At 50.2% G+C, this 143,114-nt stretch overlaps 1 protein-coding gene across 2 annotated transcripts; it reads left to right on the top strand.

Annotated features, from left to right (window-relative positions):
* The first annotated feature begins 76,815 nt into the window (after positions 1-76,815).
* LOC147678762 (eukaryotic translation initiation factor 4E type 2-like) lies at positions 76,816-135,580 on the top strand. Of its 2 annotated transcripts, XM_086946218.1 has the most exons (8): positions 76,953-77,109; positions 85,172-85,271; positions 101,109-101,243; positions 119,067-119,171; positions 119,349-119,501; positions 120,775-120,911; positions 134,570-134,613; positions 134,750-135,580. In XM_086946218.1, exons 1-8 carry the CDS (start codon positions 77,090-77,092, stop codon positions 134,914-134,916), a joined length of 861 nt encoding a protein of 286 aa, XP_086802344.1. In that variant the 5' UTR covers positions 76,953-77,089; the 3' UTR covers positions 134,917-135,580. The 2 variants fall into 2 exon arrangements, with proteins under 2 accessions (XP_086802345.1, XP_086802344.1); XM_086946219.1 differs by lacking the exon at positions 134,570-134,613 and having other exon boundaries at positions 76,816-77,109.
* Positions 135,581-143,114: the final 7,534 nt, after the last annotated feature.

The following is a 143,114-nucleotide window of genomic DNA, read 5'->3' as shown; positions in this document are numbered from 1 at the left end:
GGTGAATCTGAGGGGGGCAGTGCTGGATGTACAGAAGAGTCACCCCCTGAGCTGTGAGGTGAATCTGAGGGGGCAGCGCAGGATGTACTGAAGAGTCGCGCCCCTGAGCTGTGAGGTGAATCTGAGGGGGCAGTGCAGGATGTACAGAAGAGTCACCACCTGAGCTGTGAGGTGAATCTGAGGGGGGCAGTGCAGGATGTACAGAAGAGTCACCCCCTGAGCTGTGAGGTGAATCTGAGGGGGCAGTGCAGGATGTACTGAAGAGTCACCCCCTGAGCTGTGAGGTGAATCTGAGGGGGCAGTGCAGGATGTACTGAAGTGTCGCGCCCCCTGAGCTGTGAGGTGAATCTGAGGGGGGCAGTGCAGGGTGTACAGAAGAGTCACCCCCTGAGCTGTGAGGTGAATCTGAGGGGGGCAGTGCAGGGTGTGCAGAAGAGTCACCCCCTGAGCTGTGAGGTGAATCTGAGGGGGGCAGTGCAGGGTGTACAGAAGAGTCACCCCCTGAGCTGTGAGGTGAATCTGAGGGGGGCAGTGCAGGGTGTACAGAAGAGTCACCCCCTGAGCTGTGAGGTGAATCTGAGGGGGGCAGTGCAGGATGTGCAGAAGAGTCACCCCCTGAGCTGTGAGGTGAATCTGAGGGGGGCAGTGCTGGATGTACAGAAGAGTCACCCCCTGAGCTGTGAGGTGAATCTGAGGGGGCAGTGCAGGATGAACTGAAGAGTCACCCCCTGAGCTGTGAGGTGAATCTGAGGGGGCAGTGCAGGATGTACAGAAGAGTCACCCCCTGAGCTGTGAGGTGAATCTGAGGGGGCAGTGCAGGATGTACAGAAGAGTCACCCCCTGAGCTGTGAGGTGAATCTGAGGGGGCAGTGCAGGGTTTACTGAAGAGTCACCCCCTGAACTGTGAGGTGAATCTGAGGGGGGCAGTGCAGGGTGTACAGAAGAGTCACCCCCTGAGCTGTGAGGTGAATCTGAGGGGGGCAGTGCAGGGTGTACAGAAACGTCACCCCCTGAGCTGTGAGGTGAATCTGAGGGGGCAGTGCAGGGTGTACAGAAGAGTCACCCCTGAGCTGTGAGGTGAATCTGAGGGGGGCAGTGCAGGATGTACAGAAGAGTCACCCCCTGAGCTGTGAGGTGAATCTGAGGGGGAAGTGCAGGATGTGCAGAAGAGTCACCCCCTGAGCTGTGAGGTGAATCTGAGGGGGCAGTGCAGGATGAACTGAAGAGTCACCCCCTGAGCTGTGAGGTGAATCTGAGGGGGCAGTGCAGGATGTACAGAAGAGTCACCCCCTGAGCTGTGAGGTGAATCTGAGGGGGCAGTGCAGGATGTACAGAAGAGTCACCCCCTGAGCTGTCAGGTGAATCTGAGGGGGCAGTGCAGGATGTACAGAAGTGTCACCCCCTGAGCTGTGAGGTGAATCTAAGGGGGCAGCGCAGGATGTACAGAAGAGTCACCCCCTGAGCTGTGAGGTGAATCTGAGGGGGGCAGTGCAGGATGTACAGAAGTGTCACCCCCTGAGCTGTGAGGTGAATCTAAGGGGACAGCGCCGGATGTACAGAAGAGTCACCCCCTGAGCTGTGAGGTGAATCTGAGGGGGCAGCGCAAGATGTACAGAAGAGTCACCCCCTGAGCTGTGAGGTGAATCTGAGGGGGCAGTGCAGGATGTACAGAAGAGTCACCCCCTGAGCTGTGAGGGGAATCTGAGGGGGCAGAGCTGGATGTACTGACGAGTCACCCCCTGAGCTGTGAGGTGAATCTGAGGGGGAAGTGCAGGATGGACTGAAGAGTCACCCCCCGAGCTGTGAGGTGAATCTGAGGGGGGCAATGCAGGGTGTACTGAAGAGTCACCCCCTGAGCTGTGAGGTGAATCTGAGGGGGGCAGTGCAGGATGTACAGAAGAGACACCCCCTGAGCTGTGAGGTGAATCTGAGGGGGGCAGTGCAGGGTGTACTGAAGAGTCACCCCCTGAGCTGTGAGGTGAATCTGAGGGGGCAATGCAGGCGGTACTGAAGAGTCGCCCCCTGAGCTGTGAGGTGAATCTGAGGGGGGCAGTGCAGGGTGTACTGAAGAGTCACCCCCTGAGCTGTGAGGTGAATCTGAGGGGGCAGTGCAGGGTGTACTGAAGAGTCAGCCCTGAGCTGTGAGGTGAATCTGAGGGGGCAGTGCAGGGTGTACTGAAGAGTCACCCCCTGAGCTGTGAGGTGAATCTGAGGGGGCAGTGCAGGATGTACAGAAGGGTCACCCCTGAGCTGTGAGGTGAATCTGAGGGGGCAGTGCAGGGTGTACTGAAGAGTCACCCCCTGAGCTGTGAGGTGAATCTGAGGGGGGCAGTGCAGGGTGTACTGAAGAGTCACCCCCTGAGCTGTGAGGTGAATCTGAGGGGGGCAGTGCAGGGTGTACAGAAGAGTCACCCCTGAGCTGTGAGGTGAATCTGAGGGGGCAGCGCAGGGTGTACAGAAGAGTCACCCCCTGAGCTGTGAGGTGAATCTGAGGGGGCAGTGCAGGATGAACTGAAGAGTCACCCCCTGAGCTGTGAGGTGAATCTGAGGGGGCAGCGCAGGATGTACAGAAGAGTCACCCCCTGAGCTGTGAGGTGAATCTGAGGGGGCAGTGCAGGATGTACAGAAGAGTCACCCCCTGAGCTGTGAGGTGAATCTGAGGGGGCAGTGCAGGGTGTACTGAAGAGTCACCCCTGAGCTGTGAGATGAATCTAAGGGGGCAGTGCAGGGTGTACAGAAGAGTCACCCCCTGAGCTGTGAGGTGAATGTGAGGGGGCAGTGCAGGGTGTACAGAAGAGTCACCCCCTGAGCTGTGAGGTGAATCTGAGGGGGCAGTGCAGGGTGTACTGAAGAGTCACCCCCTGAGCTGTGAGGTGAATCTGAGGGGGCAGTGCAGGGTGTACTGAAGAGTCACCCCCTGAGCTGTGAGGTGAATCTGAGGGGGGCAGTGCAGGGTGTACAGAAGAGTCACCCCCTGAGCTGTGAGGTGAATGTGAGGGGGCAGTGCAGGGTGTACAGAAGAGTCACCCCCTGAGCTGTGAGGTGAATGTGAGGGGGCAGTGCAGGGTGTACAGAAGAGTCACCCCCTGAGCTGTGAGGTGAATCTGAGGGGGCAGTGCAGGATGTACTGAAGAGTCACCCCCTGAGCTGTGAGGTGAATCTGAGGGGGCAGTGCAGGGTGTACTGAAGAGTCACCCCCTGAGCTGTGAGGTGAATCTGAGGGGGGCAGTGCAGGGTGTACAGAAGAGTCACCCCCTGAGCTGTGAGGTGAATCTGAGGGGGGCAGTGCAGGGTGTACAGAAGAGTCACCCCCTGAACTGTGAGGTGAATCACCCCCTGAGCTGTGAGGTGAATGTGAGGGGGCAGTGCAGGGTGTACAGTAGAGTCACCCCCTGAGCTGTGAGGTGAATGTGAGGGGGCAGTGCAGGATGTACAGAAGAGTCACCCCCTGAGCTGTGAGGTGAATCTGAGGGGGTAGTGCAGGATGTACAGTAGAGTCACCCCCTGAGCTGTGAGGTGAATCTAAGGGGGCAGCGCAGGATGTACAGAAGAGTCACCCCCTGAGCTGTGAGGTGAATCTAAGGGGGCAGCGCAGGATGTACAGAAGAGTCACCCCCTGAGCTGTGAGGTGAATGTGAGGGGGCAGTGCAGGATGTACTGAAGAGTCACCCCTGAGCTGTGAGGTGAATCTGAGGGGGCAGTGCAGGGTGTACAGAAGAGTCACCCCCTGAGCTGTGAGGTGAATCTGAGGGGGCAGTGCAGGGTGTACTGACGAGTCACCCCCTGAGCTGTGAGGTGAATCTGAGGGGGCAGTGCAGGATGTACAGAAGAGTCACCCCCTGAGCTGTGAGGTGAATCTGAGGGGGCAGTGCAGGGTGTACAGAAGAGTCACCCCCTGAGCTGTGAGGTGAATCTGAGGGGGCAGTGCAGGGTGTACTGAAGAGTCACCCCCTGAGCTGTGAGGTGAATCTGAGGGGGCAGTGCAGGATGTACAGAAGAGTCACCCCTGAGCTGTGAGGTGAATCTGAGGGGGGCAGTGCAGGATGTACAGAAGAGTCACCCCCTGAGCTGTGAGGTGAATCTGAGGGGGAAGTGCAGGATGGACTGAAGAGTCACCCCTGAGCTGTGAGGTGAATCTGAGGGGGCAGTGCAGGGTGTACAGAAGAGTCACCCCCTGAGCTGTGAGGTGAATCTGAGGGGGCAGTGCAGGGTGTACTGAAGAGTCACCCCCTGAGCTGTGAGGTGAATGTGAGGGGGCAGAGCTGGATGTACTGACGAGTCACCCCCTGAGCTGTGAGGTGAATCTGAGGGGGCAGTGCAGGATGTACAGAAGAGTCACCCCCTGAGCTGTGAGGTGAATCTGAGGGGGCAGTGCAGGATGTACAGAAGAGTCACCCCCTGAGCTGTCAGGTGAATCTGAGGGGGCAGTGCAGGATGTACAGAAGTGTCACCCCCTGAGCTGTGAGGTGAATCTAAGGGGGCAGCGCAGGATGTACAGAAGAGTCACCCCCTGAGCTGTGAGGTGAATCTGAGGGGGGCAGTGCAGGATGTACAGAAGTGTCACCCCCTGAGCTGTGAGGTGAATCTAAGGGGACAGCGCCGGATGTACAGAAGAGTCACCCCCTGAGCTGTGAGGTGAATCTGAGGGGGCAGCGCAAGATGTACAGAAGAGTCACCCCCTGAGCTGTGAGGGGAATCTGAGGGGGCAGAGCTGGATGTACTGACGAGTCACCCCCTGAGCTGTGAGGTGAATCTGAGGGGGAAGTGCAGGATGGACTGAAGAGTCACCCCCGAGCTGTGAGGTGAATCTGAGGGGGGCAATGCAGGGTGTACTGAAGAGTCACCCCCTGAGCTGTGAGGTGAATCTGAGGGGGGCAGTGCAGGATGTACAGAAGAGACACCCCCTGAGCTGTGAGGTGAATCTGAGGGGGGCAGTGCAGGGTGTACTGAAGAGTCACCCCCTGAGCTGTGAGGTGAATCTGAGGGGGCAATGCAGGCGGTACTGAAGAGTCGCCCCCTGAGCTGTGAGGTGAATCTGAGGGGGGCAGTGCAGGGTGTACTGAAGAGTCACCCCCTGAGCTGTGAGGTGAATCTGAGGGGGCAGTGCAGGGTGTACTGAAGAGTCAGCCCTGAGCTGTGAGGTGAATCTGAGGGGGCAGTGCAGGGTGTACTGAAGAGTCACCCCCTGAGCTGTGAGGTGAATCTGAGGGGGCAGTGCAGGATGTACAGAAGGGTCACCCCTGAGCTGTGAGGTGAATCTGAGGGGGCAGTGCAGGGTGTACTGAAGAGTCACCCCCTGAGCTGTGAGGTGAATCTGAGGGGGGCAGTGCAGGGTGTACTGAAGAGTCACCCCCTGAGCTGTGAGGTGAATCTGAGGGGGGCAGTGCAGGGTGTACAGAAGAGTCACCCCTGAGCTGTGAGGTGAATCTGAGGGGGCAGCGCAGGGTGTACAGAAGAGTCACCCCCTGAGCTGTGAGGTGAATCTGAGGGGGCAGTGCAGGATGAACTGAAGAGTCACCCCCTGAGCTGTGAGGTGAATCTGAGGGGGCAGCGCAGGATGTACAGAAGAGTCACCCCCTGAGCTGTGAGGTGAATCTGAGGGGGCAGTGCAGGATGTACAGAAGAGTCACCCCCTGAGCTGTGAGGTGAATCTGAGGGGGCAGTGCAGGGTGTACTGAAGAGTCACCCCTGAGCTGTGAGATGAATCTAAGGGGGCAGTGCAGGGTGTACAGAAGAGTCACCCCCTGAGCTGTGAGGTGAATGTGAGGGGGCAGTGCAGGGTGTACAGAAGAGTCACCCCCTGAGCTGTGAGGTGAATCTGAGGGGGCAGTGCAGGGTGTACTGAAGAGTCACCCCCTGAGCTGTGAGGTGAATCTGAGGGGGCAGTGCAGGGTGTACTGAAGAGTCACCCCCTGAGCTGTGAGGTGAATCTGAGGGGGGCAGTGCAGGGTGTACAGAAGAGTCACCCCCTGAGCTGTGAGGTGAATGTGAGGGGGCAGTGCAGGGTGTACAGAAGAGTCACCCCCTGAGCTGTGAGGTGAATGTGAGGGGGCAGTGCAGGGTGTACAGAAGAGTCACCCCCTGAGCTGTGAGGTGAATCTGAGGGGGCAGTGCAGGATGTACTGAAGAGTCACCCCCTGAGCTGTGAGGTGAATCTGAGGGGGCAGTGCAGGGTGTACTGAAGAGTCACCCCCTGAGCTGTGAGGTGAATCTGAGGGGGGCAGTGCAGGGTGTACAGAAGAGTCACCCCCTGAGCTGTGAGGTGAATCTGAGGGGGGCAGTGCAGGGTGTACAGAAGAGTCACCCCCTGAACTGTGAGGTGAATCACCCCCTGAGCTGTGAGGTGAATGTGAGGGGGCAGTGCAGGGTGTACAGTAGAGTCACCCCCTGAGCTGTGAGGTGAATGTGAGGGGGCAGTGCAGGATGTACAGAAGAGTCACCCCCTGAGCTGTGAGGTGAATCTGAGGGGGTAGTGCAGGATGTACAGTAGAGTCACCCCCTGAGCTGTGAGGTGAATCTAAGGGGGCAGCGCAGGATGTACAGAAGAGTCACCCCCTGAGCTGTGAGGTGAATCTAAGGGGGCAGCGCAGGATGTACAGAAGAGTCACCCCCTGAGCTGTGAGGTGAATGTGAGGGGGCAGTGCAGGATGTACTGAAGAGTCACCCCTGAGCTGTGAGGTGAATCTGAGGGGGCAGTGCAGGGTGTACAGAAGAGTCACCCCCTGAGCTGTGAGGTGAATCTGAGGGGGCAGTGCAGGGTGTACTGACGAGTCACCCCCTGAGCTGTGAGGTGAATCTGAGGGGGCAGTGCAGGATGTACAGAAGAGTCACCCCCTGAGCTGTGAGGTGAATCTGAGGGGGCAGTGCAGGGTGTACAGAAGAGTCACCCCCTGAGCTGTGAGGTGAATCTGAGGGGGCAGTGCAGGGTGTACTGAAGAGTCACCCCCTGAGCTGTGAGGTGAATCTGAGGGGGCAGTGCAGGATGTACAGAAGAGTCACCCCTGAGCTGTGAGGTGAATCTGAGGGGGGCAGTGCAGGATGTACAGAAGAGTCACCCCCTGAGCTGTGAGGTGAATCTGAGGGGGAAGTGCAGGATGGACTGAAGAGTCACCCCTGAGCTGTGAGGTGAATCTGAGGGGGCAGTGCAGGGTGTACAGAAGAGTCACCCCCTGAGCTGTGAGGTGAATCTGAGGGGGCAGTGCAGGGTGTACTGAAGAGTCACCCCCTGAGCTGTGAGGTGAATGTGAGGGGGCAGAGCTGGATGTACTGACGAGTCACCCCCTGAGCTGTGAGGTGAATCTGAGGGGGCAGTGCAGGATGTACAGAAGAGTCACCCCCTGAGCTGTCAGGTGAATCTGAGGGGGCAGTGCAGGATGTACTGAAGAGTCACCCCCTGAGCTGTGAGGTGAATCTGAGGGGGCAGTGCAGGATGTACAGAAGAGTCACCCCCTGAGCTGTGAGGTGAATCTGAGGGGGGCAGTGCAGGGTGTACAGAAGAGTCACCCCTGAGCTGTGAGGTTAATCTGAGGGGGGCAGTGCAGGGTGTACAGAAGAGTCACCCCTGAGCTGTGAGGTGAATCTGAGGGGGCAGTGCAGGGTGTACAGAAGAGTCACCCCCTGAGCTGTGAGGTGAATCTAAGGGGGCAGCGCAGGATGTATGTTAGACGGACCGGGAGGGTCGGCCGAGATTACGGGGAGAGGTCTCCAGGGAGAGCCGTCTCCAACGACTGTACAGACAAGTAACTTCCCCCCCCCACAGACGGACACCACACAAGATTGAAGGTTAACGAGACTTTATATGCAATTCTTAGGTTACGTTGGTATGATACAAGGAGGTCTGGACTCAGGGGTCCCCTCGATTCTAGTCTTTGGTTGAGGAAAGGGGTAGCGGGACAGTCTTAGTTACCAAATGAGTACAAAATAGCTCTCAATCCTCGAGCTCGGCGTTCTAGATGATCGGGCCGTGGAGGAGCCAAGCAGGTCCCGAGATGGATGAAGGAAGGACGACGGTCCGCGGCGGAGCCTGCAGGTCCCGGTGAAAGATGACGGTTACAACGGTCCGCGGCCACGCCAGCAGATCCCGACGACGATGAAGGATGAAGGTTACGACGGCTGTGGCAGCGCCAACAGGCAGGACGATGGTGCACAGGACAGAGCTATGGCAGCGCCAGTAGTCCGTCCAGGATGAGTTCCTCTTTACGTCTCTCGACTCCAAGATACAACTGCCTTCCTGCTCTGGAGCTGCCCCAGTTATAGGGCTGGTGTGCTTTGATGTCCGGACCCTCGCACTTGGAGGTCGGGAGGTCCGGGATGAGGGAGTCCAGACACCCAGCAGGGGGGTGGAGCCAGCGCCCGGGGAGGTGATGGGCGAGCGGCACTTGGCGGGGGAGAGCCATCAGCACCTCTTTCTCCCATTGACTTGCCAAGTAGCCCGCTCACCTCCTGGGTGGAGGGTGGTGCCGGAATGTCTGAGGCCGGGCTAGGCCCCGAGTTGAGGTCGATCGGGGGCCAGGCGGCCTCGTGGTGAAGTGTCCAAGATGGCGGCCCGGGCTGGGCGCGTGGGCCGGCAGTGGATCGGATCCACGAGGTTAACGTGCTCGGGGGCAGGGGTCCCTGAGGGGACGGAGGACGTGCAATGGTGGTGTGTGGTACTTGCGTGACCGGGCTCGGGCCTGGTTGAGCCGGGGGAGAGCGGCCCTTCATGTGGCCTGTCCAACATGCGTCCCCCCCAGCTGAAGGCGGGGAGAGTTACCCATCCTCTTGGGGACTCTCCTCGTCGAGGCGGAAAAACCGGGACAGGCCATCCGCGTTGGCGTGGTCTGACCCAGGCCGGTGTTCGACTGTGAAGTCCATACCTTGCAAGGAGATGGACCAGCGTAGCAACTTTGGGTTTTCCCCCCGCATATGCATCAGCCACTGCAGGGGTCGGTGGTCGGTCTGCACCCGAAAGTGGGTGCCAAAAAGGTAGGGCCGGAGCTTCTTGAGGGCCCATACCACAGCGAAGGCTTCCCTCTCTATGGTGCTCCAGCGTTGCTCCCGTGGTAGGAGTCTCCGGCTGATGAAGGCCACCGGTTGATCAAGGCCTTCGGTGTTCACTTGAGACAGGACCGCCCCAATGCCCTGGTCGGAGGCGTCCGTCTGGACGACGAACTCCCGGCTGTAGTCTGGGGCCTGGAGCACAGGAGCGGAACACATGGCGGCCTTCAACTGTTCGAATGCCGCTTGACACTCTGGGGTCCAGTTCACCTTCTTGGGCTGATTCTTTGACGTGAGTTCGGTGAGAGGCCCCACTATGGTACCATAGTCTTTCACGAACCTTCGGTAATAGCCCGTGAGGCCCAGGAAGGCTCGTACCTCGGTTTGGGTGATAGGGGGCTGCCAGTCCTGGATGGCGGCAATTTTCAGCTGTAGAGGGGCCACTAGGCCGCTTCCCACCTGGTGTCCGAGGTAGGTCACAGACCCTTGTCCAATTTGACACTTGCTGGCCTTGATCGTGAGGCCAGCTCGCTGAAGGGCTTGCAGCACTGCTCGGAGGTGGTGGAGGTGCTCGGTCCAATGGTGGCTGTACACAGCGATGTCGTCTAGGTAGGCGGCGCTGAACCCTTCGAGCCCCGCCAGGACCTGATTGACGAGCCGTTGGAAAGTCGCTGGGGCATTCTTCATGCCGAAGGGCATGACCGTAAAATGGTAGTGGCCATCGGGGGTGGAGAAGGCAGAACGTTCTTGTGCTCGGGGTGTGAGGCCGATCTGCCAATAACCTGCTGTCAGGTCGAAGATGCTGAGGTAGCGGGCAGCTCCCATTCGGTCGACCAGTTCATCTGCCCGGGGGATGGGATGTGCGTCCGTTCTGGTGACTTCATTCAGGCCCCGGTAGTCGACGCAGAACCGGAGTTCTGGTGTGGTTCCGGGGGCGGCTGCTTTGGGGACCAGTACGACCGGGCTGGCCCATGGACTGTCTGAGGGCTCGATGACCCCGAGCGTGAGCATCTTAGTCACTTCCGCCTGGATGCAGGCCCGTACCCGATCAGGTACGCGGTAGGCCCGGTGGCGGATAAGAGGGCTGTCTCCGGTGTCCACATCGTGCACACACCAGGAAGTGACGCCTGGGGTGAGGGAGAACAGACTGGCGAACCGTGACAGGAGGGCTTGGCACTCTTGGCGTTGTTCTCTGGTGAGGGTCTCCGAGAGTCGGACCCCATCCACGGAGCCGTCTTGCTCCTGGGTCCGCAGGAGGTCAGGGAGAGGCTCGGAGTCGTCTTCAACCCCATTGTCTGTGGCCATCAGTAGGCTGAGTTCTGTTCGTGCAAAGTGGGGTTTCAGTCTGTTGGTGTGGAGGACTCGGAGTGGGTTCCGGGAGGACTCCATATCGATCAGATAGGTGGCAGGACCCTTGCGCTCGATTACCTTGAAGGGTCCCGTCCATTTGTCTTGGAGAGCGCATGGCTCCGTGGGGGACATTACCCATACCTGTTGCCCCGGCTCGAATTCAATGGATGAGGCGTTCTGGTCATACCATTTTTTCATGTCCTCTTGACTGGCCTCTAGGTTGGCTTTTGCTAGGTCTCTGAACCGCCGGGACTGGTTGCGGAGGGTGAGGAGGTATCGGAAGACATCTGGAGGGCTCTTGGCCGGAGGCATCTCCCAGCCTTCTTTGATCAGGCTGAGCGGCCCCCGCACTGGGTGCCCATATAGCAGTTCGAATGGGCTGAAGCCTAGGGATTTCTGTGGGACCTCTCGGTAGGCGAAGAGGAGGCACGGCAGCAGCACATCCCACTGGCGACGGAGGGGCTCTTCCAATCCCCCGATCATCCCTTTTAGCGTGCGGTTGAACCGCTCAACAAGTCCGTTCCCTTGGGGGTGATAGGGGGTCGTGAATCGGTAGGTGACCCCACACTGTTGCCAGAGGGATTTCATGTATTTAGAGATAAAGTTCGTGCCTCTGTCGCTGACGACTTCTCGGGGGAACCCCACACGGGAGAAGATCCCCATCAGGGCCCGGCCGACCACTGGGGCTGTCACGGTCCGGAGAGGAACAGCCTCAGGGTAGCGGGTGGCGTGGTCCACTAGCACCAGAATGAAGCGATGGCCTTGTTTTGTACGCGGGTCCAGGGGTCCCACAATGTCTATTCCGACCCTCTCAAATGGGGTCGTGACTACTGGAAAAGGTTGCAAGGGGGCCTTTAGTTTGCGGCCGCTCTTCCCACTGGCTTGGCACGTGGGGCAAGATCGGCAATGCTGGTGCACATCGTTTCTCATTTTGGGCCAGAAGAAGTGGGTCACTAGGCGACTGTAGGTTTTATCTTGTCCCAGGTGCCCTGCCAGGGGGACATCGTGGGCCAGGTTTAGCAGGAAGTCTCTAAAGCGGAGGGGCACTACTAGTACTCGGTTGGCCCCCAGCTCGGCGATTCGTTGCTCGCTGTACAACAGATCATTGTCCCAGTAGACCCAATGAGTTCCGGAGGTATCCCCTGCGCTTTGGGCGAGCGCTTGTTGGCGGAGTCCCTCGAGGGAGGGACAGGTCTTCTGTTCCTGGCGAAATTGTTCTTGTGTGGGTCCCCCCTCTTGGGCCCACTGGTCAAGGTTAGCGAGGTCGGAAGGTTGAGCAGGTTCGAGGGGGGTGTCATGGTCGGGGGTCTCGGCTGGGGCGACCGGAGGCGGTGGCGCCGGCCATTCTGGTTCTTCCGGGTGATGGTTGGCACGGGCGGCCATGGACCGGGTGGTGACGCACGCCCAGTCCGGGACGCCCAACATCCCCAAGTGTTCTTTTCGCTCCACGGCTGCCCACGGGGAGCTCTCCAGGTCATTTCCGAGGAGGCAGTCCACGGGGGCGTCATCTCGGACCGTCACCTTCAACATGCCGGAGACCCCTCCCCACTCAAAGGGGACGCAGGCCATCCGACACAGGCTTTCCGAGTTGTCGGCTGATCGCACAGGGCAGAGAATGTTCGGTAGATATTGTTCTGGGGTCACCAGGTGACAGCGGACGGCTGTCACACTGGCCCCGGTGTCCCGAAGGGCTTCGGCCCGTTGTCCATTGATGCTCACCCATTGGCTGTACTTCTGGGTGTTAGCGGGTAGGGGGACCCGCGGGACCATGTCTCTTCCCCCTAAGCACGCGAGAGTCATGGCGGCTGGCTCCCACTCTTGATACTCTTGCTCGTCTGTTTCTTGTTCCTCGGAGATCTGTTCTTCCCCTAGTGCCGCGGCGGCCACATGGCGGGGTTTTGGACTCTGATACTGAGGGCAGCTTGGGTCGTTTGCATAGTGGCCGATTCGTTGGCATCGGTGACACGTGACATTGGCTCTGTACCCCGGTCGCGCCGGGGTGCTGCCCCGGTTGGCCGGGGGGGTGGTGCTGGTAGCGGGGGCGGCCGGAGTGTTGTCTCTTCCTCGTCCTTGGCCCCCTCCTCCTCCTCTGGGTCGGTGGTGACCATTGTTGTTCCTGTTCTGCTCGTAGGACCCATTCCGGCCCACTCTGGTGATCTCCCACCGGTCAGCTTCGGCTGCGAGCTGCCGGGGATCGGTTAACTTGCTGTCGAGGAGGTGTTGGCGTAGTTCAATGAAGCAATTGTTGGACAGATGCTCCCATACCATCAGATTGAACAGCTGTTCGTAGGTCGTGACGTTGTTCCCTCTGATCCAGCCTTCGAAAGCTCGGCTAAAGTACGTTACATAGTCCACCCACGTTGTACCCGGGATGCGTGTGCAGTCTCGGAACCTCTGACGGTACATCTCGGGCGTGAGGCCATAGCGGGTGAGGAGGGCCGCTTTCATATGGTCGTAGGAGGTCATCTGGTGGTCTGGGAGCTGTAACAGGGTATCGCGGCCCTCATTAAGGAATCTGCCCCATAGGCCGGCTCCCCAATCGTTTCTATCGATCCGGTGCGCAGTCATAGCGATTTCATAGGCCTTAAACCATTGCTGGATGTCGTCCTCTCGAAAATATTCTCGGACAACATCCTTGGGGATGTGTACTTTTTTCTCCGTGGTCCCTGGGGTGTGTGGTCTCTCGGGCACCCCTAACTCTTTATTCTGCTTGCGCAGGTTGATCTCGGCTAGGTTCCGTTCGTGCTCGTACGCTAGTTTCTTTTCCTCGAGCTCCCTTTGTCTCTGTTTCTCCTCTCTTTCTTCTCGGAGACGTAGGTGCTCTAAGTTTATTTTTTGTTCGGCCAACTTGAGTTCTACGTCCATCTTGAGTGGGCCATTTCTAGCTCGTGTAGTCGGGTTTTTTCTCTTTCTTGGATCTCGTCTTGCGAGAGACCGGTTCTTTGCCCTTCAGGGGCCGTGTTGGTTTTTTTCGCGGTGCTTTGCTCAGGGGCTTCGGCATCCCCGGTCTCTGCCCAAGATTCTAGGGCATGCTTAAAATCGTCCTTGGTGCTTAGTCCGGTGGTAGCGATACCTAGTTCGATGCAGAACTGCTTTAGTTCACGATGGCTGTACTCCTCTAGTTTTTCCATTTGGAACTTCTCAGTTGATCCGCTCTCTTTAGTTGTCATTGTGGTTCGTTGTGGGGTGAGCTACTCTCTGTACGTTATGCGGTGATTCGGATCGCGCCGCTGGCCACCAATGTTAGACGGACCGGGAGGGTCGGCCGAGATTACGGGGAGAGGTCTCCAGGGAGAGCCGTCTCCAACGACTGTACAGACAAGTAACTTCCCCCCCCCACAGACGGACACCACACAAGATTGAAGGTTAACGAGACTTTATATGCAATTCTTAGGTTACGTTGGTATGATACAAGGAGGTCTGGACTCAGGGGTCCCCTCGATTCTAGTCTTTGGTTGAGGAAAGGGGTAGCGGGACAGTCTTAGTTACCAAATGAGTACAAAATAGCTCTCAATCCTCGAGCTCGGCGTTCTAGATGATCGGGCCGTGGAGGAGCCAAGCAGGTCCCGAGATGGATGAAGGAAGGACGACGGTCCGCGGCGGAGCCTGCAGGTCCCGGTGAAAGATGACGGTTACAACGGTCCGCGGCCACGCCAGCAGATCCCGACGACGATGAAGGATGAAGGTTACGACGGCTGTGGCAGCGCCAACAGGCAGGACGATGGTGCACAGGACAGAGCTATGGCAGCGCCAGTAGTCCGTCCAGGATGAGTTCCTCTTTACGTCTCTCGACTCCAAGATACAACTGCCTTCCTGCTCTGGAGCTGCCCCAGTTATAGGGCTGGTGTGCTTTGATGTCCGGACCCTCGCACTTGGAGGTCGGGAGGTCCGGGATGAGGGAGTCCAGACACCCAGCAGGGGGGTGGAGCCAGCGCCCGGGGAGGCGATGGGCGAGCGGCACTTGGCGGGGGAGAGCCATCGGCACCTCTTTCTCCCATTGACTTGCCAAGTAGCCCGCTCACCTCCTGGGTGGAGGGTGGTGCCGGAATGTCTGAGGCCGGGCTAGGCCCCGAGTTGAGGTCGATCGGGGGCCAGGCGGCCTCGTGGTGAAGTGTCCAAGATGGCGGCCCGGGCTGGGCGCGTGGGCCGGCAGTGGATCGGATCCACGAGGTTAACGTGCTCGGGGGCAGGGGTCCCTGAGGGGACGGAGGACGTGCAATGGTGGTGTGTGGTACTTGCGTGACCGGGCTCGGGCCTGGTTGAGCCGGGGGAGAGCGGCCCTTCATGTGGCCTGTCCAACAATGTACAGAAGAGTCACCCCCTGAGCTGTGAGGTGAATGTGAGGGGGCAGCGCAGGGTGTACAGAAGAGTCACCCCCTGAGCTGTGAGGTGAATCTGAGGGGGCAGTGCAGGGTGTCCTGAAGAGTCACCCCCTGAGCTGTGAGGTGAATCTGAGGGGGCAGTGCAGGATGTACTGAAGAGTCACCCCCTGAGCTGTGAGGTGAATCTGAGGGGGCAGTGCAGGGTGTACTGAAGAGTCACCCCCTGAGCTGTGAGGTGAATCTGAGGGGGGCAGTGCAGGGTGTACAGAAGAGTCACCCCCTGAGCTGTGAGGTGAATCTGAGGGGGGCAGTGCAGGGTGAACAGAAGAGTCACCCCCTGAACTGTGAGGTGAATCTGAGGGGGCAGTGCAGGGTGTACAGAAGAGTCACCCCCTGAGCTGTGAGGTGAATCTGAGGGGGCAGTGCAGGGTGTACTGAAGAGTCACCCCCTGAGCTGTGAGATGAATCTAAGGGGGCAGTGCAGGGTGTACTGAAGAGTCACCCCCTGAGCTGTGAGGTGAATCTGAGGGGGCAGTGCAGGTTGTACAGAAGAGTCACACCCTGAGCTGTGAGGTGAATCTGAGGGGGCAGTGCAGGGTGTACTGAAGAGTCACCCCCTGAGCTGTGAGGTGAATCTGAGGGGGGCAGTGCAGGGTGTACTGAAGAGTCACCCCCTGAGCTGTGAGGTGAATCTGAGGGGGGCAGTGCAGGATGTACAGAAGAGTCACCCCCTGAGCTGTGAGGTGAATCTGAGGGGGCAGTGCAGGGTGTACTGAAGAGTCACCCCCTGAGCTGTGAGATGAATCTAAGGGGGCAGTGCAGGGTGTACTGAAGAGTCACCCCCTGAGCTGTGAGGTGAATCTGAGGGGGCAGTGCAGGGTGTACAGAAGAGTCACCCCCTGAGCTGTGAGGTGAATCTGAGGGGGCAGTGCAGGGTGTACTGAAGAGTCACCCCCTGAGCTGTGAGGTGAATGTGAGGGGGCAGAGCAGGATGTACTGACGAGTCACCCCCTGAGCTGTGAGGTGAATCTGAGGGGGCAGTGCAGGATGTACAGAAGAGTCACCCCCTGAGCTGTCAGGTGAATCTGAGGGGGCAGTGCAGGATGTACTGAAGAGTCACCCCCTGAGCTGTGAGGTGAATCTGAGGGGGCAGTGCAGGATGTACAGAAGAGTCACCCCCTGAGCTGTGAGGTGAATCTGAGGGGGGCAGTGCAGGGTGTACAGAAGAGTCACCCCTGAGCTGTGAGGTTAATCTGAGGGGGGCAGTGCAGGGTGTACAGAAGAGTCACCCCTGAGCTGTGAGGTGAATCTGAGGGGGCAGTGCAGGGTGTACAGAAGAGTCACCCCCTGAGCTGTGAGGTGAATCTAAGGGGGCAGCGCAGGATGTACAGAAGAGTCACCCCCTGAGCTGTGAGGTGAATGTGAGGGGGCAGCGCAGGGTGTACAGAAGAGTCACCCCCTGAGCTGTGAGGTGAATCTGAGGGGGCAGTGCAGGGTGTACTGAAGAGTCACCCCCTGAGCTGTGAGGTGAATCTGAGGGGGCATTGCAGGATGTACTGAAGAGTCACCCCCTGAGCTGTGAGGTGAATCTGAGGGGGCGGTGCAGGGTGTACTGAAGAGTCACCCCCTGAGCTGTGAGGTGAATCTGAGGGGGGCAGTGCAGGGTGTACAGAAGAGTCACCCCCTGAGCTGTGAGGTGAATCTGAGGGGGGCAGTGCAGGGTGTACAGAAGAGTCACCCCCTGAACTGTGAGGTGAATCTGAGGGGGCAGTGCAGGATGTGCAGAAGAGTCACCCCCTGAGCTGTGAGGTGAATCTGAGGGGGGCAGTGCTGGATGTACAGAAGAGTCACCCCCTGAGCTGTGAGGTGAATCTGAGGGGGCAGCGCAGGATGTACTGAAGAGTCGCGCCCCTGAGCTGTGAGGTGAATCTGAGGGGGCAGTGCAGGATGTACAGAAGAGTCACCACCTGAGCTGTGAGGTGAATCTGAGGGGGGCAGTGCAGGATGTACAGAAGAGTCACCCCCTGAGCTGTGAGGTGAATCTGAGGGGGCAGTGCAGGATGTACTGAAGAGTCACCCCCTGAGCTGTGAGGTGAATCTGAGGGGGCAGTGCAGGATGTACTGAAGTGTCGCGCCCCCTGAGCTGTGAGGTGAATCTGAGGGGGGCAGTGCAGGGTGTGCAGAAGAGTCACCCCCTGAGCTGTGAGGTGAATCTGAGGGGGGCAGTGCAGGGTGTGCAGAAGAGTCACCCCCTGAGCTGTGAGGTGAATCTGAGGGGGGCAGTGCAGGGTGTACAGAAGAGTCACCCCCTGAGCTGTGAGGTGAATCTGAGGGGGGCAGTGCAGGGTGTACAGAAGAGTCACCCCCTGAGCTGTGATGTGAATCTGAGGGGGGCAGTGCAGGATGTGCAGAAGAGTCACCCCCTGAGCTGTGAGGTGAATCTGAGGGGGCAGTGCTGGATGTACAGAAGAGTCACCCCCTGAGCTGTGAGGTGAATCTGAGGGAGCAGTGCAGGATGAACTGAAGAGTCACCCCCTGAGCTGTGAGGTGAATCTGAGGGGGCAGTGCAGGATGTACAGAAGAGTCACCCCCTGAGCTGTGAGGTGAATCTGAGGGGGCAGTGCAGGGTTTACTGAAGAGTCACCCCCTGAACTGTGAGGTGAATCTGAGGGGGGCAGTGCAGGGTGTACAGAAGAGTCACCCCCTGAGCTGTGAGGTGAATCTGAGGGGGGCAGTGCAGGGTGTACAGAAACGTCACCCCCTGAGCTGTGAGGTGAATCTGAGGGGGCAGTGCAGGGTGTACAGAAGAGTCACCCCTGAGCTGTGAGGTGAATCTGAGGGGGGCAGTGCAGGATGTACAGAAGAGTCACCCCCTGAGCTGTGAGGTGAATCTGAGGGGGCAGTGCAGGATGTGCAGAAGAGTCACCCCCTGAGCTGTGAGGTGAATCTGAGGGGGCAGTGCAGGATGAACTGAAGAGTCACCCCCTGAGCTGTGAGGTGAATCTGAGGGGGCAGTGCAGGATGTACAGAAGAGTCACCCCCTGAGCTGTGAGGTGAATCTGAGGGGGCAGTGCAGGATGTACAGAAGAGTCACCCCCTGAGCTGTCAGGTGAATCTGAGGGGGCAGTGCAGGATGTACAGAAGAGTCACCCCCTGAGCTGTGAGGTGAATCTAAGGGGGCAGCGCAGGATGTACAGAAGAGTCACCCCCTGAGCTGTGAGGTGAATCTGAGGGGGGCAGTGCAGGATGTACAGAAGTGTCACCCCCTGAGCTGTGAGGTGAATCTAAGGGGGCAGCGCCGGATGTACAGAAGAGTCACCCCCTGAGCTGTGAGGTGAATCTGAGGGGGCAGCGCAGGATGTACAGAAGAGTCACCCCCTGAGCTGTGAGGTGAATCTGAGGGGGCAGTGCAGGATGTACAGAAGAGTCACCCCCTGAGCTGTGAGGGGAATCTGAGGGGGCAGAGCTGGATGTACTGACGAGTCACCCCCTGAGCTGTGAGGTGAATCTGAGGGGGAAGTGCAGGATGGACTGAAGAGTCACCCCCCGAGCTGTGAGGTGAATCTGAGGGGGGCAATGCAGGGTGTACTGAAGAGTCACCCCCTGAGCTGTGAGGTGAATCTGAGGGGGGCAGTGCAGGATGTACAGAAGAGACACCCCCTGAGCTGTGAGGTGAATCTGAGGGGGGCAGTGCAGGGTGTACTGAAGAGTCACCCCCTGAGCTGTGAGGTGAATCTGAGGGGGCAATGCAGGCGGTACTGAAGAGTCGCCCCCTGAGCTGTGAGGTGAATCTGAGGGGGGCAGTGCAGGGTGTACTGAAGAGTCACCCCCTGAGCTGTGAGGTGAATCTGAGGGGGCAGTGCAGGGTGTACTGAAGAGTCACCCCTGAGCTGTGAGGTGAATCTGAGGGGGCAGTGCAGGGTGTACTGAAGAGTCACCCCCTGAGCTGTGAGGTGAATCTGAGGGGGCAGTGCAGGATGTACAGAAGGGTCACCCCTGAGCTGTGAGGTGAATCTGAGGGGGCAGTGCAGGGTGTACTGAAGAGTCACCCCCTGAGCTGTGAGGTGAATCTGAGGGGGGCAGTGCAGGGTGTACTGAAGAGTCACCCCCTGAGCCGTGAGGTGAATCTGAGGGGGGCAGTGCAGGGTGTACAGAAGAGTCACCCCTGAGCTGTGAGGTGAATCTGAGGGGGCAGCGCAGGGTGTACAGAAGAGTCACCCCCTGAGCTGTGAGGTGAATCTGAGGGGGCAGTGCAGGATGAACTGAAGAGTCACCCCCTGAGCTGTGAGGTGAATCTGAGGGGGCAGCGCAGGATGTACAGAAGAGTCACCCCCTGAGCTGTGAGGTGAATCTGAGGGGGCAGTGCAGGATGTATAGAGGTGTCACCCCCTGAGCTGTGAGGTGAATCTAAGGGGGCAGTGCAGGATGTACAGAAGAGTCACCCCCTGAGCTGTGAGGTGAATCTGAGGGGGGCAGTGCAGGGTGTACTGAAGAGTCGCCTCTGAGCTGTGAGGTGAATCTGAGGGGGCAGCGCAGGATGCACAGAAGAGTCACCCCCTGAGCTGTGAGGGGAATCTGAGGGGGCAGAGCTGGATGTACTGACGAGTCACCCCCTGAGCTGTGAGGTGAATCTGAGGGGGAAGTGCAGGATGGACTGAAGAGTCACCCCCCGAGCTGTGAGGTGAATCTGAGGGGGGCAGTGCAGGGTGTACTGAAGAGTCACCCCCTGAGCTGTGAGGTGAATCTGAGGGGGGCAGTGCAGGATGTACAGAAGAGACACCCCCTGAGCTGTGAGGTGAATCTGAGGGGGGCAGTGCAGGGTGTACTGAAGAGTCACCCCCTGAGCTGTGAGGTGAATCTGAGGGGGCAATGCAGGGTGTACTGAAGAGTCACCCCCTGAGCTGTGAGGTGAATCTGAGGGGGGCAGTGCAGGGTGTACTGAAGAGTCACCCCCTGAGCTGTGAGGTGAATCTGAGGGGGCAGTGCAGGGTGTACTGAAGAGTCACCCCCTGAGCTGTGAGGTGAATCTGAGGGGGCAGTGCAGGATGTACAGAAGAGTCACCCCCTGAGCTGTGAGGTGAATCTGAGGGGGGCAGTGCAGGGTGTACAGAAGAGTCACCCCTGAGCTGTGAGGGGAATCTGAGGGGGCAGTGCAGGGTGTACTGAAGAGTCACCCCCTGAGCTGTGAGGTGAATCTGAGGGGGCAGTGCAGGATGTACAGAAGAGTCACCCCCTGAGCTGTGAGGTGAATCTGAGGGGGGCAGTGCAGGGTGTACAGAAGAGTCACCCCTGAGCTGTGAGGTGAATCTGAGGGGGCAGTGCAGGGTGTACTGAAGAGTCCCCCCCTGAGCTGTGAGGTTAATCTGAGGGGGCAGTGCAGGATGTATAGAAGAGTCACCCCCTGAGCTGTGAGGTGAATCTGAGGGGGCAGTGCAGGATGTACAGAAGAGTCACCCCCTGAGCTGTGAGGTGAATCTGAGGGGGCAGTGCAGGATGAACTGAAGAGTCACCCCCTGAGCTGTGAGGTGAATCTGAGGGGGCAGTGCAGGATGTACTGAAGAGTCACCCCCTGAGCTGTGAGGTGAATCTGAGGGGGCAATGCAGGGTGTACTGAAGAGTCACCTCCTGAGCTGTGAGGTGAATCTGAGGGGGCAGTGCAGGATGTACTGAAGAGTCGCCCCCTGAGGTGTGAGGTGAATCTGAGGGGGCAATGCAGGGTGTACTGAAGAGTCACCTCCTGAGCTGTGAGGTGAATCTGAGGGGGGCAGTGCAGGGTGTACAGAAGAGTCACCCCTGAGCTGTGAGGTGAATCTGAGGGGGCAGTGCAGGGTGTACAGAAGAGTCACCCCCCGAGCTGTGAGGTGAATCTGAGGGGGGCAGTGCAGGGTGTACAGAAGAGTCACCCCCTGAGCTGTGAGGTGAATCTGAGGGGGCAGTGCAGGGTGTACAGAAGAGTCACCCCTGAGCTGTGAGGTGAATCTGAGGGGTGCAGTGCAGGGTGTACGGAAGAGTCGCGCCTCTGAGCTGTGAGGTGAATCTGAGGGGGCAGTACAGGATGAACAGAAGAGTCACCCCCTGAGCTGTGAGGTGAATCTGAGGGGGCAGTGCAGGGTGTACTGAAGAGTCACCCCCTGAGCTGTGAGGTGAATCTGAGGGGGGCAGTGCAGGATGTACAGAAGAGTCACCCCCTGAGCTGTGAGGTGAATGTGAGGGGGCAATGCAGGGTGTACTGAAGAGTCACCCCCTGAGCTGTGAGGTGAATCTGAGGGGGGCAGTGCAGGGTGTACTGAAGAGTCACCCCCTGAGCTGTGAGGTGAATCTGAGGGGGCAGTGCAGGGTGTACTGAAGAGTCACCCCTGAGCTGTGAGGTGAATCTGAGGGGGCAGTGCAGGGTGTACTGAAGAGTCACCCTCTGAGCTGTGAGGTGAATCTGAGGGGGCAGTGCAGGATGTACTGAAGAGTCACCCCCTGAGCTGTGAGGTGAATCTGAGGGGGCAGTGCAGGGTGTACAGAAGAGTCACCCCCTGAGCTGTGAGGTGAATCTGAGGGGGCAGTGCAGGGTGTACAGAAGAGTCACCCCCTGAGCTGTGAGGTGAATCTGAGGGGGCAGTGCAGGATTGTGGGGTGTGGGATGTGGCGGGCCGGAATAACAGGCGGGGAGGCCAGATATAGTGCGCTATGTTTAGCGAGGTTTATTGTAGACACAAGTATGGAAGGCTTATAAGTCTCTGAACACAGGGCGATCGATGGAGTTTTCCTGGGAACGTCAGAGGTAGAGATGTCTTCCGGTCGGTGGGGAAAAGGGAGGGCTCCGTCCGCTCCTGACGTCCTCTGGGTAGGGTGAGGTTTCCCTCTCGGAACTGTCGTGGGTCTTTGACTTCTGTAGGTGAGCCTCGGAGGTTTGGGGCGAGAGAAAAGATAATAGAGGACCGTTAGTCTTGCACTCCTCTCGGTCTGTACAACTATCACCGACACCGGGAGGTGGGGACACAGAAAGTGGAAAGTGAGGGGCGGGGAGGACGGGGAAGTGAAAGAGGCCGAAGAATAGGAGGGAAGACCAAGGGTTAACAGGGTGTTCGAGGTGTAGGAAGGTGAGGACCTATCTATCAATATATATACAGTGCTCTCGTGCTCTAGTAGGTGCAGGGCTATATTATTTACACTTAATTACAACTATCTACAAACGGCACACGGAGATGGATGACGGTTACTCACGTGGCCCGCCGCAACTCCCTGGTGAGTTGCGGCCGCTCTCCAGCAACCTCCTGAGGACTCCACCAGTCCTCAGACCACACGTCGCCGTCGCCGTCCTCCTCCTCGTCTTTCGCTTGGAGCTCCGGCTCCTCGTCTCTCGCTCTCAACTCCGGTTCCTTCCTTGCTGCCTCCTGCCACAAGTCCGCGGGTTGGAACCCCCTTTGTTGAGGTTCGTTGGTTTTTATACCTTCCGGGAGGTAGCCGGGGGCGGGACTTCCGGGTTCATGTTGAACTGCATCCGGGTGTCGATCTTCCGGTCTCTGGTTTCGGCAACCCTGCAGTGGGAGAGATAGAGAAGAAGTCCTATGGAGAGGGAACAAGGCATCATCCATGTTAGACGGACCCCTCCCCGCGCGAAGATGTCGCTTAGCTACGGCAGGTACAGTGACCTTTCCACATCCCCTTTCCCTAGCTGTCTTTCTTGTAGGGGGGGAAGCACAGGGGAAGCGAGAGAGGTAATCCGCATTCCCCTGTTCCGCCCCTTTCCTATGTTCGGTTGTGAACCTATAGGGCTGCAGGGAAAGGAACCATCTAAGGACCCTGTCGTTATGGCCTCGGTTGCGGGCCATCCACGCCAGAGGGGCATGGTCTGTATAGAGCACGAATTCCCTCCCTTCTAGATAATAACGGAGACTGTCCACTGCCCACTTTATGGCTAGGGCCTCCTTCTCTACGCAGGCATAGTTCATTTCTCTGGGGTAGAGCTTCCTGCTTATATACAGAATGGGCCTTTCATTCCCACTGGGGTCTCTCTGGGACAGGACGGCCCCCAACCCCTGATCGGAGGCGTCCGTTTGAAGGATGAAAGGTTGGCTATAGTCAGGGCTTACAAGGACTGGTCTAGATACTAAGGCCTGTTTTAAGGATTCAAAGGCCTGCAGTAGGGGTACTGAGGGATGTCTTAAGGCCTCCTCTGTCTTGGTACTTTTCTTCAGCAGATCGGTTAGGGGGACAGCTGTTTGGGAAAAGTTTGGTATGAACCGTCTGTAATACCCCAGGAGCCCCAGAAAAGCCCGGAGTTCGGTTTTGGACTGAGGGAAGGGTATGGAACGGATGGCCTCTATCTTGTTGTCTTGGGGTCGGATGAGACCTTCCCCCAAAAGATACCCCAGATATTTGACGCTTTGGGCGGCCAAGGTAGTTTTGGCCGGGTTTATAGTAAACCCACTGTTGCCCAGAGCGGCCACCACCGCCCGGAGGTGCCCCAAATGTTGGTCCCAGGTGTTGCTGTGGATCACTATATCGTCCAAATAAGCCCCAGCATAGAGGGAGTGAGGCTGTAGGACCCGGTTCATGGCCCTCTGAAACGTGGCGGGGGCGCCATGTAGGCCAAAAGGCATTACTCTGAACTGAAATAAGCCCTCAGGGGTAGAGAAGGCAGTCTTTCGTTTGTCGTCCTCTTTCAGGGGTATCTGCCAATACCCCTTGCATAAGTCGAGCGTGCTGATGTATTTTGCGGCTCCTATTCTTTCCACCATCTCATCAACCCGTGGAAGGGGGTAGGAATCAAATCTTGAGACTTTGTTCACGGCTCGAAAGTCTATACAGAACCGCACCGAGCCGTCGGGTTTGGGGACTAGTACTATCGGTGAGTTCCAGCTGCTAACCGACGGCTCGATAATGCCCATCTGCAACATCTGCTCTGTTTCTTTCTTTATGATATTTCTGTGTGCTTCCGGGACCCGATAGGGCCGTTGTCGTACAGTTACCCCTGGATCAGTTTGGATTGCGTGTTCCACTAGGGTTGTACGTCCTGGCAGGGAGGAGAAGACATTCTGTACCGGAGACAACATGGATTTTAGTTCTTCTGTCAAGGACGGGGGTAGATCAGGGTCTATGCAACCCTCAAAGGACAGGGGGGTATGCACGGGTTCACCAGATAAGGCAGGTCGGGGCCCCTCCCACTTTTTTAAGAGATTGATGTGGTAGATTTGCCTAACTCCTCTGGTAGGCTCGGTCTCTATTTCGTAGGTGACAGGGGTCACCTGACGAAGGACGGTGAATGGACCCTGCCATTGCCCTAGAAGCTTGTGGTCAGAGGAGGGCAATAGCAACAACACTAAATCGCCAACAGCCAAGACCCTCTTCTTGGCTCCTTTATCGTACTGTTGTTTTTGGGATGTTTGGGCCTTTTCCATGTGTTGCCGTACAATGTCCCGGACTTGAGTGAGGTGGGTCTTTAGATTTTCCACGTATTCGGGAAGGGGCCGGGTTCGATCCGGTTCTGCCTCCCACGCCTCGCGGGCCATATCTAGGAGGGTTCTGGGAGGTCTTCCATACAATAGTTCATATGGAGAATATCCGGTGCTACTTTGGGTTTTGCACCGAATAGCGAACAGTGCCAGGGGCAACATCTCTTCCCACCGCTTGCTTTCCAATTCCAATAGCTTCTTCAGAGTAGCTTTTAGTGTGGCGTTGTAGCGTTCCACTAGCCCATCCGTCTGTGGGTGGTATGCGGAGGTTCTCAGCTGCTTGATACCTAGCTGGGAGCATACCTGACGCATCAAGGCGGACACGAACGGGGTTCCTTGGTCCGTTAGAATTTCTCGTGGAAAGCCTACCCGAGAAAAGATGGACACCAGGGCTTTCGCTATGTTCTGGGTGGTGGGATGTTTCAGAGCGACAGCTTCCGGGAAGCGGGTGGCATAGTCCACCACCACCAAAGCATACCTGCAACCGCTCCTGGAGGGCAACATGGGCCCGATAAGGTCCATTCCTACCCTGCTAAAGGGTATGTCGATGAGAGGGAGGGGCCGGAGGGGTACTCTTGGGGGTCTGTACCGGCTATTCCTCTGACAGATGGCACACTCCTGGCAATATTGTTTGATTTGGCTATATACGCCTGGCCAGTAGAATTTTTCGAGTATTGCCTGTCCTGTCTTCTCTTCCCCGAAGTGGCCACCCAGGAGATGACTGTGGGCAAGGAATAACACCTTGTCCCGGAAGGGAACCGGAATAACCAACTGTGAAGGTTTCTGTGGGTCTGCTTTTCGATACAATAGGCCCCTAGAACGGAAGAAATAGGGACCTACATGTAACGGGTCCTCGTTGTCAAGCGCCTGCCCCCAGGCGTTTTGCAGGATGGGATCTTCTTGCTGTGCCGCTCTAAATTCACGGTCCGTTTCCCAGGGATGCAGTGCCTCTTGGACTGGATATGCTTCTGTGTACCTCCTTCTTTCCTTTTTCTTTTGGTTTTTGGTTTTAGTCTGTTTCGCGGAGGAGGGACCAAAGGGGTGGTTTTGGGAGAAAGGTGCTTCCTTCCACCATTTTTCCAAGGAGTCGGTAGTGTCTTTGAGGAGAAGGGGAAGACCACTATAATCACTACCCAGAATGGCTTGTTCTGGCAAGTTAGGAATCAATCCTACATTCAGGGTTCTTCCGTGGTCAGTACTGGTTTGCACCGTGACTCGGGCTGTGGGATAGCTTTTGGTGTCCCCATGTACGCACTTGATAGCTACTGATCCCGTGAAAGGGCCGACGGGTTTCTGCATGTCTTGAGGTCGCACTACACTGTGTCTACATCCAGTGTCGGCCAGCGCCATAAGGGGTTGGTTGTTGATTTTCACAGGACACCTAAACGGCGGGGGTGAGGTTCCCGCGGTGAGACATACATAGTTCCGAGTCACCCCGATTTCCATAGGCTCCTCCTTCTGGGGGCAGTGACGGGCAATGTGTCCAAAACCACCGCAGTGGTAACATTGGGGTCCAGGTGGGTTTGGTCGAGGCATCATAGGATAGGGTACGAAAGGAGTAGGTTCTACTTTTCGGGGAACGGGTGGTCGAGGAGGCCGGATGTGGCTTCCATGCGAGCTCCGAGGGAGGTGTTCTTCTTTGCTCTTCTGAACTTCTTGGGCTTTGCTGTAGGCACTGGCTATCTCGACTGCTCGTTCGAGTGTCAGGTGAGCATGTTGTCGCACCCACTTTTGGGTGCTCGGATGGAGGGAGGCGAGGAATTGTTCCAGGTTGATTTTAGCGACTATTTCCTCCTTAGTTGACGTGGTAGTTTTCAGCCACCGGGACGTCAGGTCCTGAATGCGATATGAGAGGGCTCGAGGAGTTTCTTGGGGCCCCTCTCGTACTTGCCGTAGGCGGATCCTATAGGATTCATCGTCTATCCCCAGACGCTCGAGGATACATTTCTTTATGTCGGCATAGGGCGTCTGCCCCTGTATATTGGCCTGTTGATAGGCCGATTGTAGCTCCCCGGTCAACAACGGTCCGAAGTAATGACCCCAGCGGTCTTCAGGCCAATTGGCGGCTTGAGCCAGTCTTTCGAAATTCGTGAAGAAAAAGTCGGGGTCTTCCCCCGCGACATATTTCTGGAGGACAACCGATGGTAATGGAGCCAGAGGCCTCTGTTGTCCCATCGCCTCCGTGAGCTTCCCTAGAGCCTGGTCCTGTGCAGTCCCTTGCCCTTTTAGGACGTCGTGGAGTTGGCCCCGGTCGTCCTCGGCGGTCTTCAGGAAGCGTTCCATCATTTGTCCGAGCTGCTCCTGGCTTTCGGCCAGCTTCTTGACTGCGGCCTCCATGCCTCCGGAAATTCCCACTTCTGACACCACTTGTGGGGTGTGGGATGTGGCGGGCCGGAATAACAGGCGGGAGGCCAGATATAGTGCGCTATGTTTAGCGAGGTTTATTGTAGACACAAGTATGGAAGGCTTATAAGTCTCTGAACACAGGGCGATCGATGGAGTTTTCCTGGGAACGTCAGAGGTAGAGATGTCTTCCGGTCGGTGGGGAAAAGGGAGGGCTCCGTCCGCTCCTGACGTCCTCTGGGTAGGGTGAGGTTTCCCTCTCGGAACTGTCGTGGGTCTTTGACTTCTGTAGGTGAGCCTCGGAGGTTTGGGGCGAGAGAAAAGATAATAGAGGACCGTTAGTCTTGCACTCCTCTCGGTCTGTACAACTATCACCGACACCGGGAGGTGGGGACACAGAAAGTGGAAAGTGAGGGGCGGGGAGGACGGGGAAGTGAAAGAGGCCGAAGAATAGGAGGGAAGACAAAGGGTTAACAGGGTGTTCGAGGTGTAGGAAGGTGAGGACCTATCTATCAATATATATACAGTGCTCTCGTGCTCTAGTAGGTGCAGGGCTATATTATTTACACTTAGTTACAACTATCTACAAACGGCACACGGAGATGGATGACGGTTACTCACGTGGCCCGCCGCAACTCCCTGGTGAGTTGCGGCCGCTCTCCAGCAACCTCCTGAGGACTCCACCAGTCCTCAGACCACACGTCGCCGTCGGCGTCCTCCTCCTCGTCTTTCGCTTGGAGCTCCGGCTCCTCGTCTCTCGCTCTCAGCTCCGGTTCCTTCCTTGCTGCCTCCTGCCACAAGTCCGCGGGTTGGAACCCCCTTTGTTGAGGTTCGTTGGTTTTTATACCTTCCGGGAGGTAGCCGGGGGCGGGACTTCCGGGTTCAGGTTGAACTGCATCCGGGTGTCGATCTTCCGGTCTCTGGTTTCGGCAACCCTGCAGTGGGAGAGATAGAGAAGAAGTCCTATGGAGAGGGAACAAGGCATCATCCATGTTAGACGGACCCCTCCCCGCGCGAAGATGTCGCTTAGCTACGGCAGGTACAGTGACCTTTCCACAAGGATGTACTGAAGAGTCACCCCCTGAGCTGTGAGGTGAATCTGAGGGGGGCAGTGCAGGATGTACAGAAGAGTCACCCCTGAGCTGTGAGGTGAATCTGAGGGGGCAGTGCAGGGTGTACTGAAGAGTCACCCCCTGAGCTGTGAGGTGAATCTGAGGGGGCAGTGCAGGATGTGCAGAAGAGTCGCGCCCCCTGAGCTGTGAGGTGAATCTGAGGGGGCAGTGCAGGATGTACAGAAGAGTCACCCCCTGAGCTGTGAGGTGAATCTGAGGGGGCAGTGCAGGATGTGCAGAAGAGTCGCGCCCCCTGAGCTGTGAGGTGAATCTGAGGGGGCAGTGCAGGATGTACAGTAGAGTCACCCCCTGAGCTGTGAGGTGAATCTGAGGGGGGCAGTGCAGGATGTACTGAAGAGTCACCCCTGAGCTGTGAGATGAATCTAAGGGGGCAGTGCAGGGTGTACAGAAGAGTCACCCCCTGAGCTGTGAGGTGAATCTGAGGGGGCAGTGCAGGATGAACTGAAGAGTCACCCCCTGAGCTGTGAGGTGAATCTGAGGGGGCAGTGCAGGATGTACTGAAGAGTCACCCCCTGAGCTGTGAGGTGAATCTGAGGGGGCAGTGCAGGATGTACTGAAGAGTCACCCCCTGAGCTGTGAGGTGAATCTGAGGGGGGCAGTGCTGGATGTACAGAAGAGTCACCTCTGAGCTGTGAGGTGAATCTGAGGGGGGCAGTGCTGGATGTACAGAAGAGTCACCCCTGAGCTGTGAGGTGAATCTGAGGGGGCAATGCAGGATGTACTGAAGAGTCACCCCCTGAGCTGTGAGGTGAATCTGAGGGGGCAGTGCAGGGTGTACAGAAGAGTCACCCCCTGAGCTGTGAGGTGAATCTGAGGGGGCAGTGCAGGGTGTACAGAAGAGTCACCCCCTGAGCTGTGAGGTGAATCTGAGGGGGCAGTGCAGGATGTACTGAAGAGTCTCCCCCTGAGCTATGAGGTGAATCTGAGGGGGGCAGTGCAGGATGTACAGAAGAGTCACCCCCTGAGCTGTGAGGTGAATCTGAGGGGGCAGTGCAGGGTGTACTGAAGAGTCACCCCCTGACCTGTGAGATGAATCTGAGGGGGCAGTGCAGGGTGTACTGGAGAGTCACCCCCTGAGCTGTGAGGTGAATCTGAGGGGGGCAGTGCAGGGTGTACTGAAGAGTCACCCCCTGAGCTGTGAGGTGAATCTGAGGGGGCAGTGCAGGATGTACTGAAGAGTCACCCCCTGAGCTGTGAGGTGAATCTGAGGGGGGCAGTGCAGGGTGTACTGAAGAGTCACCCCCTGAGCTGTGAGGTGAATCTGAGGGGGCAGTGCAGGGTGTACTGAAGAGTCACCCCCTGAGCTGTGAGGTGAATCTGAGGGGGGCAGTGCAGGGTGTACTGAAGAGTCACCCCCTGAGCTGTGAGGTGAATCTGAGGGGGCAGTGCAGGATGAACAGAAGAGTCACCCCCTGAGCTGTGAGGTGAATCTGAGGGGTGCAGTGCAGGGTGTACAGAAGAGTCACCCCTGAGCTGTGAGGTGAATCTGAGGGGGCAGTGCAGGGTGTACAGAAGAGTCGCCCCCTGAGCTGTGAGGTGAATCTGAGGGGGGCAGTGCAGGGTGTACTGAAGAGTCACCCCCTGAGCTGTGAGGTGAATCTGAGGGGGGCAGTGCAGGGTGTACAGAAGAGTCACCCCCTGAGCTGTGAGGTGAATCTGAGGGGGGCAGTGCAGGGTGTACTGAAGAGTCACCCCCTGAGCTATGAGGTGAATCTGAGGGGGCAGTGCAGGATGTACTGAAGAGTCACTCCCTGAGCTGTGAGGTGAATCTGAGGGGGCAGTGCGGGATGTACTGAAGAGTCACCCCCTGAGCTGTGAGGTGAATCTGAGGGGGCAGTGCAGGGTGTACAGAAGATTCACCCCCTGAGCTGTGATGTGAATCTGAGGGGGCAGTGCAGGGTGTACTGAAGAGTCGCCTCTGAGCTGTGAGGTGAATCTGAGGGGGCAGTGCAGGGTGTACTGAAGAGTCACCCCCTGAGCTGTGAGGTGAATCTGAGGGGGCAGTGCAGGATGTACTGAAGAGTCACCCCCTGAGCTGTGAGGTGAATCTGAGGGGGCAGCGCAGGATGTACAGAAGAGTCACCCCCTGAGCTGTGAGGTGAATCTGAGGGGGGCAGTGCTGGATGTACAGAAGAGTCACCCCCTGAGCTGTGAGGTGAATCTGAGGGGGGCAGTGCAGGGTGTACTGAAGAGTCACCCCCTGAGCTGTGAGGTGAATCTAAGGGGGCAGCGCAGGATGTACTGAAGAGTCACCCCCTGAGCTGTGAGGTGAATCTGAGGGGGCAGTGCAGGATGTACTGAAGAGTCACCCCCTGAGCTGTGAGGTGAATCTGAGGGGGCAGTGCAGGATGTACAGAAGAGTCACCCCCTGAGCTGTGAGGTGAATCTGAGGGGGCAGTGCTGGATGTACAGAAGAGTCACCCCCTGAGCTGTGAGGTGAATCTGAGGGGGCAGTGCAGGGTGTACTGAAGAGTCACCCCCTGAGCTGTGAGGTGAATCTAAGGGGGCAGCGCAGGATGTACTGAAGAGTCACCCCCTGAGCTGTGAGGTGAATCTGAGGGGGCAGTGCAGGATGTACTGAAGAGTCACCCCCTGAGCTGTGAGGTGAATCTGAGGGGGCAGCGCAGGATGTACAGAAGAGTCACCCCCTGAGCTGTGAGGTGAATCTGAGGGGGCAGTGCTGGATGTACAGAAGAGTCACCCCCTGAGCTGTGAGGTGAATCTGAGGGGGCAGTGCAGGGTGTACTGAAGAGTCACCCCCTGAGCTGTGAGGTGAATCTGAGGGGGCAGTGCAGGGTGTACTGAAGAGTCACCCCCTGAGCTGTGAGGTGAATCTGAGGGGGCAGCGCAGGATGTACAGAAGAGTCGCCCCCTGAGCTGTGAGGTGAATCTGAGGGGGCAGTGCAGGATGTACAGTAGAGTCACCCCTGAGCTGTGAGGTGAATCTGAGGGGGCAGCGCAGGATGTACTGAAGAGTCAAGCCCCTGCACTTTATAAAGAGATGCCAGCTTGAGGAGGCGCAAGCCCTGTGCACAAGTATTCATTGCACTTTATAAAGAGGAGTCAGCTTGAGGTGGTGCGAGGGCTGGTCATGAGTATTCACTGTACTTTGGGCCCTATTTTGCAAGTCACAAAACAATTAGCAACTCGCAAAATAGGGTTAGCAACTCGCTATCAGGAAGGGGGGTTTCAAGGGCAGCCCTTCCTAATAGTGACTCCAAAAGCTACGTATGACTGTTTTGCGACCACAATTGCGGTTGCAAAACACTTGCAGTTTACCATTCTACTCAGAAGGGTGGTAAAGCACTCGCAAACTGGCAGGGGTCCCTGGGTGACCCATTTCCCTTTAGGAATGCATGCACAAGTATGTTTTAAAGGCAGGCGGTGGTCCCAGGAACCACTGCCTGCCTGCCTGCCTTTAAAAAAAAAGAAAAACTGAAAAGTTAAAAAACATTTTTTTAATGCATCCCTTTAAGGAAAACGGGTAGCATTTTAAAAAAACTGCTTTATTTAAAGGCAGTCCCAGAAATGGAGGTCTGTTGACCCCAGCAGGCCATCATCCCTGGGAGTGCTAGCCATTCCCAATGGGTTCGCAAATTGTGACAGCCTCATTATTATTCATGAGGCATGCAATTTGCGACCCCATTGGGAATCGCAAAGAGTGTCACAGCATTTTGTGACTCAGAATTTGTCGGAATTTGCGAGTCGCAAAATGCTATGGTCGTACATCTGGCCCTTTATGAAGAGCACGAGTGTTCATTGCACTTTATAAAGAGGAGGCATGTTGGACAGGCCACATGAAGGGCCGCTCCCCCCTCGGCCCGACCAGGCCCGAGCCCGGTCACACAAGTGCCACACACCACCACTGCTCGTCTTCCGTCCCCTCCGGGACCCCGGCCCCTGAACATATCGACCTCGTGGGCCCGACCCACTACTGGCCCGCGCGCCCAGCCTGGGCGCCATCTTGGACACTCCACCACGAGGCCGCCTGGCCCCCGATCGACCTGAACCCTGGGCCTAGCCAGGCCTCAGACATCCCGGCACCACCATCCACCCAGGAGGTGAGCGGGCTACTTGGCAAGTCAATGGGAGAAAGAGGCGTCGATGGCTCTCCCCCGCCAAGTGCCGCTCGCCCATCGCCTCCCCGGGCGCTGGCTCCACCCCCCTGCTGGGTGTCTGGACTCCCTCATCCCGGACCTCCCGACCTCCAAGTGCGAGGGTCCGGACATCAAAGGGCACCAGCCCTATAACTGGGGCAGCTCCAGAGCAGGAAGGCAGTTGTATCCTGGAGTCGAGAGACGCAGAGAAGAACTCATCCTTGACGGACTACTGGCGCTGCCGTAGCTCTGCCTTGCGCATCATCGTCCTGCCTGCTGGCGCTGCCGCAACCTTCGTAACCTTCGTGAACCTTCATCGTCGTCGGGACCTGCTGGCGTGGCCGCGGACCGTTTGTAACTACCATCTTCATCGGGACCTGCTGGCTCCGCCGCGGACCGTCGCTTCCTTCGTCCATCTCGGGACCTGCTGGCTCCGCCGCGGCCCGATCATCTAGAACGCCGAGCTCGAGGATTGAGAGCTATACCCATCTTTTGGTAACAAGACTGTCCCGCTACCCTTCTCCCAAACCAGAGACTAGAATCGAGGGGACCCCTGAGTCCAGACCTCCTTGTACCATTCATCGTACTTAAAGAATTGCCTATAAAGTATCGTTGAACTTTACCCTTGTGTGGTGTCCGTCTGTGGGGGGGGAAGTTACTTGTCTGTACGATCGTCGGAGACGGCTCTCCCCGGAGACCTCTCCCCTTATCCTCGGCCGACCCTCCCGGTCCGTCTAACATTGGTGGCCAGCGGCGCGATCCGAATCACCGCATTATCGTACAGAGAGTAGCTCACCCCACGACGAAATCACGATGTCAAACAAAGAAAGCGGATCCACCGAGAAATTTCAGATGGAGAAATTGGACGAGTACAGCCATCGTGAATTAAAACAATTCTGCATCGAACTAGGTATCGCTACCACCGGTCTAAGTACCAAGGACGATTTCAAGCATGCCCTAGAGTCTTGGGCAGAAACCGGGGCTGCCGGAACCCCCGATCAAAACATCGCAGCAATAGAAAAACACACCACAGCCCCTAAAGAGCGAAGAACGGGTCTCTCGCAAGACGAGATCCAGGAACGAGAAAAAACCCGACTACACGAGCTGGAAATGGCCCGGCTCAAAATGGATATTGAACTTAAGTTGGCCGAACAAAAAATAAACTTAGAGCACCTGCGTCTCCGAGAAGAAAGAGAGGAAAAACAGAGACAAAGGGAGCTCGAGGAGAAGAAATTGGCATATGAACACGAGCGAAAATTAGCTGAGATCGACCTACGCAAGCAGAATAAAGAAGTAGGGGTGCCCGAGCAACCCCACACCCCAGGGGCAACAGAGAAAAAGGTACACATCCCCAAGGATGTCGTTCGAGAGTACTTCCGAGAGGACGACATCCAGCAATGGTTTAAGGCCTACGAAATCGCTATGACCGCCCACTGGATCGATAGAAGCGACTGGGGAGCCGGTCTATGGGGGAGATTCCTCAATGAGGGCCGCGACGCCCTGCTACAGCTCCCGGACCACCAGATGACCTCCTATGACCATATGAAAGCTGCACTCCTCATCCGCTATGGCCTCACACCCGAGATGTACCGTCAGAGGTTCCGAGACTGCACCCGCATCCCGGGTACAACTTGGGTGGACTATGTAAACTATTTTAGCCGAGCCTTCGAGGGCTGGATCAAAGGAAGCAAGGTCACAACTTACGAACAACTCTTCAATCTCATGGTATGGGAGCATCTATCGAACAATTGCTTCATTGAGCTCCGTCAGCACCTCCTCGACAGCAAATTGACCGATCCCCGGCAGCTCGCAGCCGAAGCTGACCGGTGGGAAATCACCAGAGTGGGCCGGAATGGGTCCTATGAACAGAGCCGGAACAACAACGGTCAGCACCGTCCCCGAGGAGGAGGAGGAGGCCAAGGACGTGGAAGAGACAACGCTCCGGTCGCCCCCGCTACCAGCACCACCCCCCCGGCCAACCGGGGCAGCACCCCGGCGCGACCGGGATATCGAGCCAATGTTACGTGCGATCGATGCCAACGAGTCGGCCATATATCTGCTAAACCTGGCCCACGATGTCCCCCTGGCTGGACACCTGGGTCAAGATAAAACCTACAGCCGCCTGGTGACCCACTTCTTCTGGCCCAAAATGAGGGACGATGTACACCAGCATTGCCGATCTTGCCCCACATGCCAAGCCAGTGGAAAGAGCGGCCGCAAACTAAAAGCCCCCCTGCAACCTTTTCCCGTAGTCACCACCCCGTTCGAGAGGGTCGGGATAGACATTGTGGGGCCCCTGGACCCGCGTACAAAACAAGGCCATCGGTTCATCCTGGTGCTAGTGGACCACGCCACCCGCTACCCCGAGGCTGTTCCCCTGCGGACTGTGACAGCCCCGGTAGTCGGCCGGGCTCTGATGGGAATCTTCTCCCGTGTGGGCTTCCCCCGAGAAGTCGTCAGCGACAGAGGCACGAACTTTATTTCCAAATATATGAAGTCCCTCTGGCAACAATGTGGGGTTACCTACCGATTCACGACCCCCTATCACCCTCAAGGAAACGGACTCGTTGAGCGGTTCAACCGCACGCTCAAAGGGATGATTGGGGGGTTGGAAGAGCCCCTCCGTCGCCAGTGGGATGTGCTGCTGCCGTGCCTCCTCTTCGCATATCGGGAGGTCCCCCAGAAGTCCCTCGGCTTCAGCCCGTTTGAACTGCTGTATGGACATCCAGTACGGGGGCCGCTCAGCCTAGTCAAGGAAGGCTGGGAGATGCCCCCTCTAAAGAACCCCCCAGATGTTTTCCGATACCTCCTAACCCTCCGCAACCAGACCCGGCGGTTCCGAGAGCTGGCAAAAGCCAACCTAGAGGCCAGTCAAGAGGACATGAAAAAGTGGTATGACCGGAATGCCTCCTCCATCGAATTTGAACCTGGGCAACAGGTATGGGTGATGTCCCCCACCGAACCCTGCGCCCTGCAAGACAAATGGACGGGGCCCTTCAAAGTAGTCGAGCGCAAGGGCCCTGCCACCTATCTCATCGACATGGAATCTGCCCGGAACCCCCTCCGGGTCCTCCACGCTAATAGACTGAAACCCCACTTTGTGCGTTCAGAACTCAGCCTCCTGATGGCCACAGACAATGGGGCCGAAGAAGACTCCGAGCCCCTCCCTGACCTCCTACGGACTCGAGAGAAAGACGGCTCCGTGGATGGGGTCCGACTCTCGGAGGCCCTCACCCGGGAACAACGCCAGGAGTGTCGAGACCTTCTGTTGCAGTTCGCCAGCCTGTTTTCCCTCACCCCGGGTGTCACTTCCTGGTGTGTGCACGACGTGGACACGGGGGACAACCCCCCTATCCGCCACCGGGCCTACCGCGTGCCAGATCGGGTACGGGCCTGCATCCAGGAAGAAGTAACCAAAATGCTCACGCTCGGGGTCATCGAGCCCTCAGACAGCCCCTGGGCCAGCCCTGTAGTCCTGGTCCCCAAAGCAGCCGCTCCCGGCACCACACCAGAACTCCGGTTCTGCGTCGACTACCGGGGCTTGAATGCGGTCACCCGAACAGACGCACATCCCATCCCCCGGGCAGACGAACTAATCGACCGCATGGGAGCTGCCCGCTACCTCAGTATTTTCGACCTGACGGCGGGCTACTGGCAGATCGGCCTCACACCCCGGGCCCAAGAACGTTCTGCCTTTTCCACCCCTGATGGCCATTACCATTTCAAGGTCATGCCCTTTGGCATGAAGAATGCTCCGGCAACATTTCAGCGGCTCGTCAACCAGGTCCTGGCAGGGCTCGAAGGATTCAGCGCCGCCTACCTAGACGACATCGCTGTATACAGCCACCATTGGCCCGAGCACCTCCACCACCTCCAAGCGGTGCTACAGGCCCTCCAGCGGGCTGGCCTCACGATTAAGGCCAGCAAATGCCAAATTGGTCAGGGGTCCGTAACCTACCTCGGACACCAGGTGGGAAGCGGTCTGGTGGCCCCTCTGCAGCTCAAGATTGCCGCCATCCAGTCCTGGCAGCCCCCCATCACCCAGACCGAGGTACGCGCCTTCCTGGGCCTCACGGGCTATTACCGAAGGTTCGTGAAAGACTATGGTACCATAGTGGGGCCCCTCACAGAACTCACGTCCAAAAATCAACCCAAGAAAGTCAACTGGACCCCGGATTGTCAAACAGCCTTCGAACAATTGAAGGCCGCCATGTGCTCCGCCCCTGTGCTCCAGGCCCCCGACTACAGCCGGGAGTTCGTCGTCCAGACGGATGCCTCCGACCATGGCATTGGGGCAGTCCTGTCTCAAGTGAACACCGAAGGCCTTGATCAGCCAGTGGCCTTCATCAGCAGGCGACTCCTACCCCGAGAACAACGCTGGAGCACCATAGAGAGGGAGGCCTTCGCTGTGGTATGGGCCCTCAAAAAGCTCCGGCCCTACCTCTTTGGCACACACTTTCGGGTGCAGACCGACCATCGACCCCTGCAGTGGCTGATGCAGATGCGGGGGGAAAACCCGAAACTACTACGTTGGTCCATCTCCCTACAAGGGATGGACTTCACTGTTGAGCACCGGCCTGGGCCAGATCACGCCAACGCGGATGGCCTGTCCCGGTTTTTCCGCCTCGACGAGGAGAGTCCCCAAGAGGATGGGTGACTCTCCCCGCCTTCAGCTGGGGGGGACGCATGTTGGACAGGCCACATGAAGGGCCGCTCCCCCCTCGGCCCGACCAGGCCCGAGCCCGGTCACACAAGTGCCACACACCACCACTGCTCGTCTTCCGTCCCCTCCGGGACCCCGGCCCCTGAACATATCGACCTCGTGGGCCCGACCCACTACTGGCCCGCGCGCCCAGCCTGGGCGCCATCTTGGACACTCCACCACGAGGCCGCCTGGCCCCCGATCGACCTCAACCCTGGGCCTAGCCAGGCCTCAGACATCCCGGCACCACCATCCACCCAGGAGGTGAGCGGGCTACTTGGCAAGTCAATGGGAGAAAGAGGCGTCGATGGCTCTCCCCCGCCAAGTGCCGCTCGCCCATCGCCTCCCCGGGCGCTGGCTCCACCCCCCTGCTGGGTGTCTGGACTCCCTCATCCCGGACCTCCCGACCTCCAAGTGCGAGGGTCCGGACATCAAAGGGCACCAGCCCTATAACTGGGGCAGCTCCAGAGCAGGAAGGCAGTTGTATCCTGGAGTCGAGAGACGCAGAGAAGAACTCATCCTTGACGGACTACTGGCGCTGCCGTAGCTCTGCCTTGCGCATCATCGTCCTGCCTGCTGGCGCTGCCGCAACCTTCGTAACCTTCGTGAACCTTCATCGTCGTCGGGACCTGCTGGCGTGGCCGCGGACCGTTTGTAACTACCATCTTCATCGGGACCTGCTGGCTCCGCCGCGGACCGTCGCTTCCTTCGTCCATCTCGGGACCTGCTGGCTCCGCCGCGGCCCGATCATCTAGAACGCCGAGCTCGAGGATTGAGAGCTATACCCATCTTTTGGTAACAAGACTGTCCCGCTACCCTTCTCCCAAACCAGAGACTAGAATCGAGGGGACCCCTGAGTCCAGACCTCCTTGTACCATTCATCGTACTTAAAGAATTGCCTATAAAGTATCGTTGAACTTTACCCTTGTGTGGTGTCCGTCTGTGGGGGGGGAAGTTACTTGTCTGTACGATCGTCGGAGACGGCTCTCCCCGGAGACCTCTCCCCTTATCCTCGGCCGACCCTCCCGGTCCGTCTAACAAGGCAGCTTGAAGTGTTGCAATCACTGTGCACGAGTATTCGTTGCACTTTATAAAGAGGAGGCAGCTTGAAGTGTTGCAATCACTGTGCACGAGTATTCGTTGCACTTTATAAAGAGGAGGCAGCTCAAGGTGGTGCAATATAAAGTGGAGGCAGCATGAGGCGGGGCTTGCACTGTGCACAAATATTCATTGCACTTTATAAAGAGGAGCCAGTGGTGCAAGCACTGTGCACAAGTATTCATTGCACTTTATAAAGAGGAGCCAGCTGGGTGGTGCGAGGAGCACGCCCCGCAGCCAGGGACATCTTAAGGATGTTAGCGGCCCTGGGCCAAACATATTCGTGGGCCCCTGTTCAGAACAGCTTTGAATTTATAATCCAATTTGAGCTTTTTCATGCCCTCTTCGGCCAGGTCACTGACACTGCATAGACTGGTCCAAATCCTTTCTGAGTTTCCATCTAAGGGACAGAGAAGTGTGTTTTGAATATTGCAATGTAGCAGCAGCAGCTTACTGATACTATTGCTAATAAACCACCCACTGCCATTTTTTCATATGTTGGGTCCTATTTAGATCTAAAATAATTTGTATAGATGTTGCATGGTGATAAAAAACAAAAACAAAACGTGTGTCTGCAAAATGTCTGTAATGGGCTCCCACACATTACTCATGATAGAAAATAAATTGAAGCAAATGGTATTTAAATAATCTATGTTTAAGAATCATTCTAGGCCATCAGGGCAAGATTGTGTGGAGAACATAACCGGGTCTATCAGGGGCCCTGAAAGGCTTGGGCCCGGGGCCACAGCCCACTGTGCCCAGGCCTTAAAACGCCTCTGCGCACAGCCTGCCACATATTCACAAATACTGGTAACTGAGTATCTCAGCAGTCACTGCCTGTCAGTGCAAAGTCTGAGCGCCTCCTTATCACTGACGTGGAACCCTCCTACTGCTAACTGATTAATCTGACTCCAAAAAAACACCTGGAAGCAGCTGAGCCACAAGCATTACTATAGGAGGGTCCAGGGACCCCCTGACTGTCTCCTGCCCCAGGTGCCTGTTAACGTTTAACCCACTCCTGCACCTGGCCCTGGGGACTCTGCCTAGTTCATGGGGTGGTTTCCTTGCACTCAATGTGTGATCTGGGGAACAATGACGCGCTGCCACAGCATCACGCGCCTCGATCGTGCCATTGGCTAGTGTGCAAGTGTGATCCCAGACAGTAGCATTCAACCTTGTAAAGTTACACAAAATCAGGCAGCGGGAGACGTTGCGCTCTCTCGGGGTACCAGTGAGTGAGTGACTGAATGAATGATTGTGTGATGGAAGGAGTAAGTGAGTGGTTACTGAGCTAGTGTGTGAGCGAGTGAGTGACTGTGAGACACTAAATGTTTCTTGTCATAGTTGGGTGACAGCTGAGCACACTCGGGCCCCAATTTGTGGTACACGGGCATCCGAGAAGCTGTGTCTAGACCCCCCTCCCCCTCTTCTCCCTTAGGTTCCAGTCTCTGCGGCCTGCTAACAGGCAAAGGAACTCCAGTCTGGGTTCACATTGATGTGTGGTGATTGACTCAACCACAAAACAGGGGATGGCTTCCTGTTGGACAGGCCACAGGAAGGGCCCGCTCCCCCTCTGCCCGACCAGGCCCGAGCCCGGTCCCTCCAGTGTTACACACCACCACTTCACGTTTCCCGTCCCCTCCGGGACCCCTGCCTCTGAACATCTCGACATATTGGGCCCGATCCACCACTGGCCCACGCGCCCGACCCAGGCGCCATCTTGGACACTGCACCACGAGGCCGCGTGGCCTCCGATCGACCCTAACCCTGGGCCTGGCCAGGCCTCAGACATCCCGGCACCACCATCCACCCAGGAGGTGAGCGGACTACTTGGCAGGTCAATGGGAGAAAGAGGTGTCGATGGCTCTCCCCCGCCAGGTACCGCTCGCCCCCAGCCTCCCCGGGCGCTGGCTCCACCCCCCTGCTGGGTGTCTGGACTCCCTCATCCTGGACCCCCCGACCTCCAAGTGCGAGGGTCCGGACATCAAAGGGCAACAGCCCTATAACTGAGGCAGCTCCAGAGCAGGAAGGGAGTTGTATCCTGGAGTCGAGAGACGCAGAGAAGAACTCATCCTTGTCGGACTACTGGCGCTGCCGTAGCCCTGCCTTGCGAACTATCGTCCTGCCTGCTGGCGCTGCCGCAACCTTCGTAACCTTCATCGTCGTCGGGACCTGCTGGCGTGGCCGCGGACCGTTTGTAACTACCATCTTCACCGGGACCTGCTGGCTCCGCCGCGGACCGTCGCTTCCTTCATCCATCTCGGGACCTGCTGGCTCCGCCGCGGCCCGTCCATCTAGAACGCCGAGCTCGAGGATTGAGAGCTATTTCATCTATTGGTAACAAGACTGTCCCGCTACCCTTTTCCCAATCCAGAGACCAGAATCGAGGGGACCCCTGAGTCCAGACCTCCTTGTATCATTGTACCGTACTTGAAGAACTGCTTATAAAGTATCGTTGAACCTTACCCTGGTGTGGTGTACGTCTGTGGGGGGGAAGTTACTTGTCTGTACGATCGCTGGAGACGGCTCTCCCCGGAGACCTCTCCCCTTATCCTCGGCCGACCCTCCCGGTCCGTCTAACATTGGTGGCCAGCGGCGCGATCCGAATCACCGCATAATCGTACAGAGAGTAGCTCACCCCACGACGAAATCACGATGACAACCAAAGAAAGCGGATCCACCGAGAAATTTCAGATGGAGAAATTGGAAGAATACAGCCATCGGGAATTAAAACAATTCTGCATCGAACTAGGTATCGCTACCACCGGTCTAAGCACCAAAGACGATTTCAAGCATGCCCTGGAGTCCTGGGCAGAAACCGGGGCCGTCAGACCCCCGGACCAAAATGTCGCAGCAGTAGAAAAAGACACCACGGCTCCCGAGGAGCGAAGAACGGGTCTCTCGCAAGACGAGATCCAGGAACGAGAAAGAACACGACTACATGAACTAGAAATGGCCCGGCTCAAAATGGATGGTGAACTCAAGTTGGCCGAACAGAAACTGAGCTTAGAACATCTGCGGCTCCGAGAAGAAAGAGAGGAAAAACAGAGACAAAGAGAGCTCGAGGAAAAAAGACTGGCATATGAACACGAGCGTAAATTAGCTGAGATAGACTTACGCAAGCAGAACAAAGAATTAGGGGTGCCCGAGCAACCCCGCAACCCAGGAGCAACAGATAAAAAGGTACACATCCCCAAGGATGTCGTTCGAGAATACTTCCGAGAGGACGACATCCAGCAATGGTTCAAGGCCTACGAAATCGCTATGACCGCCCACCGGATCGATCGAAGCGACTGGGGAGCCGGTCTATGGGGGAGATTCCTCAATGAGGGCCGCGATGCCCTGCTACAGCTCCCGGACCATCAGATGACCTCCTATGACCACATGAAGGCTGCCCTCCTCACCCGCTACGGGCTCACACCCGAGATGTACCGTCAGAGGTTCCGAGACTGCACCCGCATCCCGGGTACAACGTGGGTGGACTACGTGAACTATTTCAGCCAAGCCTTTGAGGGTTGGATCAAAGGGAGCAATGTCACCACTTACGAACAACTCTTCAATCTCATGGTGTGGGAGCATCTATCAAACAATTGCTTCATCGAGCTCCGGCAGCACCTCCTCGACAGCAAATTGACCGATCCACGGCAGCTCGCAGCCGAGGCTGACCGGTGGGAAATCACCAGAGTGGGCCGAAATGGGTCCTATGAACAGAACCGAAACCACCACGGTCAGCACCGTCCCCGAGGAGGAGGTGGGGGCCAAGGACGAGGAAGAGACAACGCTCCGGCCACCCCCACTACCAGCACCACCCCCCCGGCCAACCGGGGCAGCACCCCGGCACGACCGGGATATAGAGCCAATGTCACGTGCCACCGATGCCAGCGAGTCGGTCACTACGCAAACGACCCAAATTGTCCACAGAACCAGAGCCCGAGACCCCGCCAGGTGGCTGCTGCTGCCTTGGGGGAAGAACAGATCTCCGAGGAGCAGGAAGAATATGAGCAAGAACACCAAGAATGGGAGCCAGCCGCCATGGCTCTAGCATGCTTAGGGGGGAAAGACATGGTCCCGCGGGTCCCCCTACCCGCTAACACCCGGAAGTACAGCCAATGGGTGAGCATCAATGGACGCCGGGCCGAAGCCCTACGTGACACCGGGGCCAGTATAACAGCCGTCCGCTGTCACCTGGTAACCCCAGAACAGATCCTACCAAACATTCTCTGCCCTGTCCGTTCAGCCGATAACTCGGAGAGTCTGTGTCGGATGGCCTGCGTCCCCTTCGAGTGGGGAGGAGTCTCCGGCATGTTGAAGGTGACGGTCCGAGATGACGCCCCCGTAGACTGTCTCCTGGGGAATGACCTTGAAAGCTCTCCGTGGGCCGCCGTAGAACGAAGAGAACACCTGGGGATGTTGGGCATCCCGGACTGGGCGTGCGTCACCACCCGGTCCATGGCCGCCCGTGCCAATCCCCAACCCGAAGAACCTGAATGGCCGGCACCTCCTCCACCGGTCGCTCCAGTAGAAGACACCGACCGTGCCGTCCCCCCAGAACAAGCTCCCGAGGGACTCGCTCAACCTCCGGACCTTTCCGGACTGGATCAGTGGCATCAAGAGGGGGGGCCCACCCAAGAGCAGTTTCGCCAAGAACAGAAGACCTGTCCCTCCCTCGAGGGACTCCGCCAACAAGCCCTCGCTCAGAGCGCAGGGGATACTTCCGGAACACATTGGGTCTATTGGGACAATGATTTGCTATACAGTGAACAAAAAATCGCGGAGTTAGGGGCCAGTCGAGTGCTAGTGGTGCCCCTCTGCTTTAGAGACTTCTTGCTGAACCTGGCCCACGATGTCCCCCTGGCTGGACACCTGGCCCAAGATAAAACCTACAGCCGCCTGGTGACCCACTTCTTCTGGCCGAAAATGAGGAACGACGTACTCCAGCATTGCCGATCTTGCCCCACGTGCCAAGCCAGTGGGAAGAGCGGCCGCAAACTGAAAACCCTCCGCAACCAGACTCGACGATTCAGGGAAATGGCAAAAGCAAACTTGGAGGCCAGTCAAGAGGACATGAAAAAGTGGTATGACCAAAATGCCTCCTCCATCGAATTTGAACCCGGCCAACAAGTATGGGTGATGTCCCCCACCGAACCATGCGCCCTGCAAGACAAGTGGACGGGGCCCTTCAAAGTAGTCGAGCGCAAGGGCCCTGTCACCTATCTCATCAACATGGAATCTTCACGGAACCCCCTCTGGGTCCTCCACGCTAACAGACTGAAACCCCATTTCGTGCGGTCAGAACTCAGCCTCCTGATGGCCACAGACAATGGAGCCGAGGAAGACTCCGAACCCCTCCCTGACCTCCTACGGACTCGGGAGAAAGACGGCTCCGTGGACGGGGTCCGACTCTCGGAGGCCCTCACCCTGGAACAACGCCAAGAATGTCGAGACCTTCTGCTGCAGTTCGCCAGCCTGTTCTCCCTCACCCCAGGTGTCACCTCCTGGTGTGTGCACGACGTGGACACGGGGGACAGCCCCCCTATCCGCCACCGGGCCTACCGCGTGCCAGATCGGGTACGGGCCTGCATCCAAGAAGAGGTGACCAAGATGCTCACGCTCGGGGTCATTGAGCCCTCAGACAGCCCCTGGGCCAGCCCAGTAGTACTGGTCCCCAAAGCAGCCACCCCCGGCACCACACCGGAACTCCGGTTCTGCGTCGACTACCGGGGCTTGAATGCGGTCACCAGAACAGACGCACATCCCATCCCCTGGGCGGATGAACTAATCGACCGCATGGGAGCTGCCCGCTATCTCAGCATTTTCGACCTGACGGCGGGCTACTGGCAGATCGGCCTCACACCCCGGGCCCAAGAACGATCTGCATTTTCCACTCCTGACGGCCATTATCATTTCAAGGTCATGCCCTTCGGCATGAAGAATGCCCCAGCAACGTTTCAGCGACTCGTTAACCAGGTCTTGGCCGGACTCGAAGGATTCAGTGCCGCCTACCTAGACGACATCGCTGTATACAGCCACCACTGGTCCGACCACCTCCATCACCTCCGAGAGGTGTTACGGGCCCTTCAGCGAGCTGGCCTCACGATCAAGGCCAGCAAATGCCAGATTGGTCAGGGGTCCGTGACCTACCTCGGACACCAGGTGGGAAGCGGCCTGGTGGCCCCTCTGCAGCTCAAGATCGCCGCCATCCAGTCCTGGCAGCCCCCCATCACCCAGACCGAGGTACGCGCCTTTCTGGGACTCACGGGCTATTACCGACGGTTCGTGAAGGACTATGGTAGCATAGTGGGGCCCCTCACAGAACTCACGTCCAAAAATCAACCGAAGAAGGTCAACTGGACCCCAGATTGTCAAACAGCCTTCGAACAACTGAAGGCCGCCATGGGCTCCGCCCCCGTGCTCCAGGCCCCCGACTACAGCAGGGAATTCGTCGTCCAGACGGATGCCTCCGACCACGGCATTGGGTCGGTCCTGTCTCAATTGAACCCCGAAGGCCTTGATCAGCCAGTGGCCTTCATCAGCAGGCGACTCCTGCCTCGAGAACAACGCTGGAGCACCATCGAGAGGGAGGCCTTCGCCGTGGTATGGGCCCTCAAAAAGCTCCGGCCCTATCTCTTTGGCACACACTTTCGGATACAGACCGACCATCGACCCCTGCAGTGGCTGATGCAGATGCGGGGGGAGAACCCAAAACTACTACGTTGGTCCATCTCCCTACAGGGGATGGACTTCACTGTGGAACACCGACCTGGGCAAGACCACGCCAACGCGGATGGCCTGTCACGCTTTTTCCGCCTCGACGAGGAGAGTCCCCAAGAGGATGGGTGACTCTCCCCGCCTTCAGCTGGGGGGGACGCATGTTGGACAGGCCACAGGAAGGGCCCGCTCCCCCTCTGCCCGGCCAGGCCCGAGCCCGGTCCCTCCAGTGTTACACACCACCACTTCACGTTTCCCGTCCCCTCCGGGACCCCTGCCTCTGAACATCTCGACATCTTGGGCCCGATCCACCACTGGCCCACGCGCCCGACCCAGGCGCCATCTTGGACACTGCACCACGAGGCCGCGTGGCCTCCGATCGACCCTAACCCTGGGCCTGGCCAGGCCTCAGACATCCCGGCACCAGCATCCACCCAGGAGGTGAGCGGACTACTTGGCAGGTCAATGGGAGAAAGAGGTGTCGATGGCTCTCCCCCGCCAGGTACCGCTCGCCCCCAGCCTCCCCGGGCGCTGGCTCCACCCCCCTGCTGGGTGTCTGGACTCCCTCATCCTGGACCCCCCGACCTCCAAGTGCGAGGGTCCGGACATCAAAGGGCAACAGCCCTATAACTGAGGCAGCTCCAGAGCAGGAAGGGAGTTGTATCCTGGAGTCGAGAGACGCAGAGAAGAACTCATCCTTGTCGGACTACTGGCGCTGCCGTAGCCCTGCCTTGCGAACTATCGTCCTGCCTGCTGGCGCTGCCGCATCCTTCGTAACCTTCATCGTCGTCGGGACCTGCTGGCGTGGCTGCGGACCGTTTGTAACTACCATCTTCACCGGGCCCTGCTGGCTCCGCCGCGGACCGTCGCTTCCTTCATCCATCTCGGGACCTGCTGGCTCCGCCGCGGCCCGTCCATCTAGAACGCCGAGCTCGAGGATTGAGAGCTATTTCATCTATTGGTAACAAGACTGTCCCACTACCCTTTTCCCAATCCAGAGACCAGAATCGAGGGGACCCCTGAGTCCAGACCTCCTTGTATCATTGTACCGTACTTGAAGAACTGCTTATAAAGTATCGTTGAACCTTACCCTGGTGTGGTGTACGTCTGTGGGGGGGAAGTTACTTGTCTGTACGATCGCTGGAGACGGCTCTCCCCGGAGACCTCTCCCCTTATCCTCGGCCGACCCTCCCGGTCCGTCTAACACTTCCCAATCCAAAATGGCGCCCGTTCCTTGACTACTGGTGCTGAGGCTGAAGACAAGAAACCTACCCGCAAACAATGCGCCTGCCCGAGGCCACGCAGTGGCCATTGAGAGGGCGGGCTCCTAGTCGCGGAGGGCTGTCCCGCCCCCAGCAGGATGACCAGCGTATCCTCCTCACTGGTTGGAGGAGGCGGCTGGCCGGGATTCTCGTCCCGGGCGGCGGGGAGGGGCTTCCATGGTACTTAAGCTTCTGTACCCCGTTGGAGAGCCTCTTTGCCGCCCGGACTCCGTCGTGTAATATCGGGACACTCTTTTCCCTCCCCTCCTCGAACCCAGAGTGTCTGTATGAGGGGGTTGTGGGGGAGTTTAATGTGTTTGTTTCTCGTTGCAGGCGGAGTTACTGGGCGATCCGGAAGAAGAGAGGTGCAAACAATGTACTTCAGCGGGCAAATGGGGTGCCAGAGCCTAACCTGTAACCTCATGGGAGGTGCAGGAATTTGTGTCGGCGCCCCAGTAGACCTTCGGGCGGTTGTAGGCCTGTGCAACCGGGGGTTTGCCTAGTCACGCCCAGCAATGGGCGTGTCAGTAGTTTTAATTATATTATACAGCAGTTGGGTGGTTCGCCACTGTGCTGTTTGGCTCAACAGGCGGGCAGGTGGCGAGAATGCGGCCTGCCCTGGATCGCCCGTAAGCTAACCCACCATCATTACATATGTTGTATGTAATAAACCTGCAGCAATTTTTTCCCAAACTTAACACGTTGTCTGTGTATCATTTGCGGGTTTGGGTATGTGGGGGCGGGGGACTTCCTGTGGCCCTTATGTGACTATGCCTTTGTGCATAGCGCTTCATAGCACACTGTGCAGTTTCTAAACAGATCAAAAAATAACATATGTCACCATTACCCAATTTAAGGGTTCTCAATTGACATCAGAAGGATGAAAGGCTTAGTCTGCTTGTTGGCACTGAAACTCATGACCCTCAGATCAGTGCAGATGTCAGCTGCGAGTGTTAACTGACGGTGCCTTCTTCCCCTGAAGAGTGGACAGAAATAAATAGCAGTTCTGTTGCAGTGAACAGACCCACGGTTCATGTTAAAGTGTGTTGTTTTTTGAAAATACGATCAATGCTATGAAGGTGTTCATCAAACCATTTATTCCCCTGAGCACTTTTCATAGTGACGGAGCACGCGCTGAGCTACTGATATCAGCAATGAATTATGGGAGGAGTGAGGAGAAACAGGGCTGAAGGCAGGGTGGTACAATAGTGCACACCCGCGCCTCATATGTGCGCCGGAGCCTCCTCGCTAGGCCCAGATGCAGCCAGCGCTCTCCGGGCAGTGTCCGTGCTGGGCACTGTGCCACGTACCCCCGGTGCCCAGGCTGCTGGCTCTAAGGCACTAGACCAGGGTTACCAAGTGACTCCCTTTGCACACCTGACTCTCCAAGGCAGTTGAGGCAGTCAGTGAACTCTTACTCCCGGCTGTGCCAGGATGTGTTAAGCACAAGTGTAGAGTTACACATCTCATCCTCGACCTCCCCAAATGGTCCCACATCACCCCGCACCTTAAGAAGATACACTGGCCCCCGATCCAGAAGAGATGCCTCTTCAAGTTATTGGCCCACCCATGCAAAGCCCCGCACAATGAAAGACCAGCTTACATCAACAAACGCCTGACCTTCCACCAACCCACCAGACACCTACGATCTGGATCACTGAAATAATATCGAGGGACAAAATATCGACAGTCAAAATATCGAGTTTGTATCTACAAACAGGTAAGTACAAAAATATTGAGTTCAAAATATCGTTTACAATAATATAGATGTAAAAAATATCTACTTTATTAAAAACAGTGTTAAATTAAATTAATATTAAAATTGAATTACTAAAATATACTTAAAAATACTTACATTACCTTATAATAATTAAATATTAAATGAAAATAATAAAAAAAAATTACAATCTTATTTGTTAAAACATATATATATAGTAACATACTATAATTAAATAAGATACTATTATATTACCGTACGATACCAGAAGTGTAAAAAATACTATTCCCACTCCAAAGACTGCAAGCGTAGGGAAAGCGTTGGATAGCGTAGGGGTTAAAATTACTATTTCCACTCCAGTGGGTGCAACAGTAGGGAAAACTGACCCTGAACCCTAGTCAAGTCAAGTCAAGTCATGGAATTTGTATAGCGCACTACATACCCAGAGGGTTTCAAGGCGCTTAGGAAGGAGAGGAGGGTTACTTGTCAAATATCCATGTTTTAAGTTGCTCTCTGAATGCTAGGTGGTTCTGGGTAAGGCGAAGGTACGCGGGGAGTGAGTTCCATGTTTTGGCAGCCAGGTAAGAAAAGGATCTGCCTCCCATGGTGGTCTTGTTGATGCGAGGTACAGTGGCGAGGGCTTGGCTGGAAGAACGTAGTTGGCGGGGGGGGGGTGTAGAAGGACAGTCGTGAGTTGAGGCAATCTGGTCGGATGTCGTAGAGTGATTTGTGTGCGTGGGTAAGCAGACGGAAAGTGATCCTCTTATTGACGGGTAGCCAGTGGAGGTCTTTAAGGTGACCGGAGATGTGTTCGTTGCGTGGGATGTCTAATATGAGCCTGGCTGAGGCGTTTTGGATTCGTTGGAGCTTCTTCTGGAGTTTTGCGGTAGTACCTGCGTAGAGGGTGTTTCCGTAGTCCAGTCGGCTCGTGACCAGAGCGTGGGTGACTGTTTTCCTCGTTTCGGAGGGGATCCAGCGAAATGTTTTCCTGAGCATGCGAAGAATGTTGAAGCAAGAAGAGGAAACGGCGCTGACTTGTCTGTTCATTGAGAGTGAAGAATCCAGGATGACGCCTAGGTTTCGTGCGTGGTCTGTCGGGATGGGTGCTTTTCCAAGGGCTTCTGGCCACCAGGAGTCGTCCCAAGCAGAGGGGGATGTACCTAAGATGAGGACTTCTGTTTTGTCCGAGTTCAGTTTCAGACGGCTTTGTTTCATCCATTCGGCAACTTCTTTCATTCCTTCGTGTAGGTTAGTTTTGGCAGTGCCGGGGTCATTGGTGAGGGAGAGGATCAGTTGAGTGTCGTCCGCGTAAGAGATGATGTTGAGGTTGTGTTGGCGTGCGATGGTCGCGAGGGGGCTCATGTATACGTTGAAGAGGGTGGGACTGAGTGAGGATCCTTGTGGTACGCCGCAGATGACTTCAGAGGCCTCGGACTTGAATGGAGGAAGGCGGACTCTCTGGGTTCTTCCGGTGAGGAACGAGGTGTTCCATTCAAGTGCTTTTCCTTGGATTCCGATGTTATTGAGGCGTTGTAAAAGGGTGCTGTGGCAGACTGTGTCGAATGCTGCAGAGAGGTCAAGGAGGATGAGGGCGACTGTGTCTCCATTGTCCAGTATTGTTCGAATGTCGTCTGTTGCTGCGATGAGGGCGGTCTCAGTGCTGTGTTTTGCTCGGAAGCCAGATTGTGAGGGGTTGAGGGATTTGTTGGCTTCGAGGAAGGCGGCGAGCTGGTTGTTGACAGCCTTTTCGATGACTTTGGCCGGGAATGGAAGAAGCGAGATGGGGCGGTAATTTTTGAGTTCGGTGGGGTCTGCTGTTGGTTTTTTCAGGAGGGCGGTGAGTTCTGCGTGTTTCCAGTCTTCCGGGAAGGTGGCGGAGTTGAGGGAGCAGTTGATGACGTCTCGGAGGTGTGGTGCTATGACGGAGTCTGCTTTGTTGAATATGTGGTGAGGACATGGGTCTGTGGGGGATCCTGAGTGGATGGAATTCATCAGCTGGATGGTGTCATCAGTGGAGATTGGGTTCCAGTTGTTAAGGGTGTTCAAGGGGGGAAGATGAACAGTAAATGGTGGGGTGGGTTGGTTTCTGGGTTGGTTGTCAAAGCTGTTGTGGATGTCTGCGATCTTGTTGTGGAAAAATGAGGCTAGGGAGTCGCAGAGGGCTTGAGATGGGGTGATGTCGTTGGAGTTGGCCGAGGGATTGGAAAATTCCTTGACGATGTTGAAAAGTTCCTTGCTGTTGTCGTTGTTGTCAAGTCGATCCTTGAATGCTGTTTTCTTGGCTTTTCGGATCAGTTGGTGGTGAGTGCGGGTGGCGCTTTTGAAGGCGTCCTTGGTGCTGGTGGTTGGGTCTTTTTTCCAAGTCTTTTCAAGGGAGCGGCAGAGTTTCTTGGACTTCTTGAGATCATCGTTGAACCATGAGGCCTTCTTGCTGCCAGGTTTGCTTTGACGTTTTTTCAGTGGTGCTAAGGTGTCGGCGGTGTTGGATAACCATAGGGTGAGGTTGGCGGCGGCTTCGTTGGTGTCAGAAAATAGGGCTGGGGGGTTTCGAAGGAGCGATGCGGAGATTTGGTCCGTGGTGATTTTGTTCCAGTTTCTTTGCAGGGTAGGTTGGAGGAGTATGTTGGGTTTTGGTTTGTTGTAGGTGAAGTGAACGCAGCTGTGGTCAGTCCAGAGGAGGTCCGTGGTGTGGCTGAAGGAGACATGGTTGCTGGAGGTGAAGATTGGGTCGAGTGTGTGACCTGCGATGTGGGTGGGGGAAGTGACCAGTTGTTTAAGTCCGAGGTTGGCAAGGTTGTCCAGCAGGGTGGCGGTGTTGCGGTCGTTGCTCTTTTCAAGGTGAAAGTTGAGGTCTCCCAGAAGGATGTAGTCTTTGGAGGGGAGCGCGTGTGGAGTGATGAAGTCCGTGATGTCTTCACTGAATTTAGCTCGGGGTCCTGGTGGTCTGTAGAGGAGGGTGCCTCTGAGTGTGGTCTTGGGGTCGATGTGTATTTGGAAGTGGAGGTGTTCGGAGTTGGCGAGGTTGGCGTCAGAGCTGGTTGAGATGCGGATTGATTTCTTATGGACGATAGCGATCCCTCCTCCTGTGTGGCTGGTACGGTCTTTGCGAGTGATCTTATAGTCTTCAGGGATGGCAATGGTGATGTCTGGTGCGGAGGAAGCGTTCATCCATGTTTCCGTTAGGAAGGCGACGTCTGGAGAGATGGTGTCTAGTAGATTCCATAGGTCAATGGCGTGTCTGTGGACTGATCGGGTGTTGAGAAGGATGCATTGTAGGTGGTTGGGGTCGGGGATCTTTGGTGTGGTCGTAGCGGAGATGTTACCCAAAAACTGAAAACTGACCCTGAACCCTAAATATACCCCTTTACCCAAAAACTGAAAACTGACCCTGAACCCTAAAAAAAACCCTTTACCCAAAAACTGAAAACTGACCCTGAACCCTAAAAAAAACCCTTTACCCAAAAACTGAAAACTGACCCTGAACCCTAAAAATACCCCTTTACCCAAAAACTGAAAACTGACCCTGAACCCTAAAAATACCCCTGTACCCAAAAACTGGAAACTGACCCTGAACCCTAAAAATAAACCTTTACCCAAAAACTGAAAACTGACCCTGAACCCTAAAAAAAACCCTTTACCCAAAAACTGTAAACTGACCCTGAACCCTAAAAATACCCCTTTACCCAAAAACTGAAAACTGACCCTGAACCCTAAAAATACCCCTGTACCCAAAAACTGGAAACTGACCCTGAACCCTAAAAAAAAACCTTTACCCAAAAACTGAAAACTGACCCTGAACCCTAAAAATACTCCTTCACCCAAAATTAATTAATATTATTTAATTACCAATTAATGATTAATTAACAATAACAATAAAGTAAATATATTAGCACATTAGCTGTAATTAATTTAATTTAATAATTAATATTATTTTTTCCCAATTAATTAATTAACAATAACTAAAAATTATATATATAAATAAATTACTCTAATAAATGTAATTAACTAAATAATATTATTTAATCACCAATTAATTACTAATTAAAAATATGTACAAAATTATATTAATTAATTAACTAATTAATATGAATTAATTACCAATTAATTATTAATTAAAAATATTTACAAACATATATTAATTAATTAATTATTATTAAATTACTCCCCACCCTTATCCCCTATTAACCCAACATCCCGCTCCCAAACATTAACTACAATTTATATTACTATTAATAATTTTTTTTAATTTTTTTAACCTTTTTAGGTCTCGCCCTGGAATTCGCATCCGAAGGATGCGTCCAGGGTCGGAGACTTATAGCTGCCTGACACCGGGGAATGAGGGACAAGAAACTGTGACGAGCTTATCCTGGCTGGATTGAGCTGCGTGCACGCGCGTCAACATTCACGCATGCGCACATCACAGCCACACGCATACACAGCACTCACGCATGCGCACATACACACGCATACACAGGCACACCCCCGTCACCTACACGCATACACAGAGACCCCTCCACACACACCAGCCCCTCTCCTCTCGGCTCCACACACACGCACACGCATTTACACTTACACAGACACGCAGGCACCCAGACAGGCAACCCCCCCCCCCTCACACACACGCATACACACAGACTCCAGGACACATACACACACACATGCACGCTCACACACATACACAGCCCGCCGCCGCGTGCGCGCACACAGATGCCCCTCCCCCCCCCCCACACAAGGCGAAGCCCCACTCACCGGCTTCCTCAGTGCAGCGGCTCCCACCGGCAGCAAGACTCTTCTTCGGCACCGGGGCGCAGGGTAGGCTCCTGCCTGCTCCGGTGCTCCAAACAATCGCGGCTCTTCCGTGGGAGGCGGGGTAGGCTCCCGCCCTCCTACTTCCGGTTGTCCCGCCCGGCCTGCCTGACTTCCTGGTCGCAGGCCGGCGCAAAACGCTGAAGAGTGCTTGTTTGGATTTAGAATAAGCCCCCGCCCCCGTGTTCTGGGAAACTGCGTGTTTTTTAGGTCGGTTCGAGTTCCTGACGGTGAGGGAGAAGCAGAAGCAGCCTCGAATACAGATTTCCAGTGTTCGGCAGATTAAAGGCCCCCGGTGCATTGTTCGAATACCACGAGATTAGTTTCCAAGGAGACGGATGTCCGTTGCTATAGGCACCGGGGGCCAGGAATTAGGATTGTGGTTTTTTTTTTCATCTTGATCACGCAAACCGGTTGCTCACGCTCCACAATTTAAGCGTCCGTTTACAAAACCCGACAGGAAAGCTGAAGAGCGGATTGCTTCCTGGAATTTATTTTCCTCTCCCGCCACTCGTTTCCATGTACACAGCGTTTGGTATTAACCCCCCACCCCCCAACCAAAGTCGCTCCTCTTTCTTTTTTGTTGGGGCCGAATACCTGAGTGGGTCTGTACTTTTCAACAGTATTATGCGCACACATACCATTTTTGTAAACAAGTCCAACTGCCCTTGGAAAATCCTTTCCATCATACCCTACTGATCGCAAATCCGAGAGATTTCGGCTCTTAACCAAGGTATAAGCAGAGATTGTGGGTCCATATCTTCAGAATATGAGACCCATCGACATGCTTGAGCCGCAAGGACCGAAAGTGAATGCATATTGATTGTAACTACAGTTTATTAAAACTTACAATAAAATAATGCTCGTTACAATAAAAAACACAGTAAAAGAGCTATTTAGTCTCGTGTTAAGATCACATAGCAGACATCGTTCCCTGTTTAAACACAATGCTAATTCGATAGCATTATTGCTGAATCCGTGCTCAGTCAAGAGGAGCGTGCTAGGTGCATTGTTCCATGCCAATAAGAACATGAAGTAGAGTGCGGAAAAAGTGTGTGGTGCATGTTTTAAAATGAGCAGAAATAGGGCTGGGGCAGGAACAGGACTGATCATTAAATAGGGCTCAGAGACGACGAAAAGTGCATGTTATAACATCAGAAGTTAAACACATGAGAGCTGTTGGACCGTGGCCGTGGTTTGTAGAATAATGAAGTTGCTTGTTGGCGAGGAAAGGCATGAATAATGAAGAGAAAACTGAACCACCGTCATAAAAGGCCCAGAACCGTTATGCACTCGGAATACGGCAAACGTGGACAGTGACTTGGCGTGCGTGCTCTGCGGTGCCAGCGCGGTCAGGGCACAGTTATCAGGTACCCCTATTCTGTGATGCCAGCAAGGTCAATTTTGATTCAGCAAAGGTCATACATTTTGGGAATTTCCCAAAGCATAAGATCTTCTTGAAGTGAGGCTATAATACCTTCGTACATGTGCGGGTTCCGGCTGTTTCAAGAACACTCTCTTCTCGGACGGGGCAAGTGCAGATATGGCAAATATCTATCTTTGGGTAGTGGCAGAGCCGGCAAGCGGTCCCGCCGGCATTCCGGCTTCTCCAGGCCAGGAGATTGCATGCAGTGTGAAGAAGCTGCCTTATCGACAATTCAACAGTCTGAGTTTCGCCTTTAGACTAACAGTGAGTGCAGAGTGCGTGCAGAAACAGTGAGTGCAGAGTGCATGCAGAGTGAGTGCAGAGTGCATGCAGAGTGAGTGCGGAGTGACAGTGAGTGCGGAGTGACAGTGAGTGCGGAGTGACAGTGAGTGCGGAGTGACAGTGAGTGCGGAGTGACAGTGAGTGCGGAGTGACAGTGAGTGCGGAGTGACAGTGAGTGCGGAGTGACAGTGAGTGCGGAGTGACAGTGAGTGCGGAGTGACAGTGAGTGCAGAGTGACAGTGAGTGCAGAGTGACAGTGAGTGCGGAGTGACAGTGAGTGCAGAGTGACAGTGAGTGCAGAGTGACAGTGAGTGCAGAGTGACAGTGAGTGCAGAGTGACAGTGAGTGCGGAGTGACAGTGAGTGCGGAGTGACAGTGAGTGCGGAGTGACAGTGAGTGCAGAGTGACAGTGAGTGCGGAGTGACAGTGAGTGCAGAGTGACAGTGAGTGCAGAGTGACAGTGAGTGCAGAGTGACAGTGAGTGCAGAGTGACAGTGAGTGCAGAGTGACAGTGAGTGCAGAGTGCATGCAGAGTGACAGTGAGTGCAAATGCGTGCAGAGTGACAGTGAGTGCAGAGTGAGTGCAGAGTGACAGTGAGTGCGGAGTGACAGTGAGTGCGGAGTGACAGTGAGTGCGGAGTGACAGTGAGTGCGGAGTGACAGTGAGTGCAGAGTGACAGTGAGTGCGGAGTGACAGTGAGTGCGGAGTGACAGTGAGTGCAGAGTGAGTGCAGAGTGACAGTGAGTGCGGAGTGACAGTGAGTGCGGAGTGACAGTGAGTGCGGAGTGACAGTGAGTGCAGAGTGACAGTGAGTGCAGAGTGACAGTGAGTGCAGAGTGCGTGCAGAGTGACAGTGAGTGCAGAGTGCGTGCAGAGTGACAGTGAGTGCGGAGTGACAGTGAGTGCGGAGTGACAGTGAGTGCGGAGTGACAGTGAGTGCGGAGTGACAGTGAGTGCTGAGTGACAGTGAGTGCGGAGTGACAGTGAGTGCGGAGTGACAGTGAGTGCAGAGTGACAGTGAGTGCGGAGTGACAGTGAGTGCGGAGTGACAGTGAGTGCAGAGTGAGTGCAGAGTGACAGTGAGTGCGGAGTGACAGTGAGTGCGGAGTGACAGTGAGTGCAGAGTGACAGTGAGTGCAGAGTGACAGTGAGTGCAGAGTGACAGTGAGTGCAGAGTGACAGTGAGTGCAGAGTGACAGTGAGTGCAGAGTGCGTGCAGAGTGACAGTGAGTGCAGAGTGCGTGCAGAGTGACAGTGAGTGCAGAGTGAGTGCAGAGTGAGTGCAGAGTGACAGTGAGTGCAGAGTGACAGTGAGTGCAGAGTGACAGTGAGTGCAGAGTGACAGTGAGTGCAGAGTGACAGTGAGTGCAGAGTGACAGTGAGTGCAGAGTGACAGTGAGTGCAGAGTGACAGTGAGTGCAGAGTGACAGTGAGTGCAGAGTGCGTGCAGAGTGACAGTGAGTGCAGAGTGCGTGCAGAGTGACAGTGAGTGCAGAGTGAGTGCAGAGTGAGTGCAGAGTGACAGTGAGTGCGGAGTGACAGTGAGTGCGGAGTGACAGTGAGTGCGGAGTGACAGTGAGTGCTGAGTGACAGTGAGTGCGGAGTGACAGTGAGTGCGGAGTGACAGTGAGTGCGGAGTGACAGTGAGTGCAGAGTGAGTGCAGAGTGACAGTGAGTGCGGAGTGACAGTGAGTGCGGAGTGACAGTGAGTGCAGAGTGACAGTGAGTGCAGAGTGACAGTGAGTGCAGAGTGACAGTGAGTGCAGAGTGACAGTGAGTGCAGAGTGACAGTGAGTGCAGAGTGACAGTGAGTGCAGAGTGACAGTGAGTGCAGAGTGCGTGCAGAGTGACAGTGAGTGCAGAGTGCGTGCAGAGTGACAGTGAGTGCAGAGTGAGTGCAGAGTGAGTGCAGAGTGACAGTGAGTGCAGAGTGACAGTGAGTGCAGAGTGACAGTGAGTGCAGAGTGACAGTGAGTGCAGAGTGACAGTGAGTGCAGAGTGACAGTGAGTGCAGAGTGACAGTGAGTGCAGAGTGACAGTGAGTGCAGAGTGCGTGCAGAGTGACAGTGAGTGCAGAGTGCGTGCAGAGTGACAGTGAGTGCAGAGTGAGTGCAGAGTGAGTGCAGAGTGACAGTGAGTGCAGAGTGACAGTGAGTGCAGAGTGACAGTGAGTGCAGAGTGACAGTGAGTGCAGAGTGACAGTGAGTGCAGAGTGACAGTGAGTGCAGAGTGCGTGCAGAGTGACAGTGAGTGCAGAGTGACAGTGAGTGCAGAGTGACAGTGAGTGCAGAGTGACAGTGAGTGCAGAGTGAGTGCAGAGTGACAGTGAGTGCAGAGTGAGTGCAGAGTGACAGTGAGTGCAGAGTGAGTGCAGAGTGACAGTGAGTGCAGAGTGCGTGCAGAGTGACAGTGAGTGCAGAGTGACAGTGAGTGCAGAGTGACAGTGAGTACAGTCACTCAGCACCACCACATTATCACTCAGAACCACCACAGCATCACTCAGAACCACCACAGCACCACTCAGCACCACCACAGCATCACTCAGCACCACCACAGCACCACCATAGCACCACTCAGCACCACCACAGCATCACCACAGCCCCATTCAGCACCACCACAGCATCACTCAGCACCACCACAGCACAAATATGTTCTCTCAATGTTTCAAGCTTTATTACAAATGTCACAAAAAGATGTTAATATTTCACTTCTGTTCTTGGATTTTGTTACAATAAAATACACTGAACATAATCTTCACAAAAGTTATTTACAAAAGTTTAAGCTATTGCCATTATAAATTACAATCACTTTTATTAAGTATTAAAAAAAATTAAAAGCCATTGTTATTTGTAATATCAATACATCTAAGTCACGTAAATACAAATGTTGCATTACAAATGCTATAGGTGTCACATTTGCGAAAGTTATAACTATTGGCATTGTAAATGACAAAGCTATTAATTTAGCTATTTTCAAAACCAACACATAAATGAAGATTTGGTGAATTTCCATTAAAATATTTGACTTTTTTACTAAGATATTATTATACTGTTTTATGCAAACAAAATTTAGATACTGCATAAATAACTTTAATAAAACATATTTTAAATGTAGCTTTTTATGTAAAAAAAAACTATAGCATAAAGCAAAAAACAATTGCCATTTACAATGCTAATAGCTCAAACTTAAATAATGCGAGACCTATTGCATTGCAAATGCTTGTTTCTACATATTATTGAAATTTTTTACTTTGACTATTTATATATATTTTGTCGATATTTTTGTACTTGATATTTTTTTTTCATTATTTTAATCGATATTTTGACCAACGATATTTTTGAGATCGATATTTTATTATTATCGATATTTTTAACTCGATATTTTGTCCATTCGATATTTTTTTAGTCGATATTTTGTCTGTGCACCCTACGATCTGCCTACCTCTTCCTCGCCGACACCCCCCAGATCTGCTGAACCAGCAGCGTAGGACTCTCCTTCTCACACCTGGCGGCCAAGCATGGAAGAACCTTCCCTTCCCCTCAGGACCGCCCCCTCGCTCCAGCAAATCAGGACGGAACTCAAGACCGGGATGTTGAAATGAACAGAGCACCATGCAGCAGCGAGCAACTCCAGCGCCTTGAGACCCTCGCAGGTGACTTGCTGCGCTTTATAAATCCCTGATGGATTGAGTGAGGGAGTGACTTCGCACACACAACAAACCCAATGCCTGGCTCTGGTTAGTGCTTTTAGAAACCCCAGGCCTATTTGCACATGTAGAGAATGCAGGGCTTTGATATGGTGACCAGTAAGGCAAAGCACTGGGCTCAAGTTCCTCCTGAAACCCCAGATGTATTCATAGTGCTTCCATGGTTAGGCGCTATACTCAAAATAACTTGGGGGCCTACAGATGATGTCATTTTTGGGGACGGGGGAGGGGTTTGATTTAGACCTGGCATCTGGTTTCAGAAACATTTCTTTGGTTACAGACAGGGGCGTCGTGAACCCCCTGCCCCCCACTACCCCCCCCCCCCCCCGGCTTCAGCAGGGGTGAGGTTCTTAATGGGCCTCTTATCTGCAACTTGGCAGATAATAGCTCTCAATTAACTCTACTAAAAAGTACCGAAAGATGGGCTGATAGAAAAAGCAAAGAAGGATGGATGAGTGGGTGAATTTCATGTGTGGGCGAAGGAATGGTTGAATGAAAGGACGGCTGGGTGAGTAGAAGGATGGATGAATGAGTGGTTGACATGATGAATGGTTGAAAGGATGGATGGATGAGGGGTGAAGGGATGGGTGGGTAAATGATGTATGGGTCTGCAAAAGTATGTATGGGTAGAAGGATGGATGGACGGATGGATGGGTGAAAGTATTGATGAATGAATGTGTAAAGGATGGTTGAATGAGTGAGTCAGAGAATGGGTCGATGGGTGAGTGAAAGGATGGATGGGTGAAAGGATTGATGAATGAATGGGTAAAAAGATGGGGAATGAGTGGGTGAGAGAATGGGTGGATGAGCGGGTGAGAGAATAGGTAGATGAGTGAATGAAAGGATTGCAGAGTAAAAGGAAATCTGAGTAAAAGATGGATGGATGGAAATAAAAATGGAAATCTGAGAGAATGGACCAATGAATGGGCAGGTTGGTGGGTAGATGTGTGTGGAAGAATGTCAGGGTAAATGGACATCTGGAAATGGACGGACGGATGGATGACGGATGGAATGATGGTGGTTGAAAGCATGGCAGTGCAAATGAAATATGAGAGGGTGGATGAATCAGTGGGTGAAAGGATAGCAGAGTAAGTGGAAATCTGAAAGCATGGGTGGAGGAAAGAATGGCAGAGTAAATGGAGATCTGAGAGGAAGGATGGATGACAGAATGGCCTGCCCAAGAACAGAGAATAATAGAGGTGTCCACAAGCTCACATGACCTCCCCACAGTTTCAGAGGATCCAGAAAAACGTGTGTAATCCAGAAAACATGGCCAATGGGGCACCGGTAACATGGGACGCTCACGTGCATACCAGCGCAAGAGGTGTTCTCTTGGCCACGCCTACTCCCCTCCTCGACCCCATCACCTCCCTCTTTGTCATGTCAGCCCCTTCCCAGTTCTTCACTCTCTTCTCTTTCGCCAGGTCCTCCGCTCGCCTTACTCAAGAGACACCTCTTTTCATGGACATTTCATCTCTGAAGTTGGACCCCTTTATTCGAGCAGTTGTCAGCTGTCTCCGCGGACCCAAGTTCCGAAGCCCTGCGCATCCTCAGCTCCAGAGGCCATCTCCGAATGGTTGATGGTCCTCTGGAGTGGACATGGGTGATACTTTCTCCTGAAGCCGTTGTCTTATCCAACTTGACATTCTCTCATTTCAGGAGCCCTGCGAGCGGGTTCGGAAACCAGTCAAAATCAACGCGGGGTATACCCAAATCACCCTTTTATACCTGGGTATGGGACGTACTTTTATCCAATAGAAAATGGTATAAAGGAAGAAATACAGAACAAGTTTTGAGTAGAGCACATTTAATTACCCTCTGCACAATTAATATTCTTGTATCAAAACATGTTTATGACGCACATGAACAATGGCACCTAATCAATGAAGTAAACACAGAAATGTCAGATATCACAACATTCTGTACATTAATAAAAAACAAAAAAACATAACACAGTAACCCTAAAATATTATTCTCGCTAGTGTCCCCCTTACAATTCTGGACGGACCACTTAGAGGTAGTCCAGGTGGCACACTTAAGGCTAGTCAACTAGTACACCTCGTTCTGGTGTGACGCCCTACAAATCCACAAATCACTATAAGTCCAATGACTTTTCCTTAGAAGTGTCAACGTGAGTGACCACGTTTCAGCCTATTCTTCTTAGGCCTCCTCAGGACGGGGAACAGCATTTACAACGCAACTTTTACCACGCACTACCTTTACCACGCAACTTTTACAACGCAAGTCGTTACAAGGACTTGCGCTGGGGGGCGCTGTAGGATAGGGAATGGTTTAATTTACTATCCCAAACCTTCCCTACTATCCACGGGGACTGGAGTTGGAATAGTAAATTAAACTATAAACTATCCAGCGCCCCCCAACGCAAGTCGTTGTAACGACTTGCGTTGTAAAAGTTGCGTGGTAAAGGCATGTGTTGTAAAAGCATGCGTAGTAACAACATACATCCAGCTGGCTAAGATTTGTGACTGCCCGTATCACCGACATGTGCCTGCCTGTAACACCAACAAGTGACCATACACCAGTGCCGCAACAACTAACAGCATATTGTGTATTAGTATGCCCAATATTAGTTCACTAAATATACACACTGCAGAACAAGCAGGACAAACTACCGCTTCACCCCTACCAAAACTGACTACATTGTGAGATACAAATTAAATTAAATAAATGCTGTGAGGGGCTGCAAGGCAGACATCCAAGGACCAGTGGAGCACGTCCCCAACCACAAGGGGGAGTTGGGAGGCTGCCCCACCAGCAGACAAGCCTCAGGGGGGGAAGGGGAAGGCCCCAGCCAACTGTGTCATGGTACCTGAGGATGGGGCATGGTAGGAGGGAGGCGCGGGTCAGAGGTGAGGAGGGGCACAGGAGGTAGAAAGACCAGAGGTGAGTAAGTGAACATTTACCCAAGCTGTGGGTGTCTGGAAGGGCCATGCAGGGGTGATAGGTGGAGGCGGGAACTTACAAAGGGACACAGTGCCCATCAACACAGGGTGGCTGTGGTGTGCTGAGGGTATGTTTCAATATGTTTTGCGATCGGGCTGTACTTGCTTGTTTGTTATTTTAACCTATCTAGTATATGTATTTGCTTGCTCGACATTTTTAAATCTATTCTACTGCAGTGCATTATTAATTATTTACAACATATCCTTGTAGCCATTGCCTTGTGTTTTAATTGAGAAAAATAAAGTTTGATTAAAAATAAAAACAAAGGGCGTAGAAGTGCTTAGGTGGAAAAAAGAGGTGATCAGAGGAAAGGTGGGAGGTGTTGGTGACACAGGAGACTGTCAGGGTTTGGAAGAGGAGAGGGGCGGGGCCCAGTCTGTGGAGGCGCGACTAGAATCACTTCTTTCTTTGACTCACGTGACAGGGTGATGGGACAGCTCACCGGGCCAAGTCTTGTGAGGACTGGCTTCCACCCTGGCCTGGCCAGCTGCCAGACACTCAGAGTGACATGACACGTCCTGCTGGGCTGGGTGTCCCAATACACACTCAAACACACACAGGCAGGCACCGGCACATAGACACACGTGAACAGAAGCAAGCCCACGCGCCAAGGGACGAAAGACACAACAAGCCCAGGATTGTTTGAGAGCACACCTTCCTCCTGCCAACAGACTTTGAAGCTAAGCCAATGCTTGGCTGCCTTCCAGCCTGTGAGAGCCTCAACCAGCAGACAAACCCACACATGCATAATATGTGACGTGAGAGTGGAGGATTCTTTGCCTGTCCAAAGGAAGGCACATTTTGGTGTAAGAGGGGTCCTTTCTGCCCCTGAGTCAATGGTGAATCTTGTTCTTCCAGTGAGGAGAGTTAGAGGGAGGGGAGGAGGTCACCAGGCTCAGGTACATCCGTTCCCAGGCACTGAGACCCAACCAACCACCTTATTTACTAAGGTTTTGTGCGGGTGATCACTTGACATAACGCAATGCAAAATACGTCACTAATTTACTAAACATTTACTGCGTGAGCACAGCGCTAACTTGTCCTGCGTGGCATGAGCGCCTGAGCAACCTTAGAAAATAAATGCCCAAATTCTTCAGTTTAAAGGGTGTTTGTGCCCAATTTCCCATGCAGCCTTCGCTACCTGTGGGCACTACACTCTGCGCGGGTGAATGGCTGGTACAGGCGGGCAGCTCCGCGGCTGTCTGTGTCTACAAGGTGAGTCATATGCTCAGAGGACTGTGGGTCTGATTTAGACTTTGGTGTAGAGGGTACTCGTACCCTCTCAGCTAAATCAAAGTACCGCCCGCCGCATTAAGAGTCAGGTGGGACGCCAGCATGTAGACGACGGAGACTACGCCATCTCTGCCGCCTTCATAAATCAATCAATCAATCAGAGGTTTGTAAAGCGCGCTACTCACCCGTGAGAGTCTCAAGGCGCTGGGGGCGGGGAGGGTTCAGCTCCAGGTCAGCCGAAAAGCCTTACATACACCTCCGGCAGCCGAAAGGAGTAAGAGCCATTGGCGGGTGGCCTTGTGTCTGGCCACCCTATTTAAAGTGGGCGAATACGTGGCCAGCTTTCGTTTTCACATATCCACATACAAAACGTGGCAGTACGTGGAAGCAAAAGCCTTTAATTGACCATCACACCACTGGTGAGATGGTCATTATGGTTTTATTTTCAATAACAAAATCCTGCTTTAGGATTTTGTTTTTAAAAACAATAACATCTTGACCTCTTGACATACCGCTCTGCCATGTTGATGGAGCCGTATCGCCAACGTTTAAAGCCGATTCCTGGAAATGCAAGCGATGTCCTCTGGACCGACAGACTTCTCTAAATTTGGCAGGCTGAGCGCCCTCACCATGGCAGGAGTAAAATACGCCAGCACGGCGATGGTACATACTATGATCGGCAAACAACAACCTAGGCAATCATGATTAAAATTCAATAATGAACACAAAGATATTAAAGGAAAGAGAGCTACCGGTGTAATCAGATTCTAGTATTTATTGACATATATATTTAAAAAAGCATGAATTTCATATACATAAAAAATTATAACAAATCAAATAATCACTATATATGAAAAGAGTTTTTAAATCAATATAACACACAATTATTGACTCGTTTCCAAAATAATGCATAAATGGGAAGTGGCATAATAATTCTCGACGTGCGTTTCCGCGACCAGCGCCTTCTTCTGGAGGATGATGAATGGGTGAAGATGCCTTCAAGGGAATTTATTTTATGCGTGCTTAATTATTTAGACTAATTTTAGGAAGGATCGATTAGTGATCCTTATTAAGAATCAATCAAACACTGTGGAGTTTCAATTCAGTTTAAACAATTTGTTTCAACAAGACACAACATACAAAAAACAACACAAGGTGTATTAGAAAAATATAATTTTATCCCAAAAAATTTTTAAGAAATCACTTCATATACAGATAAGTGAACAAACAGAAAATTAGGACTGTGGGTACACACATAAGTAAATTAATACGTGACTCAACAGAACCTAAAAACACCTATCCCAAATCACACTGAATAAAACAAGACAGGGATAAGATGAAATGTCGACGTTTCGGTTTCCTATGAATTAATTGCGGAAACCATCTTCAGGACTGAAGTCAATTGGGGGTCTGTATAGAGAAAATTGCAATCTGAAATAAAAATATTTACAGTTACAAGTCTAAACTGACTATAAATATAACACCTTGGTGACATAACAAAGAACATTTATAAGACAACAAATATATATCAAACAGTGACATAGTGATGAAAACCTTACAAAGACATACTGGACCTAAATTTCATTGGACTGATCATTTCAATATAAACATATGTACATTTTGTTCTTGTTTAATGTTGATCCACATAAATCATAAAGTATTTTAAGTACTGGCTTATTAGATAGTGGGTCATTTAGTAAACCGGCAGTAGTCTCTGTAGCACGGTAACCTTACTGATCACTTGCATATCAAAAGAGAAAAACATTGCATTTCACGTTATCATGGTTCTACATTTCAGTTCATGAATATGCCTTTCAGTTCATAAGCCACCAAATATAACATTGGGGGGTCACAATATTCAATATTTCATTTCTATCTGAACATGGCCATTTAAGAAAAGAAAAGGAAGAGACAATGCTGTTATAAATATTAAACATCATTCTTTTCCTATCAAGCGGATGCTATATGAAATCAAATCAATAATGGATCTCAATTACCTGACTTCCTAACGCTGCCCGACTATCTGGCCAGAAACCTCCTTTTAAATAAAAGCTAGCATCAATACAGCGAAGCCCACAAACTTGTTTTCAAAGTCAAGAAGTCAACTAACATACCAAATAGGTAAACCTCTTTTAGTATTCTTGTACTCCCTTTGAATTATAAATAAGTCAGTTTATATAGTAATCTTGATATTTATATTCAGAAGCGGTTCCACCTTGAAAATAGACCGTGGCAGCCCTCAGGCAATCATAGTCGGGCAGCGTTAGGAAGTCAGGTAATTGAGATCCATTATTGATTATAATTCCAGCAGCTCAGTCTGGCCTAATGGAGCAGGCAGCCTTCAATAGTGAAGTACGGTTTTGGTTGTAAGTCACTACTAGGACATGCCACACACATCAGGGCTTGTCCTACCTTACACCTACAACGCACCCTGCCCGCAGGCCTACCAAAGGGGTGACTAACATGTAGTCAAGGGAAGGTTCGGGGGCTGGCAAGTGGGTGCACTTGCCCAGCTAGCGTGACAGTACGAGACCGCACGCGGGTTCTGCGGTCGCAGTCCCCAGACACATCTTTACGGCTGCTTCGGTGGGTGGCGCAACCAGCGCTGCAGGCCCACTAGCAGTATTGGCATCTACAAGCCCCGGCACTCCTAGTGCACTTTACTAGGGACTAACAGTAAATCGAATGAACCAATCATGGATACCAATCACATGTACAATTTACAGTAGGGAGCACTTGCACTGCGGCACGGGTCGGCCGTGGCGCAGTGCCCTGAGTATCGGAAAACCAGCAAAACATCGGAGGCACATCAGCAAAAAGTGGAAGGGAAACTCACGCCAAGGTGCCAGGTCTAACACAAGTTTTAAGTTGCTTTCTGAATGCTAAATGGTTCTGAGTGAGACGAAGGTGAGTGGGGAGTGAGTTCCAGGATTTAGCAGCCAGGTAGGAGAATGATCTACCTCCCATGGTGGTTTTATTGATGCAAGGTACGGTAGCAAGGGCTTGGTTGGAGGATCATAGCTGGCGGGAGGGGGGTGTAGAAGGAAAGTCGTGTGTTGAGGCAATCGGGTCCGAGTTCGTAAAGTGCTTTGTGTGCGTGGGTTAGGAGGCGGAAAGTAATCCTCCTATTGACGGGGAGCCAGTGGAGTTTTTTCAGGTGACTGGAGATGTGGTCTTTACGCAGGATGTCTAGTAGGAGTCTGGCTAATGCGTTCTGGATGCGTTGGAGTTTTTTCTGGAGTTTTGCGGTGGTACCGGCGTATAGGGTGTTTCCGTAGTCCAGGCGGCTTGTAACCAGTGCATGGGTGACCATTTTTCTGGTTTCGGTGGGGATCCAGCGAAATGTTTTTTTGAGCATGTGAAGAATGTTGAAGCAAGATGATGAGACGGCGCTGACCTGTCTGGACATCGAGAGTGAGGAGTCTAAGATGACGCCCAGGTTCGGTGCGTGATCCGTCGGGATGGGTGCTTTTCCAAGAGCCTCTGGCCACCAGGAGTCATCCCAGGCGGAGGGGGAGGTTCCTAAGATAAGGACTTCTGTTTTATCTGAGTTAAGTTTTAGACGGCTATGCTTCATCCATTCGGCTACTTCTTTCATTCCTTCATGTAGGTTGGTTTTGGCGGTATTAGGGTCTTTGGTGAGTGAGAGGATCAGTTGGGTGTCATCAGCGTAGGAGATGATGTTGAGGTTGTGTTGGCGTGCGATGGCTGCGAGGGGGCTCATGTATACGTTGAAGAGAGTGGGGCTGAGAGAGGATCCTTGTGGTACGCCGCAGATGACTTCAGTGGCCTCTGACTTGAATGGTGGGAGGCGGACTCACTGGGTTCTTCCGGTGAGGAACGAGGTGATCCATTCCAGTGCTTTTCCTTGGATTCCGATGTTTCTGAGGCGCTGTAGAAGGGTGTTATGGCAGACTGTGTCGAAGGCTGCGGAGAGGTCGAGGAGGATGAGGGCGACTGTGTCTCCATTGTCCAGTAGATTTCGAATGTCGTCTGTTGCGGCGATGAGGGCGGTCTCCGTGCTGTGTTTGGCTCGGAAGCCGGACTGTGAGGGGTCGAGGGATTTGTTGGTTTCGAGGAAGGCGGCGAGCTGGTTGTTGATGGCTTTCTCGATGACTTTGGTCGGGAATGGTAGGAGCGAGATGGGTCGGTAGTTTTTGAGTTCGGTGGGGTCCGCTGTGGGTTTTTTCAGAAGGGTGCTGAGTTCGGCGTGTTTCCAGCTTTCTGGGAAGGTGGCGGAGTTGAGGGAGCAGTTGATGACGTCTCGGAGGTGTGGTGCTATGATGGAATCAGCTTTGTTGAAGATGTGGTGAGGGCATGGGTCTGTGGGGGATCCTGAGTGGATGGAGTTCATCAGGCGGATGGTGTCCTCAGTGGAGATAGGGTTCCAGTCATTAAGGATGTTCAAGGGGGGTGAAGGTACGGCGGAGGGTTGGGTGGGTTGGTCTTCGGGTCGGTTGTCGAAGCTGTTGTGCATTTCTGCGATTTTGTTGAGGAAGAAGGAAGCTAGGGAGTCGCAGAGGGCTTGAGAGGGGGTGATGTCGTTGGAGTTGGCTGAGGGGTTGGTAAATTGTTTGACGATGTTGAATAATTCCTTGCTGTTGTGGGCGTTGTTATCTAGTCGGTCTTTGAATGCGGCTTTCTTGGCAGACCGGATTAGTTGGTGGTGTATGCAGGTGGCGTTTTTGAAGGCATCCCTGGTGCTGGTGTTTGGGTCTTTTTTCCAGGCCTTCTCGAGGGAGCGACAGAGTTTCTTCGATTTCTTAATATCATCGTTGAACCAGGAGGCGTTTTTGCTGCCTAGTTTGGTTTGATGTTTTTTCAATGGTGCTAGGATGTCGGCGCTGTTGGATAGCCATTGGGTGAGGTTAATGGCTGCTTGGTCGGGGTTTGAGGAGTGGACAAGGGGGTTTTGAAGCAGCGATGAGGAGATCTGGTCGATGGTGATTTTGTTCCAGTTTCTTCGTAGAGTAGGATGAGGGAGGTTGTGAGTTGTGGTCTTATTGTAGGTAAAGTGAACGCAGCTGTGGTCCGTCCAATGTAGAGTTGTGGTGTGACTGAAGGAGATATGTTTGCTGGAGGAGAAGATAGGGTCGAGTGTGTGACCTGCGATGTGGGTGGGGGTATTAACAAGTTGTTTGAGTCCGAGGTTGGCGAGATTGTCCAAAAGGGTGGTGGCGTTGCTGTCATTGCAATTTTCCAGGTGAAAGTTGAGGTCTCCCAGTAGAATGTATTCCTCGGAGGGGAGGGCGTGATAAAGTCGTGATGTCGTCACTGAATTGTGCTCGGGGTCCTGGTGGCCTGTAGAGGAGGGTGCCTCTGAGTGTGGTCTTGGGGTCGGTGTGGATCTGGAAGTGAAGGTGTTCTGCGCTGGCAAGGTTGACGTCTGAGCTGGTAGAGATGCGGATGGAGTTCTTATGGACGATGGCGATGCCTCCTCCAGTTTGGTCGGTGCGGTCCTTACGGATGATCTTGTATCCTTCCGGGATGGCAATGGTTATGTCTGGGGCTGATGAGGCGTTCATCCATGTTTCAGACCACTATTCGAAAAAACCTCAGCCGACACCAGCAAACTCAAATACTACCAGCCAGTCTCCATGCTCCCATTACCAGCGAAGGTACGGAAAAGATCATCAACAATAAACTCATGACACACCTGGAGCTTCTTGATGCCTGCCAATCCGCAGCAATCACAGCACCTTCACCTTACTTCCAGAATTCCAAAAGGCCCTCAAGAGCTGGCTGTTCGAAAGAGCCTCTGGGACTTGCAAGCGCCCGGATACCCCATTTGGTGATTAGTAGCGCTTTATAAACCCTGATAGATGTGCCGTCCAAGTCCTGTTTGAAAGTCAGAGTTGACTAGAAAGCCCTTGGTCCCAGCAGGCCAGCGCCACTCACTCATCTGACTTTCGTTCAGTTCTGAAATGCTTTCTGTTAAATTTGTATTATTATGTATGTTTATATACCTCAGCGAGTCACCGATTATGCTTAATGACTTTTGATAATTAATGTGCCCGTATATTTTAGCGTATTTGCATGTGTGGTCAAGTAATATGTCCATTGCATTAACGTCATTGGTATCACAGTGACTAAAGCTTTGGAGCTGAGGGGTGCCACAGCCAGGGCAGGGGCTCCTGGTGAGAGGAGGTGTGTCACACATAACTAGGGATTACCATGCAACTGTTTTGGATGGCAGCGGGCGCACTGCACAAAAGGCAAGGAGTTAGGATAAACAGCAGCTATCCTCAACACGGGTGGTGGCCCCTCTGAGCCGGGGGACCCTCCAGTGCAGCTTGGCTTTGGGCACCTCTGGACCAGGGGGCCCTCCAGTGCAGCTTGGCTTTGGGCACCTCTGGACCAGGACTCACTGCAGTAGAGCTTGCCTTTGGGCACCTCTGGGTCAGGGAGCTCTCCAGTGCAGCTTCACTGGGGGGGCCCTCTGGACCAGAGGGCACTACAGTGCAGCTTCACTGGGGACCCCTCTGGACCAGAGGGCCCTCCAGTGCAGCTTGGCTTTGGACACCTCTGCGCCAGGGGGCCCTCCAGTGCAGCTTGGCTTTGGGCACCTCTGGGTCAGGGGTCTCTCCAGTGCAGCTTGGCTTTGGGCACCTCTGGACCAGGGGGGCCTCCAGTGCAGCTTGGCTTTGGGCACCTCTGGACTAGGGGGCCCTCCAGTGCAGCTTGGCTTTGGGCACCTCTGGACCAGGGGGCCCTCCAGTGCAGCTTCACTGGGGGCCCCTCTGGACCAGAGGGCCCTCCAGTGCAGCTTGGCCTTGGACACCTCTGCGCCAGGGGGCCCTCCAGTGCAGCTTGGCTTTGGGCACCTCTGGACCAGGGGGGCCTCCAGTGCAGCTTCACTGGGGGCCCCTCTGGACCAGAGGGCCCTCCAGTGCAGCTTGGCTTTGGACACCTCTGCGCCAGGGGGCCCTCCAGTGCAGCTTGGCTTTGGGCACCTCTGGGTCAGGGGTCTCTCCAGTGCAGCTTGCCTTTGTACACCTCTGGTCCAGGGGTCCCTCCAGTGCAGCTTGGCTTTGGGCACCTCTGGACCAGGGGGCCCTCCAGTGCAGCTTGGCTTTGGGCACCTCTGAACCACGGGGCCCTCCAGTGCAGCTTGGCTTTGGGCACCTCTGGATGGGGACGCCCTCCAGTGTAGCTTGGCTTTGGGCACCTCTGGATGGGGACACCCTCCAGTGCAGCTTGGCTTTGGGCACCTCTGGGCCAGGATGCTCTCGGGTGCAGCTTGACTTTGGGCACCTCTGGACCTGGGGCCCTCCAGTGCAGCTTGGCGTTGGGCACCTCTGGACCAGGACGCCCTCCAGTGCAGCTTGGCGTTGGGCACCTCTGGACCGGGATGCCCTCTAGTGCAGCTTGGCTTTGGGCACCTCTGGGCCAGGGGGGCCTCCAGTGCAGCTTGGCTTTGGGCACCTCTGGACCGGGACGCCCTCTAGTGCAGCTTGGCTTTAGGCACCTCTGGGCCAGGGGGGCCTCCAGTGCAGCTTGGATTTGGGCTGTGAGGAGGCTGGCTACATGTCTACGCACTCTCAGCCATGCAGATTAGTCCAGAGATGGACTGGGTCACATATCAACCTGTTCTTATGCTAACAGTAGATCCATATGAGGAAACAGCGTTTACATTGCTGTTGTTACCACGCGTGGCTTTACAACGCAACCTAGCGTAAGTCGTAGAAACGACTTGCACTAGGTGGTGTGCAACACCAGGGAATGTGTTGGATTCTAAATCCAACACATTCTCTGCTGTTGCGCTTACTGGAGTAGGAATAGTAATTTATACTATTCCTAACTCCAGCGTTCCATCTAGTGGAAGTCGTAGAAACGACTTGCGATGTGTAAAGCCACGCGTGTAACAACGCGGTCGTTGTAACGACTGCGTTGTAACCTACTGCGAGATAATAAATAGCATAGTAACGTCAAACATTCATCAATATAGCCTTATAGCCTGCCGTAGCGGGCTATACCGGCTATTAAAGGCCCGCTGAATCGTTAAAGGCCCGAGCCGAAGGCGAGGGACTTTAATGAGACAGCGGGACTTTAATTGCCGGTATAGCCCTGCTACGTAGGGCTATAAGGCTATTAGAACATTCTGCCACTAGAGGGCAGAATGTTCTAACAAATTAAACAAAGGGTTCTCGAAAACTCGAGGGGATATAAATCCCTTCGAGCTTCGAGAAGCCTTTGTAGAACATTGGACTGTTGCTCTGCGGGCCTTTACCGGCCCGTAGAAGCAGGGAGCACTCCATTGTCTGCAATGGAGCTCCCAACATTCCAATGTTCTAATATGGGATGGGGTCTTCTTTTATGTGACCTATAAACCCCCCTCCTTCATGTAACGTTAAACCAAAAGAATCTGTTCTTCTATAATGAAATTAAGTAAAACAGTTCTTATGTACACATCTGTCCACATTCAAAGCACTCGTCACCCACAGGGTCTTGTCCACACTAAAACTGACTAATAATGGATACAAAACTAAATAAAATACACACTTATACACACAGAAACACATACATGTGCTAAGAAATACTCATGCATACAGTTGGGTACACATTTACATACCCACCTACAGACATACAAATACACATATACTTATACATATATACAGAGAAATAAACACAGATACACTCATGCAAACAAACATGCTACGATAGACACACTCATAGATACATATACCTACATGTGTATACAAACGGGCACACAAACATACAAAGAAACATGCATACACAAATACATACTTACATAGATAGGCAAACATTCATGCATGCACGAATATATACACCCACATTTGCACATACAGACACATACACACTAACATACACGCCCACTTGCATACATGAACACATACAGACATATACACAGACATGCATGTACACAGACTCATACATACAGTACTTGTCTTCACAATTGGGAAACTCAGCCTGTGGGCCTCTGACTATTTATCTAATGCAGAAGATGTTCCACCCGTGCACTGGCACTGAAATCGCAGGGCAAATGTTTACATATTCACTCCAGTGAAATGGGAGGTTGCTCTTCCTTTGGCTGCCAATCTGGGTCCAGAGTGTGGGCAGCGCTCTAGGGTTGCGGGTTTAGGAGGAAGGGGAGAAGCAATGTGGTGCTGTAGCGCCAGCGCATACGGCAGCGAGTGTGCAAGCTCACAGTCGACCCTGGTACATACGGCTGGGGGTGTTGGTTTAGGTATTTTTTTTGTTGCAGGCTGTTATTGCGGAGGAGCAAGCACAAGAAGACAAACTGTTCAGCTGATTGGGAAAAAAAGATGAGGGGAAGTAAGAACCGGCAAAGTACAATGGAGCCAAGATTTAGGGCAAGGACGATTGGGAGAAAGATGAGGAGGGGGTGTAAGAATGAACAAAGTACAATGGAGCCAAGATTTGGGGAAAGGACGAATGGGGAAAGGATGAGGGAGTGTAAGAACTATCAAATTACAATGGAGCAAAGATTTGGGGCAAGGAAGATTGTGGAAAAGATGAGTTGAGGGGTGTAAGAATGAGCAAAGTACAATGGAGCCAAGATTTGGGGCAAGGACAATTGTAGAAAAGATGAGGGGGTGTAAGAATGAGCAACGTACATTGGAGCCAAGATTTGGGGTAAGGACGATCAGGGGAATGATGAGGGGGTTGTGAGAATTAACAAAGTACAAAGGAGCCAAGATTTAGGGCAAGGACGATTGAGGAAAAGATGAGGGGGTGTAAGAGCGAGCAAAGTACAGTGGAGCCAAGATTTATGGGAAGGACGATTGGGGAAAAGATGAGGTGGTGAAAGAATGAGCAAAGTACATTGGAGCCAAGATTAGGGGCAAGGACGATTGGGGGAAAGATGAGGGGGTGTAAGAGCGAGCAAAGTACATTGGAGCCAATATTTTGGGGGAAGCACGATTAGGGAAAAGATGAGGGGGGAGTAAAAATGAGCAAAGTACAATGGAGCCAAGATTCGGAGCAAGGGCGATTGGGAGAAAGATGAGGAGGGGGTGTAAGAATGAATAAGTACAATGGAGCCAAGATTTGGGGCAAGTACGAATGGGGAAAAGATGAGGGGGTGTAAGAACTAGCAAAGTACAATGGAGCAAAGATTTGGGGCAACGACGATTGTGGAAAAGATGAGGGGGGTGTAAGAATGAGCAAAGTACAATGGAGCCAAGATTTGGGGCAAGGACAATTGGGGAAAGATGAGGGGGGTGTAAGAATGAGCAAAGTGCAATGGAGCCAAGATTTGGGGTAAGGAGGATTCGGGAAAAGATGAGTGTTGGACTTGGCCCTTCTGGCAGGTTCACCCCTAAACTTTTTGCTTTGATATGTGACTTTGTGTTAGTTGTTTTTGGCTTCTGCGCACTTTAACATTGTGTCCCAGTGTAAAGTGTGTGCACACTCTGAGTGTTTGTGGTGAGATTGGCCTGCCCTCCATAGAAATGCATTGGGAGTGTGAGCGTCTATGGTAATTCCTGAAGCGTGGGGAGTGCCAGGTCGAGTTTGGTATGTGCGGACTCGTGTGATTAAATGCTGCGCGATGATGTGTGCGGCGTTAATGTGTCTGGTGTGGAAGTGTCACTTCTAGAAGTTGGCATGTCTGTGTAATAAAGGTGAAATGACTGTCTGGCTTGTGATTGGCTGGAGCTGGCTGGTGTGCCTGGCTCCAGGAGTCAGGATGGTCTGCTCCGGTGGTGAATAGAGAGATTGACAGCCAGATGGGTAGGAGGAGTGCACCTGGGACCTGAATAGGGCTGGGCCTTCCCTACACAATGCTGGCTCCGCCCCCTGTGGTGCGACTGATGTACCTAGCCTGTCCAGTGAATGGGGAGAGGAGCTGAGCACAACAGAGTGCTCCAGAACCAGCTGCATCTGGTTTACCCACCACCCTGCAGCCAGAGACAAAGGAATTATGTGTATAAAAGAAGGGCTGTGACCCCATGAAAATGTTCTCTTCCTGATCCTACCTTGAGGGTGGCCTGCTGCTGCTGCTGGGCGCCAGGAGGACCGCCACTGGGGACTGCCTTCCTGCCTGGAGGGCCCTATGAGCTGGCCCATGGGTCCAGCCTTTGCCCCCCACCTCCTACCAAGACTTTTGCTGAGCTTTGACCTGGTCTTGGATCTTTGTTTCCTGTAGCGCCTGGAAGCGCTTTCTTTGCATCCTGAGAGAAGCAGCGCTGCTGTTTTCTCCTTCCAGCGCTGAGCTGCCTTTCTTCAAGAGGGAATCCCAGGCGTAGGGATTCCCCCCCCCTCCTCGTACACCTCGCGGGTACCCACCCCGCATATCTGCCGATTTGTGAAGTCCCTAGCGGGTGCCCACCACACCAGGGACTCTGTGCCGATATTTTCAGCTCCTAGCGGGTGCCCACTCCACTTTATAGGTTAATGAGAGGGAGCCTCCCCCTCATTTGTGGCCGATTCACCGCCGCCGGCCCGGGCCCCCAAGAAAATTGAAACCGGAAGTCAGGCCGAGTATTTCCTGAGGTGGGGCGGGACTTCCGTTTTCCCGAAGGAAGCCCCGCACCCACGTGATCACCCGAAATGAAGAGACGCGCCGGTCAAGAGCCCCGTAGTGTAGCTGAGGGGCAGAGAAGTGCTGCGGTCACTGGCGGGCTCCTGTGTTGTGAAGAGAGCCCCGCCCCCTTAAGAGGAAGGTCCCGTCTGTCCGAGAAGTGCTGGTGTCCGCGAGGCTCCCAGAGTGAAGGGAGAGCCCCGCAGCCCAGGAGAAGAGCCGCCTCAGGAAGCAGCGCCGGAAGTGGAGCCCCCGCCACAGGCCCCAGTAAGTGGGGCCCCGGTGTTCATTTGTGAAGAGGAGGGCTTCGTGGCACATTGCCGGTGCCCGCCCCTCTCCTCCTGCGGGTGCTGTCGTCGCGTTGGGCCCCCTTGTCTTGGTGGGAGTCCCAGAGCGGGACTCTTCGACGTTGGGGGCACGTGATTTCAGGGGTCCCCCGAGTGGGGCCCCCACAGTGAGCAGCTGCAACTTTCCTTTGGGGCATTTTTCTGTGTTAGAGTGACCCCGGGAGGCAGCGGCCGCTCCCACGTTGTCCCGCAGTCCTTGCTGATTTAGAGCCCAAGAGGCTCCACAGGGGCATTTGTTTTGGAGCCCACGAGGCTCCAGCGGGCATTTTGCGTCCAGAGCCTGCAAGGCTCCTTCGTTGTTTTTGGGCACTGTGTTATTTGGAAGCCTAGAGGAGAGCCAGGAGGCACGCTGGTGCCAGGCTCCGTTCCCCAGTTGCCTAGCACTTAGTGGGCAGCTGCATCGTTTAGGCCCCGCACAATCTTCTTTGCCTGCCTTCGCAGCCAGCCCAGACATTCAGGACATTGGGCCTGTGAGCCCCTGAGAGGCCAGGTTGGTCTTGGGTCAGTTCTGGGTACTTTTTGGCGCAACTGTGATTTCTGCATTTATGCAATGCCTTTTTTGCCTATACCCCTAAATGTATTTTTATGCTTAGGAGGTTGTTTTTCCTAATATAGGTCCTGCTAGTGAGTTTGTGGTTCTCTGCCTGATATATGCCTAAAGTGGTTAGGATTGCGTAGGGTGTACATACCTTTTACCATTGGTTACTGGTTGTGTGCTACATTTGCTATTTGGTGCTACAATTATTCTATGTTCTAAGTGGTACTCCTACAAAGTGCTATTTCTACAAAGTGCTAGTCCTACCAAGTGCTTATTCCTGACAGTGGTCCATGTGGCCCTGTCCTGTGTATATAATCCCCTGTAAATTCTGCCCGTGCCAGTGGCACAGTGTAAATTGTGTGTTTATTATCTAATGTGTTTGGTTAATACAAAGGCTATTTTTATATATAACCTTGTGTGGAGTTTCCGTTGTGGTGGACTTTGGGTGTTTTTGCTGGGTGCGCGCGCAAACGCTTTACAGCTGAGCTCGTCATGAGCACCCCCCCCCCCCCGCCTCCCAGCACAGCAGGGTAATAGCCCCATCAGCCAAGGAGTTACTTGTTGATTGCAAATTGCGATTAGCAACTAAGGAATACCTTCTTATTCATTCCTATGGGCCAAGAGGCCCATAGGAATTAATAGGAATTGCTCCCGCAATTTGCGAGTCACCAAGAGACACTCGCAAATTGCAGGCGCAATTTCAAGGGTGCCAGGGTTCCAAATGGACACCCTGTTGCACCCCTGAAATGTGCATGTGTGCACATGTGGCGCACATACATGCCCTAAGGCAGAGGTCTTCAAACTGGGGGGCGGGCCCCCCTAGGGGGCCTTAAGTGATCTCAGGGGGGGCGCCAGACTCTGGCCAGAAGAAATAATATGCTTTGTTTTCAGGCTAAAAAAATGAGCAGCGATAGGCACGTCTATATTGGGACATCATTAACATCCTTTGTCATTTAAATCCCGGCTGGGAGAAGGTGTCAAAAGGGAAGGGACTTCACATTTTCTCCAAGACCCACACTACTATTTCGAATAACCACACTGTGGATCCTTTGCACATTAGCAAGGCCTGCCTCACCGGAATGGTATGTTTGGAAATCCTGTATTTGTTTGCATTTTAAAAGCAGTGACAGAACTTAGCTACAATGTTTAAATAGGTCTAGACATATTTAAAAAAATTGCCAGTTAAATAGAATAATTGTGAAGTATTTTGAGGGGGGGCCTGGCGAATTGTTTTTCTACACTGGGGGGGGCGCGGAATTAAAATGTTTGAAAACCAATGCCCTAAGGGCATGAATGTGTGCCACATGGCACTTAAAAAAAGCAAAAAAGTGTTTTTTTAAAGGAAATCGCTAATTACCAGCAACTTGAAGTTGGTGGTAATTATAGATTCCTTAAGGCTAAAGTGCACTTTCTTTTGTGCTACTTACATTGCATTTAAGGAATCACAATTTGTGATTTCTTAATTGCAAGAGCAAAATAATGAATCACAATTTTGCGATTCTTTATTTTGCTAGTAGGTTTCAACTTACCTACATTGCTCGTTGCCAAATAGCGATCGCAAACGCTAAAATTCTGCAAATTTCAGCATTTGCGATCGCTACTCGGCCACCTACCTCTAAGTGTTTATTACAACTGCAATGAAGACACTAATTCTAGCTTGAACTTTTTTTTACAACTTTACCTGTTGTGAACCCCGTAGATTTTGCATCAATAAACGTTTTACAGTTTATACATAGTTAAAGGGCCTGCGTTGCCACAGAAGCCTCTGCTACATTACTAATACAATCAAGGCCTCCGATGGGAAGTCCAGACATGCCAACCCTCCCGATTCAGGCGTGAGACTACCGATTTCAAGGCGAGTCTGCTGCCTCCCGATTCCCGCCAGCAAAAACCCGATTCCTCGGGGGTTTCAGCTAACAGGGCTCTTGGTATTGTGTAAAGTGCCAATTCTTCCAGCAATAGTCAGAGTGGTCATGCAGTGGCTCTAGAAGGGGTGAAAAACCAACAAAGCGTCATTAACAAGGAAATGGTCTTTTAAAGGCCTGTGAAGTATTGGGGGGGCTGTGTGTGTGCACAGGAAGCTGTTTTAGCCCGGGTTGTCACACGGGGGAAGGGCGGGGGGGGGGGGGGGGAGCATGCACTGCCAGCAACCTGCCAGGCAAGTGCACAACACTTGCATCACCCTATCTCTGCATGCCATTGCGCTCCTTGATTCTAAAGGGTATGAAAAAACGTGCATTTGTGTTTCAAATATCAAATCCTGCAGCAGCACACTCCCATAGCCCATACATGCCAGTAACACGATTCAAGGCCCCATTCTCCCGATTTTTTTTTTAATCTCCGTCTTTGCTCTTCTGAAAAGTTGGCATGTATGAAAGTCACACATTTTTATGTTTTTTTCCTTGCAAAGTGAATTTTTGGATTGGTAAAAGCTGAATTCATTCAATGTTATGTAAAACAATTTGTACCGCGCACGTACACCGGAACGGTTTCTTGGCGCTTCAATTTCTTGGTACCTTCACGGAGCCTATTAATAATCTGACACATCTTTAAAAAAATACTTTTGATGACATTAAATATTCGTGCATGGGCTATAACGAGATGCAGGATACTTTAGGGCTTCTCCAACTTTCTGTGCCTGGCAGTGGAGCCTCCTTTGGCATCTATACATTCAATATTCACGGCGCAGTCGGGCAAAAACATGCCCAGCAATGTGAACACATTTATTAAAACACTTATTACTTCCTTCCACCCTCTGCCGGTGCAAACCAAAGAGATTTGGACAGGAGGCTTATTACTGCGCATGCGCAAACGTGACACCTCTTAGGCTCAGATGGTTGACCCTGGTGCGCAGGCGCAATAGTTCAGAGCACGTGCTCGGAAGCGTGATCCCTGGTCAAGGCTCCGTGCGCATGCGCAGTAGTTTGAGACGCATGCGCAGAAGGGGGCGAGTCCCGTTGCGCAGGTGCACTAGTCTAAGGAGCATGCGCAGAAGGGCGTGCCGGTGCGCAGGCGCGGAAGCAGGGATGCGGTGCCTGGCTGTGCTCGAGGGCCGCCACTGACGAGCGAGCAGCTGCCGGGCCCCGGGCCCCCAGAGCGGCCTGAGCCGGGCCCCGCACCGAGGCCATGAGCGGAGGGGAGACACGGTGAGTGCAGGCGGGGGGTGGAGGGGCAGAGAGCCCAGCAGGGGCAGAGAGGAGAGGGCGGAGGGCAGCCAGCTGGAGGGTGGACAGGGCAGAGGGCTGGGGTCTGCGAGAGAGGGCACTCGTCAGGAGAGGAGGCCGCGAGGGGGGGTAGTCTGGGACAGAGAGGAGGCAGGGAAGGCCAGAGGGCTGGGGTCCTATAGATGGAGCAGTGGGCAGGAGGGGAGGGCTGGGGTGTGCTGCTTGGAGCAGAGACCCAGATGAAGCAGGTATGTAGGCAGAAGGGTGGGGGACAGAGGGCTGGGGTCCTATAGATGGAGCAGCGGGCAGGAGGGGAGGGCTGGGGTGTGCTGCTTGGAGCATGGACACAGGCTGGTATGGTGCAGAAGGGTGGGGGTAGTCTGGGGCAGGGGGCAGGGGATCCTAGAGATCGAGCTGTGGGCAGAAGAAGCGGCTGGGTTGTGCTGCCTGGAGCTGGGGTACAGGAGGTAGGAATGTAGGCAGAAGGGTGGGGGTAGTCTGGGGCAGAGGGCTGGGGTCCTATAGATGGAGCAGTGATCAGGAGGGGAGGGCTGGGGTGTGCTATCTGGAGCATGTACACAGGCTGGTATGGCGCTGAAGGGCGTGGGTAGTCTGGGGCAGCCGGCAGGAGGGGAGGGCTGGGGTGGGGTGTGCGGCCTGGAGCAGGGACACAGGAGGTAGGTGTGCAGGCAGAAGGGTGGGGGTAGTCTGGGGGAGGGGGGGCTGGGGTCCTATAGATGGAGCAGTGGGCTGGAGAGGAGGGCTGGGGTGTGCTGCCTGGGGCAGAGACACAGAAGAGGCAGGTGTGGGGCTAAAAGGGAGGGGGCATATGGTGCATGTATAAGTCCGAGAATTACGGTACTAGGGAATGAGCACTTTGTGGGAGAGTCGGGCAGGGGTGTTTACTGCCCGGAGCAGGGACTTGGAGAAGCTGGCATGGGGCAAACGGGTGGGATCCTAGAGGAGGCGGAGAATGTAACAGTGACACAGATTGGGTGCCCAATCTTGGGCAGAAAAAGTAAGTAGCATTGTAACTGTTAACGTCACAGGAAGTGGAATTTTACGATCCCAGACCCCGAAGAACTCCTAGGAAGTCACGCCTGCTCTCCAGTGGCACCTCAGTGACATGAATTAGACATTAAATGGAGGACAGCAGCCCTGTCGGACAGTGAAAGCGCCCTCTGTCTGTTTTTATAGCTATGATTTAAACTCCTGGGGTACAGGTGTTCTGTTCAATGCAGCAGTTGCACCAGGGCCTGTGTGCCATGGTAAAACTGCACCTGTTGCACCATTAATAGGCTCCCTGATTTACTCCCTTTCACAATCTTCCCCTCACTCCTTCGCTTATTCCCTTGTTTGCTCTTATTCATAATTATTCATTGATGCTCACTCTTTCATTCTCATTGACACTCAAACACATTAAAAGAACACGCTCTCACCCAATCTCATTCTATCTCACTCACTCAGTTTTTCTCACATACACAGAGAAACAACGCTTTTTTTAAAACTTAACTTTCTACTTTTGCAGACAACTCAAAGGCTTCATAGCAGGATTCCAGTGCTGGATATTGAAACCGACAGGCCATGATTCCTAATGAGAAGGCAGACAGAACAGCAGGGCCAGGTTTCAGAGGAAGACCCACCTCGAGCACTCTCCCAGCTTCCTGATAGGTCTGGAATGCCAGTCCTATCGGGAAGCTGGGAGAGTGCTGGGGATCCTGCCTCTGCTGCTCTGTGTGGCTCCTGATTGGCCTCAAGTATGCACTGATGTGCTCTCTCAAACCTAATTTTAGCACATGTACTGGTGTGTCTGATGCATGTGTAGTGTCTGCTAAATAAATAGGATTGTGCCTGGGTTAGAGGATAGTAGTTGAACTACAACCGTCACATGTGCAATACAGAGATCCAGCTGCAGATCAATGTATTTTTTAAACAACACTCTGTAGCTGGATCATCTCTCGACCCACTCCTCCTGTCATCAGATCCCTGTTGGAGAGGCAGACCTGCGCACCTCAGAGGTCATGTAAACATGAAAGTCATGTTCAATGTAGCAGTGGCTCCTTGGGTTCACAGTTGGGGGGGCTACACACTGGAGCCCCTAAAATGGAGCCGCCGCTGCAGAACAATGCTCTGCTGACTTATTCAATTCTACCTTTTTTCCAGTAGAAGATGGCAGGACTAGGCAACAAAGAGCTCTCTTCGGGCAGCAGTCTGCTGTGGCTTGTATTGTGAGGTGATGGTTCGTGGCTCTGGCTCCTCTAGCTGTTGAAAGAGAAAGAGTACTGTCAGTGTGTATCTGCTAGATCTCAGTAGAAAGGAGACTTTTATCGGTAGTGGTACACTATTGCATATTCAGGTAGTCTACCTCCCATTTAAGTAGAGTTGTAGGCCTTGGGCGGACGGCAGGTAAGGGGCAGAGGGGGCTGCTGCATGTGAGGAGATACAAGGGAGTCGCCCGGCAGGGCACAGACGAGGTATCTAGGGAAGAGGGAGGTCTGGGTGTGATAAGAGAAGTGTTTGGGGTGGAGCCGTGAATCAGTTCGACAAGGGCTGGTGGATCCATACTATGGTTACAGATGAGGTGTATGGAAAGAAATAACGCATGTAAGCAAGAGTTAAGTCACCTGATTGGACAAGGCACCTCTACGTGTACGAGGATGGTGCATATGAAGTAGGTGGACAGAAAGGTGTGTAAGAAATGGAGGTGTACACAGTAAACACATCTAAGAGGGATGTATATTAAAAGGGGTACAGATAAGCAAGGTAGGTGGTTGAAAATAGGGTACTGATGGGTGAGCAAGAGAGGCTTGTGTGAAGAGTGGGTACAGATAAGAGCGAGTATAGATAAGAGCAGGCAGTGGGCTGAGAAGGGGCTGCAGATGAGTGAACAAGAGGACAAAAATGAGGGATGGCGACGGAGTTTCTGGAAAATGTATGTGTCCTGGAAGAATGAATGTTTAGTCAGAGAAAGACATTGAGGTCTGGATTTAGTTTAAATTCTTTTGACTGGTACAAAACACTTACCAGTTTCAGTTAAAAAATATGTGGTAGGAAAATATTGAGATATGTTTGACCCAGTTCAAAGAGAACCTTTGTATAACCTGCATCCTTGTAATTGATTAAGAGTCGTATCCTAGGGCTCAAGCATGCTTTTCATTGGTGTTTAGCTCTTCTGATTGGTTTACACGTTACAAGCACCATTACATACACCCATCGCTGTCTGATACTCCAGCTGGGCCTCTTGTACCTTCTGACTAGAATGGACACTTAGATGGTGGGCTCTCTTACTGTAGTTGTAGTATACAAGTGTGAATAGCAAAGAAGATAGTGGCCCAACAAAGCACAATGCTCTTTTGCTCATTATATAAGATATAAGGGCCCGTTTTATTAGGCAAATTTTGAAGGAAACTTGTCCTAGTTCGCATCAAGAGAGTTTGAATTATTTATTATCTCTATCTTCGGTTGCCATCTGTAGTGCTGTGCTTAATTTTATTAGAACTGCATTATGAATTGGGAAACGTTATGAGTTGTTAGGAAATCCGGGTAATGCCATTGAAGGGTTTAAATCCATGCAGTTATTTTCGTATAGTGATAGAATACGCTGAAAGCTTAAGCTCATGTTTTAAATATATATATATATATATATATATATATATATATATATATATATATATATATATATATATATATATTGTGAAATCTAAATATTTATCCACCCCAAATGTTGTATTAGAAAATTTTAAAGATGTTTTATGTACGATGCTTACTTTTATGATTCAATGAATCGAATAAAGTTTATTTGATGATGAAAGAAGATAGTTAAATATAGGAAGGAGAGAATGGAGAAGAAAATTCTATCGTTGGTATGGGAATGTAAAGAGCACAGGAATAAGGAAGTGATTGGAAATGTCTCCGTGGGTTGTGGGACTTTAGCGTAGAAGACTCTAGAGACGGCACATCAAAAAAAGAAACTGGATGAAGGCCTAGTTTTGAGAAAATAAAATTAAATATGATGGGGCAGCGAGAAGAGGTTAAGGACAGAGTTGGCAAACAAGAGGAAATGCCTTAAGGAGTGTGAGGACTAAAGCAGCAAATTGGGTTTGGTAGGAATATAATGGTTTTATTATGTTGCAATGTTGGGGGGATTGGGAGTTTTGGTTGTGTTTGCAGGCTTCCACAGCAGCCAGTTGTGAGCGGACGGCTAGATGGAACATAACACTTGTTCCCTTGCAGAATAAACCAGTATCTGCTTCATCGCTGCTGTCTGTCACCTCTAAAATCATGTGACTAGTATTGCCAGCACTTTTGATGGCTACATGACAGACTATGGAAATGCCCTTCGCTGGAGTAGGAGAGAATATCCCAGAGATAGTGTGTGTTTATTGACCATTGGGGGTCAGCCCTTGGGCGAGTAGCGGGCATTCAACTGTGTATTGTTGACCTTTGCGTATGCTCCTGGATGTAGGTGGTGTCAGTGTTGTGTGGGGTGAAAACCTACACCCATGCGTCCCAGTGTCCTGGTGGTGTGAAAGTGTGTTTGGAACATCTCAGAAGGCTGTACAACACGTTTGCCTAGAATCAAAGATCTGCTTTTGGTTCAGGTGCCCAGAAAAAGACACCCTTCGCCTATCTTTTACTTTCAGCATCTAACAGGTCGAGTAGAACACAACTAACAAGGTGATCGAAGGAATGCTTGAATCAATCTCAGCCACTGGTGATCTTTTGGGGCCTTATTCCAGTTCTTCACTTTTCACCCACCTTCACACTCCAGACAGAGGCCCACTTTATGCAGATCAGTATTGTCGCTGCTCTTCTTGGTAACATCCAGCCCAAAAATGAACTGTTGTATTGAAGCAGGATCGGCTCTTGTTTGCGGTGGTATGGTGGACCAAAAACAAGGCCTGGCGTGCGACCGAGTAGTTACTAGCAGCTGAGAGTAATTGGAGCTTTCCAACCATCACCTTTTGTATTCCTCTGGTTGAGAAGACAAGTGTGAGGCGTGTACCGCCCATACTGGTATTGTTGGGCTTCCAAAAGGGGCCACTGTACCTGGATGTGTGGGTACGCTGGTAAAGACAAAATAGGCATTGTACTGCAAATGATAGGCTGTTGGCTGTGACTGGCAAGGAGGGAGCTCAAGATGGGGAGCATTGCACTAAAGCTTGCTTTGTAGTAGGAGGCAGGCCAGTTGCACTGGACTTGTCCATGCTCTTGTTCTGAGGGATATATTTGAAGCTTTGTGGACAGGTGTCCCTCTTCAACATAAAGACCTTCGTGCTGTGAGTTATGATGGAGGGCAAATTGACGGCATTGAAATGTGGTATTTTGTCGGTTTTATAAACGGATAGATAGGATAGGTTTATGTAGCCAAAGACAGACCGCCAATTTTGGTTTGCATGCATCCGTATCAACTACCCTATCTGAGAGCCTCAGATAGAGTAGGTATGTGTGGAATGGTTACATACATCCAGGGGTTATGCACAGGAGATGAATTTGAAGGAGTGTGGGGCAGTCCTGTTAAACTTAAGTTATGCATTGTGCCTGTTATTGTCAGGGAGGAGAGGATATGGCTTATGAAGACGTCATAGTACCAGTGGTAGCGGGTGAGTGGCTGTCTGTAGTGGTGTGCACCAAAAATGCTGACGGGATGTTAGATTCTGTTTGTACCTCAGGAATTTTAATCAGAGTTTTAAAATTAACTGTTCTCTTCTTCCAAATGTCAACCTAATAGATTTGTTTTTGAACAGGGGCCGAATTATTTTCTAATTTAGACTTTGGTTGAATATTACACATAAAGTAAAATGATTCAAATACCCCGACTGTCTTTATAACTATAGAGAGAGTGTTTCAATGTAATCGTCTTCTGGAGTAGCCTCAGTGTGAGTGTTTTCAGTGGCTTGTATTATTTCTCCAAGATAATCTGCGGATGGTTGGGATAATGTGGAAGAAAATACAGCCCTTATATGTACCGCAGTGGCTTGGTAATGTGGTATAATCTCTTGTAGACCCAAACCTAAATTTCTTGGATGAGTGATGGAATTCCTCAGGTTCGTAGTCTGACTACGAGGTAAGTCCAATAGCAGATTTGTTGAAAGGGATAAGGGTAGCTCTGAGAACCAAGAACAGCTTTGGCAATTCATGTATCTCATAACCTATTGCACAAAGTTTCAGTACTGCTGTGTCTTGTCACATTCTCCACAAGTGAACACCTCCTAAAAACAGTTAAAACAAAGCTAGTAAATCTGAGAAATACTAAAAAATCATCTGTAGTGTCGCAACACCTGCTCATGTGAGTTTATATGCCACCACGGTGGAACCGGCAATACACTGAAGACAAATGTCTCCCCCCAGCGGCATTGCGCATGTGCAGTGTCGCATGTGCATACATATTTTATCGCACACTTGCCAGGTGGTACAGTGAAAAAAGACTGATGCATCATCGCTGCGTGTATATGTACGTTTGAGGCATTTAGTAGCATTTATATGTCATTATGCTGTTGTCAGACATTTTTCTTTTTCTTTTTCATTTATTTTTTTTATTTTTTTCAGGCATTAGCAAAGCAAAACGATTTTAACAAAAAAGAGTGGACATTAAGGAACGTATGCTCAGTACTACCTCTGTCGTACTCTTAACATGCCAAATATGAAGAGACTAGCAGGCGGAGTTCAACAAGGGAGCAGAATGTTAGCTCCTAGTGTCTCTTTTTTATAACACGGTCTATAATCAGAGTGCTGTGTGTTGGAGACCTACAGAGAAGATATTGTTTGCAAAAGAATGCAACCCTTCACATCCACTTGGTGGCATGTTTCTTCATTAGTTCCCAAGTAACCTGCTCTGTTAAAACTTTTATTCCTGACTTCCTATATGCTTCAGCCTCGTTCTTCTGAAGACTTGGGTAGGACACCACACCTTCCCCGTAATCTACAATGTAGGTGCTTCAGTCGGTGTTCGTTGAGCTTGCAATCTGGTGGTAACCTTCCAGTCTCCTCTGCCATAAACCCCCATTTTATCATGGGGTAGAGAGAGCCTAGATTAGTTATGTGAGGGGCAGGATCTTCTGACCTTGATGAAAGCCAATGGTGCATTCGCCACCGTTTTAAGGCTGTCGCGTTGACCCAAGCAGGATTATGATGAACATATTTCAACCAGTATCAACCTCCCGCTCCTGAAGTCAAGTTTAGTTGTTAATGGTGCATATCAGTCAGCTATAATATAGGTAATTTATAACACACCTGCCCCTGTTACAGCTATAGCCACACATCGTTAAGACCTCCACATCAAAAAAATTCCTCCTACATGGAGACCATAAGCATCTTAAGAGCGCTGGACAAGCCCGCCTCTATGTATCTACACACAGCACCCCGAGCATGGAACCAAGTCAGGCTAGGAGCTAACAATCTGCTCAGTTTTCAAACTGAGCCTGCTAGTCTTTTTTTTGATTTTGACAAAGCCACGAGGTTGGCTGACGCCTGTCAAAGGCAACAGTTTTTGGTTGTGCCACAGCTTGTTTTTCTTTGTTGGCTCTCAGCCATGCTATGTTTAGATTCTGACTAGTATCAAGATGTTTGGTTATTGGGTATCTGTCATACCTGGTTTTGTCTGCACAGCAAAAACCTACAAGTCGCTTTTCGGTGTCCTGCATCCAACCATGTTTTGATCCACAACTTATTGGAAAGGGGGCGCTTATCGTACAGAAAGAGGCACTTTAACTAAAAGTAAATCTTTGGTTAAAAGGGCATGATGTGCCTATGCCCACCACCCGCCCCTGTTGGTGTTTGTGTGTGTGTGTGTGTAACTCCACTCTTTGGTCTCAAAGTAACCATACTTTGGCATCCCCTGCTGACCACGCTAAAAGTCCTGATTCCTGCTCAGAGGCGCTGAGGCGTGTTGTTCCAAGTTATGCGCTGTATTTCATATGTGTATCTGGGAGTTTCTGCAACCTTAATACTGCAAGAACACGTGCACCTCCCCCATCCCCCCCTGCCCCCCACCCCCTGCACTTGATTAATTTATAAAGACTTTGTTTCACCTCCTCTTTTGCAGACAAAATGATGAAGAGAGTAATGACCCTGCTGAAGCACCACCACAAAGTGAGAAGGAGACCTGCAGCACTGGGACGGTGGAGACCACCATAAAATACAAGGTATGGCGTAGGACAGGAACTCGCCCGCAAAGATTCCCGGTCAAGATAACCTAGAATGTAAGGCAGGCCCGTATTACATGGGGCACAGCATTCTTTGCAGTGGCCACTGGTGGTCAGCTGCTGCTTTTAAATATGGCTCTCGGAGTTCAGGTTCTACTGTGTGTGTGTGTATATAATATATATATTATATTTTTCAATCTGAAATGTGGGCGGAAAATAAAATAAACTGTTTCCACATCTGTAACTTGTTTTTTTCTTAAACTGAAAAAATGTAAATAGGGACATAAGATTGTCTCCCCTTGCTATCCGTCCTGAATTTCACTCTAATACTGTTCACATTCACAGCACGGTGTACAGAAAACAGGTTACCTAGTGATGTTTTGTAATTGCGTCAAATGTATTTTCTGCACTGCGGATATTTGCGGCTTTCTATAATCAGTATAGTATATGCCATTTTCAGCTATATAGCCTTTAGTCATCCAAGCATAGCTAAATTAATGTAGAAAGTCTTTTGCAGTTTTCTGCCATAAAACTGGAAATATGTATGAATAAACACAGGTACGTGGATTGCGAAATAGCAATCAATATCTTTTTTTGCTCATTACGGTTAGTGAGATATACATTTAAAAGAGCTAAAAAGAACAATACAACAAGTAGTGCTAAAATATTATGGAAACTTGTCCTAAAAGTTTCATTATGCTAAACCAAGTCTGTGCAAATATTAACGCTTCCTGTCTTTGGGCGGTTAACCCTGTGAAATTTGCCACTCGGACACTGTAGTACCACTTGGGAAAAATTTCTAAGTAACCCATGGAAATGTACAATAAAAAATACTGTGAAACTGAGATCCCTCCTTGTAAACCTGTCGCTGTGGCGTTCCCCAGGGGCCAGTTACTGCAGCGTTGAATTCAGGGTGTTCACGCCTTCCACCTTTGCGGCCCCACTACTGTTTTCTTTGTGGGCTTCTGTAGATTGCCTTTTTGAAGTACTACGACTGCCAGCCTTCCTTTGCCAATGTCTCTTCTATCTTTTTTGGGGTACTTTGCAAAGCAATATTGATGACTTAGTAGTATTGGTTCTAGACTAGAGTGTATATATGCAGCGTTATCCAAAACCAGCTTCATGGCTCTTTCTGCTGTATGTCCCTTTTTTTTTTTACATTGCCAGTAAGTAGAAAGAAGACCGAAGTTCTCTAGAGTTCAATTTGCTTTCTGTTGCCAAGTCCTAATTTTGTTTCTTAACTGCGTTCATCAGCAGACATGCAAGTGTCACATTCTTTCTGCCTGCTCAGCAATGCTTCTAAAATCCTTTGCATAAGCCGGGTAGCACCAGCGCTTAGCACTTTGTTTCCTTCCGTCTGGCTCCGTCATCTTGTTAGTACATTTTTGGTTACAGAGGAAGAGTCCTGGAAACTGAAGTTGTAAAAAGTAGGAAAAGCTAGAGGACTTCCATTTCTCCCCTTGAAAAAATCTTTGTAGCTTTTTAGAATGAACAAAATGGAAATCAAAAGAAGTAAGGAAAATTGACACAATGAAGTGTAGGGTGCTATTTAGTGCTAAAACTCTCTTTTGCACTGGGGTTTCTCTTGTCCACTTAAACCGAGCCTGTACACCGTAATTTCTGTTCATTGGAAAGATCTGAATAGATTGTGATACAAGTGATGGTCTGAAAGCAAGTGACAACTTTGAGCCGCCTCCTGCCGAAAATCCACGGAATTATTCTAGTCAAGGAAAATGTTATTCGTCCATAGGCCATTTCACATGCCTGGTATCTCGCCTCTGTTCCAATTCTTACCAGTCCATTGGTATTAGGTGGAAGCAGTACTCTCACTGAACTGAGATATGATCTGGCTTGTGGGTTCCATTTTGGGAACCGCTGACCTGATCCTGTGCAGAAGATGGAGGTGAAGTTACATTCCCAGAGGTTGGAAGCATAATGCTGACGTTCCTGACCTAGACAGTGAGAGGGGGAAATAGGAGACCAGCTTTCCCTTAATAATTCAATAAAGTCTTTTTGCTGGAAAAAAGGTGCTGGTCAATCTTTCCTGTTTACAGCAATTTGGTGTAGACGGGCTGCTGCCTCTGTTCAGAATGTGACTGTTGCTTTAGAAGAGGCCCGCCTTTTGACCCTTTTCTTGATTACTTTCGGTGTGGCAGTTGATAGTCTGAGGGAGAATGCTCCCCACCTCTTTGTGCACCTGTTATGGGTGCTGCAGCCTGTAGATAACCCTGCGGTGAGGCGCATCACTCTAGGCAAAGATGGAGCTGGTAAGTCACCTGAAAGTAGAGCCCACCCAGACCAGTTCTGAAAGAGCAGTCCAAGAACGCACAGCCCCTCTACTGCCCCTCTAGGAGAATGGAACAGTTGACTCTCCTGTTGTTCCAGTTCCAAGTTCTCTCTGAGCAAGGAGGGGTTGCTCCACAGAGCGCCCAGAGGAATACTGCATCATCAGAGCTGGTATCTGCTTGATAGTCAGGGTCCCAAAGGTGAGTGGGCATTACTTGAAGTCTTGTCTGATGGAACTGTCTCCCTGTCCTGGACCTTCAGTGTTGTTGTTGGAAACGGAAAAGGAGAAACTGTGTGATAGATTGGTTGCTGCATTGTTTGCTATACATGGAGACCTACTTGGGTCAACGTTGACTCAATCAATCAATCAATCAATCAATCAATGACTCACAACTCATGTATAACTAAGCTTGAGCAAAACTGTCTCTGGCTCTGTTAAATGACGGATTGGTCAAGCCCTTCCAAGTAGGGTCATCCTATTGAGGAATTAAGCTCCACAACAAATTTTTGCGTGACATTTGGTTTTCATGCCATGGTAAGTGTTACTTGCCAAGAAGTAGCTCAATTGCAACTCTGAACCAGGCGCAAGCACCTGTAGAGTCTTGATGTTCTTTCCTTCGTTCCTAGGAATGGAGGACATTCCAGCTTGGTCTTTTCACTCCTTTCAAATTTATCTTCGAAATTCTGAGGTTAACATTTTCTAGAAATCAGGATCTTGAGGCAATCTACCAATATCCTGCTGCCACTGCTAGTTGCATTAGTCACACTGCTTATGGCCTGACAGTTAGTTACTTCAGTGCGATTTCTCTCTGCTTTCTTTCAATCCTGATGCCTTGCGGGTAACACTATTCTGTTAAGGGGCCATTACATCTGTTGGCAGCTTCTCCACCATCTTCTGCCTCATGAGGAACACGTCATAGCACACATCTTTAGCTGTCCTTGGTCCTCCCTGGACAGAGGCCAGCCTGGATTTGATATCCTAGGATGTCACCTGCACCCCTCAAAGATAGGAAGTGTCTAGTCGCCACTGATGTCTTCCAGTCTATGATGCTGTGTTGCACTTTGCTTGCTCATATGGGAGAAGATAAAATATTAGAAAAAGACTGCGGAGTAGAAACCCAGCATTTCCTCAAGAGATAAGGTGATTGCAACTGTGTTCACTAGGCTGATCTTCCTCCCAGGCAGAGAAAGCAACTGAATGTATGCTGTTAGGAGTACCTCCCGTATGCCAAGCCTCGATAAGCACACAATGGATGGGATTTTGATTAAGTGTATAGCTGAAAACGCTGCTGCTAAATTTTAGTATCTGGTCTCCTTCTGGATTTAAAACCAATCCTAATCTTCTTTTTGCCCTTATTGGTGCAATATCCAGGCACACTATGTACTCCACAGCATGGGATCTCTCGTCTATTCGGGAACTATTCCAAGATATTCTCGTAAGATTGCAGAGAGCTGTTGTGAAATAATTTAACATCAGCAGAGTTGGAGACTCTTAATTCCATATTCCAGTTTGACTGTTCGATTGGAAGGGATCAAGGAGTGTGTTCACTCTCCAAATATAGTTGTAGGTGAGCTAGATTAGGTGTTTCCTCTCTGGAGACAGTTCTTACTCGTAATCACTGAAATCTTTTGCTGAACTCCAGGAAGAGTTTGGCTTGCTGGAAATTTCTACAACTACTATGTGCATAATACCCATACATAAGGTGCCTGGACTCGATACCTGGCGTGAATCCACTGAAAGCCAAGTTTACCCTGGAGGAACTTCAAGAGAGAACGGTCTTCCTCTTGTACAGATCTTTAGAATCAATGCACCAAACAACTTTGACAAGCTTAAGTAGTCTAGTAGATAGATGTAGGCTCACTGGAGACCATGGAATGGTAGGAAAAATTGACAGTACTCCAAGGGATGGCAATTGCCATAAAATGTCATATGATACAGTAAAGTACCTATACGGGATATACTATCCCAGAGTTGTTCTAGTGCATTAAACAAGATTAGTCCCCTGTATGCAGCTTAGATGTCAACCAGATGAATGGGAATCATTGTACACTCTATGGCGCTGCGGAGTCTAGAAGGGGATCGGGTGGGGAGGTTGATGAAGCATGCAACAATGTTGTGTGCACTCTGGTTTCTTTCATTCCGTAAATACTACTCCTGTTAAATATTCTGGATGATCTGGGCTTTGAGATACCAAAACCTATTTTATGGCTTGGGTTTGAAAGTGGCAAAAAAAGAGGGAGAGGCCAAGAGTGTCATCATCTAGTAGGTCCAGCCATTCAAAGCTGGAAGCACAGCGTTGGTGAGGTAGACCTCTAAAGAGCCCATTTATGAAGCAAGGGGTTGGCCATTAATGCACCAGGACCCAACCATTCACAGCTGGAAGCACAGCGTCTGAGGTAGACATCTGAAGAGCCTATTTATGAAGCAAGGGGTTGCCCTTTAAATCACCAGAACATCTTGGAAGCTTGGGTTCAATATCCGGTTTCGTGGACAGAAAGTAATCTAGTTCCTACTCCACGAGATTGCAGAATTTGTCCCTGTATAGGTATTCGGAAATTATATAATGAATGTAAGAGTATATACTGTGAAGGTTCTAAAGGCCTGCATTGATTGTTACATTGTATTACTTCTATCAACAATGGGTACTCTGGAACTGTTTAAAGTTCTTAAAGAATGTATCCAAAAAATAAATCTGCACCGATTCTGACCTAACTGATTTAATGCATTGGTACAGTGTTGAGCTCACATGAGCAAGCGCTTGGAGTCACTATGGTGGTCCAGGGTTCAAGATGCAGGTCCTGTCCTTTTCACTCGGGCAGCACAGTGGCATTCCTTCTTGCAGCAAAACAGCTCCCCTGAGCCTTAATCAAATCCAGAGGTGTAGTGAAGAGTTGGGCTGAGTATCCAATATTTATACTTGGTGCCAGCTATGAAGTTGGAGAAGGTTTTGGAGGTTTCTATCCCTCAGAGGTGTCTTGAATTTCCTGCCTCCCTGCCCTGGCCCCAGCCTGTGTAGGGGCACACAAGACTAGTGTCCAACCTCGTCTGAGTATGCTCAGAGCATTTGGAATGTGGAAGTGTGGTAAGTTACTGCATCACGCACCATACTCCCCGAATTGGCCCAGCCTGCCAAAACCTAGTCGTCTCTTTCTCGCTGCTAGGAGCAATACACACAGGCCAACTGCCAGCTACACCTAGTCATGCTACCCAGGGTACAGACTGCAGGCACCAAGTGGTTCAGGCAAGGAAAGTCAAACTTTCCAAAAGTGGCATTTTCAAAATCTAGACTTAAAATCTGACCTTACCATTAAAGATGGTTTTAAATTACAATTCTTAAGACAGCAAACCTGACATTCTGATGTGCTCCCAATTGAAAGTTATCTCTTAATAAATGTAAAAAGTTAACCCAATGTTAACATATCAGAGAGAGGCCTTGCCTTAGTGTGAAACAAATTTAAATTTTTCACTACCAGGACCTGTAAAAGTTATAGGCACATGTCCAACTATTTAAAAACACTGCACCGGGCCCTATGGGCTGCAGGGCTCGAAAAATCCACTCGCAATGTCGGGCAAGATTTAACCGGATGCGCTATTTTTAGTTGGTCTTCCTACATTTAGTATCATTTCTGTGACAGAAGTTAGAGGATTTTGTAAACCGTGCACTACCACATCATGCTTTAGTAATATGTTTATGAAAAGTGAGTTTTTAAACATGAATTGGGAATTACTGCCCCTGCCCAGATGACAATGCTATAGGTGAACTAATAGGCAAGCCAAGGATCCTGTGTACCCTATATATGGGCTCGATTCTTGTTCTACATTTAGTCTAGTAAATAAAACGCTTTTTGTACTGCAGAAATGGTGAACTTGCATATTTGAAGGTGCTCTCTTATGTGATAATGAAAAAGGCTGCTCCAAAAGACATAATATTTGCCTAGGATCACACAATTTGAGACCAGTTCATGGGTCAACTACATTATAGTTAGATCGAGTAGATTAATCAAGTTACTAGACCTGCATTTTAGGGCCTACCCTAGTGGTAACTTATATGTATTAAAAAGGAATCTTTAGGTCTGGCAGAAGGTTTATTTTGCCGGGTTCAGTGGGCTGTTTAAAACTTTCAGGGTGCAAGGGCAGGCGTGAGACGTTTTTAAATTGCTACTTGCGTGGGTGACACGAGTGCTGCAGGCTGACTACAGGCCTCGGGGAAATCTACTTCCCACTCGCTATGGCGAGGCAGACTTCATCACGGCGAGCTATTTCTGGAGCCAACTGGTAAATTGATAAAGAGCAGTTGTTCTGTTCTCTCGAAGTGAATGAGCAATAAAGATGCCTTTGCATCTTGTTTTTATCTTGTCACATGCTCTGTGTTCAGACGCAGAGGTCAAAATTTCGGCTTATGTCTTAGAGTTTACAGTACGAGAAAGAAAAGTAAATGCAACCTCCAGCATCAAATAAGCAGCAATTGTAGATGCTTTTCTAAACTGTTTGACAATTGTGCTGTACAAAGAATGCGAAATAAATAGCTGTATGTCCGTTTTTTCCCCAACAGAATTATTTAAAACACTTGTTAATGAACTGTTGACCACATCAAAACATGTTCTAGTATTTATGAAACAACTTTTTTTTGTAATTCTGTGAGACTGAAAAAACGTTTTTCATAGATGAAAACATAACACTTTGCTTGGTGATGCCGAAATGATAAACAGTTTTCAGATTGTTTTATACGCTGTATAGTCGTAAAACTGCATGTTAGTGGGGACGTTTGCTGCCATTTCAATGGAAAATATGCTGTTTGTAAATGCCAGTGCACTACCACCTCATGTTTTAGTAATACATTTATTAAAAGTGAGGTTTAAAACATGAACTGAGAAACATTCCTGCCCCCGGCCTGATGACAATGCTATTAGTGTACTAAGAGGCAGATCAGCATTATTTGCACCCTATATGAGGGCTAGATTCTTATACACGGAGCAAAGGTTTAGTCTAGTAAATCAAACAAATGGACTTTTGTACAGCAGAAATGCTGAAGTTGCATATTTGAAGGTGCTCTCATATGTGATAATGGGGGGGGGGGGGGGGGGGGGGGGGGAAAGCAGCCTGGTAAAATTAAATTATTTGCTAGGATCACACCATTTGAGACCAGATTATGGGACAAGCACATTAGTTAGGTCCAGTAGATTATTCAAGTCGCTAGACCTTCTGGTCTAGTAACGTTTGTAGGATGTTTCGAGGCCTGCACTAGTATCATTCAACTTACTGATCCTGGGTGCATGTAGTACCACTTTACTAGGGGCTTGCAGGTACATTAAATGTGCCAATTGGGGGTAAACCTATAACCTCTTTTTAAGGCCAGCAAAAACGAGATTAGCGCAAAATGGAGGAGAAAGGCAAATGTTTTGGGGGAAGACCGCCCTCGGGCTGCCAGGTGCAAAGCCATTTCATTGGAAGAGGCGGGAAGCTCTCCTTTGTGCAGGATCCCGTTCAGCCAGGCATCGAAAGCGATCTACTCGGCTGGTGCAAAGAGTGGCGCCTTCTCCATGGGGTTTTTAATAACGTCAGTCATACAGGTTGTAAATGTCGGATGATGAGAAGCCATTCTTTGGAGCTTCAAAATCCCCACTTTCTTGGCCCTTCAGCATTTGCGTAGCATTTGTTGTACATTCATTTGAGGCCAGCCTGGATTTCATCATATTTATTTTCATTTCTGGGTATGCATGTACCCAAATGCATAGACAGTTAGACTGCTGCAGTACACGGTTACATTTTCAAGTTAAGTGGGAAATTTTCTAAACACTTGTCTGAGATGAAAAGAGTGATTCTCTCTGAGAACAAATGGTGGATTGACACCCATCTGCGATATAGCTCTTGGTACAGCAACATCACCACAGTGAGGCCCATTTGTAAATGAAAGTAAGTAAAGCCAGTCCAGTGTGTGGTTTGAAGCCTTTTCTCTGGCTTGCAGTACTTGACTGTAGGCAGAGCCACTGGAATTATGTGACAGGGTCGACTAAATTAGGAGGCAAGAAAGGCAAATTATACGACATAATAAAGCATTTAAAAGATATTTCTTCATTCTTTTATACTTTTTACACCTGGTAATACTGTCGGGGCACAGATGTCGTCTCATTAGTATCATTCTAAATACAGTAAAAGCAACCAAAAGATGACCAATGACGTGTAATTTTGAGCATGTTTATTGTTTACAGAAGCTTTTTTTAATTTTTTTTATTGGAACACACTAAATGCCACTTTGTATGTAAAGATACCGCTTCATGAGTTGCTTGTCTTTTAACCAATGTTTCTTAAGAGACCAATGAGCCAAATTTCACTGAAAGGACATTGATTGTCGCACCCCCCAATAACGACACCCCTCCCATTACACATTGAAACCCCAAAGTTGGTTGCACCTTTAGGATTTCATTATGTAAATTGCTTTTTCCAGACATACACCCTGCCTAATGTTTGCTCCATGAAAAGGCCTAAAACCAGCTCGGCCTTCAGTTACTGTGTTTGAGTTCATTTTCACATGTGGAAACATTTGAGAGTAGATTGTGCCCACGTCGCAGAGTTGAGCTTATGTCCTATAGGTCATATGGGTCTTGTAAACAAGTACTCCATTATTATCATAATTTGTTAGCAGTGAAACAAAAATATTACCCATATATTGTGGCGCTGTAGAATGGAACCAACTGCAAGACATGCTTAAAGGTAAGGATTTGATGTAGGAGAATGGAGGCATGAAAAGTGCATGGTTTCCAAGCGAGGTCATGGCGGTCTTCGGAGTATAATTAGTTTGAAATTTCTTGGCGGCATTCTTTGAGTAAACTAAATTCTCTCCTTAGGACTATAGGGAGCATCTGCCTGAGGACTCTTGGTTTAGCCGATCCAGCAGAGCTAAAGCTGACGGATGCAGCCCGCAAAGCCCATAGCACTGCTTCTAAATCTGTCTTTGCAGCAGCGACTTGCACATTCTCTATAGAGTTAACCCCCCGAAGGTCAAAGGGTAACTGTTCCAAATAATTAGAATATCTTCCCTTATATCAAACCATGAAACTATTCATAATTGGTTAATATACAAGATCTGTTTCGATTTTGTAATACCTGTTTATTTTTAAATTGTTGCCTTATACCTCTTGACTGATGAACTGTATCTTTTTTATGCGATGCCCATTTTTATACGGGCTTTATTTATTCTGAAGATTGCTGTTGACTTGTATTTTTACTTTTATACTGTTTTATATCTTGAATGTACTGCTGATTTGTATTGAACTATGCTTTTATGAAAAAAAAGAATGATGAGATTTGTTAAACTCTAAAAAAAACGTATCAAATGTTATAGTAATAAAAATCTCCTTATTCTAGAGATGAAACAAATCAAACTATACCTGTAGCACCCTCTTATAAACAAGAATAATTTCCTCACCATTCATCTATTATTAAACTTCAGTGCACCACTGTGAGAGCTTACTTTACGGAATAATGCATATAGAGTAACATCAATCTTAACTTTTTAACATGGCGTTTCGGTGACCTTCACCTTCATCAGCTCAAACGCATAATCAAGCAAACATATATTTATATTGGCTTCAAGAAGCATCCTACAAGGGAGCTCATTTTGACAATTACGAAATGTCTCTTTCGCGATGTGCGTTCGTGTTGCAAGTTCCCTTGTTATGTGTTTCTTGCATATAGTGCACCCATGTGTGTTCCCTTCACTATGGGCTGTAAGGCAAAGTTTGCACCAAAAGAGACCACAATATTCCCAAACGAATGACTATTTCCATGAATTCTTCATTTGTAAAGTGTGATTCTTGCCTTCTTCAGACCACGTGGCTATTCCTATGGCAGCGCTAACATTTGACGCAGCCCTTAGACCGCAGCACTGTTGTGTTACTGTTCTTCACTAGTAAGAAGAACAAGGGAACCCACTCGGTAAGCAAGGACCAAGGGAATTGGTTATATCAGTCAACAAAAGGTCCTTGACAAAGAACAAATGCAGTCTTCAAATAATTATAGGTCACAATCTACACTATAATAACTAAGGTGTCCAGCCGGACCCTGAATTTAATCAATGGCAAGATTAGAAAACATTTAAAAACGACATGTATGTAGTGGGAAACAGTCCTGTATCCACAACAAGGCTAAACAAACAATATACAAGGGTAACAGGCAATTTTAAAATTTTCGAGAAGCTAGTGCAAGAATGGACAAAATCAATCTAGCTTTACTCTTGTAAAAACGCAATTATGTCGCACAATGGGGAACGAATGTTTAAACTACAACATCTGTCGACGGCGTTTCGATCTTAAAAAAATGAAGGATCATCATCAGGACAACCAATGCATTGCCTACTATGCAAGCCTGTGGATAAAATTGGGAAAACAAAGAACAAAGAACATTTGTTTACATTCTTAATTCATCCTGTAGTACATAGCACAAAAGGATTTCACGCCCTGCCTTAAGGTGGTTACACTGTCATACGTGCAAGTGAGTGCAAAACCAGTGACATTCATCCATAACATCTTACCAGTGATCTACGACCAATAATTAGGATACCATGTTTGGGCGTCGTGTTGGACATAAAAGCGGATAATGGAGGTTTAAGGAGGAAAAATTGGGGACCAAGGGGCTAGGAATTACCTATTTTAGGGAAGCATGTAGCTTGAATATAGGCCAATTACGTTCCCGCTGTTCAGCTGGAAGGGGCAAAGCCTCGGGTACCTAAACAAGGGGTACCATGATGTTAATGATTGCTATAATGGCAAGGGAGTGTATTCAGATGAATATATTAAAAAGATCTGTGAAGGTCCCTCCTTGTTTTCTGGTACCACTGAGAATGCTCCATCCAATGTCTCCTCTGCCCGATCAATTGGAGAAACTGAAGAAAAAACAAGTACGTCTAGAATTAATGACCCTTATGCTAAGACAGTACCTGAAAGCAGATATAATACCAGTAGGTCTTATTAGTACGCAATATACCCGGTATTTTTACCGACAATCCAAAATATATTCAACATTTTAGCCATATTGGTACTACATGCTCTAGACACTGGCTTGTCTTGGGCATTGAAATAGCCACTGAAACTCTTTCTTCCTTAGATGCTGAGATTGATGAAATTGCAAAAAAGATCAACGATACCAGTCCAGTCCCCGATGCCAAAAAGTTATTAGACCAGGTACAGAAATCTGTAGACGATTTCTACAGGATTGAACAAAATAAAAAAAACAACAAGGTAAACAAAGACATTAATGCTTACCACATTGAAACTACATACTCGTACCTCCAAAAAGACTTTTATGCTAATCGTTCCTACTTCACTCACGTAACAATAGGCCCTGGGGTCGCTTTAACCAACGTCAAACACTAGTGGGCTTCTCTGATTCCTCAGTTGACCTATCGGACAATTTTGATTCAGGAGATAACACCGGTCCATCTAATAGAAATCCAGGTCCTAGCAGAAGTAATTTTTAGGTTTTGCCTATTACCATTCGCTTGCAAATGGAATAGGCGAAAATTCAAGGTCTTGATCGACTAGTGAAACCACTGTGGTTTCTTCACAGTGCATGTGAGGTCACGTGACCACAATAGCGGGTCAAGTGACCACACAAGCACGAGCATCTCCCTAATCCGCCTGCCTCCCCTCGCTCGCCTTCACGCTCCCCCACCAGGCTCTCCCGCCCCCATCAGGCTTCCCTCCTAATCCGCCTGCCTCCCCTCGCGCATTCACGCTCCCCCACCAGGCTCTCCCGCCCCCATCCGGCTTCCCTCCTAATCGGCCTGCCTCCCCTCGCTCGCATTCCCGCCCCAGGCTCTCCCGCCGTGGAAAATAAAACCTGAAAACTTTACTTTTTTCTTCGGTGAACGGCACCGATTACCACTCATTTTCACTACTCCACCGCCTAGCCGCATGTTGTAAATGAGAAGTCCCAGGTGCAGATCACTTTATTCAAACAATACACACGGCCTTGTTCTGATAGAAGCGTGTGCCTTAAAACTGTTTTTCATGGCGTTGTCACCTACTTAGACTGTACGGGGACTCTTGCATTCTTTATGAATTTTTCACCTTGTCATTAATTCATCTTCCCTTTTTTTTTTTTTTTTACATTCCTTGGTATTTCTATACATTCCTAGCTTTATTTAGTTTATTTTCTCTATTTTATTCACTTTCTTTGTGTATCACTTGGCTTTCACTGTGGCTTAGGGGAGGTTCGAACCCATACAATAGAGAACTCTTATTTCACCAGTAGCGCCATTTTGGGAAAGGTTAGTTCGTTTTCGCAGTCTTCTTTCTATGGCTATTACTAGGAAACGCGGGGCAGTCATTATATGAGGACTCCGCGTTCACGCAGGAGATGAAAATCCACATCGGGATGAATCCGTTAGTAGGACGGCGATTACCAGTAATGTAGGTAAGCGACATCAGACAGGATAGTTATTTGGTATTATAGAGTATTTCAACGTTCACTTGGTTAGTGACAGTCCATTCTTTTACCTTTTAGCTTACTTGTGAATACTTTGGACGGCAAGACCATTTAAGCACTTTAGGATTGAGACATCTTTCCCTTTTGTTCCGGGTAAGAGGGAGACCTCGGTCCCATTTCACTAGTGATGGTTTATGCAACTTACATGAAAATCACAATAGCGGTTTCATTACCTTCCTGCAGGTATTACACTGGACACTTCGGTGTTCATTCGCATTAGAATCATTTGGAGCATTGATCTAAGCTTTTGGATACTTTGGGTATGTCATCTTTATTTACCTTGATTGTAGGTGCTGAGGCTAATGCTTATTTCTGGATACTTTAAGATATAATCTCCGTCTTATCCATAGATGGCTGGTTGAATTTTCATCGAACTTCACTACATGGTTCAGGTTACTTTAGCTTCGGCTAAGTGATTGCTAGGTACCTTAATATCTACCTACACTTTTGACTTTTGATGAATGTGTCACGCTTTGAGTCACGTTTGGGTGATTTTTGATTAATATTCGACTTTTTTGGTTTAGGTGCATCATGCTAGGTCTTGTTGGAAGAGGGACTTTCCTACGTACACTTATATATGTCCACTGTATGGACTTTTTTAGGTTTCGCCTATTAACATTCGCTTGCGAATGTAATAAGCGAAAATTCAAGGGCTTGACCGACTCGTCAAACCACTGCGGTTTTCTCACCGTGCATGTGAGTCACGTGACCACAAAAGCGGGTCACGTGACCACACAAGCATCTCCCTGCCACACTTCTCCTCCCCTCGCTCGCATTCCCGCCCCCCCACCAGGCTCTCCCGCCCCCATCCGGCTTCCCTCCGGCCATTTGCCAGCTTTCCGAGGCCATTTGCCAGGAGCTCTATTCTTATCGATCTAATTAGAACAGCCCATTAATATGTATGAGTCCCACTCCCTCCACCTCTTTGCGTTTGTTATTAAGGTAGGTTATGTTATTATACTATCCTCGCTATCCTCTCTTTCTCCAATTTCTGAACATATATCCGTCTGTCTCTGACTCCATCATAGTATTTTGCAGTCTTGTGTGGGTTTGTATCGCGCTCTTTTGTTCAGGCGAGTCTTGGTACGCACGTCCACGCTGCATCATCCGTCGTTCAACAACTAGACCAGAACGACGGATCTTTCACTCTCGACACTCTTCGCTCAAGATGGCAACCATGCTCTAGCAGTGTAGACTGCGCAGGCTATACACGCAACACGGCTACCGTAACAGAGATGCGCAATATCATGTTACAGTCTTGAATATCACGTTGCTCATGCGACTTACTTCTTGGCTACACGAAGTTCACCAGTAGGACAGCAACCACTATTTCTTTTGCTGCTTCTTGGACTTTGTTGTCACGCACTACCACTCCTCTTTGCTTCAGTCTCTCTGCTGGAGGTTCACACTAGATAATTGTCGCCAAAATTGTTGTAAAGGAAATAAGACTCTTCACTCCAGGTGGAAGGAGGTAAGTGGATTTATTATGATGAACAATCGTAAGCAGCTCCTCCTGCGCTGGCCAGTGTTCAACTGTCCAACACAGAACTCTCCCCACCAACGTTCGTATGGAACCCATTAGAACTATGGTTTCACAGCATTGGAGGCAGAGGCAAGTGCAGGACTGTAGGTTTGTACTTTTAACCACAAGCCATATACAACAAGCGGTATTCGAATAATGCTGTAGAATGTATTCTTTTGAGCAGCATGCGCGCACAGATGCATGTTTATGTTTAAATGTACTAGTTGCTTATAAAAGTATGATTGGCTGGCAGTTGGGGATACTTGCCTCAGTTGTATGCCGCGCTGATGTCGACTCCTTACTACGATGTATGTTGTTTAAAATAAACTTCGAACCATCGTGTAAAGTAACTGGTGCTCATGTAAAGCGCTCCAATACCTACGGATAGAGTTCGCGGTATATAAATGCGAGAAAAACAAGCACTGGCGTTGCCAATAGGTTTCGCATTTGGAAAGTTGGAGCTATTGGTTTTGTAAATGACATTTTATATTTATATATCGTTATTGGCATTGTCAATAACAATATAAAATGTCATTTACAAAACCAATAGCTCCAACTTTCCAAATGCGAAACATATTGGCAACGCCAGTGCTTGTTTAGAAAGCGGCCAATCCAATCCACCGACACGAGGGTAAGCCAAACGAGTACCACGGTGGTACAATCCCTCGGGGGAACGACAAACTCGGCAGAAATTTTTACCAGTGGTAGATACTGGTACAATGAACACACAGATCATTCCTATTTTTAACCTTTCTACTCATAACTTGTCCGCTGCGGAAATTTCACTTCTCAGCAAGGGACTCTTTCGTGCTCACCATACGCACTAATTTCCTTGAACTACAGACGGAAATCCTCAGATTTTTTCGGAGGATCCGTCTAGAGGCTTTCTTTCAAATAAACCCGACATCTTTGGCTATTGCAAATACTCCCTTTAGACCACCTTCCACCTTCTCCCCTACAGCAGGGATGGTTCCTCCAGAAGTTATTACTTTTGTTCTTTGTTTTCCCAATTTTATCCACAGGCTTGCATAGTAGGCAATGCATTGGTTGTCCTGATGATGATCCTTCATTTTTTTTGGATCGAAACGCAGTCGACAGATGTTGTAGTTTAAACATTAGATCCCCATGGTGCGTTTTTACTACAAGAGTAAAGCTAGATTGATTTTGTCCATTCTTGCACTAGCTTCTCGAAAATTGTAAAATTGCCTGTTACCCTTGTATATTGTTTGTTTAGCCGTGTTGTTTGTTGTGGATACAGGACTGTGTCCCACTACATACATGTAGTTTTTAAATGTTTTCTATTCTTGCCATTGATTAAATTCAGGGTCCGGCTGGACACCTTAGTTATTATAGTAACTGTTCTTCAGGCAGCAGTGCTGCTCCATGCTTGAGATTCAATAGTCTGGGCCAACGGCTGAGGTTTGGTACGATGCCTCATTGGCGAGTGCTGAACATTCATTCAGAAACCTTTCATTAATTCTTTTGTGATTTTGAGTATATATTCTGCTGCTTCATTCCGTAACATTTTCTCTTTACTATCTAGGTTGTGAGCCCAGGAGTCGGTGAACACCCCCTTCAGTATAATTACACATTCTGGTACTCCCGGCGGACCCCCAGCCGACCAGCCAGCACCACTAACTATGAGCAGAATATCAAGCAGTTTGGGACAGTGGCTTCGGTAAGAACCCTTCCTGTAAATTTTGGTCTGAAATCAGACAAACGTTTGCATTGCTGCATCATACATTGCAGTCAGGCTTGTGAGTTAGCTTAAAAAGGCTTAATAAACCTAGGGTGCGCCCTACCAGCAAATAGGGCAAAATAGGGGTGATGGATATATGTAAGGCTAGCCCATAGAGTACTGTCTTCATCTGCAAGGGCCACCATTGGATGGATATATGTAAGGCTAGCCATAGTGTACTGTCTTCATCTGCAAGGGCCACCATTGGATGGATATATGTAAGGCTAGCCATAGAGTACTCTCTTCATCTGCAAGGGCCACCATTGGATGGATATAAATTTAAATGAGAAGCAGGAATGGGGCAGGCAGTGCTATGAAGGCTGTTTGCTGTTTTTGCTGTTACTGCCTCTTACTCCCAATATGGAGGGGTGTCAAGAACACTGCTGCCGAGATGGCTTACAGCTCGGAATGTCAATTATTCATGCATCAAGCGAGTTAAGTTACCTGTAACCAGAGTGTTCAGCTGACAGGTTCCCATGTGCCCCCAGCAGTAGAAATATGCTTAATGCTTTAATTTATATTATTGAACACTTCAACCACACATGGCACAGTGGCACCAGGAACTACGGTATGAAGATGGAATTGTGGTGGTGAGCGTTGTGTATTTCAGAATCCATCTCCCAGTATGGTGATTTAAGACTCCGATGTCAATGCTTCCAAATTTCAATTTCATTAAAATAAGACCTTGTTACGAGCAAACCCACTGCAGGGCACAATTATGCACAGCATGTGACCCTGTGACAAAACACACAACAACATTTAAAGGTACAGATCTTATTAAAAATGGTTCTGAAAAACAAACTACCTACCCAGATCCAGTACAATTGGTTTGCAATTAGTAATTTCAAACGCTTAAATAGGATTCCAGAAATGTAATTGCATGTTATTAAGGAGAAAAATAGATGCTCAGTCAATTTCTCAAACTTTTAATAGTTGCACGTACTGACCCTTGGGATGGCCAGCTCCATCAGATCTTTGGACTGGCTGGATGAGGGCTCTGGGAAGGGTAGCAGCCTAGGTTCCTCAGGGAGGAGTGTTTGCACACTTGACATCCTGCAGGATGTTTAGTCTGTGGACAGGATTGTTGGCAAAGGGAGGAGAAAGCAGTAGATGATATGGGAGGAAATCCCAGTGCAACCTAAATTCTGAGGATCAGTAATTGTCTGTCTAGTGAAGATGTTGTGGAGCTACAGCATCTGCAGAAAGTGTGAGGAGCTTGGCACTGCGGAACGCAAAGATGTGTGTTTGTGAGTTATTGCACTTAAGCGTGGCTGTGCAAGGAACAAGGAGTAGAGAGATGGCCAGAGAAGATCAGACCTATGGGTTGAGCAGAGTTTGGGGAACCGTGGTAAAAGGAACATGTCATGAGGGATGCTAAAGGGGCTGAAATAGCAGCCCCATGCAATATGTAGGTCTCACGTACATAAACCGTAGCTCTGAAACAAGCCATGCATCTGATCGTAACATAGCAGCCATATATTAAGCGCACCGTTTGAAGCAGTTTCAACTGGGGCATCCTGTAAAGGTCAGGTCTGCCTTCTAACAACTGCAAGATGAAAGTCTGTGTGGCAAGAGCTGGACCCTTCACAGTAATGAATCTCCAGCTTGTCAAAGCAGTACAGTGTCCTCTGTGTACCAGACTGTCTCCTGGCCATGTGGGGAGAGGCGCACTGTACGTTTGTAGTTAAATGCTTCAGGTGTTCATGTAAGCAGAACTTAACTGTTCTGAAACTCATTGATTGTTGCAAAAGTGCATCAGTCTATAAGTACAGAGTGTATACAAGGAAAGTATGTTATGTGCATTTATATAGATTACGAAAAACTTTCATATTCTTGTTGACCAAATCGCCCTCTCAAGCCCGTTTTAGAGTGATTTGAGTCAATTTAGTTGTTTTAGATATTTCTCAGACGTTGGCCTTTCCATTAACTATGGATTTCATGGAATGCAAATACTGGTAACTTATTTCCCAGTCCACCTTTGTTTCTCTCCAACTAATTAGTCGAAGCATAACAATGCCTTTAAATACTAAAAACATCAAACCTCGCTGTTCTGCATCATTGTTGATGTTTCTTTAGCATTCTCTCCATGAATGGTAAAGAGAAGGGGATCATTGTACGGGTTCCAGGGTATTTCTGCGTGGGCCAGGAAATTATGAGGCACTGAGACTTTTCTGTATCATTCCATTCTTCATTCCTGCCCACCATCCTCTTTCCCCCCCCCCCCCTCAAACAAAAATATCGAGTCTAGTACCTCTGTCCTTTAGAAGTGGCTTATGCGGTATGTCTGCCAAAGCTCTGGCATACTATCTGACTGCAGTGCTTCAAAGGAAAGAGTCATGACAGACTTGTTCCATTCAATCAGGGGGCTTAAAGCATGCTACTCAACAGAGATGGTCTCAAGGTGCTGGGGCGAGGGGGGTGCAGCGCCGGTCAGACAAAGAGCCAGGTCTTGAGGCTCTTCCTGAAGGTGTGCATAGTAGAGGAGCGTCTGATGTTGACTGGGAGCTCGTTCCAGGCTTTGGCCGCGATGTAGGAGACTCCCCTCTTCCCCCCTCCCCGTGTTCCTCTCCCAACCCGCTCCCCCGGTACTGGTTCTGCAGATGCGCTGGGTTTCTGCCAGGGCGAGGTCTGTGGTGGGGAGGTTCCCTTTGGTTACGTGGAAGGAGACTCTTTAGTTGAGATATTTGGGTCCGGTGTAGTGGAGGGATTTGTAGGGGTGGGTGAGTAGCTTGAAGGTTACTCTCTTCTCGACAGGGAACTAGTGGAGGTCTTGCAGGTGTTGGGTGATGTGCCTATGTCGTCGAATGCCGAGGATGAGTCTAACAATGGTGTTCTGGAGTTTGTGTAAGAGGGATTTGTTGATTCCAGCATAGAGGGCGTTTCTGTAGTTCACTCTGCTTGTTATGAGTGCAAGGGTGATGGTCTTTCTGGCTGCGGGGGAGATCCACTTGAAGGTCTTGCGAAAGATGCAGAGGGTGTTGAAGCAGGTGGAGGTGACTGCGTTGCACTGTCGATTCATGGTGAGGGAGGAGTCTAGTATGATGCCGAGGTTCCGGGCGTGGTCCTTGGGGGTGGGGGGTGCAGAGGGCGGCAGGCCACAAGGAGTTGTCCCAAGCAGAAGGGAAGGGCCCGAGGACTAGACCTCTGTCTTCTCTTAGTTGTTTCATACAGCTGCTGTTCATCCAAGCTGCAACGTCTTTCATTCCTTCTGGGAAGCTCCATCTGGTGGTTTCAGGGTCCTTCGTGAGGGATAGGATGAGCTGTGTCATCAACGTAGTATACAATGCTGAGTCCATGCTCTCTGACAATGGCGGCGAGTGGGCCATGTAGATGTTGAAGAGCGGGGGACTGAGGGATGATTCTTGTGGTATTTCGCAGTTGATCTCTGGGTTTGGAGAGGAAAGGTGGGGGTCTGATCGTTTGGGTTCTGCCTGCGAGGAAGGAGCAGAGCCAGTTGTAGGCGGTTCCCTGTTTTCCTGTGTCGTGGAATCTGTCTGCGAGGGTGCGGTGGGAGACTGTGTCGAAGGCTGTGGAAGTCGAGTAGGATAAGGGCTGCTTTGTGGCCTTGGTCGAGGAGCGTGCAGATATCGTCTGAGGCAGTGAGGAGGGCGGTCTCGTGCTGTGGTTGCTGCAGAATCCGAGTTGGGAGGGGTAGAGGATGGAGTTCTCTTCAGTGAAGTTTGTCATCTGGGCGTTGACTATCTTCTCAGTGACTTTGACTGCAAAGGGAAGGAGAGAGGTGGGTCTTTAGTTCTTCAGGCCCATCGGGTCTGCGGAGGGCGTCTTGAGGAGGGGGTTGACTCTTGCGTGTTTCCATTCCATTGAATCGACTCCAGTTTGACTGTGGTGATGGAGTGGAAGATAATGCCCTGCTATCCTTTTTTTTTTTTTTGTGTGTACTTTTTACTGGTTCAGTCCCTCCAATTACTTTCTCCACCATTAACTGCATTTTGATTGCCTCCCAGACTACCAGTTTATTTTGTCTTATCGGCCGTTTTCTTAAAAAATAGACTCTATTCCCTGCTATATCTTTCTCTTACTACTTTCAAACCTTATCATATTGGCAACAGCTTCCTGCTGCTCCTTTATGTTTATTAATTTCCTTTTTGTTTGTGTTGGTATATTATTTTTAGGGGTATACCACATTTTTCCTACTTTTCACCTCCTGATCTGGGATTTGAACCCTTATGCATTTCTTCAGCAGCCTGGTTCTAGGTGCAGCTCTCTTTTCTCAACTTGACTATTAGTCAAGTTGACCTTTTTTAGGTCGCGTGGCGTGGACTGCGCACATGCGCAGTCGAGCTCGCAAGATTTTATGTTTTTAGGTGGGTTACACTAGCGGGCTTTAAGCCCTGCCCCTCTTTTCCATTGGCTTGCATCACCGTCAGGGTAAACGGTGGCCAGCCTTTGGAAAAGAGCGTCCTCTGACGTACACTTTTCTCTTTGTAGTCCGTCCCATTCGGACAGACTTCCCCCGACTTATTGCTGGCGTAAAAGGTTTCTTATCTTCTTTATGGGTCCAAACAGATGGCCGCATAAAGAAGATAATAAACCTTTTATGCCAGCAGGAAGTCAGTCCGAGTCCGTCCAAGTGGGACGGCAGACGGAGAGAAAGCTGTCTGCCATGGCGAATAGAAAAGGGATTAACCAGCCAGCTGATTTATTTCTACAAATTGAAGACTGTTGGTTCTCTCCGCACACATGCAAGTGGGAGGCACATGCACACACACCATGTTATGTATGTGCCCTAGCAGCAGCAGGCATGCCTGCCTCCTCCCATCGCTGCTTGTCGCTCCCACCCAGGGCAGCGTGGGCCTCCACCCGCAGTAATGAAAAGGCAGTGAATTAGCCCGGGCTGGTGAGATATATGATAAAGTGCCCTTCCTGGGAGGGACTCCGAGCGAGGGCCCTGCTAACCCGATTTGGCACAATAAACCTTATTTAAGTCGAACCCCTGCACCGCTTTACCTTGCACATAAAGGAAATGGCAGCGGGAAAATCGAATTAAAGCCCATCCTTACCGGCGCGGGCCCATCCTTACCGGCGCGGGCCCATCTTTACCGGCAGCGGATCGGGTTCCTGACAGCAGAAGTGCGAGCGGCGTCCTGTGCAGCCCTTTAAAGAAATACAGCCTGCATTATCCGCTCCAAATTGGTCCGGATTAGGTTTGGGACCAGAGCTTTACAATTTTCTATGAAGGGATAAACAGAATTTTGTAATAAAGTCCCGGATATTATTGTACAGGCCGGACACGTCACTAGCCCATGCCTTTTCCCTGGTGGGAGGCTCGTATTCTGCCAGTTTTATGGGGACTCCGGTTTACCATATATGCTTTAACTTTGATGTGACTGTTTTAGGGGAAATACGATTAATTTCTTGATGTGTTGGCTGGGTTATGGGCGGCGCTTTCTGGGTGCCTTTTTTTGGCGGTTTCCATTTGGGTGTTATTATTTTTCAGGGTTCTCCATAAAGCTAGTATTGTCTTTGGGCGTTTTTATTTTTTTGGATGGCTGCTCTCTGGATGGCTGTTCCGATTTCTTTCTTTTTGCTGATGATGGTCCAATTTGAGTATTTATTTGCGCCAGTAGTTTTTATCGACGCTCTTTTTTGGGGACTTTATCTTTTAACAGTTCTTAGTAAGTCTTTTGTCGGGCTGTTCTTGCTTAGGGGGGTTCTTTTTGAGCTATTTCTCATTTTTACGTGGTGTATCCTTTTTTTTATAATCTTGTATTTCAAGCCGTTCTTGCAGGGTATTGCGGGCGGTTCGCCTTCTGAACTGTTCCGTGGCCTTTTTGATCTCACTTTCTCAATCCTTTCCTTAGGACGAACCAATTTCGGGTAGTTACTTTTGCAATGTGTTGTTTTGGGTGTTTCATTTTTTTGGGGGGGGGGGGTATTTTGCCCTGGTCTTATTTTTGGGGTGCTTCATTTAAGGATCTTGTATTTGGAGTTTTAGGTTTCGCTGGGGGGCGGAGCCGTTAGGCTCCTCCTCCAGCGAAATCTGTAGTTTCTAGTATGGGTGACTTTAACCCGCCTCTCTGCTTCATTGGCTAGCTCCATAAATGGAGGCTAGCCATTGGAACAGAGAGGCGTCCGTCAATGCCGGACCAGACACGGGGGCGTTCCCGAGATTCTTTGGCTTTTGCCGACGTCACGCGACGCCGGGAACGCCCCCGTGTCTGGTCCGGCATTGCCGGCACCCGCCTTCCGTCGTCAGCGTCTCTCCTCCCCCTTTCCCGCCCCCTCCCGCTTGTTATATTTTTATTTACGGGTGCCACCCCGTTTTTATTTAATTATTGGAGGCCGGTGCCCACCCGGCATTGCTCCGTGTTGATTTCACCGCCGCTGGCCCGGAGATCGAGCAAGAGGAGCTGCGCCCGCCTCCCTGCCAAGGGCCGCGCTGCCATTGGCGGCCCTCAGCGCAGGAAGCCAGGCACGCAGTGGTGCGACGTGGGCGGGGCCTCGAGGCGGCCATTTCCGCTTCCCCCTGCCCGGGGGAAGCCTGCTGGTGGTTCGTTGCCGGTCTCCCGTGTGGAGAGGGAGACCGGAAAAGTATAAACCCCTCCCTTAATCCCCTGCCCCGCAGTTACACCCCAGACCCGAAGGACTTCCTTTGATGCCGCTTCTGCTGTTCGAGGGTTCCCTCCTCCCTCCCGACGTCCGTGTCTTTTCCCGCCCCCCTCGTCCTCTCCCGCCCCCTCGTCCTCTCCCGCCCCCCCGTGTCCTCACAAACAAATATTGGTATCCCGTCCCGCCCGCGGGTTTCTTCAGCCGGCCGGCCAATCCCAGCGCGGCCGGCCGGAAGTGCCCGCCCCCCCCCGCCGCCCAGCGCGAGAAGAGGAGCGACGGCGAGCGCTGGAAGTCTGCGCTGCTCCCGGCCGGGTGACAGCAGACTGGGAGCCCAGAGAGGAACTCCCGCAGCACCCGGGTGAAGCGAGGCGGGACTGGCCTGCAGCGCTGCCACCCCGGCCGCCTCACTTGGAAGGAGGAAGAAGCGGGCGAGGGTGGGGGGCTAACCGGACAGGAGCGGAGGGCCGGCCAGCCGAGGAAGTCCAGGTGAGTGGTTCCTTTCCTGTCCCCCCTCCGCTACTGACGCTATAATTTCCTGATTTTGAACTGAGAGGGAAAGCAGGCAGCCTGCCACCCCGCGGGCTGCGGGGGCTGCCCCGCCTCGCAGGGCCTTGTGATCGATGTCGCTTTCATAACTGTGTGAAAGTCAATGAATGCTTGTGGGAGTTGCACCTTTAAATATGCATTTTTATTTCCATCAAAACTCAAGTTGATCAGTGAAGACCGCCCATGTTTTCTTGACTCCAGAGGACATGTGGACCAGGCTCCATGCCAAGGTACTGGCTCAGAATCCCTCCGAGACCGTGGCCACTGGGGAATATCCACGGGGGAATAGGCGATAGAAGTGGAGAACCATTAAGGTCCGTTAGGGCCAGGCAGCGGTAGGGACGTAGGCACAGGTTGTGAAAGAGTTCTTGCTGCACAGCCCAAACCCCCTTTGCCCTTTTGTGAATGGAGCAGCCTTCAGAGTCTGACTCACACACGCGTGGTTCTGGGTCTTCAACAGATGGTGTCCGCTGGGGCCTGAAACTCACTCCACAGGCAGGCGATGACTTGTAGTTCATGTCAAACTGGGCCCCATGTCCTCAAGCTTATTGAATTGGACTGCTGGCAGGATTGAACAGCACCTAAGCCTCTAAGATTCTGGCGGGCTGACTGATGGGCCTGCACCAAGGAGATGATGGGCACTTGCTCTTTCACTCTATACAGAGATTCCAAAGTGGACATGTTTCACCCATTCAACCGTTTATCTAATTATTATTTACTCATAAAGGGTGCATGGCCAGGGACTTGAATGTCACCTGATATGGGGGCGGATGCTTGCCATGTTGTTTTTGTTGTTTTATGTTTGTTTTTATTGAGCCTTTTCACACTGTCGAGTAACTTTGGTATGCATATTAATGGCGGAGAGGGTTACGATACAAGAGTGTGAGCAGTGCTGGACACGAGATGCATGAGAGCTTTGGGCCAATGTGCGCTACCGGGAATACACATTACCGTCGCATGCCATGAGAATACGCACACAGATAGTCTTACCCCACAATACAATGTGATAACATGGAATGTGAGTGGTTCGGTAACTCCTTTTAAATGATGCCAAATTTATGCCTACCTCAAGCACTGTCATGCATATTTTGCCATGTTAGAAGAAATGCGTTGAACACTTACAGAACTCCAAAAGGTCCACACCCACTGGCGGGCACAGGTCTGTAGCACATACTTATTGGCATTTGCATGAGGAGAGCTTATATGGATCATTTCTGGGGTCCCCTATGTGGTGGATAACTTCGGTGCGGGTTCCGGAGGGAGATATGTAATAACGGAGGAACAGCTAGACTTGGCCCAGCTGACTCTAGTAGGGGAATGTGCATCTAGCTCAGTGCATTTTTTTTACTCTGATTTTTAATGCTTCGGTAAAAACAGCAACTTACCAAAATATATGGAAGTATGCACTATTTCTCCCTTTAGCCAAAAAAAAGCTGGCCTTGAGGCATCTACTCTAGCAAATTATCGTCCCATCTAACTGCTGCCATTGATGGCCAAAATATTTGACAAATTGGTCAACTGTAAGGTTTCCTCCTTCTTGGAGGATAACTTGCTTGACCCTTCCCAGTTTAGAGTGAATACCTGCACCGAGAATACGCTCATTGCAGTTTTGGATAATATTAGGCTAAAGGTAGATCAGGGTTCAATGGCTCATTTCTTTACAATAGACCCCAGTCCATCCAGCTGGGCCAATTTAGATCTCTTCCCCATACCTCCGAATATGGTGTATGTTGAACCACTGGCCAATCTGGTTAAAAAGTGGATCTTTGACATTTGCTCTTATGCTAACGACGATCAGCTGATCATGTTCTTGGGCGACGGTCCGTCTAATACCAAGCAAGATCTGGCAGGCTGTCTCTCGGTGGTGGCTGGCTGGATGTCAGTGCACTACCTGAAGCTCAATGCAGAAAAATGTTAAATCCTGCTGTTTGGTGGTGCTGAAAACGCATTGAATGATTCCTGGTGGCCTCCTTCGCTTGGCACCGCTCCAGTGCAGAAAAAAGTAGAAGAAAATCATGGTATCATTGTAGATCAACACCTCACCATGAAAGATCAGGTGTTGGCGACCTTCGGCAGTTGTTTTGAACTGCTTAAGCTTCTTAGAAAATTGTGTAGATGGATTCCGATGGATTGACGCTGTATGGTTGTTCAGGCTTTTATAATCAGTCGCCCAAGTATGGAAATGCATTATATATGGGAATGGCAGACTATCTGTTTACCTCCAAACGATGTTGTAGTTAATAGGCAGGCTGTGGGTCACGTGCACCATTGCAGAGGGTGTGCAATTCATGAGCAAGCTACGTAGTCCCATGATGATTGTTTTGGCTACATTGTGTTTGTGGTGTATTTGTGTGTGTATTGTGTTTGTTTTCCATGCTAGGTATAAACCGTGGGCAGGATGGGGCTGTCACATGCTTCTCACCATGGTTTGCTTTGTGAGTGTGGTAAATAAGGATGCCTACTTGTGCTTGTTGGACAGAGGGAGGGGTGTGCCCTGTATGCTGTGTATCTAGTGTCTGCTGACTGTGTCTATAGTGTCTGTGAAGTAATGTGCAGTATATTCTACCAGTCAGCTGGAAGAGCGAAGAAGTAGTGCTGAACTGCTGTCAACGTGTTCCTGGTGGGGGTTTATTGCCAGTGGACTTACTTCGTACAACCCACTTCTTGTGCCACATCGATATGCGCAGGTATGGCTTGATACGTGCTGTGGTCAGTTCCTTTCAGCCGTCTGCATTGGACATCTTGCTCTATATGAAGACAGCTATGGACTGAATTTCTGCTTGTAACTACCCCTCTTTGTGTCGACTTCTAGTAATAAATCTCCATTTGTGATACATTTTACCCGGATATATTGCTTACTTCGTCATTACGCTCCATTCACTATTGAACAATGAAAGTAAAAGTACATGACCTAGGAGATTCCTGTACGTTTACCCCCTTTTTAGGTCTGGCTTGATAGCCCATCTGCTGCGAGACCTTCTGTGATCATCAGGGGTACTACATAGAGTTGCTCCGGCTACGCACACATGTTGGTTGTCAGAAGCACAGCATGTGATTGGACATCAGTTGTAGTAGTCCGCCTAAGATATTGTTTAATTGCACTTATGAGTCATGCACCGTTCATGATATGCTTTATAGGTACTTTATTTTCCCCACATCGCCAAGGACTCGACCATCCCTCAGCACTGACACCGCAAGCTTTAATAACCACAGAGCTAAGGTTGAAAACAGTAGTGTCCGTCTGTCTGTGTGCCTGTAGTGTCCGTCTGTCTGTGTGCCTGTAGTGTCCGTCTGTCTGTGTGCCTGTAGTGTCCGTCTGTCTGTGTGCCTGTAGTGTCCGTCTGTCTGTGTGCCTGTAGTGTCCCGCTGTCTGTGCGCCTGCAGTGTCCATCTGTCTGAATGCAATGTCCGTCTATCTGTGTGCCTGCGGTGATCGGCTGTCTGCCTGCCTGCAGTGTCCGTGGTCCGTCTGTCTGTGTGCGTGCAATGTCAGCCTGTCTGTGTGTCTGCAGTGTCCGAGGTCCGTCTGTCTGTCTGTGTGCCTCCAGTGTCCGTCTATCTGTGTGCCTGCAGTCTCTGTCTGTCTGTGTGCCTGCAGTGTCTAAGGTCCGTCTTTCTGTGTGCGTGCTGCAATGTCAGCCTGTCTGTTCGTTCCCCCAGCAAAAAAAAGTGAACAACCACTGTCAAGGAAACCACAGTGTCATGGAGCAGCCCCTCTCCTATCTGTTCCTTCCTTCAACAAATCTCGCACAGGGTGAAACGCCGAAGATGCACCACTCCGTGCCAGCAGGAATAAGAGGACTTTGCAAACAGCAAAAAAAAAAATGGAGCACATTAAAACTTGGCTGCGCAGCCATGTAAGAGGCAGGGCATGTCTGCGCTTGTGCAAAGTAGTATATTATAACCAGCCACGTAAGAGGGCCGATCTGCGCTTGCGCAGAGTCCCCATCTCCAGACCTCACACGCGTCACCCAGCATCACAGGCACTGGTCACGCTCGAACCCGCGCCATCTTAAACCTTTGCACCTAGGATCTCCGTGCAAACCAGAGCGCTCCACAGCCCGGGGATGAAGTGCTGTGTAAATGTCACAGTGCAGTACATGGTATAGGCCAATTCTACTACAGTACCTGCTTCAGTGCACACTTGCACTGAGAACAACTGCTGTGCTGTGACAGCTGTGTGGGCGGATGGCTGTGAGAGCTGTGTGGGCTGTGAGAGCTGTGTGGGCTGTGAGAGCTGTGTGGGCTGTGAGGGCTGTGAGAGCTGTGTGGGCTGTGAGAGCTGTGTGGGCTGTGAGAGCTGTGTGGGCTGTGAGAGCTGTGTGGGCTGTGAGAGCTGTGTGGGCTGTGAGAGCTGTGTGGGCTGTGAGAGCTGTGTGGGCTGTGAGCTGTGTGGGCTGTGAGCGCTGTGTGGGCTGTGAGAGCTGTGTGGGCTGTGAGAGCTGTGTGGGCTGTGAGAGCTGTGTGGGCTGTGTGGGCTGTGTGGGCTGTGAGAGCTGTGTGGGCTGTGTGGGCTGTGAGGGCTGTGTGGGCTGTGTGGGCTGTGTGGGCTGTGTGGGCTGTGTGGGCTGTGTGGGCTGTGTGGGCTGTGAGGGCTGTGAGGGCTGAGAGCTGTGTTGGGCTGAGAGCTGTGTTGGGCTGAGAGCTGTGTTGGGCTGAGAGCTGTGTTGGGCTGAGAGCTGTGAGGGCTGAGAGGGCTGTGTGGGCTGTGAGGGCTGAGAGCTGTGTGGGCTGAGAGAGCTGAGAGCTGTGTTGGGCTGAGAGCTGTGTGGGCTGTGTTGGGCTGAGAGCTGTGTGGGCTGTGTCGGCTGTGTGGGCTGAGAGAGCTGTGTGGGCTGTGAGAGCTGTTGGCAATATAAATAACAATGCCATTTATTTATAAGTAAAAAAAAAAGAAATGTCATGAGCAATTCCAATAACTCTAACTTTTCCAAAGGCGAAACCATTGCATTGTAAATGCTTGTTTTTTTTTTTGTCCAGGGGGGGGTACCGTATTTTCTGTTTCTGGCTATGGTGCCCTGCAGGTTAAGACTCCATGGTTTATCGGGGGGAGGAGGGGGGGCGGGGGAGGGGGTTGTGACGCAATTTCTAGAGGTGTTCCTTTCCCATGCATTCTTTTCTTTGAGTCTCTGGGGTAAAGAATACTCTATGGTAGAGTGTTTTATGGTTGTCCTTATTTTGGGATGCTATTCTGTTAAGTTGCGTTTTGGGTGCCTATTTCCTTTCGGGTATAGATGTTCTTCATTGGGGTTGGGTTCTTTGTGGCGATTGTTAGTTTTATGCGCCTTTATGGAGTTTTTGGCGTTTTAGGGCCCGGCGCTAAAGTCAGTAAGATGTCCTTACAATTCAGATCCCACAGAAAAAGGATCATAAAGTCCGGTTTTCCATTTGTTTTACAACTAGAGCGGGTAGTGACTATAGCGCTGTGATTATACCATCGCGCCTGATGACTCACTCTTGAGGCTTAAATCGAAGTATTAATACGGCGGGTACTTTATCACCCGCCCTCGGACGGACGGAAGGCAGGGTAGCCTGGAGGGTACACACGGCTGCTGCAGCGTCACTAATTCCCTGAACCGTGTGAGAAATCTCTTCTACCGCAGTGAGATGGATTACACGAGCCGGGGCCCGGCAGAGGCACCCGATTGCTCTCCACACTAAAAAGATGATTGTGAGCACAAGGCCCTGCTTGCAAAAGTCCTAATTCGGAAAAGAGGGCCTTTTTAAAATTATTTCTTTATACAAAGAAAGAAAAATATATATTTTGGCCTTTTTCCGAAATCTCACTCTGTGCGTAGTTACTGGAAAAGAGGCTCTGATCTCCGGTTCTGCTGGTAAATGCACCAGAGTGAGTGAAACAATCACATTCAAATGTAGGGTTGTAGGCGACGCCTACGGGTTGACTCTTATTGGAGGGGCTGTAGGGGGCTTAAAATGTACAGGCTTGTACTTGGTGCAAGCAGGCACCGTTGGAAGGTAGCACAAACGGGAAAACTTTGATTTTTTTTTTTATTGCACCACGAAGTTCAATGTTCATCCCAGGCAAGGCAACACAATGCACACAGAGCAGGCAGTGCACCACAATAGAACACAATACAACATCATATAAAATACAATGCACGCATACAATCCACGAAACACATCACATGCATGAAGTACACTTGTTATCATTATGCAAAAATCTACTTACAATGCTATATTATGTGCTGTACACATCCCTCGCAACAAGACATGTTACAGAGCACAGAATACTAGCAGGAAGTGCACACTCAGAGTGCGCACACAGCGGAGCACAGTATAACAGCATAGAAAGCCGCATGAGAGAACACAACACATGTTACACAGTACACACAGCACTGAGTGAACTGCGGGTAGTGTGCAGTTCGGGCGCTCCTGTTACTGCTTGGCAGCGGTAGGGGCCTCGGCTTGTTCCTGCTTCAGTCAAGTCAAGTCAGAGAATTTATATAGCGCACACATACCCAGAGGGTCTCAAGGCGCTTAAGGAGGGGTAGGGAATCACTTGTCAAATATCCACGTTTTAAGTTGCTTTCTGAATGCTAGGTGGTTCTGGGTAAGGCGAAGGTAGGTGGGAAGTGAGTTCCAGGTTTTAGCTGCCAGGTAGGAGAAGGATCTACCTCCCATGGTGGTCTTGTTGATGCGAGGTACATTGGCATGGGCTTGGTTGGAAGATCGAAGCTGGCGGGAGGGGGCGTAGAAGGACAGTCGTGTGTTGAGGCATTCTGGTCCGATTTCGTAGAGTGCTTTGTGTGCGTGGGTAAGGAGCCGGAAAGTGATTCTCTTATTGACGGGAAGCCAGTGGAGGTTTTTCAGGTGACCAGAGATATGTTCTTTACGCGGGATGTCTAATATGAGCCTGGCTGAGGCGTTTTGGATTCGTTGGAGTTTTTCTGGAGTTTAGCGGTAGTCCCGGCGTAGAGGGTGTTTCCGTAGTCCAGTCGGCTCGTGACCAGAGCGTGGGTGACCGTTTTCCTAGTTTCGGTGGGGATCCAACGAAATGTTTTTTTGAGCATGCGAAGAATGTTGAAGCAGGATGAGGAGACGGCGTTGACTTGTCTGTTCATTGAAAGTGAGGAATCCAGGATGACACCCAGGTTCCGTGCATGGATTGTCGGGATGGGTGCTTTTCCAAGGGCTTCTGGCCACCAAGAGTCGTCCCATGCGGAGGGGGAGGTACCTAAGATGAGGACTTCTGTTTTATCTGAATTCAGTTTCAGACGGCTGTGTTTCATCCATTCGGCTACTTCTTTCATTCCTTCGTGTAGGTTCGTTTTGGCGGTGCTAGGGTCATTGGTGAGTGATAGGATCAGTTGAGTGTCATCCGCGTAGGAGATGATGTTGAGGTTGTGTTGGCGGGCGATGGCCGCGAGGGGGCTCATGTATACGTTGAAAAGGGTGGGGCTGAGTGAGGATCCTTGTGGTACGCCGCAGATGACTTCAGTGGCCACTGACTTGAATGGTGGAAGGCGGACTCTCTGGGTTCTTCCGGTGAGGAACGAGGTGATCCATTCCAGAGCTTTTCCTTGGATTCCGATGTTTCTGAGGCGCTGTAGAAGGGTGCTATGGCAGACTGTGTCGAATGCTGCTGAGAGGTCGAGGAGGATGAGGGCGACTGTGTCTCCATTGTCCAGTAGAGTTCGAATGTCGTCTGTTGCTGCGATGAGGGCGGTCTCAGTGCTGTGTTTTGCTCGGAAGCCGGACTGTGAGGAGTCGAGGGATTTGTTGGCTTCGAGGAAGGCGGCGAGCTGGTTGTTGACAGCTTTCTCGATGACTTTGGCCGGGAATGGAAGGAGCGAGATGGGGCGGTAATTTTTGAGTTCGGTGGGGTCTGCTGTGGGTTTCTTCAGAAGGGCGCTGAGTTCAGCGTGTTTCCAGCTTTCCGGGAAGGTGGCGGATTTGAAGGAGCAGTTGATGACGTCTCGGAGGTGTGGTGCTATGATGGAGTCTGCTTTGTTGAAGATGTGGTGAGGGCATGGGTCTGTGGGGGATCCTGAGTGGATGGAGTTCATCAGGCGGATGGTGTCCTCAGTGGAGATTGGGTTCCAGTCATTAAGGATGTTCGAGGGGGGTGGAGGTTCAGTAGATGGTTGGGTGGGTTGGTCTTCGGGTTGGTTGTCGAAGCTGTTGTGGATGTCTGCAATTTTGTTGTGGAAGAATGAGGCTAGGGAGTCGCAGAGTGCTTGAGAGGGGGTGATGTCGTTAGAGTTGGCTGAGGGATTGGTAAATTCCTTGACGATGTTGAAAAGTTCCTTGCTGTTGTGGGCGTTGTTATCCAGTCGTTCTTTGAAGGCGGTTTTCTTGGCTTTTCGGATCAGTTGGTGGTGTATGCGGGTGGCGTTTTTGAAGGCGTCCTTGGTGCTGGTGGTTGGGTCTTTTTTCCAGGCCTTCTCAAGGGAGCGGCAGAGTTTCTTGGATTTCTTAAGATCATCGTTGAACCATGATGCCTTCTTGCAGCCAAGTTTGCTTTGTCGTTTTTTCAGTGGTGCTAGGATGTCGGCGCTGTTGGAAAGCCAAAGGGTGAGGTTGGTGGCGGCTTGGTCGGGGTTTGAGGAGTGGGCTGGGGGGTTTAGAAGAAGCGATGAGGAGATCTGGTCGATGGTGATTTTGTTCCAGTTTCTTTGCAGAGTTGGTTGGGGTTGGTTGTTGGGTTTGGGCTTGTTGTAGGTAAAGTGAACGCAGCTGTGGTCAGTCCAGAGGAGAGCCGTAGTGTGGCTGAAGGAGACGTGATTGCTGGAGGTGAAGATAGGGTCGAGAGTGTGACCTGCGATGTGGGTGGGGGAAGTGACCAGTTGTTTAAGTCCGAGGTTGGCGAGGTTGTCCAGAAGGGTGGTGGAGTTGCGGTCGTTGTTCTTTTCAAGGTGAAAGTTGAGGTCTCCCAGAAGGATGTAATCTTTGGAGGGGAGGGCGTGTGGGGTGACTAAGTCCGTGATGTCCTCACTAAATTGTACACGGGGTCCTGGTGGCCTGTAAAGGAGGGTGCCTCTGAGTGTGGTCTTGGGGTCGATGTGGATCTGGAAGTGAAGGTGTTCAGAGTTGGCGAGATTGATGTCAGAGCTGGTTGAGATGTGGATGGATTTCTTATGGACGATAGCGATTCCTCCTCCTGTGTGGCCGGTACGGTCCTTGCGTATGATCTTATAATCTTCTGGGATGGCAATGGTGATTTCTGGGGCGGAGGAGGCGTTCATCCATGTTTCTGTAAGGAAGGCGACGTCCGGAGAGATGGTGTCTAGTAGATTCCATAGGTCAATGGCGTGCCTGTGGACCGATCGGGTGTTGAGCAAGATGCATTGTAGGTGGTTGGGGTCGGGAATCTGAGGTGTGATCGTAGCGGAGATGTTGACGGTGCCGATGAAACTGCTGGAGTAGCATGAGAAAGGTCCATGGGTGTGTCCAGGAGCGGCTTGGACGCAGTTGGGGGGACGGCCGGGGTTAAGGGCTAGGAGGGTGGAGGCATCGTAGGTAATGCGGGAGGGCTGGGCAATGCGAGGGCCAGGGGCACTGGCGCTGGGCGCGGTCCTTTGGCGCACCTTCGGCGCGAATTGGGCGCGGTCGCTGCGCGTGAACACTGCGCGCGGGAGTAACTGTCATATATGGATGGTGGAGGGGGAGGGGCGAGGGCGGCTCAGCTGGGAGGCGGGGCGGGCTACAGATGACCACAACAACAACAAAATGGAGGCGGAGGGGGGAGCAGAGTGGAGCGCTAGGGCAAACGCGCAAACACAGTCAAAGCAGCAAATTAAAAATCGAAAAGTGCAATTAAATCAAAGCGGCAACCAGGCACACAGCAGGCAACAATAATTAGGCACTTAGACAAATGAATGCAGCACAACGATACCGAGTGTCACAGAGGGACACTGGGGAGCGACCACTCAGCCCGAGGGAGAGGAGCGAGTCACCTGTCAGTACTGTCGGTGAAACGCCGCCCAGCAGCCGCACACCACGGTTCGTGCTCGAGAGAGAACATTTTGGGCTTTGTTCGTTCCCAGTGCCTAGAGGGGTGTAGCGCTCTCTGTGTCGCAGATTTTATTTGCTTTCTACACATAAATACGGCATCATGTTTTTCAGGGAAATAGAAGCCTGTCGTCTGCAGGCATGGTTCTGCAGGGTGGAGCAGCGCATAGTACGGCAGCAATTTAAGGCCCGGAATCGCATACTCCGTGCAGAAGAAGGCATTCTGTAGCAACCATGGAACAGCAGCCTAGGGTGACCCCCACATCCAGAGAATCAGCAAGCATTAAACATGCAATAGGTCTCACCTTTCATTTAGTTAAAGCCATTTGCTTTGCTAAATAATACCAGCAGCAAAGCAAATGGCCTTAACTTAATCAAAGGCGAGACCTATTGCATTTTCAATGCTTGTTTCTAAGAGCCCCATCTGTGTGGAAGATTTTGGGATATGTGAGTCAGCTGCTGGTAACACTGCCTTAGGGGATGGAGAAATTAGGTCTGGACTGCGTTTTACCGTCTTGCGACGCTATATTGTGACATGGGATTAATGTTGTAATTCCATAGTCTGTAGCAGTGGTCGCTTGAACCAGGAAATCCTTCCCACCTATGTGGTGGAGTGCCTGTGCCTGATTATGCTGGATTTGAGATTATTCTGTACCCTTCTCTTTTTCTTTTCAGGTGGAGCAGTTCTGGAAGGTGTATAGCCACTTGGTGAGGCCAGGAGATCTCACAGGCTACAGCGACTTCCACCTGTTCAAAGAAGGCATCAAACCGATGTGGGAGGTAAGGGAGGATGGGTTACAGCAGTGTGGATCCTTTGAGTAGGGAGAGATGGGGCTATCCTCTGCTAATATCTGCCACTTCGTCTTTTCATAGGAGAGTAGGGTGGCCAGTGTTTGCTTGACATTCATGACCTCCATACTCTGTTGCTGAGGGATTAATCTCCCTGTGTTTCCCTAGGATGAAGCGAACAAGAACGGGGGAAAGTGGATCATTCGCTTGCGGAAAGGATTGGCCTCGCGTTTCTGGGAGAACATCATCCTGGCCATGCTGGGGGAGCAGTTCATGGTGGGAGAGGAGATCTGCGGCGTGGTCGTCTCCATCCGATTTCAGGTGCATACCTGCAGAGGAGCTGGTAGCCATGTCAGGCTGTGTCACTGGGGCTCAGGTCTGGGATACTGATCTTTGTAGGAGGTGCACTCTGGATCGATGCCATTCAAAAGCGTATCTGTGTAGAAAAAAACTCTGTTAATGTTAAATGTTATGGAGTAATGTAGAAAAACGACTACAGAAGAGCATTTGTGTATAGATATATATTTTAAAACCGAGCTGCTGGATTGAATTTCAAGCACCAACTCTTACTTTAACCTATAATTCTAACAGTTCCCTTATTCTAATCTTGACCAGTCCCGCCATTTAAATTTTTCTTATTTTAGCTAATATTTTAATAAATCTTCTAAATGCTCACATGCCCATTACACTTAAGTGTGCACATTCTGCCTGAGCTCTGTAATGAGTAGGAGTTTTCGTGGCACTGCTATTTTTGTAAATGTGCTCTTTGTTACTTTTATTTGAGAAAGTTCACAGACTACGTTGGGAGAACAAATATAGCGCTCAGATACTCATTATATTGCTATGTGCCCAAAACCCTAACCTGCCACATCTAAGGTGGTCTCCTTCACCTTTACAGCTCCAGATGAACCTGGAGACATTCCTGTTCTGGCAGTTGTAGTCTGCCGCTACATCCAGGGCCTGTCTTTGACCTACAATTTCATCCTCATTGCGAAAGCCAACCATTAAGGGCTGAACAATTTATCTGACGCTTTCACAAATTTGTAACCTATGTTCCATAATACGGTTTCCGCCATAATACGGAATCCTATGCTGTCCACTCGTATTATCCGCCCTGACGAATTTCATGTAACAGGAACGAAACGCGTTGGCTGTTGTCCTATTTCTAAAATAAGAACAATAAAAGAATATTGACAAAGTTTACATTTGGCTGTTATGTGACTGCATCCCTGGTGCTGCCTCCACGCTTTTTGAAGTTTTGTCTCGGGATTTCCAGTAGGAGCCAACCGCAGCAGGTCTCGGAGGCCCCATGCACAGGATTTGATATATATGGGACTCTAAGATTGAGGTGCTCAACTTGTAGTCGACTGTGGGAGCGATAGCAATTTTTCAAGTTAGAATATGCATCAAGCTTAAATGTCCTTTTTTTCCCTGTGAAAAATGTGTTTTTACCCTGCATGTAAAGTATCGTTTCTTGGGTAGGTGGGTGGAATCTTGTGCTTGGATGTATACCATGATTTTACAGTGACTTTAATCCTTTTATAAAGATAAACCCCAACCCCTCTAATGTAATTCATATATATATTCTCCATAGGAAGACATCCTCTCCATCTGGAACAAGACTGCAAATGACCAGCACACCACAGCTCGCATCAGAGACACACTTCGGCGTGTGCTGAACCTTCCGCCAAACACCATCATGGAGTACAAGACTCACAACGACAGCCTCAAGTAAGTTCAATCTGCAGTTGGTACCTCGCGGTGCTCCCTTCAAGGCTGACGTTTCCACTCCGCACTACGTGCCAAAGCAGTCTTGCGGCACCACAAGTAAGTCTGTTCCATGGTCACTACCAACCGATGCCGTCTGGCACCTCCATGCTTAAGCAGTGAGTTCCCTGCAGCCATGCTGCACATGTGTTGGCACTGCAGAAATACTCCACAATTATTCTGGTGTTCTGGGAAGAGAATTAAGCTCCTGCATCTCCCCAACCTCAGGTTCCTTATCTGGGATCTTCTTGATTCTAATCTCCGTCATCCTATCTTAGCAGTCTGCAGGAAGGCAACATCTGTCGCACATCTGTGTCAATGCCTCGTCCCCACATATTACAATCACATTTGATTAACTACAAACCGGGCAGTAGGCGGGCTGGATTACGCTTTATCAAGCCCTCTGACCACACTTGTGAAACTTTATAACTCCTTGACCTACCAAGTTTAAAAACTTACGAAGCTAAACTACAGACTCTCGGATAGACCTCAAATGTCAGCTGATAAACCGAACCAGTCTGTTTATATTGGAGTATTTTAAAACTTACCAAAAAAATACCAATGTTACAGCTGATAAACCTAACCAGAACCCCCTCCAGCACCTTGAGACCCTCACGGGTGAGTAGCACGTTTCACAATTCTCTGATTGATGTGTAACCAGTCTCCTGTTTATATCGAAGTATTTTAAAACGTACCCAAGCTAAACTATGGGCTCTCAGATAGACTATCGATGTCACAGCTGATAAACCTAACCAGTCTCCCGTTTATATTGCAATCCTCAAAATAAGGGCATGATGGTACTGGGTACCAAATGTGCTGAAAGGTCATACAAACTGCAAAGTGCGCGCTCTATAGATCTAAAACATCTAATGTAGTGGGCCATGGGATATTTATTGTAAAATGAAAACCTGGCCCGTAGGGCATTAACCCACAGTCTGTCTGCCAACAGGGATTACCAGGTTTCACTAACTAACCATGGCTCGTTTTAGTTAGCTGGGGCGAAGTTTAGAGAATCTGCAGAAGAGCCAAATAGTGTAACAATGGAACATGAACTAAAGTATATACAATGGCCACACCAAGTGTAAGTCTGAGCGAAGCGGAACTGATATTATGCAAAAGCTTTCAAGAAGAGAGAAAGATAACAATGAAGAACATCAGCAGTCAAAATGAGGGTTAAAAACATTGCATCTCACGCCTTGAAATACTTCACTTCATTATGCTGATCGACATCTACCTCCAGATCAGGGGATCAGTCCAAAAATACTCCAAATGAGGTCTGCACTTTTTGCAAGAAACCCCCAGTCACCTTGCATCAGCATTACTTTTGAGGTTTCTCCTTCCAAAGTTAGAAAATATGAAAGCCTTTTCTTCTCCTTTCAAATTTTCAGAACAGGTCTCCAGTGACCCTGTCCTCTTAAAAGAAATGCTGCGGCGCGCAGGGAGTGAGAGGTAGTTCACATCTAGTTTACCTTCTCCAAGTGGTTATAGCACACCTGAGATCGACCGGTAACTAGACTCTTGCACCCTTCAGTAATTTCCTCTGGACACTTGTCCTCCAAGCGGCAGCAACTCCTCTGGCTCCATGTGGGTTTCTAGACTGCGGAGTGTCTAGAATTACAGTAAAGAAACATATAGAAGCCTAATGCCATGATCGAACATACCTGTAACTGGACTGGCCATACACAGATATGGTATGCAATATGCAGACATCCAGTATGCAATATGCAGACATCCAGTATGCAATATACAGACATCCAGTATGCAATATGCAGACATCCAGTATGCAATATGCTGACATCCAGTATGCAATATGCAGACATCCAGTATGCAATATGCAGACATCCAGTATGCAATATACAGACATCCAGTATGCAATATACAGACATCCAGTATGCAATATACAGAAATATAGTATGCAATATACAGAAATCTAGTATACAATATGCTAGGTTTGACTATAAACCCCTGTAAGGTAACCCTCAGTCGCAGAGCTGCACTGCAGGTGCGTGTAGTGTTGGGCAGGGCATTTACAAGCAGATTCTATCAAGGCTGAGCCTATAACAGAATTCCAAATCCAGCAATCCACACCGGTCTTAGTCCTGGTTATCGTTTCGGGGCAGATTATGTTTCTCACTCTACATTAAAATGCTTGCCTTTGCCCCAAAGAAATGTTAGTGGTTCCGAGGACACTGATCACATTTGTATTGTGTTGTCTAGCTGTGGAGAATCAACTTTTCTGACCTGGGAATGTTCTGTGGACTGTTGGCTGTTCCTATTGATTCAGCTGCTTAAAGGCTGCTCGTGGTGGCCGAGATTGGGAATACAGTGTACTGTTTGTGGAGTCATAGACTGGAAATGTTCCACTAATGGTTGGCTGTTTTCTATTGTACTGGCTATTGGTGTACACAACTGGGCACACAATGTTCTAGTTACTACTAAGGGTGTCCTGTTGTGCCAGCTCACTGCTGACAATGTCTTGTGGAGGCTACTGACTGCTGGTGGCGTCTTATTTCTAGTGAGTGCTGGAAGTAGTCGATTGTACCCACAAACTAGTGGTAGTGTACGAGCTGATTGTGGTGTTCATGATTTGTGCTCTGGGAATGTTCTAGTGACTGCTGGTGCTGTCCTGGTTTACCAGCTGCTTCTCGTGTTTGACTGGGTGTGCAGTCTGCGGTTTTGTAGACTGGAATGTTCTACAAACTGCTGACTGTCCCCTATTGTACTGTCTGCTGATGGTACCGTCTGCTGGCGGTGCCCTATTGTACCCTCTGCTGGCGGTGCCCTATTGTACCCTCTGCTGGCGGTGCCCTATTGTACTCTCTGCTGGCGGTGCCCTATTGTACCCTCTGCTGGCGGTGCCCTATTGTACCCTCTGCTGGCGGTGCCCTATTGTACCCTCTGCTGGCGGTGCCCTATTGTACCCTCTGCTGGCGGTGCCCTATTATACTCTCTGCTAGATGATTCCTATTGTAGTGTCTGCCGGTTGATCCCTATTGTAGTGTCTGCCGGTTGAGCCCTATTGTACTATGTGTTGGTGGTGCCTTATTTTATCCGCTGCTAGTAGTGTCTTAGTGCACTCTTTCCTGGGGGCCATATTATAGTGGCTGCTTGTGATGGCTACATTTGGGAGTACACTATTCTATTCATAGACAGGAAATGTTCTAACTTTTGTCAGTGCCCTGTTGTACCAACTGTTGGTGTCCAAGTTTGGGTTTGCAGTTTTTTGTTTTGTAGACTGTGAATGTTTTGTAACTGCAGACAGAGTCCTGTTGTAGTGCCAGTGTGTGGTGTACACTACTAGGAGTACAATGTTTTAGTGACTGATGGTATTGCCTGTTGTGCCAGCCAACTGCTGATGGGGTACTGTTCCTACTGACAGGAGGTGCTGTTGTATCGTAAGCTGGGAATGTTCTAGTGACTGTTGGCAGTGGTAGATTGCACCCACTGACTGCTGGCGGTATACAGGCTGCTTGTGGCTGTAGTGGTTGCTGGCGCTATCCTCTCTGACTACTTCTAGTGTTTACGACTGGGAGTACAATCGTCTGTTTCGTAGAGGGAAATGTTCGAACTACTGCCGGTGCCTTATTGTACTGGCTGCTGGCTGTGTCGGTTTGTACCGTTTTCTTGTGGTGTGCGTAAATAGGAGTACAATCTTCTGTTTCGTAGACTTGGGTTTATGATAAGCTGCTCCTACTGTGCTGGCTGTATGGCTGCTGATACTACCCTGTTGTACTGGCTGCTTCTGGTGTTCGATTGTAGCAGCTGCTGGCAGTTTTTCTACTGTACCGCCTGCTGGTACCGCCAGATCGAACAGGATGTTTGTGGTGTCCACGACTGGGAGTACAGGGTTGCAGTAAAAGGTGGCAGTGCCATCGACCAGGAAAATGCCCTACCCTCAGTGTAGGTGTGGACTGGCAGCATTGCACTCACTGCTTTGCTTTTGTAGATTGCGAATGGTAAATATATTTTTGTTCTATAATGATCTGGCCTGTGGACTCTGGTTGACGTGTAAAAAGAGTTCATTCAGATCCTGTTCTGGAGGGTGTGATGGTGTTCCACGTGTTCTGCGTTCAGCTCGGGCTATTGTTGTAAAGTGAAGCCTGCTGCCTTGAGACGCACAACTGAGCGTAGTCTGCTGAGGTGCATTCATCTCTACATCTCACTGCATGCACACATTGCTCATAGGAAGGAAGTTGTCACAACTTAAAGCATTCCTCGATTTTACGGATTTCATTTCAGTTGACCTTAGAGGGGCACCATCAATGTGAACTGTGCCTTTTCAGTTGAAGACCCTGTAGAAGTAGTGGCACACAGTGGAATTATCTTTGGTGCTTTTCTGTGAGCAATAAATGGGCAGTCAATAGTGTCTTATATGCTAAACTTTGTTTATGGCCAACTCGTGCAGTGTTCTCTTTTAATGTTACCATAGTTTACGTAAGGAAGGACTGTCCCCTCTTTCAAGCTGGCGAGGCACCGTAGTTACTGCAAGTTGAATGTGCATTGTTTACAACTGGTGGCCGCCAGGGCCTTCTGAAACCATGCCCCAGTTCCTACACCTACATATATACTCATGCTGTGCATGTGTAGCATCCTCCGTAGATTAAACTCTTTGACATTAGTAAGCTTTGTGTCATTGACCGATCGGCTTCTGTTCCTAGTCCTAGGCAGTCCTCTTACATTCCTGCTTGTGTGGATTTTGAAGGACTTATTGTAATTGAATTTGTATAGCTCTTTCTACCCCTGATGAAGCATCAAAGCGCTTTTCCGCAAGTAGCATGCTACTCCAGAACCCAAAAAGGATTTGTGATGAATTGGTATAGGGAGACATTAAATTAATTTGAGATGTGGACATGTTAGTTTATTTGAATTGAAAAAGAATAGTGGAGGGATAGAAGAGGGAAGGGTTTGCATTTATATAGCTCTTAGTACCCCTGACGAAGCGTCAAAGCGCTTTTCGGCTGGTAGCACAGTACTCCAGAACCCAAACTGAATCCATGGGGAATTAGAATAGAAAAATATGACATTAATTTGAGCGGTGGACATGTGAGTCTATTAGTTGGATTGAAAAGGATAGTGGAGAGAGAGAAGAGAGAAGGGTCAAAAAACTGTTTATTTGTAGATCATGGCAGTAGGAGGAGGTTTGGGGTGCGTAAAGGGGGGGGGGGAGTCTCTAGAAGTTAATTAGAGAGAGAGATGAGGTATCGGATGATTCTAGGAGGGATATGTGAGGGAAGGGTTTGTAAGGCTGGTTTGGGAGATCTGAATAGTAAAAGAGATTTGAGATAATTCAATGTGCAGTAGAGGAGGGAAGAGTCTAGAAAGGGTTATTTTGGGGATCCTGGTAGTAGATTGGGGTTTGGGATGAGTCTGAGTGGAGGCATAAGATATATTGAGAGAGGTATAGGGTGAGAAATATTTTAGTACATTGGAGATGGGAGTAGAATGAGTTTCAATCAATCGTGAAATTTGTAAAGCGCACTACTTACCTGTGAGGGTCTCAAGGCGCTAGGGGGTGAGTGGCTACTACTGCTCTAAGAACCAGGTCTTGAGTAGTCTCTAGAAGGTAAGTAGGTCTTTGGTCTAGGTTGAGATGCGCCGTGAGTGGAGGTAGGATATATTGACAGAGGTATAATGTGAGAGATGGGGTATTGCATTAGAGATGCTGAATTAGAAGTAAAGTAATAAATATAAAGATACATAAGTACATGGAAGTTGTTTATGTATAGGGAAGGCTATATATATAGATTTAAGTTGTTTAATAAACAGACTTTCAAGTGTTGCTGTACTTTAAGCACATTTGTTTTCATGATTTATATATTTTTGTAATTGAATTGAATTGAATAAAATTCATATCGCGCAGACAATAACCCGAAGGCATCAAGGCGCCTAACAAAGCATATCAAAATTTATAAGCTTGACAGCATTACAGATAGGCCTGCATAAAGAGATGTGTCTTCAGAGCACTTCTGAATGCTTGAAGAGTGGGTAGGGATCTTAGTTCCAGTGGGAGGGCATTCCACCACTTGGGCGCCAAGGTGGAAAAAGCCCTACCACCCCATTTAGCTCTTCTAGAGCGAGGGACTGACAGGAGAAGTCTACTAGAGGAACGCAGGTCCCTGGAGGGAGTATAGCGGGACAGGATAGATCCTAATTCAATAGTGAAGCAATTGTAGATAATTATGATAAAGATTCACTTATTTATGCAGTGACCTATATACGTGTTAAACATAGAATAATATACCCATAAGTAATATGTACATTTGTTAAGCAGAAAAAACAAATATCTATATATTTATAAACCTAATTATTATACGCATTTATACAGAGGAATGCACATGAAGGGACACACATAGTCCGAATAAATGCTTATATACATAGGGATATGCTGTATATTTAAGTATGGTGGATATGTGGAGAAGAGCCAACTCTGGAGTAGTTACGCCTCTCATTTCTCTGTCGCTTCTCATGCCAGCTTCACTGTGGGTGTCACACAAGGACTGAAGTCTGTTAGACAGAGCCGCCGACCTCCCTATCCTTATGTAGGTCTCATTGCTACTTTTACGTACGAGCTGGTGTCTCGGCCTTCGTCCAATTAAAATTCTCCATTGAGAGCTCTCAGAAGCCAAAGGGATGGAGACCCAGGATAACTTGGCAATGTCCCACAACAGCCTGTTCTGCATAATTTCTTGTGCTGTACAGCAGTGTCATGAAGGACACAGAAGCATGCAGTGCATTTCAGAGACTCTGAATATCGCTCTGTCCCACTTGCCTGCATCTTCTGTCACCTGAGCAGACGCAGCTGGAGATGAGGGGGGGGGGGGGGGTGTCAAGGAGTCTGCTCACACCGACCAAATTCGGATTGAAATGGTGCAATGTTTTCTATCGACTAAGAAACGTGCTGCTAGTCCTTGTACGGTGAGTACCGGGGCAGTCTGTGGGTCATCAGTCTTTATAAGAAAAGGCAGGATGCTTCTCTTTCAGAGCTGTAGAGAGGGTTGGTGATAAAGGTTTCACACACTAGACGGACCTTGGTATAGGATTGAGGTATGTGGCAAAGCCTGTTGTGTTTTTCCATCTTCTCATCCAGAGTTTGCGGCATGTACTTCTGGTGATCAAGAGTGGGTATAGCATGCAGTGCTCCACCCGATTGTCTTAATTCTAAAGTTCTTTCACCCCCACCAAGAAGAGGCAATGAGAGTAAATCCCTGGATCAGCGCTTGTCTATTTTACCTCCGCTCTACAACTGTTAAATTTGTCTCCAGCATCTCCGGCGACCCTGGGAAATATCTTGGAAACCTTCACCAATTCCTCTGCAAGTAATCATGCTTGGATTTACCGTCACATCTTCGTACGGTCATTGCATCATTAGCATATGGCGTCTTTCAGCGCTCAATCTTTTTCTAATATTCTAGAATATAGCTTTTGTACAAAGTTCCAACTTTTGCGAAAGAAACTGCTTGTGTGCAAAGCATGTCACCCCCCTCACCCACCACTTCTGAAACCTTTCCCACCTTTGCCCTCCAAGATCTTAAGTCGTGCATCAGTTCTTGGAGCAAACATGGTTTCATTCTGAAATGCCCTCCCTAAAGTAGAATATTAGTTTATTTTTTTTGATGTTGGACTGTTCTGTACTAATCAATCTAGATAATTCTTCTGTAGCCAGTTCCAGTCTCCTCTTTGGTAGATCAGAAGTTCAACAACCTAAAATCAAGCGTAAAATATTAATTTGTCAGTGCATTGTTTGAGTGAGACAGGAGCCATTTACTATGCATACAGATTTCTTTAACCCCTTCGATGCTGATGACGAGCTCAGCTCGTCATCAGCCACGGTGGTCGTGTGCGGGTGACGAGCTGAGCTCGTCATCTGACGCAGCTTTTAGAAAAAAGCCGCGTAGCGGAAAAATAACCGCCACAGCGATGCGGTTAAGGAAGTTAGTCCTAGTTAGAAACAAAAGTGCAGCTTTTGAGCTGATAAGATGATAATTTACACAAGATGCGCCTTCTGTGGCATGCATTATTGATGCATGTAGAATTTCAGTAGATCAAGGTCTCCATGGACGTTCAATGCTTGCTTTTCTACCAAGTCTTGACTCTCAGCCCCTGTGTTCAAATTGTACTCTTTTATAGTTCTTTTCCACTCGTGTGCCCCAGTTAAAAAAAATATTTGTATGTTTTTTTTTTTTGTACAGTAGTAGGTGGAGAGTAGATCACCATAGATTTTTAAAAACGAATACTTACCTTTGGCCATATTTTAATAAGAATAAATGAGGAGCAGAAGGGGCTTCTTTCTCCTGTGTAGGTTCCTTAAACTGTTTGTAAACCTGTTGTAATGTTCTTATCTTTTCCTTCTATACTGTGTCCAGCTAGCTTCATATTGCTACAGCAACAAATGATGGATGGAATGCTAAGTAAATCAAACCTTCACCCCCCTTCATGAGATGTAGGTTAAATCCATTGTTCTTTTGCTCACTACGCCATCTCAGTTTGGGCCCAGCCATATGCAAATCAGTCTTGACCCTACTCCTCATTGGAACAGTCCAGCCCAAACTTCCAAGCATGGTTCTCACTGGACTGGAAACGAGCATCCTGGGACCGGTTTTGTGGTTTCACCTCATCAGCCAGGCTAGCTTGAATCCAGCGGCACAGCAAGCAAGGACCCACGTCTGGGCATGCCATCCCACTTAGGGTATAAAGTGCTACAGCAACAAATGATGGACAGAATGCTGAGTAAATCAAATGTTCACCTCAACTGGCATGGTGCGGTGAGCAAAAGAACAATGGATTTATCCCAGCTCTCTTGACTGGTAATGAATGTTTGATTTACTCAGCATTTTGTCCATCATTTGTTGCGGCAGCACTTTTCGTCCTAAGTGGGATGGGTATGTCCTGATGTGGGTCTCTTGCTAGCTGTGCCACTGAATTGAAGCTACAAAAACAGTCCCTGAAAGGGAAATACACACAGGAGAGAATAAATATAGACTCTGAATCAGAGCTATATTAATGCTGTCCAGCTGGACAGTGAAAATTTAATGATATTGAGATTCTTGAACAAAGAAATTATCTGGGACACAAGCCTGCATCCAATGCAATACATTTAACACAAAAACAAACGCTCAGGCAGGACGAAAAGCTTGTGTGTTATACAGAAAATAAAACAAGCAGAGTTAAGCAACGATACCGTTACACATATATAGCAAGTTAGGTCGTGTTTACAGTGTACAATGAGTCTACGACGTTTCGATCCTGTAAGGGGAAATAGTGGGATCATCATCAGGATTTAATATTTACATGCCTGAGATAGGATGTATGCCGTGCACTATGCACAAGGGTAGATAGGTGAGTGAGGTGTGCACGGTGAGTGAGTGCCTCACTCGCCGAGCACACCCGGACACAGTTTGCTCTCCTAGGTCACCGTGCCTCCTGTGCTGCTGGAATTGCCATCGCGCCCAGACTACTCTTCATTTACCAAATATGCTTGCATAGATAGAGCCACCCCTCCTGGCTCTCAATTCAAGTCATTGTGCCTTCTACCCATTGTAGCTGCTTCCCTTGCTGGACTCGCCCTGGCGGTCCAGCCTACGCCTCGTATCCCAATTCATGCCCGCACACACTGCTGATACCGAACTCCTTAGTCCTCCTTTGACCGCATACCGGATGGTCACTCCATCTCGAGACCGCTTGCTATTACGCACTCACCTATCTGCCCTTGTGCATAGCGAACAGCATGCATCCCTACTCACTGTGTAAAATACATTCACGGCTGACTGATGTCTGCTATAGTTGAGGCTTCCTGAATGAGCTGCATGTTGTTACTTCTGAGATGGATGGCTACTTCAAATATTATTTTTTGCTTTATAGCGCATATCCAGAGTTGGGATTGGAAGTACATGTACCAAAAAAGGACTTCCATGGAGCATGAATTTGGCTGTAAATACTATTTACTAGCTTTAATTAAATCCTGTAATATAGCTGAACATTCTCCAAAGAGCATAACATCCCTACCTTTCCCGAACTAGCATAAACTCACTGCTTCTCCTCCTCCCTTCAAGTAAGCAGCAACTCCCTGCTCCTCACCGCTGGAAAGTGCATGATGGATACCTGCTGTTTCTTCCCATGCATAGCAGCTGTTGCCTCCCATGTCTCACTGACTGGCATTGGCTCTGTTCCTCTCCCTCACAAAGCTGCTTTTTCTCTGCTTGGCTCCCTTTTCGGAGACTGTGAAAGTCCTCAGTGAATGAATATATTTTATTGTATCAATTAACAATTTTCTTTACAAATAGTGTCCTATAAAATATCCACAAAACTTGCTTGCTACAGTAATCGTTAACTGCTACAAATTTGGATGCACCAGATCCTGTAAAACAAAACCTAAAAATACAGTTCATAGATAATATTAAAACCCATGTGTCAATTATGAATTCAAGGCCTCAGTGCGCTTGGTGACCTAGGGGCTACAACCTACCTACTTCTATCCCCTGAGCACTGCTACTCTCCAATAGGATTAGTAAAATGGGGCTTACGTCCAATAATGTTGGCCAGACAGGATGATGAAAACTGAAAAGAAAAAAGAGAATCTGGCCACCTTGTTTTACAGTGTCCTGCTGTTAATTCAAGCAGGCATTAGAACCAATATATCTATTTTCTTGGTTCTGGCTTAATTGCTTTGCCAATATTTGAACATTTATGAACATAATTTCCTTATTTTCATACAAGCCTGAGGCTATACACTGTGCAATTTTTAAACTAATCTTAAACAACAAATAGTGAAACAATCCATAATAAATCGGACATTCAAGACAGTGCAAATTAAGTCACATTAATCATTAAACATGATACTCCAGTCTTAGGTTTTGCAGTCAAGTAACCCAACAGTACTCATTAGACAACTATTTCATTCTCGTTTTTGAGAGTTATTGGCCATGGGGATGAAGCTTAAAGTCTGCGGGGATGAAAACATTGTTTAATATCCCTTTGTGACTTGTGGGCAACATTTAATCGGATTCCCTCGTGGATTGCGTGTGGAAAGGTGCCGACGCGTTTCAAATCCCTGTGTTAGGGCAATGACTGGGTGTAATCTGAATTTTGTAGGATGTTTTTCTTGTTGAACTCGTTTTGTTTTTGAAAAAGAGACCGCTAATTTATTTTCAGTTTTGACATGAGCTTTAGCCGCGTTCACAATGGGTGACTGTGTCTCTTGGTTTGCTGTGAGTCCCGTTTATTTTGTGTTTACTTGTTGCCGTTCATTCATGAGGAAAGTGGTATGCTCATCAATTCTGCACGTAATTTTACATTTTGTTTGACGAAAGCGGTAGACTCTTCGTAAGTTATGGCAGTGGACAGACATGGCACAGTTCATCGTTCTCCTGTGAATCCTCTTGCTTGCCTCTGGTGTGCCACAGTTGGTGAAGGACTTTTTCACTGATTGATTAGTCGGCAAGAGGGATTGGTGCTGCGCCCATGAGCCTTTCCAGCCTCCATCTTTTGAGCATATCGCTCACTGATCACGAGAGATCCAAAGTTGGAAAAATGAGTATCTAAAGGGCCATTGCTGCTTGATTTAATTGACTCGTATGCAGCCCTGCCTACCTTACACGCTTGCGCTTTAAAAATCCGCCACATAGTGGCCGTCGGGTGGAATGTGTTTCAGAACGCCTCCGCCGCTTTGGCTGGAGTATGTCAGACGTGGTGAGGTGGATTAGAAGCGCATAATAGCGTACCACAGACATACATGTTTATGCAACTTATGCTGCTGTACTAAATGTGCCTGGATCCCCAGTCTGGTGATAGCATGTGATTCTGTGGAGATACCACCACTGGAGAACTGCTTAGAGGCAAGTATATGACGCTATAAGCAATAGGCGTTTCTAAACGATCTGTACATTTACAGTACTCCCGGTCCTGGCCCCATAGTTCTGTTGTGAAGGCCCTGACCTCAAATTATGTTGCACTGATTCATCAAGTAGTTATGTTCCAAAATAAAACGGTTTGTGGCCTCTGCGATGTGAAGTAAACTATTTTCAGTGTTTTTTCATAAGCGGTTTATTTTGTATGTAGCCAGTGCAAACCCTGTGCCTTCCTTTTGCCAATCTGGTGCCGCGTGAACCTATTCCTGCCTTTTAGCATTCCTTCTCTGAATCTCCCTGAAGCATCTCCCTGTGCTTCAAGTAAACCAATCTGCCTTTTGCTGGTAATTTATGGAGCTGCGGTGCTAGGTTTTGTGGTTGTCGCCCGAACTGTCCAACACATTATAAACCAATAAAATACAAAGATGTTAGGGTTCTGTTTAGAGGAAATACTTCTCAGACTAACTTTGGTCTCTGTTTACAAAAGCAGTGCCCTGGAAGAGAAGCTATGCTAGAGTTCTTTCCCGCGCTGGCTCTGCGGCATTCAGCAGCAGCATGGAAAATAATAATCATGGAGTACCTCTGCTCTCTTCACAAGAAAACAACTATTTTAAACTGTATAGGAGCTAATGCTGCGATTAGGAATTCCTGGTCCTTTAAGGAGGGACTGTTGAAAGACTATAGAGTTTAGCAAATTTGGGAAGATCTTGTCTTTAAGAAAAAATTCCTGCCAAAAAGGTTTTATGAAAGATTTTCCCATCAAACACTATTGGGCTGCATTTGAAAATTTTTGAATAACAGTCTGCAAACTTAAGAAAGGAAGAGCTTTCCACACATTTGATACACATTCTAGATTTAGAAATACCCTACTTTTAGCATTTGGAACGAACTCTGGAATTAGGAATGGCCAGATAACGGAGACCAGTCTAGGTGTATATATAGTGTTTCTTTAAGTCTGACAAAGACAAATGCTGTTGTGTAGACTTCTATCACAGTTGGTGTGATGGATGCGGCTGGTCCCGGTTCATCCATTCCAGCTGTGCAAGGTGCCATCTGCCTTTCCAGTGTGACATGAGGCCTCTTTGGGATGGAAAGTGACCATCACTCCTCTCTGGTTCAGGCCAGGGAAGCATGCACTCCAATCTGGCTATGGCCTTTGTTTACGTCCGCTGTCTTAGGAGTCCTGTTTACTGGATAAAATGTCCCATGGGCCGAGCAGCCCGCCATTTACTTTTAAAATCAACATGGAAATGAGAGTTCCCCAGGTTGAAACTGCATTTAGGCCGTTCATATTTTGGTCCGTCACATATTCGTCTGCCAGAGACTTGGATGAAGGGTTCTGTACTCCACACGCCCTGAGCTGACCAGATCTTGGTCAGTCCCAATCAGAGTTTGTTGAATACCAGGTTAGTTCAACTGCAGGATCATTCATGGCTTGTTTAACAAGAAACTTCAGCTTGGTGTAAAGAGTTCCAAAGGGGCTTTGAGTAGTAGCTACTCTTCGCTTTGGAGGCTTTGTCCGGTGTGCTCGTTGGCACTTCGGTTGTTACACTGCTGATGTCAATCAAAAAGGGATGGGTCCAATCTTTGAACAAGAAGCTGTGCTGATCCAGGGATTGCTGCCTCTATTTGGGATGGTGGTGGGAGGAGGGGTAGTAAGCATTCAGAATTGGGTGACTTTGCCTGTTTGCAATTTTTCTCTGGGTCACCAGAAATATATATTTTATAAAGCATATTGGCTAGGACAGCCCTATGAGATAATGTGTTTCGTTTCCGTAGGGGTCCAGGCAAGCCGCATTTAACCAGCATGTTCACAAGCTCTGGTAAGTAGAAGGTTAAACACCCTGGGACTTTTCCTTACCATTTCACAACTTGCCTAAAATTTGGTCTTCAGTCACAGAATGTAGTAGTTAATTTGGCTTCACAGAAGCATTGTCACAGTGTTCTGTTTTTTTCCAGAGATAACTCCAGCTTCCGCAACACAAAGATTGCCCTCTAGGAAAATCAACTTGTTCCGGCCACCTTCCAGAGTTTCAGAGGTGGACAGTAGAGCTGGCAAACCGCCACGTGACCTCGGCGCCGATGACAAATGGAAGCTCAGCCCTTCTGTGAGCCCATGGAGCTAATGCTTATTATAAGACTGTCTGCTGCCTGGACTTTAGATCCCAAAATGTGGGCGACTACCTTACCATGTGCTGTTAGGTCACCTTTCAAAATGGTCTTGTACACACACAAGTTGCTGTCTGCAGGCAGCTGTTTGGGTGAAGTTCTGCGTCAGTCGGAATGCAAGAAAACTTCTTCTGAAAAAAGTTACATACAGCCTTGGGGTTTTTGAGGAAAACCATGTAACCTCCTGTACCTTTTGTCAGTCCCTTCCTTAAAATGTTGATACAGTTTCAAATATTTGATGGTAAGTTTGTTTTGGTGGTAAGGGATTTTATTGTGTGACTGCCAATCCAGACCATTTTGGTAGAGAGTGCTTGGCTCAGCAGGAGACGCAGACTTAGAATGAGATATAGAATAGCTGAGAGAATGAATGAGAGTGTGTTTATAGTCTCCATCTTCTTTCAGTGGATTTCCTCTAACTGGCTGATCAACTCGTGTTTTTCCTCCGCAGTCGCTTACCTAGAATTGAACGGTCTCAGCTGTTCTGTGGACTGTCAGAATTGCCTCTCTTGTAAAGATGAGACAATGAAACTGGAAACCAAAGCAATCACTATACACTCTTTTCAATCGGAACATTATGGGTTAAGTCTTGAATGCTATAAATAAAATTACGTTTCCTAAAAATGTTGTGTTCTACTCGTGCCTTTTATTTATCAGTGGAGGGGTCTGAGCTTCCCGACCCCAGCGGTCTGTTGGTCTTTTGATTATGTGTGCATCTGAACAGCCTTGTAGTGCACATCTGTGTGACTCTGGTTTCCATGGCTAGTGTTTCCTGTACTCTAAATGTTGCTGGGACTTGTAAGGTACGGGGGAGTGTTGTGACGTGTGGGAAACAGCCTTAATAACTAATTTTGAAAAACGACTGACCTGAACAACGATTCCTAAACCATGACCAATCTGTTTACCACGACATCCTTAACAACGACTCGCATGAACCACGACTTTCCTAAACCACGAAAATACCGACCTAGTGACTAGCCAATAGATGGCACTATTGTAATTACAAGGAAAAGCCTTTCCAGATTTATGGCCGTTCAATGAACTATCTTTCTGAACTGTTTCTTGCCAGCCTGCAAGTAGCCTCTACAGGTTCCTAGTGTCGAACTAGCAAGTTTGATGGAGGAGATACGGTGCATGATCACTCTATGTAGGGGGCTCCTATCTATGGACGTCATTAGCTAAACATTCGAGATACAAAATGGCCAGCAGAAAATCACCTATCCTCCCAGGCACTTGGATACGCATATCCTCTTCCGAGTTGCACTATCCAACTCCAACGAGAGAAAAAGACACTGAAAGATGGTAGTAACACGGGGTGTGGCTGACAGGCAAACATGGTGGCTATGTTATCTTGCTGCTCTGGCACTGGGATCCCGTAGTACGCACCATCTGCCTTGGGGGAGCATCAGCACTGCTTTGGAGCAGTGTTGCCCTGGGGAGAAAACTGAGACTGTGCACCGTGAGATTACGGGGCAGCTGAGGGCAGCCTGCCTCACTTTAAACAGGGTGCTGTCACCGCAAGGCCGGGAATTGAGACTTGACCATCTGCTGTAGAGACACTGGAGGGCTTGGAGTAAAAGGCAATTGAACTCCAAGCCCTGGCAATTGTCAACGGTGACAGAGTATTCACGGTGCCTTTTCTCTGCCTCCCCCAGCCGAGAGGATTCCGAGCCGGGTTGCTGGAGAACGCGTCTAACACTACGTGGCCATTGCAGGTGAGGTGCGACGAAGCACTAACTAACATTAGGAGTGCTGAAATATCAGAAGTGGTGGCCTGCACTAACCTGCCCTCAGAAGATAGTGATGTAAATAATGTTCGTAGTTCAGGAATTCGTTGATAACAATGTAGTGGTTTAGGATTAATCGTGTATAGCCTTCGTGGTTAAGGAATTTGTGGTTTAGGCAGTAGTTGTTTAATCATATATCCGTGACGTGTGATGGTCTGGTACTACACCAGACGAAGTCTTGAAGTCCCAAAACATCCGCTCAACTATTGAGTGTGTCTGTTCCCTGTAGCCGGATAAGAGGCGCACGGAGATAGCGCCAGCCCCCGTTGCACGATAGAAGCACTACATTGCGCCTTATTTTCCTTGATAAGAAATCCAAAATCCCTAAAAGAACTTTTCCTTTATATAGTGGCTAATGAAAATATGCTGGTTAGTAAGCACGGTAAGAGAGGTTGCTGCTATTACCAACCAATCATACCATATCTGGTGTCCTCCGGAGGACACTGATTTGAATTTGTGACCTACAAATCTCATTCGTTGTGTAAGGTAAACACTGACGTTGCTCATCCCTCTTGTTAGTATGGCTCAGTAGTTTTAAGAAATTGCATTCCATTTTCAGTCTAGCAAGAGTGCTTAAAACATTGTTTCATCAGTGGTATGACTGAGTTTTTTTTTGTTTATTTGGCTGTTGGGTTTTGTTTCTTGTGTTTAGGAAAAGATTTCTGCTGAAACTATATACAGTGACCGTGCTAGAAGCAAAAAATAAATTACTGCTCTGTATCAATAAGTTCAGTTATCTTGCTTGTTTGCAAGCCCTATTCTCAAACAAGCAGATTGGTATCGGGAATCCACACCGTGGGAGTTTGAAAGCAGCAGTCCTTCAAACGAGGCATGTCCCTGCTGTTACTTAACCCTTGTGCTCTTTCATTCTTTTTTTTTTTTATTCTTTTTTTTTTATTTGAAGATTTGTAAAAGCATAGACTTAGGGAATATGCATTGCGTGTGTGCCATGTCATAGGCCACAAGCGCAGTGGTGACGGCGAACTGTGTAGTGATCAGTAGGTGTTAATTTGAAAAAGGTCTATAGCCAAGTGAAAAACATTGATAATACTAAACAATATATATAGAGAAAACACTGATAGAATTAATAAAGATATTGCCCAACAGTACAAAAACTAATCACCCAAATGATGAATCATTTATTTATTTTATGATTCATAGATGTGTGTATTTTATCTTTTTTTTTTTTACATTGTGAAAGCTCCTTTTTTACCTGTAACTGGTGCGAGGCGTATAGACGCAATCATTTAAAGTTCTGCTGTTGTGTTCTTAATTCACCTTTGGCCTACATTGGATTGATCTGGAGTGCAACACAGGATTGGTGTATCTGTGCCTGGGAAGGGTATAATATAATACAATACAGTACTGTGCAGTGCATGCATGTTGAATACATGTGATGGGTGTATGTGACTGTGTGTGGCACAAAACATGAAAGATGTGGTGCTATGCAGTGCATGGTATGTGCATGTGGTAGGTGAACGTGTGCCTGTAAATGGTACACTACCTGAAAGAAATAGTGCTGTGAAGTGTGTCTACGTTAAATGCATGTGCATGGGTGTATGTGTGCCTGTGAATTGTACATTACATAGTAGGCTGTGGGTTCTATTTTTGGAGACCCGGGCCTGCATGGTGAAACAGGAGGAGGTAGAAGAAGCTCCATCTCCCCAAGGCAAATTTGTGTATTGTGCATTCCTGTAAGCTGGGTGATTTGGTGTTGCTTCTGCTGTGTTAGACTGCTTTCAAGAGGAAGAGAGTGCACTTCAAAAGGAAGCAGACCCCCAACATGAACTTCGAAGACTGACTCTAAATAACATTTGGTGTCTGGAAATTAACTATGTGAAGGGGAATTTGAGACCTTAAAAATTGTCAACTGACAAGCAGCCAGATGGACTGTGTGAGGAGGGGAACCTCTGAAAGATTTCTGCCTGTGACTTAGACTGGTGGGTTGAGGCTTGCTAGTCACCCAGCTGTGTGAGGGGACATCACAGAGGGAACCCAAGACAGCATGCCCTGGATCCTGGAGCACCATTGTCTGCCCACCAACACTAGTGTATGCTGTGAGGAAGAGGAGAGCAAGGGAGCAAGGTCCAGTGGGCCGTCAAATCAATCGCGAAATTGTCAAGCGTGCTACTCATCTGTGAGGGTCTCAATGCACTTGGGCGGGGGGGGGGGGGTTGTAAGCAGCTCTGCCCAGTCAAAGATCCCCCTGTTCTGGCTCTGCGTATGTGAACGGGTTAGGCAGATCAGAGGTTTCTCTTGGGTACGTGGAAGGAGATTCTCTCGTTGAGGTATTGGGGTCCGGTGTTGTGGAGGCATTTGTAGGTATGTGTGTATCTTGAAGGTTGCTCTCTTCTCGACGGGGAGCCAATGGAGGTCTGTCAGGTGTTTGGTATTGTGTTCTTGTTGAGGGATGACGAGGATGAGCCTGGCTACGGTGTTCTGTATGATCTGGAGTTTGCGGAGCAGAGACTTGTTGATTCTGGCTTAGAGGGTGTTTCCGTAGTCCAGTCTGCTGGTTATGGGTGCGTGGGTGAAGGTCTTTCTTGATTCGGGGTGGATCCATTTGAGGGTGTTGAAGCAGGTGGAGGCAACGGCTTTGACCTGTCGGGTCATGGAGAGGGAGAAGTCTAGTACGATGCTGATGTTCCGGACGTGGGCGGTTGGCCGCCAGGTGTTGTCCCATGCAGTGGGGGAGGGTCCGAGGACGAGGACCTCTGTCTTCTCCGAGTGGAGCTTCAGGCACCTGCTGCTCATTCAAGTTGCAACATCCTTCATTCCTTCTTGGAAGTTGAGTCTGGTGGTGACTGGATCCTTGGTGAGGGAGAGAATGAGCTCGGTGTCGTCGGTGTAGGAGACTATGTTGAGTCCGTGCTGTCTGATGATGGTGGTGCGGGGGACAGGTAGATGTTGAAGAGCGTAGGGCTGAGTGACGATCCTTGAGGTTCTCCCCAGTTGATCTCTCTGGGTTTGGAGAGGAAGGGTGGCAAGTCAATTTTTTGTGTTCTGCCGGTTCAAGGGCTGTTTCCTGTATGCCAGCGTCGTGGAGTCTGACTGAGTGTGTGCAGTGGGAGACCGTGTTGAAGAATGTGGAGAGGGCAAGTAGGATCAGGTCCGCGGTGTGGCCTTGATTGAGGACGGTGCGGATGTCATCTGTGGTGGTGAGTAGAGCGGTCCCGATGCAGTGGTTGCTGCGGAATCTGTATTGGGAGGGGTCAAGGGTGGTGTTCTCTTCGATGACTTTCATTAGTTGGGCGTTGACTGTCTTCTCTGTTAGTTTGGCTCCGAAGGGGAGGAGGAAGATAGGTTGGTAGTTTTTGAAGTCCGAAGGATCTGCATTGGGCTTCTTGAGCAGGGGTTTGACTTCTGCGCTTTCAAGTCATACGGAAAATGCCGGTTTTGAAGGTGGTGTTGATGGTGCGTCGTAGTCCTGGTGTGATGTTGGCGGCTCTGTGAAAGATGTGCGGAAGGCAGGGGTCTATGAGTGCTCCTGAGTGGATGCCTTTCCTGGTCGATTCAGTGTCTTCGGTGGTGGTTGGGGTCCAGGCGGAGATGGTGGGTTTGCTGGCGTTGTTGGAGGAGCGAGTGGTTTCGGTGTCCGTTCGTGAAGGTGTTGTAGAGGGACTTGATTTTCAGATGGAATCATCAGTTGAGTAAACTGTCTTTGCGAGGTGTGAGGATAAGCCTGCTGCACTGATTGGTTGTTGCCTGTGGGCAGGGCGAAGTTGGGAGTCCCTCGTATGCCAGAAACAAGTCACCAAATCAGCTATGTAGATCGCTGCAGCGATAGGGCTGGTGCCCGTGTGCAGTGAGGAGCCGGCGATGCCGTATGTCAAAAGTACCCTGTGAGAAGACTAGTGTGCTGTAAGGGCTGTAGCCCTTGTTCAGTGGTGAGACCATGACCAGCAAGACAAGTGATCTGATCGGAATTGTCGCCGGAGAATTGAGGTCGCCTGCGCACCTATACTTGGATGAAGAAGTGGATGCTGCAGAGGTGCGAGCGCTGTGAGGAACTCTATAATAATCCTAGGGAGTTTTGTAGAGCGCATGGTGACGCCAGACGGCGTGTCCCAGCGCTGTGATGCTAGCGCTAGCAGAAGAGGTGATAAGGTGGACCACTATTGGGCATAAAGAATTTTTTTTAGTTTAGCTCTGAAGATGGACTCTTAGGGGTTCCAGGCGTAACGCCACAGGGAGTTTATTCCAGCTGGATGCCGCCAGGTACCTGAAGGACCTGCCACCCATCCTTGCTTTGGACACCTTAGGAATGGACAGGCATCCCGTGCCAGATGATCTAAGGGAACGCAAATGCTCGTATTGTGTCAAGAGATCCTGTAAGGGGAGAGGTGCCCTGCCATTGATAATCCGGTGACACGTGCAGAGTGCTTTGAATTCCACCCTGTTTCTCACCGAGAGCCAGTGTAGTGTTCGGAGCGCGGTTTTAGATGCTGATCTTCTGGGCAGTCTGAGGACCAGCCGGGCTGCGGCGTTTTGTAAAACCTGCAGGCGGTTTAAGTTCTTCTCGAGAGTCCCCAGGTAGAGCAGGTTGCCGTAGTCCATTTTGGACGTGACTAGTGCGTGCACAAGTGTTTGGCGGGCTTTGATGGGAAGGAGCTCCAGGACCTTCCTGAGGGTCTTGAGGGTCCCAAAACAGGAGCCGACCACACGGTTGACCTGAGGTCCGAAGGTAAGGTTGGAGTCGAACCAAACACCGAGATTCCTCGCCTCCTGGCAGGGAATTGGTGTGGGTCCTAGGCAGGGTGGCCACCACTCTGACGTCCAGGCCGCTTGGTCTCCCCCTACCACCAGCACCTCAGTCTTGCCTCCGTTGAGCTTGAGACAGTTGGCAGACATCCAGCCAGCTAGGTCTTCCATGCATGCTCTGAAGATGTCTGCCGCAAGACCGGGCGCTCGCGATAGGGAGATGACCAGCTGTGTGTCGTCAGCGTACGACACCATGCGCAAGCCGTGACTCTCCACTATGGTGGCAACCGGGGCAACATATAGATTAAAAAGAGTTGGGCTCAGGGACGAGCCCAGCGGGACCCCCTGGTCTAGAGCAACTCGCTCGGAGTAGCAGTCACCTAGCCTGACTTGGAAACCACGGCCAGATAGAAACGACTGGATCCGTTTTAGGGCTGCACCTCCTACCCCTCCTTTGTTCAGACAGGGTGAAGTCTGATGGGGTACTTTGCCCAGTTGCCTATGATCCATAGTAGGTCAGGCCCCAGGACATCAAGAGTAAAAGGGCCCAACTGCCACTGTTGGTCTTGGTAACCCCTGCGCCCTCTAAACCAAGTTCTGAGACAACGCTTCGTTGAAGGTCGATTCTATTGCATCACAAAACTTCCTTAAGACTAGTACCAGACCGTAATTTACCATCCTCGGATGGCATCTAAGGCTGAAAGAAGACGTCTCACATTTAATTAGCCAAAGTCTCTCACGTGTGAAATATTTATAGTATTTGCACCAAGCAATATCTAGTCTTGGCAGCTACGTTTCTAGACTCTGCCACTGCCTTCCTCTACTCGGTGTCTTCCAAATGGCCCACCTCTACCTCCCAGGCCGCCCTTTAGTTTTCCGAAAGTATCTGGTGTGTTAATGACTAATGATTTATAAATGTTGTATTTGTCACCTAAATCGGTCATTATGATCTTGGCTTTAAGGGGCAGGAAGTCTGGGCTATTCTCCAAATACTTAACGTAAGTAAGTAGCCATTGTCCAGCTGCTGAAATGTATAGAATTATGTGTGTAACAAAGCCAAAGTCCTCTTGATGCTGGCAAAGGATTTCAGGTCACTGTGGATGAGGATCTCTCCAAGGGTGGAGATGCCCCGACTGTCTCACACAGGACTGCGTTCCCAGGGTCCAGAGTTTGGCTCTATATGCAGGGTCTCCAGCAGATTTAAACAGTCCTTCATTGAGGAGAACAAGCAGTTGAGCTGCTCGATTATGAGACAGAGGATCCACCATTGACAGCCTCTTGTAACTAGATTTAGATCTTTTGAGCAAGGAAGTTTGACCAGCATGGCTTTGCTATGGAAAGGATCTTGAGGTGGCTGTCTGCCTAGTGAAGAAGAACCGCTGTGGAAGGGGTAGTTCTGAAGTGTGGGTATGTACATGTATGTATGTATGTATATATATATATATGTAGGTGTGAAATTGCTACGATCTTCATGATTGCAACTCCGCTCATAGGTGAAAGACGGTGCAGGTTCCAGTGGATAAGGCTTCGGTGGCAGCAGTCCAGCATCAGTGTTATTGGAGGAAGACCAGGGTGTTGGTAAAACTGGGATTCACGCTACACTTGTAGTGACCCAATATAGTGATGGTACGTGCCTCACAAATGGTCACGCCCAAAAGCCATTGGAAAAA

The sequence above is a fragment of the Lissotriton vulgaris genome, chromosome 12, assembly GCF_964263255.1.
Source record: "Lissotriton vulgaris chromosome 12, aLisVul1.2, whole genome shotgun sequence".
Lineage (NCBI taxonomy): Eukaryota > Metazoa > Chordata > Amphibia > Caudata > Salamandridae > Lissotriton > Lissotriton vulgaris.
This window is presented reverse-complemented; position numbering and strand designations above follow the sequence as displayed.

What these genes read in the sequence shown, in the direction of transcription:
- LOC147678762 (XM_086946218.1), top strand. Translation starts at nt 77,090, where the DNA reads ATGAGCGGAGGGGAGACACG. An exon ending in ATGAGCGGAGGGGAGACACG is followed by an intron (nt 77,110 to 85,171) that starts GTGAGTGCAGGC and finishes CCTCTTTTGCAG; the next exon opens with ACAAAATGATGAAGAGAGTA. An exon ending in CAGCATGTTCACAAGCTCTG is followed by an intron (nt 134,614 to 134,749) that starts GTAAGTAGAAGG and finishes GTTTTTTTCCAG; the next exon opens with AGATAACTCCAGCTTCCGCA.